Genomic DNA, 144179 nt, shown 5'->3' with positions numbered 1-144179 from the left:
GATTGTGATAAGTGAGTTTTTTTCTTCCCATTAACCAATCATGGTCAGCTTAAAGCCTTATATCGGGGGCAAATTGTGTGGCACGTTTCAAGTTTACAATCATTTTTGTTAGCCGGATAGAGTTTCCAAATTCGGTGATATGCGGAACATTATTCGTACATATATTCGTAAAAGAGGACTTACGCTTAATTAGGTACCAATTAAAATATGGTTTTAGGCACACGTTTAAGTGGTGTTGTCAACACCTTTAGCGATGATATTGCAATGAGATGCATGTACATAAAGAAAAAATCTATTCATTATCTCTTTTTTTATCATCGTGATATCATCATCCTATGATGTATTATTAAATGATAAGTTTACAAGTAAAATATAATAAATAATTTTTAATCATCTAATACCATATAATCATGGAATGATAAGAGAATTATGAAAATTAGGATGATGAATAGCGCATTACTTTTGCTAAAATAAGATAACAAAAGTATATCAAACATCAACAACTAAAATAAATATGATGCCCAACATCACTCTTGAATGATTCTCTCTTTATATTTTGAACAAAATTACACTTTCTAGAGAGAGGGGAGATGAGGTCCCCTCCTGCTCCTCCCTTTTCTACCCCCTTCCTTAAGCTAGCTTATTTTCTTCCTTATTGAATGGTTCAAGCGATATTAAAGTGAAATTTTTTGTCATTTTCCTAACCTCGTGCCTAAGACTTATGTGCCACCTCAAGCATGTATGAACCTCAAGTGTCACAACATTTCATAACACGGACAACATGTGGCTTCCTTCTCTCATCCAAGTTTCAAGAAACAACACTTTATTCATTTCCTCTAGACTGAAGTTGGCAGGCATGATTTACTGCTAAAGCATGAGAAATTCAACTAAAAAACATTACTTAATAGTTATTTTAATTTGCACTTTTGGTGGAGCATAATTTCAACCCATTAATTGGGGCCAAAAAGGCTGTTAATTTGGTGTAAATATACACGTATAAGTGGCATCAATGAAAAAGTAATTGCAAAATATGTATCATGATTTGTCAAACATCGAAGTGTGCGTCAGTGTCGTTGTACAGAAACCTAACATATGATCTGGGCCAGACTGGCTATTGGCTCTCGTCTATGCTTGTTAGACAAGCACAAAAGAGTACTCTCAATTTTTCCGTGGAAAACATTTTGGAAATCTCTCTACAAGTTTCTCATGAGGTCCCAACAAATTATCCAAGTCTTCAAGTCTTTGTACTCATCATCATTTGAATGACGAAAAAAGAATCATCCTGAAAGTTTCTCGTCTTTGTCGTGGAACAAACCATTTGACAAACATGTTGGGGACAATCTCCAAATTAAAAAAAGCATGTACCGTTCTAGAGGTAATGGAATGGAGTGAACGAGCCGCTAGCCCGCGAAAAACGTGCTTCTTATTTATGCACCGCATCCGAAAACAACTGCGCAAGCAACGTATATAGCATTAACAGGTGGCGAATTTTGGTCATGTTCAGCTTTTCGCTCTACTTTATTCCTCTTTTATTAATTACCTGTTTTCTCCTTGGATTTTAAATTTTTTTTCCATAAAAAGCTCTTAGGTTTCAAGAATAATAAATATTGTAGGAGTCCTCTGTTTTTTTTTTTTTGGTGGATAAGAGCTGGTCTTTCGGTCATCGTCCATAACCCTAATGACATGTCATACTATTATAATGCAACATTTAATGCCACGTCAAATAATAATAAAATTGTGAGGTGGTTGACTGACTCTTTGCATAAGTCATGTTATTAAATAATATAAAAAGTAATATACTATTATTATGTACAGTTTTTATTTTAAAATTACAATACAAGTTTAGATAATTTTATTATTAAAATTATTTAAATTTATCAAAATATACTTTTTAAAATGATATTTTTTCTCATTTAATAAAAAGTTTGTACATGCAATCCCTAATTTGAAACTGCAAATAAAATTTCTCTAATGTAAATTAGAGTAATACCTTGTATAATTTTAAGATGGATGAGTTTTGTGTATTATTTAAAAAAAAATGATCTATCATTAAAAAATAAACTTTTCATATAAGTTTCAAATTTGCTCACTCTATCATTTTCCTATAAATTAATATAAATTTTTTAAAAATATATGTCGATCAAATTAACATACAAGGTTGGGAAACCAAACTTGAAGGGGGGCAAAAAAAAAAAAAAAAAAAAAGGAACAGAAAAAGCAAATAAATACCATGGTCCATGATGAATAATGTAGATACTAGTTAGCCCCCAAGAAAATGAGTAGTAGTATCTTTAGCACCTAGCACTAAGGTGCTGTTTGGATAGTGAATTAAGATAAAATGAGTTGGGATGAAAATTAAATAAAATATTTGTAGAATATTATTTTTTAAAATTATTATTATTTTTGAGATTTGAAAAAATTGAATTATTTATTATATTTTGTATGGAAATTAGGAAAATTGTAATTAATAATAAGATGAGAAGAAATGAAATATTTTTTATATCCAAATCGGCCTAAGAAGTAGAGATGGGCGGTGGAGAGCTGCACACCACTCACCTCGACTCGGTCATAGGGGACGAGGCCTATACTAAGCCCAGACCCACTCGAGATTTACCCTGTACGCCCAATCCAATTAAAAACACACACACATATATATATAGTTAAAATATAAATTTTTAAATAAAACGACATTATTTTGGGAAGAACTTTACAAAATATTGTTATTTTCTGTTAAGTATCATTTAAAATTTAAGTCCCCTCTCTGCATTCTCTCTCTCTCCCCCTCTCCTTCTTATTGTTGTCCTATGCATCCCCCAAGTATCTCTCTCTCTAATTGAATTGGATTTTGAATTTTCTTTTATGCTTTTAGATTGGTGGCCGGCATTTGGGGGATTTGGGCAGGGTGGGCAGACAGCCATGGGGGCCAATCCACCTCTTGACATGCCCCAAGTGCCCAACTATCACCCCGCGCATTCGAGGCGGGAGGTGGAGCTGACGGTCCCTAGCCGTTTGAGAGTGTGGATAGCAACCCTACTAAAAAGGATTGATGGTGCTTCAACCTTGTAGTGAAGTGGAATTAGTAAAACAATCAATAATTAAGAAAGGAGATAAAATAAATAAATATAACACTAGAAAAAAGAAAGAACAAATGTCAAGTGTCAAGATCAAGCAGTTGGCATGCAAAGCTGCAATTGATCGAGATGCTAATACATCCAGTACTACTGAATAAATAAAAGCCATAATTAACAAATTAAACGTTAGCAGGAAAAGATATTGCCGACTGAATAGGCACGTGCGTGAAAACGAAAGCAGTTCAAGCCAAAAACATGACCAATTAAATATATAATAATAAAAAAAGATAAAGGTGGCGGACTTTTGGTATGCGAGGAAACTAATAAGAAGTTTAGGAGCTGTGGGGCTGGGGAAGAGAGAATTTAAAAAAAAAAAAAAAAAATGTTGAAAACGTGCATGAAATGGGAATAAAACCAAACCTACTCGATCCGCCAATACCTCGTGCCTGGTTTCTGTTCGTTACGTGTTTGAACTTTGAAGTGCTGCTTTTTAGACGACTATGTCCTACGTGGGGCACACTACACCACATTACAAGTTTCAACAACATGTGCGACAAGTAGTAGTACTGCCTACTCGCTGGAGCCTTATTAATTTCCTTCTCACATGTATATTTATATATAACCTATCTTCTTCGCCTACAATATTTGTCTTCCACCTCTGTCATATGATCAATTCCTACACTACTCCGAAAGGCAGGAACCCTTTTTTATTTTCTTGGCCGCCACCAGATCTCTCAGTATGAGGAGGAATTGTAACTTGGAACTTCGCCTTTTTCCCTACTCTTCCTCTCTTTCTTCCATTGACTCCGATCACGGCCATCCCATGTAAGCTCTCTCTCTCTCTCTCTAGGTGTTGATATTTGTATGTATGTTTATAGAAGGAATGGTAGAGAGAAGTATTTTCTGAATATTGTGATGTGTATTTGATTGAAGGATATTGGAAGAGAATAATGGAAGCCCTCAACAGAAACACCTAGAGCAGCAGCAGCAGCAGCAGCAACAACCGCTGACCATCTTTTACAATGGAAAGATTTGCGTTTCTGATGTTACAGAGTTTCAGGTACATATATATATATATATATATATAGGTTACATTAATATTTGTAAACTGTTTCCTAATTTCTAGCTAGCTAGTTAGTCTTAATTTGCATTGTTTTCCTTGAGATATATTTGCCTATTGTATGCTCTCAGAACCGCTGATCTTTTGGTTTGCCTAAAAACGAAGTAATTTGGCTGAGTTACTGTTGCAATTCTGAATTACTGTTTTTCTTCCCCCAAAAAAAATGAAAATCTGTTTTCCTGTTGTAATTTTATGAGAAAATTGCCACATTCAAAGAGTACATGCTATATGAGCATCCAAATAGAAAAAATTTAAAGGTTTTAGGTGAAAATTCCAAAATTGAATATATGCACCTACATGAGTACAGCCTCAAAACGCATAGATTTTAATTAATTCCATGCATATAAGCCTTGATTTGTCATATATATATATATATACACACATATATAGTTTGAAACTTTGGCTGCATAGATTTTAAATTTAAACGGCCTAGCAATAGTTGGTATATAATATTTATTGTATGATATTAATGAATGATATCCTGCATGCATGCAGGCTAGAGCTATTCTATTGTTTGCCAATAAAGAAATAGAGGAAAGAATGAGAACAACTACTCCAACTGGGTCTAGCCCCACTTCACCAAGCTGCCTGCAATCTCCGCTATATAGCCCCACTCCTGGTCTTTCTATGAAGAAGTCACTGCAGCGGTTTCTCCAGAAGCGAAAGCATCGCAACCAGGCAACATCACCTTACCATCAATATCATCATTAGCCAATCAATACATGATCATCTCTCTCTCTCTCTCTCTCTCTCTCTCTCTCTCTCTCTCTCTCTCTCTCTATATATATATATATATATATTATATAATTGACATTGAGTTGTTTAATTACGTGCGTATTGAAGACTGGAGAGATGATGATCTTTTAGAATTTCTACAAATCCTAGCTAGTTATGTTGTGTATATATAATTGTTATTATTATTGTTTTGTTGAGTTTTGAACATGGATAAAGTTTTGATGATCTTGGACGTTTCTGAATCATTAGTATTAAGCGATATTCTAAGGTTTTGTATTGCATTGATTGCGACGGTACTGATCATCACGAAGGGGTACGATGAAAAGCATGATCGGTAGATCGAGTCGATTGATAATTTTTGAACCACTCATGAATTTTCGAACCGAATTTGTATATTCTTTACTGAAGAATTAAGTCGTGGATTGAAAAACTTAAACTTTGGACTTATTTGGTGTTGTGTTAAGGGTGTTAAAAAGTAATTAAATAGGCTTAAAAATTATGTAATAAAAAATTAGGTTGTTTAGGTGTTACATATATAATATATTAAAATAATTTTTAATCTCAAACATACTTTTCGGATAATCTAGAATATAGTTTAAATTGTAAAAAGACTGTCAATAATAAAAATATTCATTCAACTTTTAGATAATTATAACTTTTAAATTTTTAAAAATATTGTCATGATCTTTAAAAAGTTAAATGATCGTTATTTCTATTTTAAAAAATATTTTTTTAATTTATTTATAACGATGGATTTAAATATATAGTTACTGAATAGTATATAACTTTTAATTAATAGTAGGATGACCCGATACAATTAATAATCCAAACGAATTAATGACCTGATACAATTAACCCAACCCAACACGAGCGGTTTGACAACTTTGAGGAGGATACGATGATCAGCTGATGATCTGTATGCATGTTTACCTTTATTGACATTTTGTTTAACGCTATTATTGGGGTTACATCGATCGATCGAGAGTGCTAATAAAAACGTGACTGATTCCTTTGGTATCTATATTTAAGGTCACAATTTTCACTTATTGCCTGTCTTATCATGAGGGCATACATGCATTAGTGCTATTGTAAAAAGATAAATATTGAAAAAGACAAGTTATAAGATCAAGATTTAGATAATTATGATTTTTTTCCCTCACATTCTATATATATATAGTATTTTAATTATCGTAATTAGCTTCATATTCAAGTAATATATATATTTTTTTCTTCTGAAAATAATGGATGGTTGGGTTCCATCAATTGGAGGACAGCTTGTTGCAAATGAGCTAATCAGCACTTAGGGATCTTTTAGGTGACAGTACTACAAAAGAAACAATTATTTGTTACGAGTTTTTACGACAGAAATGACTATTTACGATGATAATGACTTTATTTTAATAAGAAATAGTTTTTTTTTTTTTTTAGCAATGAAAATAACTATTTGCAATGAGAATGACCTTATTTTAATAAGAAATAGTCATTTCCATCACATTTAACTAATAACATATAAGCATTTTTCTTATAGTGTGAGCCGATATGATACATACACTGATGGATCACCACTTCAATTTCAGAGCTTAGAGATTTATCCAATCAATACAAACCAAAATCTCATACCAAATTGGTATCTCTTAGTCCACATTGGAACATGATCAATTCATATTTGAGACCGATCTATTCACTTGTAAAATTAATGGAACACGTTCTGTACTATGAGTTACCATATATATATATATATATATATATTAGACAACTGGTCGTGGATTCAAATTTCTATAGACATGAACAAGTCTAATTAAGGAGATGAGACTAATATCTATTAATATTGTACATGGATTTTCTGCCGTTTTATCCTTGATAGGTTTAATTTAAGGCGGATTAATCTCGATTAATTAATTAATCCCGTCTTGATCTTCCTTTCAAACCAATTAAACCAAAGTACTGATTATAACAACATCATCAATCGCCAAGTTCCATCGACTCTCCCACCTAGCTAATTGATCTTTTAGTGGAGGATGTGATCAACATGATACCTAATTGCAAAACTATGAAAGTAATGAAGAACAAAGTCTTGATTCAATAAAATTACACTAAACGTGACATATGTGTATGATATATATAGTTGTGGCAAGAAGTGGGCAAATGCATGCTAGGCTAGCTAGAGATCACATATGATAACTACTTGTGCATGTCATGAATATTCTATAAATTAATCAAGAAAAAAAGGTAACAAGAATTGGCAAATTATGCAATAGAAGTTCTACTATATATATATTTATTTATATATATAACTAAATGGATGTTTTTCTTAAATGTTGAGACATGAAAGCAATTATTAAAACTATAAGAACTCCTCTATATATATAACTTTCAGGAGATCATGATATTTGATATATATGGAATGTAGGGTAGGATGTCGAAATCATCATTGGTACTGGGAATAATTTAACCATTGGATAAGGGATGTGCATACAAATTATTCCGGTTGGTAGAACTTACCTGGCAGTACTTCCAACAACTGTCATCGATTCCACTTGGCTAAGGATAAGGTCGTTATCTTGAAGGAACCCCACCTGTATATATAATATATAGATATATATTCACACATGTTTATATCGTGATAGTAAAAAAAAGGTAAGTTCTATACGTCAAAATTATCAATATATTTATATTTTGTTATCGAAACAATTAAAATTGATATATATATATATATATTAAAATTAAATATGGAATAATGTTAATCATCAAATCTTACTTATAAAGGATATAAAGTGTCAGTTTTTAACAATTTTATAGGGAAACCATGTATTTATTTTCCTAAAGAAAATTTACAACCTACATGGCTGATGCTATATACATTGTATAAGAAAATTGTTCAGTTGAGACCAATTATTTTTTATAAAAATGACTAATTTCTTATAAAAATAATTATTTTCTATCAAAATAAGTTTGTTTTGATCACAAATAATCATTCTTGTCACAAATAATCTATCATAAATGGTATTTTTTTTAATATATATAGTGATATATATTGTATGATCTCTGTAAAAATTTGGCAATCCGTTCGATACGTAATATTAAAGGGTGGTACTATAACCATTGCTCTCAGCTCCGGTTGGAAGTTATTGTTAGTCATTTTAGTGTATTTTAATTTTTTACTTTTTTCTTTTTAATTTATTTTTTTAAACATTTTTAAATGTTTTTTTTAAATTATAATATAAAAAATACTTTCTTAATTATAAAATAAATAAACGTTACCAGGGATAGCTCCCAATGTAATAGCGGCAGGTTTGGGATAAAGAAATCTCATCTCAAATTCGAAATTCTCATCTTATTATTATAATTTTCTTAAATTTTCACATAAAATATAATAAATAATTCAACTTTTTAAAATCTCAATACAATTTTTTTAAATTCTAAAACAATAATAATACTAAAAATAATATTTTAAATCCTCATCTCAAATTTAAAATTTTTATCCATACTCCTAAATCTTTCCGCATTATTCCTTATTAAATAAAGAGGAGTCGATCCGTACGTACAAGGACCAAAATTTCAAATCTTGATGGCTTCGTCGAAATAACTCGGAAACTAACTACTACTGCATGCAATGACAGCCGCTAGTATCAGTAAATCTGTTGATGAGCCTTTTTAAAAAAATAAGAATTCGTTTATTATTAAAAATATTAATTTTTTTAATATAAATTTTAAATTTTTTAAAATGAATGGATGAGATTTACATATCTTAATAATATAAATATTATTTTTTTACAAAATAAACTTTTTTATATATTTTTTAAACTTATCTATTTTTATTAAAAAATACATAAAACATAACCACTCTAATACTATAAATATTATTTTTATTTTCAAGTGAGATTGAGGGGATTAATGCGATCCTTTGTCAAACTTGTGATATAGTACACGTCACCTGTACTTGATCAATTAATAATTTATTTTTATTATTAAAAAATAATTCATATTATATATATATAGTTGACAAAATAATAAAGGAATATTTTTTCTTACAGAATTGGGAAGCCGGCCAGATGAGATCAGCTAGATCCTAAAATATCTTTCCTGAAGTATTATTATTGGGCTTTGCTACACGCAGTCGGGAAACGCAGTCGGCGTGCAGTCGGCTGTACGAAATGAATAAAAAAAAATTATAAAAAAATTATTTTATATTCAGGGGGACCTGCATGAATTATAAAAAGCTATAAAAATAATTTTTTCTTTTCATGTAGGTCCTGTATTAATTTTTTTTTTACAGCCGACTGCACGCCGACTGCATTTCCCGACTGCACAAATCATTTCTGATTATTATTACCTTAATGTATGAGAGAATCTTTGACGCACGAGTTGGAGGACTTTAAACATTAATAAAAACAGAGTGGGGTTAAGTAAAGAAAAAAACGTTTTGAATGCAGAAGGGTGGGACATGATTTGATGTTAGTGGGAGGCAAGCTAAGACAACAGCTAGGCTGATAGCCTAACTTAGAAGCCATCTTTATTTTCTTTTTCTAATGATAAATGACTTACACATCACGTTTCACTGTACTTTACTTAACTAATTAATGATGTAAAATTGACGTATTTTTATAATATAATATTAATTTTTTAAGGTAGTTTACGAAATATTATTCCTTTTACAATATTATTATATAATGTGTTGTGAAATATAGTGTTTATCATTTTTCTTTTTCTAATTTCCATCCTTTCCTGTTCTACCACGTTTGACCACTGTCCTTCTTTTTCGAAGACTTTGGGTCGACGGTACTGCTACGTCTACGGGTCCCAGCACCGCTGGAGCTACCGTTAATATAAATTTATTTTTTATTTTTATAGTTTTTTTATATATATATATTTAATATTTTTATTAAAAAAATAAATTCATAATATCATTAAAAATTATTTTTTAATCAAAAATTTAAAAATTAAAAAACAGTTAACGGTAACTCTGGCCGCTGCTAGCTGGGAGTGATAAGTATATCATTTTCCTTAAGTCTATTAAGTTGGGTGGTAGCCTAGCTCTCTGCGCAGCTGGTACAACTGAGAAGCTATATTTTAAATTATTTTATAAATGTTCGGTCTATTAATAGGCTGAGAACAACTTTCAATATCATTATAAGACATTATCGATCGAGCATTTTTAATGTATTAGTTAAAATTAAAAGATATTTTTAATTAATGTAAGATAAATTTAATTTTTAATTATTTTATTCATACAAATCTCTATATTGAATTATCTATTTATTTTTTATATTATAATAAAATAATATTAATTTAACATATTTTTTAATATATTTATTTATATCATATTTGACCATTATATTAATTATATGTTAATTAGTAATTATATTCTAATTAAATTATTGATTAAAAAATAATATTTTTAATGGTCATTTAATATTAATAATCACAAATATCTAATTAAATTTATCTAAAATTCAATATAAATGCAAAAGAATAAATTCAATATAATGTTAATAACCCTTGTTGACATTAATTGCTGCAGTAAAAGTCAAAGAAATTGATAGTTTTTTGAGAAAATGTTGAGGGAACAGAGAGAGTGTTATCAAAAAAATAATAAACTAAACATTTAATCATTGAATAGTTTATATCAAATTTGACATTACTTTTATAAATATTATAACTAAAAGCTAAACTTTTTAACTTTACATAATCTATTGCAGCCAACTTTTAGTATGTGATAGCTAAAAGGGACTCTGTTTTTACCTATGTATATTCCATGAGAGTGCTCTTAGATGTCAGTTGGGACCGCATTGTACCAAAACTGCCAGATCCGTCCCTCACCTTGTCTCTCTCTCTCACTCCCCTATCCTTCCCTAGCTCCCTCACTCTCGTCTCTCTCTCACCCCCTCAAAAAATGAGAGAGACAGAGAGAGACAGAGAGAAATTGAAACTTAGGGAGAGAGTGAGTTTTTCATGGTGTGGCCATTTGAAACTCGGTTTGGTGTTAGGTGAGAGTGGTTGGGCACGGTTGGGGTTTGGCATCATCTATGGATGAGGGAAGGCTATGTGAGTGCCGCCATTAGAGGCTACTGTCTGTTGTGCTTTGTTACTGCAGTGCTTTGTATTTCTAGGGCTAAAATAGGGACATTCGGCTCTGTGTGTTTGCAAGCATGGTTGAACATGAGGTAGCGGTTGGTATGAAGGGAGTGAAGGTGATGGCTTGAGGAAATGCATAGGCAAATATTTGAGTTTATTTCAAAACTTTAACTACTCTTCATCTCTTCATTTTTTTTGAATCAACATATTCTTAATGGTCTTGTGGTGTGTTACTACAAACCCCGATGGTCGTAAGAGAGCCCTTCGGCCCCTTCTTATGGATCTGGCTTACCTCCAGTTTCACTGTAACAGGACATATCCTGTTGAGACTTGAACGGCTAGCTTTAGCCTTTGCATGTTGGCAAGTAAAATCCAACCATGTTGAAAATATACTTGCAATTTTAATAAGAATAAATTTAAAGAGACCATTGTTATAACAGCCTGCTAGAAATTTAACAGTAAAATTTTTATTGGCTTTAGGAATTTCGTAAAGACCCGATAAGTTTTCATTAATCTATTAATCGTATAGTTGATGTTATTACTTACTATGGTATCAGAAGTAGGTTTCAATTATTGGAGATAGTTAGAAAGTTTTAATAGGACACATGGAAAGATTTTAGCCACCTTACTCTTCTAAGTATACTCTCCATTTTTGGAAAATAGCCTAAGCTATTTTTGTGGATATTATTGGATAAAAATAAAAATAAAAATAAATATCTTGAGGTAATTTTCATGAATATTATTGGGTAAAAATATTTTGAGTTGATTTTTATAGATATTATTAGATAAAAATATCTTAAGTTGATTTTTGTATATATTATTGGATAGAATATTATGAGATAATCTTTTATAGATATTTTGGGTAGGAGAAAACTACACTCAACTCTCAACTCCAGCCTTATCATCTTCCTTATCTCGTCCATAAGTAGCTCCAGCCATCACTTACAAACTTATCTTCATTTACACGTTCCTTTAAAAGAATATCAAATACTTTCTCTCGGACAGCTTTTAGGAGTTCTTTTGCACGCCCATTTCGAAGCTTTTATAAGTGTTTTATCATAAAGTCTTCTTCATATAAGTTATTCCTTTTTTAGTCTAGTTTACATGGATATCTTATTTTTCCCATTTGAAAATCATTTAGTCAGTCAAATATTATATAAATTATAGAAAGGTCATTCTAGGAGATAAACTGGAGAATATGTTATAGTTTGGAGTTTTTGACCAAGCTAATGGATAGATATTGGTCCGAAATTTTTATGGAGTATTGTTAACATGTATATGTGACTATTGGTTGAGGATTTTTGTAGGATTAAAGGTTTTGATGAAAGATTTTCTTAGATTTAGAAACTTAGAAACTGGAAGAAGAAAAACAGTTTCTGTTTTGAGAAAGTTTAACTCCTTGGTGGTCTAAACCTATTCTAATGACTTTGATAATTTTATTGGAGGATCCTAAGCATCTTATATACATGTTATATTATTATTTTAAAAATATTTGATGTTAGTTTCAAAGATATGAAATTTTATGCAAAGAGATATTCAGATAAGCCAAAGTGTGGATATTCTTGGCTAAATTTATATTTTGGTTAATTTCTAACCATAGGATCTTGAATTAGAAGCTTATATATGTTTTAGGACATCTTTTCAAACCATGTAATGGTTTGTTTTGAAAATCATATATTTATAAGTCATAGATCAAGAGATTTATCAAAACTAGTTGAGGAAAAAGTTTCTGTTTTTGGACTAAGTGTAAAACCAAAAACTCCAAATGTTATTTTGTGATTTTGGTAACTTTAGTTCGATGATTTAAAGTATGGTTGATGTTAGGATAATATTATGAATATCTTAGAAGTAAGATTTGATTTTTGAAATTCTTAGAGATGTTTTGATTTAAGGTCAAAACTTGTGATTCAAGTGCCTGGATCTTTTTAAAAAAAAAGTTTGGTGTTGATTATTAGCTTTTTCTAAATGGATGCTTTAAGTATGGTTTTGAACTTAGGATTAGAAGATGTTTGCTGCAAAATTTTGGTTTAAGCATGAGTTTTGTAGTTGAAAAGAATTGCAACAAAAATCAAGGAAAATGGCCTATGGATGTTTTGGCCATAGTGTGTTTTTCATAGTTGTGTTTTGTTTTAAATTTTTCTGAGTTGATATTTAAGTTTAGGATAAAATTTACATGAGGAATGTAAATTTTGAAAACTTTTGGAGTTGGTATGCAAACTCCTTAAGTTATGGGTAAAACGGTTATTTTCCCACATGTAGAAAGTAAAAATGAAAATTTTACTCTTTAAGTTAGTATTTTTCCATATTTCAAATTATTAGTGATTTAGTTCTAACTTTTAGAATCACTAATTACAGTTTCTCGTGATCGCGCTTAAGGTTTTATAAGAAACGCGAAGATCGAGGTAAGTTAGCTTATAACTTACCAGCAGTCTATTGTGTATGTGTGCTAAGTAAAGGAACTACAGTGTATGTATATATGTTATCATATATGTCATGCCATGTCAATTTATCACGTAATTGTCTATTATAGAGAATTTATTCTGTCATCAATTTTTATCTGTTACATAATATATTCTGTCATGTATTACTGTACATTACAAGTATGTCATGTTAAATATGTTGTCTATTATATATTATGCCATGTTATGAAATGTTTCTATCTCAAGTTGGTCATGTATTTCAAGTTATGTTCAAATCACGTTATGTTACGTCAGGGCTCCAATCCTTTCGTATTCCAGTCACGTTTCATCTTGAGTACATTCAGTTTGTGTAGAATACATGGGGCCACAACAACTGTGGAGTATGTATTTAACTGTATTGTGATGTGTAGAATACATGGGACCACAACAACTGTGGAGTATGTATTTACACGTAGAATAAATAGGGCCACAACAACTGTAAAGTATGTATTTTTCATGTTAAGTCAAGTTTGCATAGAATACATGGGGCCACAACAACTGTGGAGTATGTATTTACACGTAGAATACATGGGGCCACAACAACTGTAGAGTATGTATTTTTCATGTTAATTCAAGTTTCAGAATAAGTTCATACTTAGTCAAGTTTCAGATCAAGTTCATGTCAAGTCAAGTTCAGTTCATGTTTCAATTTAAGTTATGTCAATTATGCTATGTTGTACGCTAAGTTATGCTTTAATTACTTATGAATTTGTTTATGCATTTATACTTTTACTGTCATCCATGCATCATTAGCACGTGTGGAAGTTTTTTATTAACTTGCTGAGATTTGTAATCAAATCTCACTGTGGTAGTCCCAACTACCATTCCCCCCGAATGGTAGATCTTGTTACAGGACCTGAAGGAGGATCAGGAGCTGACCAACTAGACACAGTCGACTGAACGACGGTGCGTCGTTAATGTTAATATAGTAGTTAAATTACTACTTGTACGATGGAGTTGCATCTCCAGTACTTTTGGATCATAACTATTTTGGATTAGTGTTGTGATCTTAGTTATTCAATAGGTTTTTATGTATGAAGTATGTTTTAAGCATTTGGGATATTTTCAATTTGGAGCATAGTATTGCTAAAGAAAAAAATTTATCCCCTGCGAATATTGCATATTGTTATATGCATGTTAGGAACATTGCATCTTATATGTCATGAATGGGGGCAGATAACCTTGTGTTGCATGTCTCGACGCTTCAAATATCCGTTCGATCCCAAACGGAATTTGGGGGCGTCACAGGGTGGTATCAGAGCAATACGTCTCTGGGCAGTAAATCCACATGTCCGTTGGAAATGCACCAAATATTAGGTTTGAAATTTAGTCGTCATTAGGCTTGAATTTCTTAAAGGTATGAGAGATATTATGTGGTTGTAATACGTATACTCGTGTGTTACAGGAAGGGACAAATGACTCGTGGTAGAATACCTCAAAACTCTGAAGATGGTATCAATCAGGAGAATCATAATTTCCCGATGGATGGAGGATTAGCTGAAGTTGTGCGTATGCTGACTGATGTTCTTAGACATCAGCAACAACAACAAGTGAACGTACCTAGACCCGAAGTTAGGGGTTGTCCATACGAGAAGTTTATGATTTACTGTTACCCAAATTTTTTTGGTAATGAAGGGCCACTGAGAGCCGAGAAATGGATTATAGATCTCGAAAAAACGTACGAGATTTGTGGATGTCTTGAGGACCAAAAGGTTCTATATGCTGGATACATATTCCAAGGAGAAGCTGGAATATGGTGGGATACACGTAGGCAACTTCTAGTTAGGGAACTAGGTAGTATGGCTACATTGTCTTGGGAGAGGTTCAAGGAAGAGTTTGACAACAGATTTTTCCCAGACTCTGTCAAACAATTGAAAGCCCTGGAGTTTGCATCCTTAACACAAGGTAGCTTAACTGTAGAGCAGTATGTCGCTAAATTCATGGCATTGGGAAGGTTTGCACCACACTTGATTTCAACTCAAAAAATGCAGGCACAAAAGTTTCAAGCAGGACTTCTGCCTAGAATCCGAAGTCAAGTAGCTTGCCTTAGAATAGAGAATTACCAAGAGTTGGTAAATGAAGTGACGATAGCAGAGGCTGAGCAGAAGGAATTGGCGATCCAGAACATGACCGATCGAAAGAGGGCCATGCCATTTATTACAAGCAGTAGTGCTGAGAAAAAGAGGCCTTTTTCTAGTCCGGAGAAAGGCAAGGGAATAATGATAGGAGGACAGAAGCCGCCCTTTTATTCACCATGCCCTAAGTGTGGTAAGTTTCATCCTGGAGAATGTTACAGGGGATATGGAGTCTGTTACCAATGCGGAAAACCAGGACATATGATTAGAAATTGTCCTAACGCCAAACAAGGTAGTGGAGCTGGTGATCGCAAGCCAAGGCCCCACATCCCGGCAGGCGTATATGCAGTAACACCCGGTGATTTTGATGTTGACGCACCTGAAACTGATGAAGCTGGCGTCATGACTGGTATTTTTTATTTTCTTTCTTTTAGTATTTATGATGTTGCAGGTATTATGAATGTGTTAGAATTAGTATTAATATTAGTGTATATATTTTTTTAGGAAGGGTTAATTTGTTTAGGTTCTCGGCTTGTGCACTATTCGATTCAGGTGCGTCGCAGTCCTTTGTGTCTGCAGCGTTTGCACGAATTTGTAGTTTGCAGACTGAACTCTTACCACGACGGGTTGTAGTATTAATTCCTGATGAGAATACAGTATCTTGTACCCGTTTAGTTAAGAATTGTCCGTTAGAGCTAGAAGGAAAGACGCTGAAGGCTAACTTGTTAGTATTCGGTCAGATGGAATTCGACCTGATTTTGGGGATGGACTGGCTTTTCAAGCACTACGCTAAGATAGACTATCGGAAACGAGAGGTTGTATTTGAACCTCCAACTGAAGACAGGATGAGTTATGCAGGAATATCAGTTAAGGCCACCCCACCTTTGATCTCGGCGTTGCAAGTTAGGAAGTGTATCGATGATGAAGTCTCAGCATTTCTATTGATAACTGTAGAGGAGACAACCAAAACTATAGGAATCCAAGGGATACCTGTGGTTGAAGACTTTCCTGAAGTTTTCATTGATGAGTTACCTGGTTTACCACTGGATAGAGAAGTAGAATTCCAAATAGAGTTGGAGCCGGCAACAACTCCGACTCACAAGGCGCCATATCGTATGGCTCCTACCGAATTGAAGGAGCTCAAGCTACAATTGAAGGAACTTTTGGAGAAGGGTTTTATCCGCCCCAATTCTTCGCCATGGGGAGCACCTATATTATTCGTGAAGAAAAAAGATAGATCTATGAGGATGTGTATAGACTATAGAGAGTTGAATAAGGTGACGATTAAGAATAGATACCCATTACCCATAATCGATGATTTGTTGGATCAATTGCAAGGAGCAGCAGTGTTTTCAAAGATTGACATGATATCCGGATATCATCAGCTAAAAGTTAAGGATCAAGATGTGCTAAAAACTACCTTTAGGACAAGGTATGGCCACTTCGAGTTTTTGGTGATGTCTTTTGGGTTAACCAATACTCCAGCCGCATTCATGGACATGATGAACAAAATATTCAGACCTTATTTGGATAATTTTGTTGTCGTATTTATTGATGACATCTTAATCTACTCTAAAAATAAGGAGGAACACAGACATCATCTAAGCATGGCTTTAAATATACTTAAGGATCAGAAACTTTATGCCAAACTTAGTAGGTGTGAGTTCTGGTTGGAAGAAGTAAAATTTCTAGGTCATGTAATCTCTTGTAGAGGAGTAGCAGTAGACCCGAGTAAGATTGAAGCTGTAACGAACTGGCAGAGACCGACCAGTGTGCATGAGATCCGAAGTTTCTTAGGACTGGCTGGTTACTAGAGGAGATTTGTGGAAGGATTCTCCCGTTTGTCTGGACCACTCATCGCCCTGACTAAGAAAAATGTGAAATTTACTTGGAATGATAAGTGCGAAACAAGTTTTCTTGAGTTGAAGAAAAGACTTACCACCGCACCGGTACTTACACTGCCGGAACCTCTTAAATCTTTTGTGGTATATAGCAATGCATCTAAGGCAGGACTCGGATGTGTGCTAATGCAAGAAGGGAAAGTGGTTGCTTATGCTTCACGACAACTGAAGAATCACGAGCAAAATTATCCTACTCATGATTTGGAATTAGCTGTAGTAGTTTTTGCTCTTACGATTTGGAGACATTATTTGTATGGCGAGAAGTGTGAAGTCTTCAGGGATCACAAAAGCTTAAAGTACCTGTTTGAGTAGAAGAATCTTAATATGAGGCAAAAAAGATGGCTGGAATTAATCAGTGACTATCAATGCAACATCAAGTATCATCCTGGAAAGGCCAACGTGGTAGCTGATGCTTTAAGCCGCAAGAACAGACAAGAAGCTTCATCAGTTCCTTCATCAGAAGTAAATTCCCTCTTATGTAGTATGAGAAAACTGTTGATTAGAAACCGTAGTCAGGAAACCATGTTGACTACAATCCAAGAATTCATTCCATTGGACTAGGAAGAACTGAAAGACCGTCAAAAGAAGGACAGTAAACTTGCGGAAGTTGTAAAAAAGATCGAAAAGTCAAAAGGACCAGTGGACTTTAGCCTCAGAGAGGATGGGACTCTATATTACAAGGACCGAAGAGTCATTCCAGCAGACGAAGAGTTAAAGGAAAAAGTACTAAAGGAAGCTCATAACACACCTTACACTGCTCATCCTGGTAGTACAAACATGTATCAGGATTTGAAACAGTCTTTTTGGTGGGAAGGAATGAAGAAGGACGTAGCAGAGTTTGTGAACAAGTGTTCTGTCTGTAAATTAGTAAAAGCAGAGCACCAAAAACCAGCCGGTAAATTACAGTCATTGCCAATCCCAGAATAGAAATGGGAGGATATTTCCATGGATTTTATAGTAGGCTTGCCAAGGACCTCAGTCGGAAATAATACTATCTGGGTAATAGTTGATCGTCTGACAAAAAGTGCTCACTTCATACCCATCAAGAATACAGATTCTCTAGAAAGATTGACGAGAATTTATATAGCAGAGATTGTCAGATTGCATGGAGTGCCTAAGACGATCGTATCAGATAGAGACCCTCGTTTTACGTCATGCTTCTGGAAAATTTTACAAGAATCGATGGGCTCTAGTCTGAGATTTAGTAGTGCATTCCACCCACAAACAGATAGACAGACAGAAAGGACGATTCAAACTTTGGAAGATATGCTAAGGGCCTGTGTTTTGGATTACGAAGGGAGTTGGGAGAAACAATTACCTTTGGTAGAATTTGCTTATAACAATAGTTTCCAGGCCACTATTCAAATGGCACCATATGAAGCCTTGTATGGTAGAAAGTGTAGATCACCTCTGTATTGGAATGAAGTAGGGGAAAACAAAGTAGTTGGACCAGAAGTCTTACAAGAGATAAAGGACCAAGTACACTTGATTAAAGAAAGGATGAAAACAGCATAGAGTCGACAGAAGAGCTACGCTGATAATCGAAGGAGGAGCATAGATTTTAAAGTTGGAGATTGGGTCTATGTGAAAGTATCTCCTATGAGAGGAATAAGTCGTTTTGGAGTGAAAAACAAGTTAAGTCCGAGATATGTGGGACCCTATGAGATAGTAGAGAAAGTGGGAATAGTTGCATATCGTTTGGAATTGCCAACTGAGTTCCATGGAATTCATAATGTTTTCCACGTGTCTTCGTTGAAGAAGAGTTTTGAGAATCAGACACCAATGATAGTGGATCCCCGATAGCATACCTTTACAATCCAACTTGACCCATGAAGAGAAGCCAATGCAAATTCTTGACTGGAAAGATAAAGAGTTGCGGAACCGTAAGATTCCATTGGTCAAAGTACTTTGGCAAAATCATAATATTCAAGAGGCGACTTGGGAGAAGGAAGTTGATATGCGAGTCAAGTACCCCCAGTTATTTGATATCTAAATTCTATCTTGTAGGAGTTATGTTGGGCTTTTACTTAATTGATACTTTGTGGTTCACTTGTACGGGACTGACAATATCAGATATTGTCCTTCTTTATTCGGATATCAATAAAATATATGTATTTTCTTAACTCTTGAATTGTTACTTATGTCGATTTTGAGGACGAATTTTTTTTTTTTTGGGGGAGGTTGTAACAGCCCACTAGAAATTTAACGGTGAAATTTCTATTGGCTTTAGGAATCTCGTAAAGACCCAATAAGTTTTCACTAATCTATTAATCGTATAGTTGATGTTATTACTCACTATGGTATCAGAAGTAGGTTTCGATTATTAGAGATAGTTAGAAAGTTTTAATAGGATACATGGAAAGATTTTAGCCACCTTATTCTTCCAAGTATACTCTCCATTTTTGGAAAATAGCCTAAGCTGTTTTTGTAGATATTATTGGATAAAAATAAAAATAAAAAGAAATATCTTGAGATAATTTTCGTAAATACTATTGGGTAAAAATATTTTGAGTTGATTTTTATAGATATTATTAGATAAAAATATCTTAAGTTGATTTTTGTAGATATTATTAGATAGAATATTATGAGATAATCTTTTATAGATATTTTGGATAGGAGAAAACTACACTCAACTCTTAGCTCCAGTCTAATCATCTTCCTTATCTCGTCCATAAGTAGCTCCAGCCATCACCTACAAACTTATCTTCATTTACACGTTCCTTTAAAAGAATATCAAATATTTTCTCGGACAACTTTTCGGAGTTCTTTTGCACGCCCATTTCGAAGCTTTTATAAGTGTTTTATCATAAAGTATCCTTCATATAAGTTGTTCCTTTTTAGTCTAGTTTACATGGATATCTTATTTTCCTCATTTGAAGATCATTTGGTCAGTCAAATATTATATAAACTATAGAAAGGTCATTCTAGGAGATAAACTGGAGAATATGTTATAGTTTGGAGTTTTTGACCAAGCTAATGGATAGATATTGGTCCGAAATTTTTATGGAGTATTGTTAACATGTATATGTGACTATTGATTGAGGATTTTTGCATAATTAAAGGTTTTGATGAAAGATTTTCTTAGATATAGAAACATAGAAACTGGAAGAATAAAAACAGTTTCTGTTTTGAGAAAGTTTAACTCCTTGGTGGTCTAAACCTATTCTAATGACTTTGATAATTTTATTGGAGGATCCTAAGCATCTTATATACATGTTATATTATTATTTTAAAAATATTTGATGTTAGTTTCAAAGATATGAAATTTTATGCAAAGAGATATTCAGATAAGCCAAAGTGTGGATATTCTTGACTAAATTTATGTTTTGGTTAATTTCTAACCATGTGATCTTGAATTAAAAGCTTATATATGTTTTAGGATATCTTTTTAAACCATGTAATGGTTTGGTTTGAAGATCATATATTTATAAGTCATAGATCAAGAGATTTATCAAAACTAGTTGAGGAAAAAGTTTCTGTTTTTGGACTAAGTGTAAAACCAAAAACTCCAAATGTTATTTTGTGATTTTGGTAACTTTAGTTTGATGATTTAAAGCATGGTTGATGTTAGGATGATATTATGAATATGTTAGAAGTAAGATTTGATTTTTGAAATTCTTGTAGATGTTTTGATTTAAGGTCAAAACTTGTGATTCAAGTGCCTGGATCTTTGTACAAAAAAAGTTTGGTGTTGATTATTAGCTTTTTCTAAATGAATATTTTAAGTATGGTTTTGAACTTAGGATTGGAAGATGTTTGCTGCAAAATTTTGGTTTAAGCATGAGTTTTGAAGTTGGAAGGAATTGTAACAAAAATCAAGGGAAATGGCCTATGGATGTTTTGGCCATAGTGTGTTTTCCATAGTTGTGTTTTGTTTTAGATTTTTCTGAATTGATATTTAAGTTTAGGACAAAATTTACATGAGGAATGTAAATTTTGGAAACTTTTGGAGTTAGTATGCAAAATCCTTAAGTTATGGGTAAAACGGTCATTTTCCCACATATAGAAAGTAAAAATGAAAATTTTACTCTTTAAGTTAGTATTTTTCCATATTTCAAATTATTAGTGATTTAGTTCTAACTTTTAGAATCACTAATTACAGTTTCTTGTGATCGCGCTTAAGGTTTTATAAGAAACGCGGAGATCGAGGTAAGTTAGCTTATAACTAACTTACTAGCAGTCTATTGTGTATGTGTGCTAAATAAAAGAACTACAGTGTATGTATGTATGTTATCATATATGTCAGCCATGCCAAGTTATCACGTAATTGTCTATTATACAGAATTTATTTTGTCATCAATTTTTATCTGTTACATAATATATTCTGTCATGTATTACTGTACATTACAAGTATGTCATGTTAAATATGTTGTCTGTTATATGTTATGCCATGTTACGAAATGTTTCTATCTCAAGTTGGTCATGTATTTCAAGTTATGTTCAAATCACATTATGTTACGTCAGGGCTCCAGTCCTTTCGTATTCCAGTCACGTTTCATCTTGAGTACATTCAGTTTGTGTAGAATACATGGGGCCACAACAACTGTGGAGTATGTATTTAACTGTATTGTGATGTATAGAATACATGGGGCCACAACAACTGTGGAGTATGTATTTACACGTAGAATACATAGGGCCACAACAACTGTGGAGTATGTATTTTTCATATTAATTCAAGTTTCAGAGTAAGTTCATACTAAGTCAAGTTTCAGATCAAGTTCATGTCAAGTCAAGTTCAGTTCATGTTTCAATTTAAGTTATGTCAATTATGCTATGTTGTACGCTAAGTTATGCTTTAATTACTTATGAATTTATTTATACATTTATACTTTTACTGTCATCTATGCATCATTAGCATGTGTGGAAGTTTTTTATTAACTTGCTGAGATTTGTAATCAAATCTCACTGTGGTAGTCCCAACTACCATTCTCCCCGAATGGTAGATCTTGTTACAGGACCTGAAGGAGGATCAGGAACTGATCAACTAGATACAGTCGACTGAACGACGGTGCGTCGTTAATGTTAATATAGTAGTTAAATTACTACTTGTATGATGGAGTTGCATCTCCAGTACTTTTGGATCATAACTATTTTGGATTAGTGTTGTGATCTTAGTTGTTCAATTGGTTTTTATTTATGAAGTATGTTTTAAGCATTTGGGATATTTTCAATTTGGTGCATAGTATTGCTAAAGAAAAAAATTTATCCGCTGTGAATATTGCATATTGTTATATGCATGTTAGGAACATTGCATCTTATATGTCATAAACGGGGGCATATAATCTTGTGTTGCATGTCTCGACGCTTCAAATGTCCGTTCGATCCCAAACGGAATTTGGGGGCGTCACAATTGTTATGTTATTTATATGTTTGTATATAAATATTAAAAAAACGTATAAATATATTTGATACTAGTTACTATGTTTAATTGATAAATAGATGGTTATTATTATTATTATTATTAGTGTATTTAATAATTAAATAAATATTTTTTTTTTATTTTTTGGTTAAAACAATTATAGTTGATGCAATGTATTGGGCATAAAGTTATTGCTAGGCCAGCGTGGGGAACAAAATTTCTTTATTTTTTAATATTTATATTTTTGCAAGTGGTAGCATGAAAGACATTAATATATTTTTATTTTTCTACTATTTATAATAAATAATATATTTATATATCAACACTTAAATAATGTAGTAAAAACAAGAATCTTTAAAATTTATTTGTAGTAAAATTTTGACAAAAATTAACAATTAAAAAATAAATAAAACATGTTCCTCTCCAACACACTATTAGCACCCTCTTTTTTGTTTACAAGATGCAATAATAGCCTTTAGATTTAATAACAGGAGATGTCCTGTTATTTCGCAACCGGAGGCAAGCCAGATCCCCTTCTTATTGGAGGGGGTATTGCTAACTTCACTGATGTTACTGCTACTTTCAATGGCATAATTCAAGCCTTTAAAGAAAGAGAACTGCTACATATTATCCCACACTACACACTTTATATATTAAAATATTATTTTTTATTTTTTTATTTTTTATTTCATTTTATTCTTATTAAACTAATTGAATTATTCTATTTATCATCTATACACTACATATTTATTATAGAAAAAATAAAAAAAAAATTTAAAATAAGTGTAGAGTGTGAAGTGTGAGGATGACAAGAAGCATTTTTCTTAAAGAAAGGTGTCCTAGTTGAATTTATACAAAACTTTTTATGTTGTTTTCTCACCAATTAATTCTCTCTTATGTGTCTCTCAATGATAGGAATCCAACTTAAAAGTAGTAAGAATGAACATCTATGTCGGGAGAGGTGGTCCAAACTATTAGACTGGTTTGGCAAAGATGCGCACTTGGCATACTCATTAGGTATGCAATGAGTCGATGACTATTTTATGGAAACCTTGTGTAAAAAATCAAAAGTTGCGGCGATACTATAGATAATTTTAGACCAATTCTGCCTAGATTTTTACCCCTTCTCCCCCCCCCCCCCCCCCCCCCCCTCTTGCTTTCTCCTAGTTTTGAGGGTTGAAAAAGGAAAACCTCTATGGTTCTTAGTGGATGAACTGTATTGATTGATTGATTTATTTATTTCATGCAGGTTTATGGCCCAGAGGAAACTACGGCTAGAATCTGCAAATAAGAAATTGATTGCATAATGTATGCAGCATAATTTGACATTATGTTTGCTCAGGGCTTTGATGATGGCGGTTTGGGTTGGCGTGGAGGGAGGATGCAGTAAAATACAACATGGTTTACCCATGGGGGTGGCGTTGGACTGTGTGGTGGTTATGGGTGATTGTGTCAAGTTGCCTGCCATCGAACTAGCTAGTGGCGATAGGCTGCCTAGCGTCGGAATGGTTGGATGACGACTGGATGAGTTTTCACAAGGGGCATAGTAGGTAGCAACAAAGAGAATGGAAGGAAAATACACGAGGGAATTTTAGGTAATAATCTGATGCAGTGATCCTCATAGTTTATTTTGTACACTGGTGAGATGTCAGTGTGCTATTGGTTGCTGCTCTAAGGCTTAAAATGGTTATGACGGCTTCAAAGCAGAACTGTATTTTTCTCTTTTTTTGTTTGAAAATGCTAGTCTTTTCGCTGTGGCCTCCCGCTGAATGTTCTTTTTTTTTTTTGGTTTTTTTTGTTATATTTTTTATTTTGTGATTAAGGAAGTATTTTTTTAATAATATTGTAAATTTTTTTAAAATAATATTAAAAAGTGTTAAAAAATACATATTAAAAAAACACGTAAAATATATTAACGGAAGTTCCAGTAATAGCGTCTAGCAGTGACTGTAGAGCCACCCATTTTTTGTTTGGTTGGCTTTATACCTTTGTTTTGCTCATATGCTTCACAGGCTTTTGCTATTGGGGGCTCCAAAAATTTAGGGGTGAGGACTAACTTATTCGGCCAAGTCGGATTATCTTAAATTTGACTCCAAGTATAATTTTGTCAGAGTTTAAATTTGAACTTCAATCTCGACTTGTGCAAGCTCTAACATGATTCCGAATCCAACTTGTCGGAGCAAAATTGGATTTAAGCTTTCAGTTTTGGATTTCTTCCTTTTCAGCTTCATATTTAGTCCATTTAAAAAAATTGGCGCATTCAAATTTCAATTTTTTGAAAAGATTAAAAATTAAAATTGAATCATTCACTACTAATTTACTTCTACACTAATATTTAATTTATTTTTATACTAGAGTTATAATATAGTGTCTAATTACATATTATCATACTATAGTATTACATATTATCTTTAATGTCTAATTACATGTTATTATAATATAGTTTACATACATGTTATTATATTACATTAGTGTCTAACTTATTTCTAACTTAATTATATACTAGATTTTCTAGTGTCTAATTATATGTTATTATACTTTAGTAAATTAGTATATGTCTTATTAACTTATTGTAGTAGACTTATTTAAATACTTATGTTTAACTTATTTCTATACTTGATCAAGTATGATAATACTATGATGTTTACATATACTAAACTATCACTAATCTATTTATATTATATTATATTATATTATAAGTATATTATTTTATAATAATTAGATCATACTAGTATATTATTGAATTTAATTATATAAATTCTAGTTGTATAACTATATAACTATACTAATATATATGATAAATATATAAATAAATACATATTTTTATTACATATGTATAATATTGGAGTTAGAGAACAAAGTTGGAATCGAAGTCGGAGTATAAAATCAGAATTGAATCTGATTGGAGTGGTGGTCGGTCTAGCGACACTTCCGACTCCAATTCTGACTCCGTTTTATCTATATACTTGAGCTCCCACACTTGTTAAAGCCGGAGCAGAGTAAAAGTGAGGTTGGAATAGAGCCAAATTCAGAGTTGGATTCTCATATTTTTGCTCAGCCCTATTTCAAATATTTAAAATTCAAACTCCTTGCCTTTCTTTAAAACAAATATCAGAATTTTTATTGTAAACTTGAAATAAATTCATAATTCTTTCTCTCTAAAATACACAAGAAAAAGTATAAAATAATCCCTCCCAACCTTTAAAAAATTCTACAGAAACTATTTTCCTAAAGTTTAAAAGAGTCATTTTACTAATAACTTACAAACAGTGTGAATGACATGCATGTAATTAGTGGTATACGTCCTCTTACAAGCTTGCAAATAAAATGTTCTATATTAAAAAAAGTAATGTTATACTTTGTACTCCTATTCTATTTTCATCCTATTATATAAGATATTGTATTTTTTTTTATAGATAAGATGTGACATATTTATTGTCATTAAATGATTATATAGTGATAAATGTGTCACATATTACATAGTAAGATGAAAGTATGATGGTAGTGTAGTGTATAGAATTTTCTTATTAAAAATCATTATGATCTAAAATCCAATAATAAAAACTCAAAAAGCCTACTACCCTGCTCTAAAACACAATCTTAGAAAATTCATTACCCTATAAAAGTTTAAAATAATCTCCCAACTCTTAACATGATATCTGAAAAACCCACAGCTCCAACCAAAAAGAAAATCCGATAGTTAGAAAGTGTTTGGGTATTTGTTTTATATACTGGATGTAACAAAACTTTATTTACATCCTATACTACTATTGATTTTTGTATGCAAAAATACCTAAGAGAGGGCAGAATTAGCTAGATGGACACGAGCCGAAGGATGAATTAAGATGGAATTAAGCCAACCACCAACCCCACCAGGGACCATGCAAATACAAGACAATCAGTCCATTTTGGTTCCATTGATTAGCAATATATTAGACTGCAATCAGTCCATTCTGGTCAGATCGGCCAGCAGGGAGTGATAGAACCATAAAAAAAAGTGGATTCCAACATGAAAAAGTGTGAAAAATTCACTTTTTCTTGATGGAGCCCACTTTTTTTACGAATAACTTACATTATGCATTTGAAACTTGTCCCTATCATTACTTTCCGACAAAACACTAACTAACTAGCATCATTTTCCAAATGAAAAATGGTATGTAAGTACTCATGATCTGGTTGGAAATAATATATATACAGAGAATGCAGAAGTAGCTTAATTAATTTGATGTATATATAAATCAAGGAAAATGTCATGATAATTTTATGATCATCATTACAGAAGTTTGAACTGCTGATCAAGCATGTTTTTGGAACCCTAAGTCATGAGATATATAGGTTATTTCTGATTATAGATAGGTTCCTGAAACTCAGCATTCCGAGTTTCCAACCATGCACAGTAATGAATGAGAAGCACTAGCTAGCATGGCAGCAGCATTCATGTACGCATGGCGATCTTACAGCCTGGGTGGAAGACGAGGACGGTCCCATTCAGCCACAATGTGGTCACGGGTAATCTCTTTGAGTGAGCGGCAACCACTTAATGCCATTGTCAGTTCAAACTCCTCACGAAGCATCTGAAGCACTTTTCGGACACCAGCCTCTCCTTCAGCAGCCAATGAGAACACCACCGGCCTTCCAATCTGATATACATATATATAGTGCAAGATCATGACCACATGAATGAAGTCTAGCCAATCAAGCAATTAGGTGGGGCCTACGGCTTGTATACAAACTGAAATGATTGTGAGAAAATTTCGAAAAGGAACTATTTCTTTTCATTGCTATACATAATAGCCATACATATATGCAGCATATATATTTATTATTTACTCACAAATATGCCGGATGCTCCAAGAGCCAATGCCTTAAAGACATCTGTCCCACGCCGAACACCGCCATCCAGAAATACTGGAACTCGGCCTTGTGCAGCTTTGACAACCTAATTCATCCCAATCAGAACATAATTATAAGGTTCATTTTTGCAACTTCAACAGCCATTGTGAAAACATGATCAAGATGATTAGGGAGATCTAAACTGAGCATGGAAACTGATACAGAATTCAGGAAGTAGACCATAGTTCATGATGGCAATTGAACGTATCAAACGGTGAAAAATCATACTCATGCAAAGAATATTAATTACCTCTTCCAAAGCCATAATAGTTGCAGGGACATAATCAAGTTGTCGAGCTCCATGATTGGACACAATGATTCCAGCTGCTCCAGCTTGTATGGCTAGCCTTGCTGCATTGATCACAAGGTTAGCGTTAAACTATGAAGATTGCTTGATTTTGTTTGTTGGGGGGGAAGGGATTCAGAATACATACCATCCTCAGCAGTAATTACACCCTTCACAAAAATTGGTAAATCGGTGATTGTCTGAAGCCACTTCACATCCTGTCCAAATAAATGAGCTGCTTAAAATGTAATTTCTTCTGTCTAGCTCATAGGTCAAGAAATTCTACAAATAAACAGCCATCTTACCTTCCAGCTGAGAGAGCGATCAATTTGTCCAGCAACATATGAAGCTAGGCCAGAATCATTAGCCTGCAGATTAAACCCATATACGATCATGGAAAATTAAAACAAAGATATGTTTTGTTTGACATTAAAAGATCATATACGTCAGCCACCTGATCCATCTTCCCCATATCCAATCCCTCGAAGTTCTTCAATGACAAAAATGGGGGCAACACAAATCTGTTCGAGAAGACATCAAACAATGAAGTTCCTTAAGAATGGAAAGAACCTGTGGTGTCGATTTTATGTAACTCTCCCACTATTTCTACCTACTATGTCAGATATAGTACTGGGAAAAGCTAACTGAAGTCATGAACCTCTGTAATTCTTTTTCCCTTCTTTATTTCCAAATTGTATGTTTGAATGAATGTTCACCTGTTCTTGATGTCAGCCTCCCTGCGACCAAGCCTTGGAGTGTCCACAGTAAGGGCAATTGCCTTAAAACCAGCCCTTTCAGCTCTCCTTACGAGCTGTGCAACCACATGCCTGTCTTTGTAAACCTGAATAATAAGCAGAGAAATCCTTTTTAATTTGAATAACATTAAACAATAAATGAAGACCTTGTAAGCATCACATACTTTGGGACATAATAAACACTAATGATTCTGAAAGTGACAATTAGAAACTCATTTTCATAATTATCTCTTGATCAAAAGTAGCCAGAGGTGCACTAGTCTTGGACAACACAGCTTGTATAATTTTGACACCAATTTGAACCTTTCTACCATTATGCAAGAAAAAGAATAGCAACAAGAGACTAATTTAAGATTAAGCAGGCCCAGATGGGCTGGGAGAATGTGGAGAAATTCATGTACTGTCCTATTTGGTTGCATAGTAATTTACGATGCTGGATTTGGTTGCGTGGTAACTCTTTGTGATGCTCAAACCAAGATCAAATGCAGTTTGCAAAACCAGCGATCCTAGCAAAAGGCAAGAGAAAGAAAACAAATTATCAAAAAAAAGTGGGAGATGATCTCTGGCACTCACATAGAGCTGGAAAAAGCGAATGCCAGGTCCTGTTGAAGCAACCTCTTCGACGCTGGAAGTAGCCCATGAAGATAGCGTCTGAAACAACCAATTATGCATAAATAGAATAGGGGTGACATGTAAAGATGGCTGTCAATATATCGAAGCCAAAACTGTGAAGGAGTTGTAAGAAAGGATTGAATTCAGTTTAGACACAAGAACTCTAAGAAACTTGGTGAAAATCCAAACCATGATTGTGCCGGCGGCTGATGCTGCTCTTGCAGTTGCATACTCTCCTGCACGAGAGTTACTTTATTAAGTGAATTATCTAGACGACTATATGAAGAAGCCAAAAGTCTTTATAAACTGGATTCTCATGAATTGATTAAAAAATAATTTCTACGAAGTGCAGCTACACCATTCCAATGGATGATGTTAAAAGGGCCATGCGGTTAATTAGAAAGAAAAGAAGAATCCACCTTGACAGTTACCGACAAGTAATTTTACCGTCTATTTGAAATAAGAATCAAAAGCGAACTACTTGAGATCATTAAAAGCACCTATATATGAAATGACTCACAGCTGTATTTCAGAGGACCTTTACCTCCATTTCCTTTCTTCTTTTGCTAGGGGATGCATTCTTTTAAATGTTTCACTTGCATTTTTTCATACATGAGGTACAAACATGCACTTTGTACCGAAATTAGAGTAGATTAAAATTAGCAGATATATATCCGGACCATTATGAATTACATTTTTAAATTGATCCTATATCGACCCTATGATCATCTTTAAGGCATGAACAATGCATGTACTATCAACATACTGTGTACAAATTAGGGAAATATATAACTATAAGCGCATGTATATAGTTGATGAAGACAGGTACACATTACTCATACAATATACGAACATGGAACAAGTCCATGATAGAAGAGGTATATACCCTCAGGGTGAGCCATCTTCTGCATGGCAGTAGGAGCAATCATGATGGGCATTGAGATTTTGAAGCCCAAAACAGTTGTTGTCATGTCTATCTTGCTTACATCAATAAGAATCCGAGGTCGAAACCTATTTTCAGTAAATAAAGATAAATTGTGAGAGAAGAGGTCCGACAAAGAATCTGAGGTCAAAGAAAAACAAAATATTTCTTTTAGGAACAGAAAAAAGTAGAGAATCTCAAGTACAGAATAGATGTCAAAGCAAAAGCGTGACTAATCACAAGAAAGCCAAATCAGCCACACCAGACCAAAAGGAAAACTACTTCTGGGGTCACTGTCAAGAGAATAACTTACAAAATCCTTGAGAATGCTTGCCGGTTCTGATTAAGAGTCCATTGGTCCTCTGCTCCTGATGCATAGTAGTCAAAAACCATCTTCGGCAATTTTTCCTTTGCAATTGCTTCATATTCGCTGACATTAGTGATCTCCATCTTTCCAAAGGATTGTTATGCTATCCTCAGAATCTGAAAGTTGTTTCAAAATTTTTAAAAAGGTACACCACCTCATACTCTCTTGTCTTTCAGCGAGTTGAAAGAATAACATACAAAATACGATCAAGACATCTCAGGATAAGGCGAAACTATGGCATGCCTAGCTAGAGAATTATGTTAATATTAATAAAATGATTTGAATTAAAATATTTTATTGGATCTAGAAATAAGAGAGAGAAAAATTGGATAAAAATATTATAAAATTAAAATATTATTTTTGTTTTAAAATTTGAAAAAATTGTATTGTTTTAATGTTTTGTTTAAAAGTTTGAAAAAATTATAATGATTAGATAAAAATTAAATGAAAAAGTTAAAAATTTGAATTTGAAATATGTTTTCTATTTGAGTAATTTTTTTAAAAAAAATTATGAAAAATTTTGAGAAAATATGTATCTCATCTTAGTGTCCAAACATGAACTAAGTGAGAAAAGCATCCATTAGAAGAAAAGTTGTGAAAAAATAAAAACGCGTAGTATGTCAAAGTTTACCATATTATGAAACATTTTAGTATAAAAAGTTAATTCACGGAGAAGTTATGGTTAAAAGTAATGCACGCAATATAATCGAAAAGCTTTGTTTTTTTGTTTCCTGGCAAGTTTTACGAAAGCTACAACTCTGAAGTAATATCATATATATCAACATTTACAAAAATTACAATATATCTACATATCAAACTTTGCCAACGCCAAATAAATGGAACAAAATTTAAGATTGGAATCCCAAATCATAATGGACGCAAATCTTCAACTCTGATGTTATCCTATCTCAGGAAAGAGATCGAACAGAGAACTTGCAATCATTATAGACTAGAAGATATCGACATAAAACGCAAACAGGTTTCAGAATTAGGGACAACCCACTTCAATATAAAACGAAAAGACCTTAGCTACTTCATCTTTCATAAGATTAAATTAAGCATCGCTCAGTGAAGACCCAAGTAATAGAAGACTAACGATAAAGCAGAGGATAAGCAAAGAACAAACCTTGGGCTCTTGAGAGGGAAGAATGGATAAGGGATGCTAAGGAGAAGAGCTAAAGATAATGTTGGGGAGTGAAAGCGAGGGAGAGAGAGAGAAGTGTCCAGGTAATAAGAACATACAGTAGTGTGTAGAACAAAGGGAGATAAAATGAAGAAGAAATAGGGAGGGAAAGACAAAAATGGTAGGGATCAAATGAAAGAGAGAGACAGTCATGTGGATTGGCTTTTCGAGGTTGGCATTTGCAACCAAATCTGTTTCATGGAACCGTAAGACTTGTGTGGTGAGCGTTGTTTTGTTGATTATCATTGTTCTTCACAAAAATAATGTCAGCAAAATTTTATGAACAAAACAGAGCGCGTGTGCGCGCGCTTTGACATAATTCCTGTACACGTGGGGATGTTTACCATCGTTTGTGATGAACACAATGAGAAGAGGAGAAGGCCTGATATGTCATTTTCTTTATTTGCTTTGATTTACGAAGATGCCATATAATCCATGCGTCATCGTCTTGGATAAGATGAGAGCTCTTGCACAAAATGTACGTCCAATATGAAGTCAGGAGTGACTGGATATCCATAAATCTTATATGTACATATATATATTTATGTATGTATGTATAATATATGTATATATATATTTGTTTATTTTTTGAATTCTTTGTTTAGTATATGTATACATATTCATATTTGTCAAAATTGATCATCATATGTGTGGATGTATACCCTCCACACTAATTTGCAAGCCGTAGAATTTTTTAATTCTATCAAAATTAGGCCTGATTTGTTGACAAAGAAAATAGACAATTATACTACCTTCAAAATCATTTATAATTAAACTCATGTCATAGACAAGGTTCAAATTTAGGATTTTTGTTCTAATTTTATATGAAATCACCACTAATCTTAACAACTTAAGCTGATGGAAAGATTTAGTTTTTATTATTTAATTTGTATCTTAATAATAAGTAAAATAACATTTTGTTGAAACAAATAGGCTTAGCATATGAAAGAGGACATATATTATAAGTTAGGAACTAGAAAATGATAAAAGAAAACCATAAAGCCTAGATACATTGACTATAAAGATAGAAACTCGAATAAATAAGATATGAGGGAAGAAACTTCTAAGCTCATCTAAATGTAAATCTAACAGTGTGATCCCACATCAAATAGTGTATTCATTGGATTTATACCCTCTTCACGATGATGGTTCCCATGGGGGTTGTGAGGGGAGTAAAATTCCAAAGCCCAGAGCCTAGGCCCAGCCCATCAAGTTGGGTGCTAGAGGATAAAGGGGGACAAGGAGGGACATGGGGCAGAGATATGACAAGAGGCCTCAGAGCAAGTCAGAGGGAAAGTGGGAAAAGAAAGGAAGCTGGTGTAAAGGGGTAGGCCCGTGGGGTCCCATCATTACAGGTCGGCACATGCAATAAGAGGATATATAAAAAGCCTCCAACCAGAGGGAAAGGGGGGGCCTCGACTTCTTCTTCTTTGGTTTTTCTCTTCAACTCCAAAAGACTTCGGCATAGGCATTCTTCTCTAGTAAATATATCCCTAACTTTCCTTGTACAGTGAGAGATGAGAGGCTGTAAACAATAATATTATAGTAAATTTTCCCTCCCTAAATCCCGTGGATGTAAGCCTAGTATTGAACCATGTAAATTTGTGTGTCTATTTCTTTCTATTTTCTCTGCACTTGTTTTCTATTCACCGTTATGAACGTATGCACTAACATCGTATGGCTCCGCTGAAACATCCCCAGGAGCCCCAAACAACACCGATAGAGGCCCGAATAGCTTCAATGGGCTAGGAATGACTATTTCTCTCCATCTAGCCTGTTGAGCGCTTTTTATAGCATCAACAAGGGTGGTAGTTGTTGAAATGTCAAGAGACATAACTCTTTGATTGAGTCAAACAATTGTATTCCTTACTAATGGTTATGCCATTTGCCATCTAGTGCCTTGTGGTCTATGGCCTAAGGTTACCTTCGGGAATGGGTCGACGAGCTCAGCAACCCCCTAAGGTAGACCCAGGGGGTTAACGGGCTCTCTGACCACTTTACGTGGGCTATTTCACGCAAACTCCAATACTAATAGTGAAACAAAAACAAAGACACAAAACGAGCATACACTTTCCTACAACAATAAACATACAAACGACACACTACCAAACTATGCACATTGATCGGTCGAGCTAGCCTCTTACCGCATCCAAGTTTCACGCTCGGACATTACGCCATCGAGCCAACCTCCCACTACATCCGAGCTCTGTGCTTGCCTCCTTTGCGATCGAGTTAGCCTCCTGCTGCATCCGAGGTTTGTGCTCGCACGTTGCATAGTTGACCCAACCTCCCGCCCCATCCGATTTTCGCGCTCACACATTGGGTGGTCGAGCCAGCCTCCTGCCGCATCCGAGCTCTGTGCTTGCACATTGCATGGTCGAGGTAATCTTTTGCCACATCCAAGCTCCACTCTCGCACCTTGCAGGGTCTAGCCAACCTTCTGCCACATCCGAGCTTCGCACTCACACCTTATGCAGTCGCACAGGCCTTTAGCCTAAATTCGTCCTTAGAGGCATTTATCGCTTAACACAGACATAATATTTTGTTTTCTTACTGATGGTTTCTGTTGTTTATTTTATCTTACAAATGCTCAAGGTCTTTTGTTAGCACATGTTGCCCTTAAGAATCGCGAGGTACTATGAGGGGAGTAAAATCCCATAACCCAGGGCCCAGGTCCAGCCTACCTAGTTGGGTGCTAGAGGACAGAGGAAGACAATGAGAGACATACGGTAAGCAAATGGTAGGAGGCCTCAGAGCAAGTAAGAGGGAAAGTGGGAAAAGTAAGGAAGTTGGTGCATGCCAAGGGGTAGGGTTCCATCACTACAGGTTGGCACACAAAATAAGAGGATATATAAAAAGCCTCCAGCCAGAGGGAAAGGGAAGGCCTCGACTTCTCCTTCTTCCTCAGTCTTTCTCTTCAACTCCAAAGGACTTCGACGCAAGCATTCTTCTCTAGTAAATGTATCTCTAACTTTCCTTGTATAGTGAGACATGAGACACCATGAGAGGCTGTAAACAAGAATATTATTGTAAACTTCTCCTCCCTAAACCCCGTGGACATAGGCCAAGTACTAAACCGCATAAATCCATGTGTCTATTTCTCTCTATTTTCTCTGCACTTGTTTTCTATTCACTGCCATGGACCTACGCACAAACATTGTACGGCTCCCTTGGAATACTGCCGGGAGCCCCAAACAACACTGATAGAGGCCAAGGTTGCGTCAGCGAGTTAGGAATGACTATTTCTCTCCTTCCGGCCTACTGAGCAATTTTTACAGCATCAACAAGGGTGGTAGTTGTGGAAATGTCAAGAGACACAACTATTTGATTGAGTCAAACAATTGTATTCTTACTAATGGTTGTGCCATTTGCTATCTAGTGCCTTGTGGTCTATAAATAGAGATCATTTTTGCACAATTTGAACACTTGCAATTCCTCTATCGATTACCAATTTATGAGACAAATAATCTCATAGGAGTGTAACCATATTGTGTAAACACAACCCATTTTGTTTTCTATAATTCTTTAAATAATATCAAAAGCCTTGTCATGACAGAGAGGTTGTATTCTCACATAAAGAGTACCAACATTAGGCAAATGCTTGGTTTAATAACAATCATGTTTAAAAACTTTCAGACCCATCTACCAAGTTATTTCAAAGCACGAAAGAAAGTATTGAGTATACTGGAAATTTAAAAAAATTGTTAAATAGTTATTACTTGAGGAAAACTGCAGCGAAAGTTTCACTCAAATGGGCAAAAACAGTGAACTCAAACATAAAGAGAAGCCAAAAAAATTCAAAACTTTTTCAACCGGTCCCTAGAGCCCATCACTGCCGCCTGGGTTCGGGAGTGTAAGGGACACTTCAAACTTACCATCGTTGATGTCCAACTCACAGGAGACGAGTGAAGATCCCAGTTTGACAGAGATGGAATCCAGTTTGCACGAGAAAGCAAATATCACCTTTGGTTGAAATGGTGTTGTTTCGACCAACAGTTACAAGAATTCAAATAATTTCGTGTTAAATGATGGTGTCATTCAGGTGAGTGGTAAGGAGATCGTCTAAAATGAAAACGTCGTATTAGCCACATATAAGATTCCAAATCTTGTAATAGACGGCGTCGTTTCACACAAGGCACTGAACTATGTCGTTCAAAGAACTTTGGAAGCCGCTTGGAAGAAACAGCACGACATCGTTTCAAATGCACTGTACAACATTGGTTTCATATGGACCAAAGTGGCACTAGACAACCTGTAAACTTGTTCTAATTCCACCCACTTTTCTTAAGCCCAAAATCTTGTAATGGACTCGGCTAAAAAAACCCCAAGCCGAAGACACTAGTCGACAACCAAACCCATATATCCTGAAGCCACACGCTAAGCTACAAGTCATGCCGTGATTGGAGAAGAAGTTCAAGCCGCTGATTGCATCTTTGACCATGCTGTGAAAATCGGTTTGAACCTCCTGACTTGGGTTTTTGAGTTAGTTTGGACCAATTTTGGTGTTTTTGGTCATTGAATCATTTTAAACCCAATTTAGTCCTTTTAAAATTTGTTATGCTCCTAGTTCTATGCCAAATTTCTATATGGCACCTATTGCTCAAGAAAATTGCTTAAAGTTCCTTAAAAGAGGAGAAACTTTAAGGAGAATTTGTGGCAACACTTGGTCAAGGCACCACTTCTATTGTTTTCCTTATTTGAAGAACAACATGAGGGTTTCTAGGATACCACATTGGATTAAATTCAAGGATTATTATTATTTATTTTTTAATTATTTAATTTTCTCAAAATTTGAACTATTGTATTTTTGTATTTGCAGTAGAACACATATATTATTTCTATATTTTTGTTGTTAATTGTAAGGTTTGTTATTTATAGCACTAAAGAAAATTATTGATCCCTCGAGGATTGACAAATTAAATGAAAGGAATTTTTGGGTCTATAAGAGGTATATAACTTTTCTTCTAACCCATGAAAAGATCTTATATATATCAACAACACCAAAGTCATATGAAATATAGAAAATGGCCAAAGTGGAAGTAGAAGGAGCGTAATAATCAGAGTTAAATGGGGAGAATACAATGCTTGGGTAAAAGTCTTGATTTTACATTGTATGAATGATGGCACCATTCCTCTTTTCGAAGATTATGAAACTAATAAGGAAATCATGGATGCAGTTAAAGGTGAGACGCCCCCAAATTCCGTTTGAGATCGGACGGACATTTGAAGTGTCGAGACATGCAACACAAGGTTACCTGCCCCCGTTCATGACATATAAGATGCAATATTCCTAACATGCATCTAACAATATGCAATATTTGCAGCGGATAAATTTTTTCTTTAGCAATACTATGCACCAAATTGAAAATATCCCAAATGCTTAAAACATACTTCATACATAAAAATCCATTGAACAACTAAGATCACAACACTAGTCCAAAATGGTTATGATCCAAAAAGTAGTAGAGATGCAACTCAATCGTACAAGTAGTAATTTACGTTATTTACTATATCAACATTTATGTCGCACCGTCACTTAGTCAACTGTGTCTAGTTGATCAGCTCCTGATTCTCCTTCAGGTCCTGTAACAAGATCTACCATTCGGGGGGAATGGTAGTTGGGACTACCAAAGTGAGATTTGATTACAAATCTCAGTAAGTTAACAAAAAACTTCCACACAAGCTAATGATGCATGGATGACAGTAAAACCATAAATGCATAATCAAATTCATAAGTAATTAAAGCATAACTTGGAGTACAACATAGCATAATTGACATAACTTAAATTGAAACATGAACTGAACTTGACTTGACATGAACTTGATCTGAAACTTGACTTAGCATGAACTTGCTTTGAAACTTGAATTAACATGAAAAATACATACTCCACAGTTGTTGTGGCCCCATGTATTCTACGTGTAAATACATACTCCACAGTTGTTGTGGCCCCATGTATTCTACGCAAACTTGACTTAACATGAAAAATACATACTCCACAGTTGTTGTGGCCCCATGTATTCTACATGTAAATACATACTTCACAGTTGTTGTGGCCCCATGTATTCTACGCAAACTTGACTTAACATGAAAAATACATACTCCACATGAAAAATGTATACTCCACAGTTGTTGTGGCCCCATGTATTCTACGTGTAAATACATACTCCACAGTTGTTGTGGCCTTATGTATTTTACGCATCACAATTGTAGTTAAATACATACTCCACAGTTGTTGTGGCCCCATGTATTCTACACAAACATAATGTACTCAAGATGAAACGTGACTGGAATACAAAAGGACTGAAGCCCTGACGTAACATAACGTGACTTGAACATAACTTGAAATACATGACCAACTAGAGATAGAAACATTTTGTAACATGACATAACATATAATAGACAACATATTTAACATGACATATTTGCAACAGTGAATATTACATGACTTGACATACATGTAATAGATGACATACTTAGCATGACGTACTTGTAATGTACAGTAATACATAACAGAATATATTATGTAACAGATAAAAATTGATGACAGAATAAATTCTGTATAATAGACAATTACGTGATAACTTGGCATTGCATGACATATATGATAACACACATACATACACTGTAGTTCTTTTACTTAGCACACATACACAGTAGACTGCTAGTAAGTTAAAAGCTAACTTACCTCGATCTCCGCGTTTCTTATAAAACTTCAAGTGCGATCACGAGGAACTGTAATTAGTGATTCTAAAAGTTAGAACTAAATCACTAAAAATTTGAAATATGAAAAATACTAACTTAAAGAGTAAAATTTTCATTTTACTCTCTACATGTGGGAAAATGACCGTTTTACCCATAACTTAAGAATTTTGCATACTAATTCTAAAAGTTTCCAAAATTTACATTTCTCATGTAAATTTTGTCCTAAACTTAAATATCAACTCAGAAAAATTTAAAACAAAACACAACTATGAAGAACACACTATGACCGAAACATCCATAGGCCATTTCCCTTGATTTTTGTTGCAATTCCTTCCAACTTCAAAACTCATGCTTAAACCAAAATTTTGCAACAAACATCTTCCAATCCTAAGTTCAAAACCATATTTAAAACATCCATTTAGAAAAAACTAATCATTAACACCAAACTTTTTTGTAAAAAGATCCAAGCACTTGAATCACAAGTTTTGACCTTAAATCAAAACATCTCCAAGAATTTCAAAAATCAAATCCTACTTCTAACATATTCATAATATCATCCTAACATCAACCATGCTTTAAATCATCAAACTAAAGTCACCAAAATCACAAAATAACATTTGGAGTTTTTGGTTTTACACTTAGTCCAAAAACAGAAACTTTTTCCTCAACTAGTTTTGATAAATCTCTTGATCTATGACTTATAAATATATGATCTTCAAACTAAACCATCACATGGTTTAAAAAGATATCCTAAAACATATATAAGCTTCTAATTCAAGATCACATGGTTAGAAATTAACCAAAACATAAATTTAGCCAAGAATATCCACACTTTGGCTTATTTGAATATCTCTTTGCATAAAATTTCATATATTTGACACTAACATCAAATATTTTCAAAATAATAATATGACATGTATATAAGATACCTAAGATCCTCCAATAAAATTATTAAAGTCATTAGAATAGGTTTAGACCACCAAAGAGTTAAACTTTCTCAAAACAGAAACTGTTTTTCTTCTTCCAGTTTCTAAGTTTCTAAATCTAAGAAAATCTTTCATCAAAACCTTTACTCATGCAAAAATCCTCAACCAATAGTCACATATACATGTTAATAATACTCCATAAAAATTTTGGATCAATATCTATCCATTAGTTTGGTCAAAAACTTCAAACTATAACATATTCTCCAGTTTATCTCCCAGAATGACCTTTCTATAGTTTACACAATATTGGACTGACCAAATGATCTTCAAATGGGGCAAATAAGATATCCATGTAAACTAGACTAAAAAAAGAACAACTTATATAAAGGAGATTTTATGATAAAACACTTACAAAAGCTTCGAAATGGGTGTGCAAAAGACCTCCTAAAAGCTATCCGAGAGAGAGTGTTTGATATTCTTTCAATGGAAAGTGTAAATGAAGATAATTTCGTGGGGAGAGGTGGCTGGAGATACTTATGGATGAGATATGGAAGAGATGAGGCTGGAGTTGAGAGTTGAGTGTAGTGTTCTCCTACCGAAAAAAAATCTATAAATGATTAACTTATAATATTCTATCCAATAATATCTAAAAAAAAATCAACTTAAGATATTTTTATCTAATAATATCTATCAACTCAAAATATTTGTACCCAATAATATTCACGAAAATTACCTCAAGATATTTCTTTTTATCCAATAATATCTACAGTTTTGAACAGACGTTTTGTCCGAAAATATGAAAAAAAAGTTATTGCGCCATAAGACTTTAAATAACCCTCCGAGTCTAATGGCACAAACCATAATACATTTTGACACTTCTAACTATCTCCAATAATCAAAAATACACTTATGATATCATAGTAAATAATAACACTAACTATATAGTTAGACAAAAACCTATACGATTAATGGATTCGTGAAAACTTATGAGGTTTTCACGAGGTTCCTAAAATTAATAGAAATTTCACAATTGAATTTCTAGCGGGCTGTTACAATCTCCCCTCCTAAAAAAAAGATTTCGTCCTCGAAATCGAAATAAGTAAGAAATAACAAGTTAAGGAATATGTGTTGCTTACTAACCTGGTGTCTATCCCGTCTATATTTGCCTTTGAGATTATGTCATTCCTTAACTCTTTTATTTTAATCAACAATTATATTATACTTCTTTCCACAAGGTTGGCCAAGTTGTATCGACACACTCTCCAAACCTAAAATTTCAAGTAAATAATCTTCCGAAACTCTTCTTTAGAAAAACATAGGCGATATACTTTAAGTGTTCCTGTAAATACCAAAGTTAGTAGAGAATTCATCAAAATTAAGCCGTTATCCTCTCTCTCTCTCTCTGTTTTTTTTTTAAATCGGTGGCCCTCTGTTTTAGACCAGACAACTCTGATGCGCATGATTTTTATAGGTCTTCTGTAGTTGTCAGGCGCCGCATAGCTACGACACTACTCTGTTCTTCTGTAATTGTCAGGCACCGCAGCTATGATACTACATTGCTCTTGTCTCTTGTAGAGAAATGATTCACGAGAGATGATTCGTCATAATTTTCTCTATAAAAGAATTATTCAGTTCATCTTCTTTCTCATCTCATCTTCTTCACTTTTCTGAAATTAGTCTGCATTCTTACTTTGCAATCTCTTTCTGCTTACTCACTTTGCAATGGCTCAGCAATCTTCTCATTGCCAAAACATGAGGTATTCTGCACCTCGTTCACCAGTTGTTTATGCTTCTTCCGTAGGTGCTATAATGCAATCCAATAATGATCTGACTAATAAGTCAGATAATGAACTTATCTACGAGCTTGTGAGTCTCGGTACTCGATACTCATCAGCCATTGTCGCATATTCTCAGCAACTGCAATCCAGGACTGGTGGAGTTGACAAACTCCACGAGAAAATTTCTATCTTTCAGAGGCTTCTTATGGAATCCAACATGAAGATAGAAGCAGTAAAGCGAGAGAACAGAGATTTAAAATCTTTGCTTAACTCTTCTTTTCGAGTGGCTACTCCTTTAGATAGGAGACGCATGCAGATTTTTGAAGAGCAAGAACGTTTAAAGATTGAGGCAAAGAGCCTCAAATTTCTGTAATTTTGCTTTATGATAATAAAATAATACTTCACAAATATTCATATTTGTGTTTCTATCTTCTGGTAGATGTTTTATGTACTCCATTTTATTTCTTTCAGGGATTTTCATATATATGACATGATCCAATGACTCATATAAATATGCATTTAATCATGCATATCCAAACTCTCAGTAATCTTCAAGTTAATAAAAACCTCAAGGAGTTCTACTGGTCTAGGACTAACTTACTTCTTTATAATCGCAACAATCAGTCATATTCCTAGGTGGTACTTCGATAACTGACCAGTTAATAACTTAAACTTGGGACTTTCTCTCTTATGATTGTCATAACTCTTCTATCCATCATAAGTTATCAATTATTCTAACTCTAAATGATTTGTTCCTAATGTTCACATAAATCCTCAAGACCAAGATTTTACTCTCCATATAATAGTCTTCAAAAGAAGATCGATCTATGTATCCATAAAGATAGTGCTTTGCCAGAAATCATTTACTGGCGGCATGGTAATACTATTATCATAAATGAATCCTACTAAGGCTAAAACTTCTCCTAATCAAATTACTCTTCCAAACACAATTTCTATCGTATTTTTAGAATCAAAACAATTCTCCAAATATGTGGAATACCATTCATCAATCCTACATATCCTTTCTCATATTACTAAAATGTATTCTATATCTACATTGGTATGAACAATAATACTTCTAATGAAAATTGTTACTCTTACCACTAGGGTAACAATTCAGCTTCCAAGCTGAATTTTCAAGCACTACCACAATTAATAGAAACAATGACTCGTTTGAATCAAACAATGTACAATTTACCAACCCCAATGACTTGACTTACTCCAAAATAATAATAATGCAATACAACATCAATTGCAATCAGATCAACGTTAACTATGTTTACCTCAACTAATTCTTTATCTATCGGAAAATTCTGATCCTTTTATCTCCCTTAGGATTCTGAGGTATTCTATCACGAGTCATGTGTCCCTTCTTGAAACACACGAGTATATATATTAAAACCACATACTAACCTTCATACCTTAAGAAATTCAAGCCTACTGACGACTAAAATTTCAAGCCTAATGTTTGGTGCATTTCCTAAGGACATGTGGATTTACTGCCCAGAGACGTATTGCTCTGATACCACCCTGAGACGCCCCCAAATTCTGTTTGGGATCGGACGGACATTTGAAGCGTCGAGACATGCAACACAAGGTTACCTGCCCCCGTTCATGACATATAAGATGCAATATTCCTAACATGCATCTAACAAAATGCAATATTCGCAGCGGATAAATTTTTTCTTTAGCAATACTATGCACCAAATTGAAAATATCCCAAATGCTTAAAACATACTTCATACATAAAAATCCATTGAACAACTAAGATCACAACATTAGTCCAAAATGGTTATGATCCAAAAAGTAGTAGAGATGCAACTCAATCGTACAAGTAATAATTTACGTTAATTACTATATCAACATTTATGTCGCACCGTCACTTACTCAACTGTGTCTAGTTGATCAGCTCCTGATTCTCCTTCAGGTCCTGTAACAAGATCTACCATTCGGAGGGAATGGTAGTTGGGACTACCAAAGTGAGATTTGATTACAAATCTCAGTAAGTTAACAAAAAACTTCCACACAAGCTAATGATACGTGGATGACAGTAAAAGCATAAATGCATAATCAAATTCATAAGTAATTAAAGCATAACTTAGAGTACAACATAGCATAATTGACATAACTTAAATTGAAACATGAACTGAACTTGACTTGACATGAACTTGATCTGAAACTTGACTTAGCATGAACTTGCTTTGAAACTTGAATTAACATGAAAAATACATACTCCACAGTTGTTGTGGCCCCATGTATTCTACGTGTAAATACATACTCTACAGTTGTTGTGGCCCCATGTATTCTACGCAAACTTGACTTAACATGAAAAATACATACTCCACAGTTATTGTGGCCCCATGTATTCTACGTATAAATACATACTTCACAGTTGTTTTGGCCCCATGTATTCTACACAAACTTAACTTAACATGAAAAATACATACTCCACAGTTGTTGTGGCCCCATGTATTCTACGTGTAAATACATACTCTACAGTTGTTGTGGCCCTATGTATTCTACGCATCACAATTGTAGTTAAATACATACTCCACAGTTGTTGTGGTCCCATGTATTCTACACAAACATAATGTACTCAAGATGAAACGTGACTGGAATACAAAAGGACTGAAGTCCTGACATAACATAACGTGACTTGAACATAACTTGAAATACATGACCAACTTGAGATAGAAACATTTCGTAACATGACATAACATATAATAGACAACATATTTAACGTGACATATTTGCAACATTGAATATTACATGACTTGACATACATGTAATAGATGGCATACTTAGCATGACGTACTTGTAATGTACAGTAATACATAACAGAATATATTATGTAACAGATAAAAATTGATGACAGAATAAATTCTGTATAACAGACAATTACGTGATAACTTGGCATGGCATCACATATATGATAACACACATACATACACTGTAGTTCTTTTACTTAGCACACATACACAGTAGACTGCTAATAAGTTAAAAGCTAACTTACCTCGATCTCCGCATTTCTTATAAAACTTCAAGTGCGATCACGAGGAACTGTAATTAGTGATTCTAAAAGTTAGAACTAAATCACTAAAAATTTGAAATATGAAAAATACTAACTTAAAGAATAAAATTTTCATTTTACTCTCTACATGTGGGGAAATGACCGTTTTATCCATAACTTAAGGATTTTGCATACTAACTCCAAAAGTTTCCAAAATTTACATTTCTCATGTAAATTTTGTCCTAAACTTAAGTATCAACTCAGAAAAATTTAAAACAAAACACAACTATGAAGAACACACTATGACCGAAACATCCATAGGCCATTTCCCTTATTTTTGTTGCAATTCCTTCCAACTTCAAAACTCATGCTTAAACCAAAATTTTGCAACAAATATCTTCCAATCCTAAGTTCAAAACCATATTTAAAACATCCATTTAGAAAAAGCTAATAATTAACACCAAACTTTTTTGTAAAAAGATCCAAGCACTTGAATCACAAGTTTTGACCTTAAATCAAAACATCTCCAAGAATTTCAAAAATCAAATCCTACTTCTCACATATTCATAATATCATCCTAACATCAACCATGCTTTAAATCATCAAACTAAAGTCACCAAAATCACAAAATAACATTTAGAGTTTTTGGTTTTACACTTAGTCCAAAAACAGAAACTTTTTCCTCAACTAGTTTTGATAAATCTCTTGATCTATGACTTATAAATATATGATCTTCAAACTAAACCATCACATGGTTTAAAAAGATATCCTAAAACATATATAAGCTTCTAATTCAAGATCACATGGTTAGAAATTAACCAAAACATAAATTTAGCCAAGAATATCCACACTTTGGCTTATTTGAATATCTCTTTGCATAAAATTTCATATATTTGACACTAACATCAAATATTTTCAAAATAATAATATGACATGTATATAAGATAGTTAAGATCCTCCAATAAAATTATTAAAGTCATTAGAATAGGTTTAGATCACCAAAGAGTTAAACTTTCTCAAAACAGAAACTGTTTTTCTTCTTCCAGTTTCTAAGTTTCTAAATCTAAGAAAATCTATCATCAAAACCTTTAATCATGCAAAAATCCTCAACCAATAGTCACATATACATGTTAACAATACTCCATAAAAATTTTAGATCAATATCTATCCATTAGCTTGGTCAAAAACGTCAAACTATAACATATTCTCCAGTTTATCTCCCAGAATGACCTTTCTATAGTTTACATAATATTTGACTGACCAAATGATTTTCAAATGGGTCAAATAAGATATCCATGTAAACTAGACTAAAAAAGGAACAATTTATATGAAGGGGACTTTATGATAAAACACTTACAAAAACTTCGCAATGGGTGTGCAAAAGACCTCCTAAAAGCTGTCCGAGAGAGAGTGTTTGATATTCTTTCAATGGAAAGTGTAAATGAAGATAATTTCGTGGGGAGAGGTGGGTGGAGATACTTATGGATGAGATATGGAAGAGATGAGGCTGGAGTTGAGAGTTGAGTGTAGTTTTCTCCTACCAAAAAAAAATCTATAAATGATTAACTTATAATATTCTATCCAATAATATCTAAAAAAAAATCAACTTAAGATATTTTTATCTAATAATATCTATCAACTCAAAATATTTTTACCCAATAATATTCACGAAAATTACCTCAAGATATTTCTTTTTATCCAATAATATCTACAGTTTTGAACAGACGTTTTGTCCGAAAATATGAAAAAAAGTTATTGCCCATAAGACTTTAAATAACCCTCCGAGTCTAATGGCACAAACCATAATACATTTTGACACTTCTAACTATCTCCAATAATCAAAAATACACTTATGATATCATAGTAAATAATAACACTAACTATATAGTTAGACAAAAACCTATACGATTAATGGATTCGTGAAAACTTATGAGGTTTTCACGAAGGTCCTAAAGTTAATAGAAATTTCACAATTGAATTTCTAGCGGGCTGTTACAAAAGGTCAGTATGGATTAAGGTCTAATACTTATATATAATTATTGTTAGATGAGTATAATAGGAATTGCATGAAGGAGGAAGAAAGTGTGGGTGATCATGTATTACAAATGAACTTGATTGCAAAAGAATTATATAATGCTGGTCATCCTCTTAGTGATGAAATGCAAGTTACAACCTTATTTTAAAAGTCTTTTTTCATCTTGTGATTACATCATTACTTGTTTAACATATTATGGAAATGAAATAACAATGACTTCACTTTCGTACTTTTAGCACTTGAAAAAGAAAGAATGAAGAAAATGAATAGAGATAATGGATAATCTAGTTTAACGATGGCTCAACACACGTTCTCCATAGAACAAGATTAAGCGAGAACAATTCAAGAAAAAGAAGCAAAGTAAACCATTTACTGGAAATCATTTTAAATGTGGAAAGAAAAAACATTACAAATCACAATATCCTAATAAAGGAAAAACAAAAGAATGATGACAGTTTTAGAAGTAATGCTCATAGAACCAGCATCAGATTCATTGTGGGTTGACTTTGCAGCAACAAGATATATTTGCAGGAATAAATAATTGTTTGTTAAACTTAAAGAAAAACAAACAGGTGAGCACAAAGTATGTATGGGCAACAACATATATTGCAATATCTTGGGGCAAGGTATATGTAAAATTTATGTAAATGATTTCATTATATTGGTTACTAATGTATTTTATATACCTAATATTCATATGAATTTAATATTTGTGCATGTACTATATCATAAGGGTTACAAAGTTGACTTTTAAGTCTGGAACCATTATTATTAGTAAAATGAAATTTGTGAAACATCACAATATGCATGTACTCAATATTGATATTACAAATAAAATATATATTTATGATTATTTGAATGTGTTTGAAAATTGTACAAATTTATAGTATTTAAGATTAGATATAAATAAAAATAAAATTATCGAAACATATAAAAGTGGATTAATACCATAAATAAATTAGGAAGTGTTGCCCAGATGACTAACACAAGAGCGGGGTGAAATTGAGTTATATTAAAAAAAATTATAGATCAAATATATAATATAAAATATAAACAAAATACGAAATAGTAATAAATATAAAGAGTAAGGGTAAAAGAGAAGCAAACTCAGTATGTTAACGAGGTTTGGCCCCACTACCTACGTCCTCACCTCAAGTTACCCCTTGAGAATTTCCAAATTCACTATTCAACCTCATTCAGGTGGAGATAGAAACCTATTACACCTTTGAACAACATTACTACAAAGGATCCGTGTAGAACACCCACTACACTTGCAATCACCTTACACGTGGTGATTCAACTATTCCCTGTGTAGAACACTTTCTACATGCACAAGGGTTATACACACCCTTTTACTAATACTAGAGCTGATAGTGGATAGGTTATCAGAAAAAACTCCTTAATGAGTGAATTAAGAACAATACAACGCAAACTATATCTTTCAAAATGAACAAGAATTAAGGTTCAATACTTAGAGAAGAGAGAATGAAAGTTTTGAATGAATGTCGTATGCTCTTGGTGTTGTAAATGTGAAACTCTTAAATAATCTATTTATAGGCATATAAGATTTCATATTCAAATTTAAAAAGATTCACATGTCAAAGATAATATCATTCACTTTTTCAAAAAATTCAAATAAAAGGTTCTTCTTTTTCAATTGTCAAAGACAACATCATTCATTTTTTAAAATACTTCAAACCTAATCTTTTACTTTTGACATATGACAAAATAAGCACACTTTACTTTTCAAAAAATTCAAACCTAATCTTTTACTTTTTGCATATGACAAAAGGAGCACACTTTACTTTTCAAATATTTCAAACAAAATCATCTACCTTTTGCATAAGTCAAAAAAATGATCAATCACTTTTGAAAATATTCAAATAAAACATGCACATGTGAAAGATGACAATTAATCATCTTTAATATTTTCAAAATTCAACCCTTTAATCAAGGTATGTAATGTGAAAGATGACAATCAATTATTTTTCAAAATTTTCAAATTTAATTTTCAAAATATTCATGCACATGTGGAAAATGTATTTTAATGTTTTATGATAAAATATTAATTTTGAGCCTTAATCCTAATTTCGAATTTTTAAGAGATTTACAATATTACTTCATGATTTTAATGTGAATTTATTCCCTTCTTGTTCATGCTTGTTTCCTTGATGTGCTTGACTCCATTGTGTAGACAACTTAAGCTTAAGACTTCTTTATTTTTTGAATTCATTTGTTATCATCAAAATCCATGTGTAGATATATAATTACACAAAACTTGAAACCTTTGGTTCAACAATCTCCCCCTTTTTTATGATGACAAATACTTGATAGAACCTGAAGCCTATATTAATACTTAAACTCCATCTAAGAATGTGCGTTAGTTTTTCAAGTAAAAGTATAAATATAATTCCAAGCATATATAACAAGTTTAGCAATTTAAACAATGTTAATGTTCTAATCTAACACTTCTCCTCCTTTTGGCATCATTAAAAAGGATCCACAGCAAGTAAATAGACTAAAAAATTGTGCGTTAGTAGAAATTGTAGATAGTTGAAAAAATGGATCCGTCCGTGATCCGACAAGTGTGGCTGGAGATTTGAAAAAATTGCCTGATGTTGTTGACAAACGAGATTGAAGGCTCCGAGTTTCTAAAAAAATGTCATTTTCACCGATCGGTAAAAAAAATCACATTACTCTTTGACTTGGATGATAGCTTGTCTTGTTCTTTATGCTATATCTATAAAATCAGTTTTAAAGTTCATCCAATCTGCATCAAGTTTTCTTCTCATCTCTATAACTCATCTGCATTCCTTCAACATTCTCGTTTTAAACCTTCTATTCTTTTCTCAATGGCTCATTCTTCTAACATTTTTCTAGATCCATCCATGAGGCATTCTACACCTCAACCTCCTGTCCTTTCTGCAGCTGTCATCGGTACCATATTACAACAAGAAAATAATAATTTAGCTAATAAGTCAGATTCTGATACTATCTATGATCTGGTGAGTCTTGAGACTTGTTACTCTTCCTCTATTGTTGCTTTTTCCTAGCGGCTACAAGCCAAAAATCATGAAGTTGAAAAGCTCAAAGAACAAATTGTTGTACTTCAACGAATTGTTCAAGAATCTCACACAAGGGAATGAATCATTCAGCAGAAGAATAAACAGTTGAAATCTTTATTAGATTCTTCATTCCGCTTGCCGATTCCCATGGATAAGAATGATATGATATTGTATGAAGAGAATGAGCGTCTCAAACATGAGGCTAAGAATCTCAAGTTTATGTAAAAGTACTTAAAAAATCTATATATATTTTTATTGACTCTGGTCTATCTTTTAAGAGATATTCATAGCATACATCATACCTATTTCTCTTCTGATCATACATAATCTATCTTCTGGTAAAGGTTTTGTGAAAATATCTGCTAACTGATCGTGTGTGTTTGTGAACTCTAATACTATATCGTCTTTCTGTACATGATTTCGAATAAAATGATATCTTATTTCAATATGTTTAGTTCTAAAATGTTGTATTGGGGTCTTTGAAAGATTTATAACACTTGTAGGGCTGTAATCGAGCCGAGCCGAGCCGAGTTTTGGCTTGCCGAGCTCGGCTCGACTCAAAATACTCAAGGTCGAGCTCGAGCCCGAGCTCGAAATTTTTTTTAATTTTTTTATCGAGCTCGACTCGATAAGCTAAAATCTCAACTGGAGCTCGAGCTCATCCCACAAACGAGTTCGAGCTCGAGCTCGAATCGAGCCGAGTTCGAGTTTGAATTGTTTTTTTTAATAAAATTTAATAATTAATAAATTAAATAAATAAGAACTAATATTAAATTTATACAACTAACAAGTAGAACCTCTAATAAATTATAAAATTTTAAAAAATTTATAAATAATTAATATCTAACTAGTTGATATTTATCCAAAATAACAATATATTATATACATATATATATATTATTAATACATACACTTAATATAATAGAATATATCTATTTCATATATGGTTCCCACATACTAGTATATGAAATTATTAAATTTTATCAACTAATTATTATACAAATTATAAAATATACCTATGAAGTATATTTACTATATAGACATAAGTAATTAGAATACATATTATATATTTAATTATAAAAGTGGTATGCTTATATTATTAGCTAATACATATATACATGCATAGGTGTATGTATATATTTATCAATATATGAATGAGTTTTAATCGAATCGAGTAATGAGTCGACTCGAGTATAAACGAGCGAGTCTAAACGAGCCTTAGTCGAGTCGAGTCGAGTTTTGTTGAGTATGTGTCATTTACAAATCGAGCGAGTATCTGCTTTAACGAACGAGCTTTTTTTTTTCACGAGTCGAGTTCGATTCGAGTTTAACCCAGCGAGTACCGAGCGAGCTATCGAACAGGCTGGTTTATTTACAGCCCTAAGCACTTGTATTATCATATTTGATTGGAATGTGATTATACATGAGTTTAAAATCTTCAAGTTGTTGCTTCATGTAGAGAACTTGAGTACAACAACTACCCGTAGCAATATGTTCTGCCTCAGCAGTAGATAGTGCAACAGAATTTTATTTTTTACTAAACTAGAAAACTAGTGCATGACTTAAGAAATGTCATGCACCACTAGTGCTTTTTCGATCTATTTTACAGCCAGCATAATCTACATCTTTGTAGCTGATTTGATCGAAAGATGTGTGCTTAGAGTACCATAACTCTAGGTTAATTGTACCACTAAGATATCTAAGAATGCACTTAACTGTAATTAAATGTGATCCTTTTGGAGATGATTGAAGGAGTGCACATAAACACACACTAAACATAATATCTAGTCTACTAGCTGATAAATATAATAAACTACCAATTATACCTTGATATATTTTCGAGTCAACTGGCTTACTGGATTCATCTTTATCAAGTTTAGTTGATGGGTTCATTGGTGTTCCAATTTCCTTAGCACCTTCCATCCCAAACTTTTTTAGTAATTCCTTAATATATTTTGATTGATTGATGAATGTCCCACTTTTTGGTTGCTTAATTTGCCATCTGAGAAAGAATATAAGTTTTTCCATCATGCTCATCTCAAATTCTTCCTGTATAGTTTTAGCAAAAACTTGACACATATTTCCATTAGTAGCACCGAATATTATATCATCAACATAAATCTGAATCAAAAGAATATCATCATTTTTATATTTAATAAAAAGAGTTGTGTCAATTTTTCCTCTTGAAAAACCTTTTTCCATCAAGAAACTACTGAGTCTCTCGTACCAAGCTCTAGGAGCTTGTTTAAATCTATATAGTGCTTTGTGAATTTGAAAACATGATTTGAAAAAATATGATTTTCAAAACTACCTCTTCATTTATAAAACCATTTAAGAAAGCACTTTTAACATCCATTTGAAAAAGTTTGAAATCTTTATAACAAGCATATACAAGTAGCATTCGAATAGCTTATAATCTTGCGATTGGTGCATATGTCTTATCATAATTGATTCCTTCTTCTTGATTAAAACCTTGAACTACAAGTCGAGCCTTATTTCTAGTAATGACTTCGGACTCATCTTTCTTGTTTTTAAAAACCCATTTTGTTCCAATAATAGTATGATTTTCGGGTCTAGGAACAAGTGTTCAAACATCATTTCTTTCAAATTGATTCAACTCTTCTTGCATAGCTAGAATCCAATATTCATCAAGAAGTGCGTCATCAATATTTTTGGGTTCAATCTGAAATAGAAAAGCAGTATGATTGCAAATATTTCTAAGAGATGATCGAGTACTTACACCTCGTGAAGGTTCTCCCAAAATTTGTTCTACTGGATGATCTTTTACAAATTTTCACTGTTTGATTGCATCTTGTATTAAATTTTGATGATCTTTTCTGATGGTTCCATGTTGAACTTCTTCTATTGTATTCTCTTTGTTGAGATTGAGACTTTCCGTGTTATTTATACCTCATGTTTCTTCATCAATAGATTTCTTGGAAAGTGAAACATTAGATTCATCAAATACTACATGCATAGATTCTTATACAGTCAAAGTCTTTTTATTGAATACTCTATAAACTTTACTATTAGTAGAATACCTGAGAAAAATACTTTCATTAGATTTTGCATCAAACTTGCCTAAATTATCCCTGTCATTAAAAATAAAACATTTGCATCCAAATATATGAAAGTAACCAATATTGGGCTTTTTCTCATTCCAAAGCTTATAGGGGGTTTTATCTAATTTAGACCTTAGCATAACTCTATTTATAACATAACATGCAGTACTTACCGTTTCGACTAAAAGATAACTAGACAAGTTGTTCTCATTGAGTATTGTTCTTGTCATCTCTTGAAGAGATCTATTTTTTCTCTCTACTACCCCATTTTGTTGAGGAGTTCGAGGAACAGAAAAAATATGCACAAAACCATTTTTATCACAAAATGTTTCAATATTTTTATTAACAAACTCTTTTCCCTATCATTTCGGATATTTGAAATAGTATAGCCATTTTCATTTTGAATTCTCTTGCATAACTTGGTAAAGGCATTATGTGCCTTATCTTTATGAACAAGAAAGATAACCCAAATATATCTAGAGAAATCATCAACAATAACAAATGCATAATATTTTCCTCCTAGACTCACAACTCAATTTGGTCCAAAAAGATCCATATGTATCAGTTGCAATGGTCTAGTAGTGGAAATATATTTTTTGGTTTCAAAAGAAGTTTTTGTTTGTTTATCAAATTGGCATGCATCACAAATTTTATCTTTAAGAAAATTTGTTTTTGGTAAACCTCTTACAAGATCATTTTTTGAAAATTTAGAAATAAGTTCCATGTTAGCATAACCTAATCTTCTATGCTATAGCCAACTAGTTTCATTTTGAGCTGAAAAGCAAATAGCATCTTGTGAGGTAATTTCTTCAAAATCGATTGTATAAACATTGTTGCTTCTAAAAGTAATAAAACAAATATTACAATCATGATCATTCAAAATAATGCACTTATCCATTATGAAAGTAACTGTAAATCCTTTATCACATAATTGACTTATGTTTAAAAGATTATGTTTTAGATCTTCAACAAGTAGAACATTTTCAATTATGAGAGAAGATTCATTATTAATTTTACCTATTCCCACGATTTTCCATTTCGAGTTGTTTCCAAATGTCACGTGTCCTTTTTCTTTAGATCTAAAATCAAAAAACTTAGTCTTATCTCCCGTCATGTGTTTTGAACATCCACTATCTAAAAACCATTTGTTTTTGCTTGTGGATGACTTCATGCATACTTATAAAAATAATTAAAATGATTTTTCTTAATATCCAAATTCTTTGGATCCTTTATTTATTAGTATTAGAAAAAACAAGATTTTTAGGTACTCATATGACTCTAATAGTCATTGTATGATTTCTTCTAATAGGACAAGCATGATAATTATGATCATTTCTATTATAGAAATTGCAAATAATATGTGACATATATGAAGAACTTGAATGATTATAATAATATCTTTTTTTGACAAAATTATTTTTATGAAAAGAATTTTGAATATTAGTCTTTGATGTAAAAAGATTATCAAAGAAATTTTTATAAGGTTTGTATTTTTGTTTTGACATATATTCCAAACCTGCCTTGTCAAAAACACATCTTTGACTACCAAGAAATTTTTCAAAATTTCTTTTTCCATTCGTAAAGTTTTCAACAATATTTTCTAAATCAGTTTTCTTTTTCTTTAACTCAAGATTTTCATCTTTCAAAAAGATACTTTCTTTTCTTAAAATATCAATTTCATTTGTTAAATTTTTTTTTTTCAAAACAATATACTTGATACCTAATTTTTCAAATTTCTCATATACCTCTTCTAAAATATTTTGCAATTCTTCATATGAAAGATCTTCAATATTATCAAGATTTGTTACCTCAATGTCATCTTTAGCCATAAGACAAAAATTTGATGATTCTTCATTGCTTGCTTCACTATCTGAGCTATTTGAATCATCATCCCATGTAGTTTTCATTGCTTTCTTGCCCTTGTTTCGATCTTTTTTTAGCAGATATCAGTCTGGCTTGATATGACCATATTTATTACATTTATAACAAATTAAAGTGTCATTTTTATCTGAATCTTTCTTGAAAAAATTTTTGAAGGATTTCCTCGGAGGAGTTTTAGTTTTCTTTAAAAACCTCTGAATTCTTCTTATTATCATCGCAACTTCTTCATTTTTGTCTTCATTTTCCTCATCTTCACCACTTTTATTTTCATGAGGAACAGCTTTAAATGCCAAGCTCTTCTTTGGCTTTCCTTCTTCTTCTCCTCTTTTCAATGTGTACTCATAAGTGATAAGTAACCTGATGAGTTCATTCACTTCGAGCTTCTTGAGGTCTCTAATTTCAAGAATACCTGTTACTTTTGATTCCCAGCGTTTTGGTAGAGAGTTGAGAATTTTTCTTACTATCTCCACCTTGGAATAAACTTTGTCAAGAGTTGTCAAGCTGTTTATGATGTTAGTAAAACGAGTGTGCATACTAGAAATAGATTCATTATCATTCATCTTAAACATTTCATATTCATGAGTAAGAATATAAATTTTTGATTTCTTGACTTGCGAAATTTTTTCATAAGTAACTTCCAAGTTATCTCAAATTTCTTTTGCCGTAGCGCAAGTCATTATTCTATTAAACTTATTTCCATTGAAAGAATTAAATAATAAATTTATAGCAGTTAAATTCAAAGTATAAAGTCTATCGTCTTCACGATCAAACTCTTCTTCTTCATTTTTGACCTTTACTCCATTAACCACTTTTGTTGGAATATAAGGTCCATTTACAATGCATTTTCAGATTTCTCGACCTTGAGCCTGAAAGAATATTCTCATTCTAACTTTCCAGAATGAGTAATTATCTCCACAAAAGAGTGGAGGCCGACTACTAGATTGACCTTCACTAAATGAAGCTGCAATGTTAGCCATAAGATCTTAACTCAAAAGATAGTTAATCTTATAATAGAGCTTTTAACTCTGATACCAATTGTTGTCCAGATGACTAATACAAAAGGGAGTGTGAATTGAGTTGTATTAAAAAAAATAACAATTATAAATCAAATATACAATATAAAATATAAAAAAAATATGAAATAATAATAAATATAAAGAGTAAGGGTAAGAGAGAAGCAAATTCAGTATGTTAACGAGGTTCGGCCCCACTGTCTACGTCCTTGCCTCAAGCTACCCCTTGATGATTTCCAAATTTACTATTCAACCTCCTTCAGGTGGAGATAGAAACCTATTATACTTTTGAACAACATCGCTACAAAAGATCCGTGTAGAACACCCTCTACACTTGCAATCACCTTACACGTGGTGATTCAACTATTCCCTGTGTAGAACACTTTCTAAATGCACAAAGGTTATACGCACCCTTTTACTGATACAAGAGCTGATAGTGGGTAGATTATCAGAAAACACTCATCAATGAGTGGAATAAGAACATTACAGCGCAAACTATATCTCTCAAAATGAACAAGAATTAAGGCTCAATGCTTAGAGAAGAGAGAATAAAAGCTTTGAATGAATGTTGTATGCTCTTGGTGTTGTAAATATGAAGCTCTCAAATGATCTATTTATAGGCATATAAGATTTCATATTCAAATTTAAAAAGATTTACATGTCAAAGATAATATCATTCACTTTTTCAAAAAATTCAAATAAAAAGTTCTTCTTTTTCAATTGTCAAAGACAACATCATTTATTTTTCAAATATTTCAAACCTAATTTTTTACTTTTGACATATGACAAAATGAGCACACTTTACTTTTCAAAAAATTCAAATCTAATCTTTTACTTTTTGCATATGACAAAATGAGCACATTTTACTTTTCAAATATTTCAAATAAAATCATCTACTTTTTGCATAAGTCAAAAAAAAGCATCAATCACTTTTGAAAATATTCAAATAAAACATGCACATGTAAAAGATGACAATCAATCATCTTTAATATTTTCAAAATTCAATCATTTAATCAAGGTATGCACATGTGCCTGGTTTAAAACCCGGTACCTGGTTTTTTTTTTTAATCGCTATTTCGGTAAGACATGAATTTTGAAATAAAAGCCTCTCGCTTTCATCTCTACGCCGAAAACCCTCATCTCCGAACCCTAGTCGTCGTCCCTCTCTGTCTCTGCGAAACCCTAGCCATCGTTTCATCCTCGTGTCGATTTATGTAAGTAGATGCTTATGTAATGCCACCATCTTCATCCTAGATGCTTTTGTTAGTTGATTTTATCTTATTTTGGTCATTTGGTGCCGATAGTTTTTGCGTCTATTTACCCATTCTGAAAAGTTAAATGGGTTTGTTTAGCTTAGACTGCCGCTAGCTTTTGGGTTAGATCTATCGTCTTCAGCCGTTTCCTTTGTTCTCTATTTTTTTTTATTTTTGGGAAAATATTTGTTCCCTGTTTGTTGATTTTGGGAGATCTCAGAACAATATATATTGAGAACCTTGCTAGCTTCTGAGGGCCGGAAAGATTCTGATGATCTACCATTGCCATTGGTTCGTTAAGACCTTTGATGTGGATGTTTTAATTTTCTAGTACTTCAGAAGATTCACATGTATAACATATTCTACACACACTCAGACACAATATATATATATATATATTTATGTAATGGAGTGATTTCTACTTTTCTTCTATAATTTTTCTATATATGTATGTATGGACTAATTTCAAAGCTTAATAATTAGCATGTATATATATATATATTTGGGTAATTAATTATATAAAATATATAAAAATGATCCATGGAAGCAGCTCATGTGTGTTTATGATTTGCCATAATGATATATCCTTTATAATCTGCCCATACCAAGACCAACATACTTCATCATTATTACATGCCTGTATAACAAATTTTGCAACCCCTTCCAAATTAACACATTAAAAGCCCAAATTTGCACAGAGTTGTAATATCTAAAGGGCCAAACATTTTGCTAATACAGGTTTAAAGTTAAAGCTTTTTGAAGACATAAAGAAGCAAGAATATTACCTATCTCTGATAACAGAATCAATCCCCATCTTCAAAGATTTAGAATCAATTAATGCTTCCCAATTAGCTTTAACTGAATTCCCATAAGGCCAATTTTCTCCATGTATATAGCTTTCTGTCTTCCGTTCTTATATTCTGATGTTGGGAGTTATTGGCTTGATGATATTCTACTAATTATGCTTGTGCTTATCATTAGACAATGTTGTACATTTTCTCGTTTGAAACTTGAAATATTTTTTTAATATCTATCTAATTTAGTTTATTATATATCTAATCCTGTTTTTTACTTATAAAAAAATATATATCTAACTTTGTTTTTTTAATATTTTTTTATATGATTATCTAGCTTTATCTAGCTTGATTCCTATTGCCTGTATTAAATTTCTTTAGGAGTGTAGTTTTAAAGTAAGTTCTTTGGCTTGGAAACTAGTACAACCCTTCGAAGATCAAATGGGAATACTTTTTTCCCACTGTAAAGCTTGTGCATCTTACTAGAAAAACAACTTAAGATGGACCGGGTTTTGGCTGTTGATTTGGTGTGGCTGGAAAGGATATATCACTATCAATTGGTTAATGTTTATTACTAGGACCCAAGACCCCTCGCCAAATAATGCAAGTCATAAGAATGTAATTCTTGCACGCACCTATTTCGTGGAGAAATTATCAGGCACCTATTTTGTGGAAATTTGAATTATAGGTTATCTAGACTTTGGTAATTATGGTTATGTGATAGAGACCAAATTTTGCACTGACAATTGACAAACAAGTATTATTAATGTGATACAAAAGGTTTGTGTTTGAAAATCATTATTCTTCAGTTTTCTTTTGTCATCCATCCACCAGATTGCTTGAAATGATTGCATTACACTTGGGGTTGCAACTTGGAGTTGCTGTCAGGTTGCTTGGCCTTCTGGCCTGCTGTGTTGGTGCCATTTTCTCATTCAGAAACACTTTTCAAGTTTCAAACTTACCTTCAAGCTCCATCAACTCTATGTATTCTTCAAACTAATTATGCTTGTGTTTATGAAAATTTAATCTGCATAATTTTTTAATTTGTTCATGAGAAGTTAAACTACTGCAGCTTTGCCTGGTGGGAGATTTGAGAATGGAGATGCAAATGGAGGTTCTCATTACACATGTATCAGCTGTGGAGGAATACATTGATTGCATGAAGCAAGCATTATGTATTAGTGGCTCTATGTAATCCACTTTTGATATGTAATTTCATTTCATATATTTTAATTTTCTATTTTGTAATGTAATGTATAAATATAAAATAATGTAATAAGTAGTGATTGCATTATGTTTTGCACGACGTGATAAATATTGAATTTATTTATTTTAGATGCATTTAGTTAAAAATGTAAAGGCAATTAATTTTCTAATATAAAAGAATAAGCTTTGTAACATTTTATATTGAAAAGTTTGTAATGGAATATAGGCTTCTTGATGAAAAATATGCTGCTTGAAAGAAATTTAATAATATAAGTTTCTGTAAAAAAAAAAAAAAAGGGTACAACCTGAAACCCGGATTTTGGGTTTCAAAAAATCCAGATTCAACCGGGTTCCGGACCAGGTCATAACTGGATGTATCCAGGCTGAAATCTGGCCTGGATTTAAAACCCAGGTTCCGGGCTGGGTAACCCGGGTTTCGTGTCCGGAACCCGGATGAACAGTCTTAGATAAAATATTAATTTTGAGCCTTAATCCTAATTTTGAATTTTTAAGAGATTTACAATATTACTCTATGACTTTAATGTGAACTTATTCTCTTCTTGCTTATGCTTGTTTCCTTGATATGCTTGACTCCATTGTGTAGACAACTTGAGATTGAGACTTCTTTATTCTTTGAATTCATTTGTTATCATCAAAATCCATATGTAAATATATAATTACACAAAACTTGAAATCTTGGATTCAACAAGAAGATTTTGATATTTGTGAACTATGTATCAAAGGCACACTAAGTAGTAAATCTTTTTCAAAAATTTGAAAACCTACAGATTTGGTTGAAATAATACATTATGATATTTGTGGACCTTTTAGAACTAAAACATACAAGGGAATGAAGTACTTTAATACTTTTACTGATAACTATTCAAGATATGAGCATATTTACTTACTCAGACACAAACTAGAAGCAATTGAAAATTTTAAATAATATAAAGTAGAAGTAGAAACTCGGTCAGATAGGTCCATTAAAAGTTTTAATAGTGATAGAGGAGAAGAAATTTAAAGCTTTGGACAGTTTTTGCAAACTAAATTGTATAAGACATATTTATACTAAGTCTCAACAAAATGGCATTACAGAAAGATGAAATAGAACTCTACTAGATATGATAAGATTAATGATGACGTATACTAATCTAACAACACATTTTTGGGTAGAAGTATTGTTGACTGCAAGATATATATTGAATAGAGTTGAAACTAAAACAAAACATCTTATACCATACGAAATATGGACAAGATATGGACCAAACTTAAGCAAACTCAAAGTGTGGGGTTGTAAGGTACAACTTCTCATCCCAAGGCCACTAAGGGATAAATTGAAAAGTAAAACTTGAGAATGTAGGTTTACTAGGCATGTAGAAAATGGAAATGGCTATAGATTTTATCACTCTAATAGAGGATTTATTGAAAGTAGAGATGTCAATTTCTTAGAAAAATACAGATCCAATTACTCCAATTGATTATATAGATTTATTGAATGATCTTGAAAATCAACAAATCACTATAGATCTTACAATGAGAATCTTGACGTAACTCAGATATAGAGTAATGGAGATAAATGAAAATCAGATAAAATCAATTTTTAGGTATTGACGTTGGAGACAATGGGAAGTAAAAAAACCAAACGAATATCAATATATTGCAATATCATTATGCTTTAAATACTAGTTTGAAAATTTAAGACAATGATCCTAAAAAAATTTCTGAGGCAATTAATAGCGTTGATTAAGATAAATGACTTGAGGCCATTGAAGATAAATTATAATCAATTAATAAAATAATATTTGAGAGATAACTGAATTCCTAAATGGTAGAATAGTTATTGGTTGCAAGTGTGCTCTGAGAAAAAAATTTAAAATTAATGGAAGTTTAGAAAGATACAAAGCAAAATTAGTGGTCAAATGATACAACCAACAATTAGGTCTAGATTTTGTGTTTACATATTCACTTATGGATTCACATACATAAAAATAATCATGTTTATTGTTCTAAGATGAATTTAGAATTACATCAGTTAGATGTAAAAAACAGATTTTTTTAATAGTGAGTTAAAATATGACATCTTTATGATTCGGCCAGAAGGATTCCAAATTGAATGGCATGAAGAAAAAGTCTACAAGCTAAAGAAATCACTATATGGACTTAAACAATATTGAATACAATAGAACTTGAAGTTTCACTAGATTACTGTATATACATATGAAAAAATAATAATAAAGTAACATTGTTATCATTATATACTGATGATATATTACTAGCAAATAATTGTCTAAAGAAAAAAAAGTTACGCAACCTCATACTATTCACACAACCTTCACACACCATATTTTTTTATTTTTAATTTTTTTCTTTTATAAAATATTTAATATATGGATAATGAATAGAAGAATTCAATTAATTTAAGACAAATAAATTCAAAAAATTAAAATTAAAATTAAAATTAAAATTAAAAAATTAAAAAAATATGATGTGTGGAGGTTGGAGAGGTTGAGTAGCATGGCTCTTATCTAAATATGATGGATAAGTCAAAAGAATTTTTTAAATCTAAATTTGAAATGAAAGATATGGGTGAAGCTGCTTATGTTCTTGGTATAAGAATTTCAAAAGATAAGAATTCAAGTATGCTATATTTAGATCAAAAAAAATATCTAGAAAAAATACTTAAAGATTTGGTATGGAAAATTGGAAACCTTGATTAAGTAAGGGTATTTGCCCAAAAGATAAGGAGGAAACAAAGCGAAATGCTTAAAATTCCCTATCCTCAAGTTGTGGAAAGCCTCATGGATGAATCTAATTGAGAAGCATATATCAATCTAATCTAGGAAATGCACATTGGCAAGCAGTAAAGTGTAAATAAGATATTTATAAGGTACCAAGAATATGAAATTATGCTTTGGATTAGTGATCTGGAATTAATCAGATCTAGTAATTCTAATTTTAGAAGTGATGTAGATGACAGAAAATCTACAAGTAGATATATATATATATATATATATATAAATATATATATATATATATTTATATCTATATATTTGTATTTGATGGAACAACAATTTCTTGGTTGAGGAAGAAACATGTTTGTGTTTGCTAAGTTCACAATGGAAGTAGAGAATATTACTAGCAGTATTGTAATGAATAATACGATATGGATGAAATGCTTTATTGAAAGTTTGAGTTTGGGTACATCTACAAAACCAGTCGATGTGCTTTATGATAATCAGTCTATTATCTTGTTAATAAAAGTTAGAGCACCAAGTTTCAAAGGAAAATACATTTATGAGCATTATTCATATATTTTAGATATAGTAGAGTGATGTGAAATCAAGGTTAATTTGATTTTCTCGATTAAGATGGTAGCAACTCTAATGAATAAGGAATTGTCTCTAGAGAAATTTAGAAAACATGTGACCAGAATGGAAATAAAAGATACCTATGTAAAATAACCTCATGATTAACATGCATAACTCAAAAAGTTCTAAAGATGGCTAGATAAATAGAGTTATGAAGATTTATCCAAAGTAAAAGGTTGATTATTTCTAAAGTCACTGCTAAGGTAATTAAGGAAAGGGTATTACTACATCCCCTGAAGGATGTAACCCGAATAACCACCAAAGAAGGTTTTTTTTTTTTTTTATATATATATATATATATATTCTTAAATATATATATATATATATTTATTTAAATCACAACATCATATACTACAAAACACTTCCTTAATTACTAAGTAAAAAAAAAAAATTTTAAAATTCAGGACACACTTAAAGCATTTCGCTTTAAGGAAATCCTCAGGTATAAAGTCAGAGCAACTACTTAATAAAATTTCAGTGCAGGTTGATTACCTAAATAAATGGTTGATCATTTGTAAAGTTGCTAATAAAGCGATTAACGAAAGCCTTGGGACTAGTTGTTAGAGGAAGTACTTAATAAAATTTCAGCACATTTCGATACTTGTTTGATGTATTTGGCTGAAATTGTCAATTGTGATAAAAAATATTTATCCAGTCACGAAGAACTGATGTCGTTCACTGAAGATTTAGTGAAATGAAGTCACCCAAATATGTGATCAGTAGAATCATATATGGTAAAAGGTGTGATCACATAAGGTAATGACAACAGTGCATTCACTTAGAGGCCTTTCATGCTGTAACGTCAATCTGCTAGAGTTGCATATGAGAGTTAACTTATGGTAAGCTTAAATTGGTACTAAGGTAAAATAATCAACTGGGTTCATTATCATTGTTATGTGTTCAAGTGAGAATATAAATCTACAGAACTGCTACAGGTACCCGCCGCTGGGTACCCGTTGCGGAATCGCTGACACGTCAGCTGATATATTATTAAAAAAAAAAAAAAGACATTGATTACGCCTTGACCCAGCTCCTAGAATCGTCATTAATGAAATATTGTGTTTCATTTTTACATTGAAGTAGATAGAAAGAAGAAAATCTAACACTGGTGGAATTTATCTTCTTCACCACGAAGCCATATACGACCACTCCCCCGCTTTGTCTTCACCATGAACCCACGAACAGCCACTCCCTAAGAGGCACTTTCATTGGTCGACTAAAGTTGGCAACGAAGATGATGATGAAGTTCCAAGTATCAAATCTTCCTCAATCGCAAATTTTTTTTCCTCTCTGTGCTGTGCCATCGACGACGACTCCTCCAACGGGACGACCTCCTCCACCATCGACGGAAAGCAGTAAACATTCCAAGTATCAAATCTTCCTCAATCGCAAATTTTTTTTCCTCTCTATGTTGTGCCCATCGACGACTCCTCCTCCAACGGGACGACCTCCTCCACCATCAACGGAAAGCAGCAAACTGGGTCTCTTTCCAAATAGATTCAAGTTTTTGCTACGGTCTCTTTCCACCATCGACGTCGCAGTGCTCTTCTCCTCCACTTCCCATCGTCGACATCCTCTCCACCATTTACAGAGCAGGTAAGGAAAATAAAAAACTGAACAAAATCAAAATGGGTCTCTTTCCAACCAGAATTGAAATAAAAATTCATCAAACTTGACTAAAAAAACCCAGAAAGCTTCGGGAAGGAGATGATAAAGCTTGATCTCAGAGAGAGAGAGAAGCTTAAGTGAGAGAAGCAGTTATTATGTGAAAAATCAGTATTGGGTTTTGTAACAAGGAGAGAATGGAGCTTCGTTATTATCCTGTTTGCTCTCTCTGTGACAAAGGGAAGGAGGGGAGAATTGGTGTATACGAAACACACCGTTTCATTTGCACACGTGGAGGGACGTGTACACAGGGGGTACGCATTGCCTAGTGCAAATAGACTTTTTCATAAATCTAAGGGGTGTGATCACACACCAAACGGTGTATCCCTTGGATTCATACCCTCTTCATCAGTGGCGGAGCCATCAATTTTCTTTAGAAGGGGCCGACTTTCGTATGACACATTTATGTAAAATAAAAAGAGATTAAAAATCATAAAACCATAACTATATATAAAATTATCTCAATATTTGCTACATATACATAAAAATCAAATAATAAAAACACAACTTAATATATATTTTAGATTTTTGACGATAATGTTTTATGGAACAATATTCATCCATTATTATTTTTGTAATGAAATATTTAGAATTTGTAAAAATTATCAAGTGATTTTTTAGAATGATATCTTTCATTCTAGTAGATAAGGTAGTTTATCAAGTGTCATATAAAATTTAGATATTTTTATGTCACATTAAGTATATGATGTTATAATTGAGACCTTAAATAAATTACTTCTTATTTAATAAAGTCTAGAGGATAAAAATTTTCAACTATTTTTCATATAGATCATTAATTTTAAATGATTTTTCTTGTATTTTCATATTAAGAAATTTAATATTGTTTAACAAAAAATTTTGGGATTCATATTAATAAGTTTATTATTTCTCCTAAACTTAATTTTAATTTAATTTTGGTGAGGACACATCCCTATAAATAGATAGTATATAGAAATTATATAAAAATTTAAGCCTATAGGAAAAAATTAAAGAGAGGCATTTCTAAATATATTAAAATTCTGAGGGTTATAATTTTTTTTTGGAGGGTATTTTTTATATTTATAAGAGTATAAATAAAAACTAAGGGATATTTTAAATTTTGAAAAAACTTTGGGGGGCGATGGCCCCTTCCAATGTATACTAGGTCCGCCACTACTCTTCATGGTGATGATTTCCCTGGGGTTGTTGGTTGAGGAAGGGTTAAAAGACACAATCTTTTGATTAAGTCAAAAAGTTATCGTGTCATTTGCCAATCAGTGTGTTGTGATCTATAAATAGAGATTATTTGTGCACAATTTAAGCACTTATAATTCCTTTATCCATCATCAACTTGTAAAACAAATATTTTCATAAGAATGTCACCATATTATGTAAACACAACCTATTTTTGTTCTGTAATTTCTTTCACTAAAGAGTGCTCCTTATCATCAAAGCTTCGACCATTTCTTTCAAGCCAAATATACTACATCAGACATAAAGGAATCACTCTATATGTAACAACAAAATGCAGATTGCCTTAAAGGAGTCAATGTCTGTGCAAGTTCGGTCCTGCTAAAAATCTATTATTGAGAGTTTAGTAAGTCCTAGTAGGCAATTCCCAATTGTATCACTTGAGAGAGAGAGAGAGAGAGAGAGAGAGAGAGAGAGAGAGAGAGAACCAATCAGCATGTGCCACTAGATCTCCTTGTTCTACCCCGAGTTCTTGTCCCCCAAGCTTGTGTAAAAAATGACAGCAAATCACAAAGACCAATGGAGACTAGTTTAAGATTATTCGATAATATATATGTATACACACACACCTACAAACACTATTATATATATCACATGAATCGTTATCTTCCATAATCTTATGATAAATTCTAATACTTTCACCATCTTTCATCCGTCTTTACACCTGTAAAATTAATCAAAATCAAGCTGCTTATCCAGACCCAACACTTGTTGCCCAGCAACTTGGAAGACAATATTGGCTAGCTACCTTTTAAGTAAATTAATTTCAAAGGGATCATGAATAAGGAGCTGCATGCTAACCTAGTCTACAACACCATCATTATTTGCTTAAGATCATGATGGTCTTGAAGGTTTATTTGCAGACTTTCATGAGGGAGATAATCAAACACTTGTAAAGATAAAACATACACCTGGAAAGCTGTCTTGCTTGCTTGCTTTGTATCTACAAATTTATGTTCATCAAAAGCATAAATTATATACAACGAACACTTTGTGTTTCTTCAGTGTCTCGACACATGGCGAACCCACATCTTGCTGCCAGATTTTGGATGATTTGGCAGTCAAATCTTTTTTTATTTTTATCATAATTATTACTTTTTAATGGTGGGACCGCGATATGTAGTCTGACACGCGGAACATCTACTGATCATGCTTTAGAAGTTAAAACGACAGTACACCTTTCGTATTTATATATAATTCTTGTGGTTGTTAGGAGGCCAGTTGGATATGTTTATAAGGGGATAATTACAGGCTGCAAAAATCAATTAACCCTGATTTATTTTTTTTAAAAAAAAAAGGAATTTAAATTTTTTAAAATTAATTGTGGATGATATATTTTCAATATATATCTATGATTAGAAGTTAGAAAAATATAAAATAAAAACACATTAAATGACGTACGTGGTTGACAGCATGACAAAATGTTGGTTGAATACGGACCAGACACATGGCATATATTGTGCCGATCATCACGTCGTATTTTGATGAGTTGGCATTTCCTATTTGACTTAGTATAGCAAATTTGGCTTATGCAGCTGTCAAAACACAACCACTCTTTACTCGGGATCAGATTGAACATCTACCACAATGTTCTGACTTCTTCCGATCTCTCTCAAGTTTCAACTACCTCTACTTCGTAAAAATTATTAAATTTTATTTTATTTTAATCGTTAAACATTATATAAGATTTGAAGAAAATATTAAATAATGCTCAAAAAGATATAATATTACTATTTTAAAATTTTTATATCATATATTATTTAAGAGATATAATTTAATTTAAAAATTTAAATTTTAAAACTTAAATCTTATAAATTTAATATTATCATTTAAAAGATGTAAACTGTACGTTCCGCCGACTTGACACTATAATATATAACTATTTGGATTTGTTCAATTATTAGCCCACCCTGATTAATCCTATATAAACCGAACATGATCTACGTCCTAACTTCAAGTTTAATGAACCCAAACATCGCAAAAACCTCTTAAGCCCCGGAACTGTTCTCGCGTTAATCAGCCTAGCCTCTCAATCTCTAATTCCTTAAACATGTCCAAATATCCACCAACTCCCATGATCTGCAAATTATCTTCCAAAGAGTATCCTCAAAAAGCCAAGGGAATTTCCTTCTTTGCCTTTCTTCTCTCCATTTTTGTTTATATTTCTGTCTTTTATACCTTCAATATATCTCCTTCTACTGTCTTCAACACCACCAAGTTCTGGTTTTTCATTTCCAACACTCTCATCCTCATCATTGCTGCTGACTATGGTACTTTCTCTAATTCGTCCAGAGAGAAACATGATCTTTATGAAGATTACAACATGATGGTGATGCATAGCCAAGTGAAAAATAACGTTTCATCCTTCGTTTCACGATACCCAGATCATGTTGTTAAAGGAAGTACTACCGATCCCAAGCAAGAGGACGTTGATGATTTGCAAGAAAAGAAAGAAATATTAGCTGAAGATCAAAGGGATCAACATTTATACCCAGAGAGTAAATCTATCATGGCCAATATTAGTACTCATGATTCGAAAAAGCCTAGAAATCATGAAAACTTGCAAGAAAAGAAGGAGGTTCTTACCCGACAAGCTGATCATGAGATTTATGCAACAAAGCCAGCAAAAGACAAACTTATCGTACTGATTCATGACGAGAGCAAGAACATGTCAGAGAATGATGATCAAAAGCATGATGAACCAAGTGATGAAGATAGTGAGTTTTCAACCATGTCTGATGAGGAACTGAACAGAAGAGTTGAAGAGTTTATTAAAAGCTTTAATAGACAGATTCGGCTTCAATCATACATACAAGAAAAATGAGTATTTATGTCCTATTTATGACAAGAATATGCTCATTTTGACAAAAAAAAATATAAGTACTAGTCGCATGTAACTAAACAGTTTTCTTATAATCTATCAGGAAATTGCAGTAAAATATAAAATAGCAATAGGAAAAAAGTCTTCCCTAGCTAGTTTTTCATGGAACATGTGGAGACTTGTAAAAAAACATGAGTAGTTTGCTTCCTTTTTTTTTTTTTTTTTTTTTTTTTAGTTTTTCTTATTTATGTTCTAGTTTGATGATCTGTCCTGTAGTACGTCCTTTTTTCTTTTCCCCATGTATTTTACTTTGTTTTTGTTATCTTTCCATGTTGGTTAGTGTAAATGCCTTGGACTTTTGCATGTTGCAAGCTAGCTAGAGCTGTCTTTCTGCAATAAAATACCACCTTGGTTTCCTTTTTTATTACTTCCGAAATATATATATATATATATGGAGGTCCAAGGAAAACTATATATATATACACACGTACTTGCACGTTATTGTTGATTTAGTTATTTACCATTATAAGCTATATTTATTTTACTTTCAGTTTCATTTCACTTTTCCTAGCCATCATGTTATACTCAGCTTTAGGTTTAATGTGTTTGACAAAAGGGTACAAAATTTTGATAACCATATGTACTTTTAACTTTGAAATATATCAAACGAAAAGGAAGAGACAGAGCGCGACCGCCACTAAGGAACAAATCACAAGTGATTGACGAGTTAAGTACCAGAAGCACTTATTAGAAATGGACTACGTATTTACGTTCTGAGTTCAAGAGTACTTCCCATTTATAATTTTGACATCAGCGGATTTGACAAATTTTCTCTTGGATTCTCTAAAGTGTATTTACAAAAAATTAGATTTTAAAATCGTGATATTATTAATTAAAATTATTTTTACATATTTTTTATATATTAATATGATTAGTCAAAATAATTATTTTATATTAAAAAATAATACAGTTAATTATATTAATAGATTGTATAAAAAATATGTTAAAATAACTGATATAAAATTTTTGCTAGAATAAATATTGATAGAATTTTTTTTTTTAATTTTTAAAAAACAGAGTTTTAACTTAAAGATATATATATATATATATATATTTTAATTAGTTGCAACTTATCCACCACATAGGATGCAAATCGTATTAATTAGTTAAGCTATATATATATATATATATATATGAGCATTCACATTTGTTTATGTATATGCATATGTAAAATCATATTTTTGAAAAATTCAATTTACCATACAAGCAAAACTTCTACATTGACTTATATAAATTTGAGACAAAATAATAATAAAATATTATCATTTTATTATTTTTTTACTTTTTTTAATAGAGTTTGATTTTCAAATATATAAAATATTTGAGTAAAATGTTTTTTGGGAAGTGAATAAGTAAAATATATAAATGTAAAATATATAGAAAGAGAGTAGGAGGAGAGAAAAATAATGAATAAAATATGTTTAAAAGAGTGAATAGTAGATCTTTAAACATATAAATGTACTGTTTATAGCTATGCAAATATTTAAAGATGTATAATTCAATGTAGATGATGTTGAGAATTTGGACCTCCAAATTCACCCCCCCTAGGATCTACCCTTTGCAAGAATAACAAGAAAAATAGAGAAATAATAACAACACAAGAAATTTACGTGGAAATTTCAAAACAGGAGAAAAACCACCAGACCCAGAGAAGAAAATTCACTATGTGAAAATTGTTACAATCACACAATTTTTCTCCTCACCACACCCACAAATCTACCCCACTAATAAATCTTTAACTCTACACCTCTTCCCTTTTTACAAAAGGTTAATAGAAGAATTTAACTAAAGTCAAAAGTTACTAGATAAGCTTTCAACTGGTGCACTTAAACTAAGAAGCTAAGCCTCTTATTTATAACTTAAGAATTTGCCTTTTATTTACTCACCCACCCATGTGGGACTAAAAAAGTGTAAAACTCAACAGATGAATTTAAGCTCATTTATACAAATATAACTTTGTATACATATATATATATATATATATATAGATCAATGTGGATGTTCTAAAGAAGTTTACTGACAAAAATTGCTCCGATATTCCTGTCAAAACTGTTCATGTGGACTGTACATGGTACATAGTTTAGTTTTGTAACTATCCTATGTTCTGAAAAATCATGGTAAGATAGGTGTTTTCTTGGGGGGGAGTTGGGGGACAGAGCCTCCGTTGGCGGCTATTTTCTAAAAGAAAAACCTTCTATGTCCCTTGTATTTGAACGTACTTGTTGACTGTTGGTTAAATTATTTATTTTTTATTATTTAGTGATTAAAAAAATAATTTTAAATATATTAGTGTATTTTTTTTATTTTTTAAAAATATTTAAATATATTAAAAAACAGATTAAAAAAAAAATTTGCGTGCCGCCTAGCGATAAACCCTGGCCGGTATGGTGGCTTGCCTTTTTCTAAATGATCTACTGCTTACCCCGACTCAAGTCTTTGTCATATCAATTAAATAAAAGGTGATGTGCTTTGCACAACAGTAATAGCTGCTGCAAAATCAAGTTACGTCTAAATGAGGGGAAACGTGGTTCCTCTAATTTGTCTACAACATTGAAACTTTTAAACCAACCCCACCGCCCCTTATGCATAATTGCAGGCATATCAAGTCGCTTTTCACAATTACAGCAAAATGAAAGAGACTTGTTCGACTAAATTTCCATGAAAACTGTCACACATACCCATTTTCGGGTCTTGCTTCTCATCAATGGAAGAAACTAAATTTTCACACCGGCCCCTACTAATTTCTAGCTAGGTAGAGGAGGAAGTAGGAACTTTTCTTGCTGTCACATCTATACAAGATTATCTGTACAGACTATGAAAGTACTCAATGTGTTATGCAAAATACATATAAAGGCTATGAAAGTTAATGTGTTATGTATAGTGCTAAATATCTAATAAAATCTTTTTACCTGTTCAATTGATCTTGTTCTTACATTATATGTAATGATAAGATAATGATAAAGATAAGAATATATTTTCTTTTTACATATATTTTGCATTATACATAATACATTAATAAGACAGATATCTATTGAAATCCTTTCACCTGCTCATTTGACTTTATTTAAAAATTACATTATATATAATAATGATAATAATAATGATTTTTTCTTTTACATGCATTATGCCCTATGCATAGAGCATCAGTAAGGTAGATCTCAATTAAGATTTTTTAATCACCCATTTATTTGGTCTCGTTCGAAAATTACATTATATATATGGTAATAATGATAACTTTTTTAGCATGCATTAGGCTTGAATTTATAAATTTATAACCTGATGTTGTACCTCTAATCACCTTAAGTTATAGATTTAAATTTTATAAAATTCATTTATGACTAAATTAGCATTCAAATCAACTAGATTTTGTTGTTAATGGAATCGAATTAAGACGACCAAAAGCTTTATGTTCGGAACCATGTGGCCGGGCAGCCTACATTAGCCTAGAAAATATAGAGGAAAAAAGAAACAGGTGTTAGTTGGGCCGTTGGAGACTCGTGCGAGAACAGAAGTAACATGGTGATGGTGTTGGGTTCTCTGCGGCCAGTGAACTCTTCTCCAATTCACACAACTACTAATGCCTCTTCCTCAAATTCTTCAGAGAAGAAGAGCCAGTACCTGACAAGGCGGAGGACTATGGTTTTTGGTCAAGCGTTTTAGTGGCTTCCTTGCTCAATTTTAACCCTCTTAGTTCCTCATCACCACCTTCGTTTCACCTTGCGCTTGCCCAACAGCAACAGCTGGATGAGCTTCAGCAAGCAGAAGACCGAGCAGTGCAACTTTTCCAGGTCTCTTACTCTCCGGGTCACATTTTTTCTTCTCTCTGCAGTTGTTTTTTCGGTGCTCTCAAGCTGATTATTTGTTTTGTGTTTCTGTGAAATTTTTTTTTCCCCATTTGGTTTCTAAAGCCAGTGATCGGAGCAATTTTATGTGTAAATTCTTTTTCTCTTCGCGGTTGTGATCAACATTCATGAATAATTCGCATCTGGGTTAGGGAGTTTTTTCATTACTTTTGTTGCCCATATGCTGCATTGCTTATGTAATCTGCTGCTTAATTGCCTTCTTAAATAATGGCACAAGCATCTCGAGAAAAGAGGCCTTAATTTTTGTTAGAATTAGCAGTCAATAACGTATAACAGCACCTGGAGAAGAATCTACATTGATAATAATGGTTGTCCTAGAGAAATTACTGTCTTAAAAATTGCTTCAAGAAAAACCGAATGTTGATTAATTTTCTTATATTATCTTTATGATTTTTGGGGTATTTTTTTTTTTTTTTTCTCCCGGGAGGGTGGGGGTGCACTCATGTATTGACTAAGTAGTTTGACAGAAAAAGAAAGATCAGGTCGTGCGATTGTCAAGTAGAGAAGTCTCCCAATGAGTCTTCTGAATTGTGGAGGATCATGTAGGAGTTGGCCATCATCCTTAGTAAGCTTGAGTTTCGGGTCCATTGGAATGAGGCTAGGTTTGCAAGCAGCTAAGCCAGCATCATCAAGTATATCTAGGCAGTATTTCCTTTGGCATAGTTGAATTCCAGCTGGGTTGTGAGCCACTCCAAACTGAGAAAGTATTTCAGTGTTCCAAGATCTTTGATCTTGAACTGTGACTCTAGAAAAGTCTTGAGAGCTGAAATGCCATGAGAATCATTGGAAGCTACAACAATATCGTCAACATACACAAGCAATGCTAGGAAAGATGAACCACTGCCTTTGGTAAATAGGCTGTAGTCAGCTCTTGATTGAGTGAACCCAAACTGCAATAAAGAGGAAGAAAATTTGGCATACCATTGCCGGGAGGCCTGCTTGAGGCCGTATAAACTTTTGTTTAATTTGCAAACTTTGTTCTTTCCTTGAAATGAGTATCCAGGAGGTATTTTCATGTAGACTTCTTCTTCCAATTCTCCATGTAAAAATGCATTATGAACATCAAATTGATGTAGTTTCCACCCTTTGATGGCAGCCACGGCTAAGACGGTTTTTTATTGTGACAAGTTTGGCTACGGGTGAAAATGTCTCATGGTAATCAAGACCCTCCGCTTGAGTGTAACCCTTGGCAATTAAACGTGCTTTGTGCCTTTCAATCTTACCATCTGAGTTGTATTTAATTTTGTAGACCCATTTTGAACCAATGGTCTTTTTGCCAATAGGTAGATCAATGACATCCCAAGTCTTGCTCAATTCTAAGACAGCAATTTCATTATCCATTGCAATACGCCATTCTAGGCTTTTCACAGCTTGTGCATAAGTAGAGGGTTCGGTTTGTTGAAGTATAGAAATGGCAAAAGAAACATGTTTGGGAGACAATTTAGCATGAGACAGAACTGAATGTAATGGATATAAAGGAGTGTTTAGTGAATTACCTTTAGTCTTTGATCTTGAAAGGGAAGTAGTGGATGCAAGGACCTGTTGACAGGAATAATCCTGGAGGTAGGAAGGTAATTTTTTTGTCCTTGTTGATCTACAAGGAGGAAGATTTGGTTGAGATAGATTTGTTTCTGTGATGGCGTCAGATTGATCTGGTGCAGTGTTGGAAGGAAGAGAAGGGGAAGCTGGTTGTGGTGTGAAATTTTCTGTGGGAGATGAGAGGAAGTGTGATGGAGGTGGTTCTGTTGTAGAGTCAATAGATGAGGAAGGTTGTGGTAGAACTGGTTCTGCTGTAGGGTTGAGATGATGCTGTGATGAAAGGTATTGTAAAGACTGGTTGATGGCATTGGTAGTGAGTGTTGGAATCTGAGATGTGGAGGGGAATGCTGAGCTGGAGGGATGTGAAAGTGCAGTTTTATAGGGAAAAATGGTTTCATAAAAAATGACATCTCTAGAATAAAAAATGGACTGGTTGGATAAATCAAATAACTTGAAACCTTTGATGCCAAATGGATATCCAAGCATAATGCATTTTCTTGCCCGAGAGTCAAATTTATGTCTGTTTTGTTTTAAAGTGGATGCATAACAAAGACATCCGAAGATTCTCAAATGATGGTGGGATGGTTTTTCTTTGAAAAAGCAATTGGTATGGGCTATTATTTTGCAAATTGGGGGAGGGGGTTCTATTAATGAGATAAGTAGCCGTTAAAATACAATCATTCCAAAAAGATAAAGGAACACCAGATTGAAATTTTAAGGCTCGAGCAACATTTAAAATATATTGATGCTTTCGTTCTACAACCCCATTTTTTTGGGGGCTTTCGACACAAGTCTTTTGGTGAATAATTCCTTTTTTCATGAAAAAATCAGTCATTGAAAACTCATTTCCATTATCAGAAGAGCTTTAAGATTTGTATTGAATTGAGTTTCAATTAAGTTACAAAAGGATTGAAGTAGGGGTCGAGTTTGGGATTTGTTCTTCATTAAAAAAACTCAAGTGGATCTGGTAAAGTCATCAACGACGGTTAAAAAATATTTTGATCCATCATATGCCATTTGGGAACAAGGTCCCCAAATGTCACAATGGATGAGGTCAAATGGTTTGAGGCACGGTTGTTGCTAAGAGAAAAAGGCAGCCTATGATGTTTAGATTAATGACATGTAGAGCATAGTACATTGGAATTTAGAGAAGTTAAATAGGGTAAATCCTTTTGTAATAAAGAGCGGCATGAGTCTGACAAATGCCCCATTCTACAATGCCATAGACTGTGAATATCCTGCTGAGAAGTAACAGAGGCAGAAACAGATTGTGTATTGAAAGGTAAATTGGATAAAAAAGAAGATAAGGCAGTGGGAGAAACTCCTGTCAACCGAAGGTGGTAAAGTCCATTGACAACCTCACCCTTCCCAATCGTGCTCCAAGAAGAAAGGTCCTGCACATAACATTCATTAGCAAAGAAAACAAAGCAAGAATGGATGTCTTGAGTTAATTTTTTTGCTGAAAGAAGATTGAATTTAAAGGATGGAATACACAGAACATTTGCGAGAGTAATGACAGAATTAAGTTTAACAGTGCCCTTGTGAGTAACATTTGTATGATTTCCATTTGGAAAAGTGACTTGAAAATCAACTATTTTGGGAGGAAAAGTATAGAATGAGGTGCAGCAGATCATGTGATCTGTTGCACCGGTATCTATTATCCAATGAATATAATGTGAAGAAGTGGTATGTGAAACCGAGAAGCAAGAGGCTATACCAAACATGGTTGAAGAAGAAGGGCAGACTGTGGATGGATCGATGGATTGAACCTGATTTGCTGCTGGCTGTGTAGCTTGTGACTTGAGTAAAGCAATTATATGCTGATATTGCTCCTTAGTAAGACCTGCTTGAGAATTCTCATTGATCTGTTCTTGGTGAGAAAGACTAATTTGGTTGATAGAAGGATCAGAACTCTTGGATCGAGTGGCAAGCTTATGGCCAGAAGGGTAGCCATGCAATTTGTAGCATCTCTCTGCAGTGTGACCAAAGAGATTACAATGTGTACATATGGGTTTCTCAAGGTTTGGGTTGGCCTTAAAGCACCTTTCTAGAGAACGACCTTAGACTTTACAGAAAGTACAAAACAGCTTGTCTTGATGTGGGGAAGAGAAAGGCTTGGGGTTGTATCGGTTGGTAGAATGTTGAGCTTTGGTAGCTAAGGCCAATGTGTCATGAAGAGGGGGAGGGTTGGAGATCTGCTTGCGCTTCTCTTCTTGTTGAACAAGAGCATAAACTTCACTTAAAGATGGGATGGGTTTGAGAAGAATGAGCTGAGCTTTGATGTTGCAGAATGAGTCATTGAGGCCCATGAGAAATTTCATCATCCAATCTCGTTGTTGATTCTCAAGAACAGGTGTCATGGCACCACATGAGCATGAAGGGATGAACTCAAAATTAAGAAGTTCATCAAACAAACCTTTCAGTTTGGAAAAATAAAGGCTAACAGAATCATCACCTTGAGTAAGGTTGTGAATCGATTGTTTTAATTTATAGATGTGTGGCCCATTGTTTTGGGCAAAACGTTACTCAAGTTCAGTCCACAAATCATGGGCAGTGTTAACATAAACAACACTGTTTTTTATTTCAAGGGACATCGCATTTTGTAGCCAAGTTATAACCATATCATTGCATTCAAGCCATGGTTCAAACAAGGCATCTGTGGGAGGGAGTTCAAGAAGAGTACCATCAATGAAACCCAATTTCTTTTTAATTCTCAATGAGCGACGTATAGTGCGTGCCCATGAGTGGTAGTTTTCACCAGTAAGGGGATGGTTGGTGAATAGTGTTGCTGGACCATCATTGTGGTGAAGAAAATAAGGACTAGAAGGATCCTTTGGATTGCGGTTGATGGGAGGTGTTTTAGGGGGTTCTTCAGCAGCCATTGAAGGTCAGAAAACAGAAGAAAGGAAAAAAATAATAATAATAAGCAAGAGGAAAAAAGACGATGGTATATTAGTTGGCTCTTGATACCATGTTGGTTTTGATAAACTTGGCCATTTGCAGGAAAGCAGAGGAAGCAGAAAATGCAGAAAATAAAACGCAGAGAAGTTTGTTGCAGCCAGGTACAATGCTTGCATTCATTTTCCTTTTTATTCTGTACAGTGTACTATACTATCTATATATAGTAAGCATAAAGGAATAAAAGAATAATAATCCCCAACTAACTTGTAAAATCTGCAGAAAACAGAATTACAATACGAAACAATCTAGAACCATCTTTGTTGAGCTGGAGCACATCTGAGGTGGCTGTTATTGAGCTGGAGCATTGAGCTAAGCTGGCTTGCTGTGATATCTCTATAGGTTGAGTTGAACATTTAACTTCCCTAAAAGAGATGAAATTTTGATATACTTTTTTATTCCTGAAGGAAAATTTAATATAGTTATAGAAAATAATAACTTTCTGAAATCTTACTCTCATAGTTTCTGCTGTTAGTTACATGTATACCTGAATTTATGCTTGTTGTGAGAAAATTACAAGATGGGGTATGCTGTAAGTTTGAATTGTAGATATAAGTTAGGAATATGCAAACTCATCAGCACAATTAATTATTTTCCTTACAACTATGGGGTTTCCCTCCGGTGTTATCCAGAAGATTCAGTTTTCCTTTTTGTGTATGATAGGTGTTAAAAAGCACAGTGGAAAAGTACCTCAAGCTCAGCTTATAAAATTGCTCCATAAGTTTCTCCTGATTGACAAATCCCAAGCGTTTCCTCCTAGTGGTGAAGTGTACCGCGTGGTATAAAACTAGAGTATCACTTAACAAAACCACAGCCTAAATATCCTATCAAGAGAGAACAAAAAGAGAGAGAGCTTTTGTGTATTTCAGATAAATCCAAAAAACAATTGAGGAGGGCTATGTATAGCCCACCCCACATGGCTGACCTTAAAGGCCAGCCCTAAACTGCCAAATAAATGGCAGTAACGGGCCATGCGTTATAAGCAAGTAACACATGGCTTAAAGCCATGCATTATACTCAAGAGAGGAGGGGGTCTGCCCCACGTGGGCACCCCTCCATTTAACAACAGGTTACAAACTACCATGTTGTAGCTAAATTGGCTACAGATGGGAGTGGTTCACATCATTGTAAGGTTTTAGTTCCTTTTCTTCTAGTTCTTATTAATTTTCCTTTTTGGTTCTTTTCTTTTCCCAAAAATGGTTGCAGGTATACCAAAAAAAGTTGTTATTCTTGATCTAGTGTAATACCCCCTTTCTCTGAGTGGTAATGTTTTCTTGGTGCGTTTTTGACAGGTTTATCTAGCAGATGCAAAGGGCAATGGTTTTTACAGGGAGGGCAAGATTGTTGGTGTTGATCCAGCATATGATCTGGCTATCCTTAAGGTATTCAGTCAAACTATAGGGTGTTTTCTTTGCTATTATTTTGAGCTCCTCATCATTAATGTGGAAAAATACTTTCTCACTGTGAAAAAGCTGAAATCAATTTATGGAATATTACATAACGTACCTCATTCAGAATAAGGCTTGAGCCATACACTGTTATGAAAGACTTAGATAGTGACATTATAAATAAATAATTAATGCATTGCTTTTGTTTTTTTATTTTGTTATAAATAGAACTGCCTATGTTTTTTAGGGGCGTCAATATGCTTCTGATAAGTTTACCCATATGGATGATCACATTTTTCTTCGGAGATAAGAGTGGAGTGGTAAATTCTTGTCCTACATTTTAATCACAAAAACAATCATTGTTATAAAAATTATCTATGTGAACCTTGATAGGCTTCCCAAGGATTGTATGGTTATACATCGCAAGCTTTAAATGCCAAGGATGTGAGATGTGTGGCCGGTTTCTTCCAAACAAATTCCAGATGGGCTGTGGGTACTTATCATAAAAATGGGTGTCGGATGTGGGTACTGAGAAATATGATAAGTGAGGTAATGGCTAGGAGCATGGTGCAAGCAGTGAACTTTTAGGTTAGAATAAAGGGACCTGATAACAAAACGGTTGCTCACTTGACTGTCTAAGGAAAATGTTTCATAATCCTTCTCAGTTTGCACATACTATCCTGAAAAAGAATATAGAGTGGGTTCACCATCCAATGGAAGCTTTCATAATGGTTGTATTCGTTACCGTCTGCCTCTGTGGAATGTAACGTAAAGAGGTAGTCTTAATAGCTCAAAAGTGGATTATAAGAACTAAAGCTTAAATTTATCTATTTTTTGATTAAAGTAATTGAATGTATCATGCTGCAATAAAGATTCGAAAGGCTTATAAACAAGTGTCATGATCATTTAGCTGGAAAGATGAAGTTACTGCTATATTTGGGCATGGCATTTTGAAATGCATATACCATCTATCCTAATTAGTGTTCACTGCATAACCAGATTATGTTTTATTTTGAACATTTGAATGCATGAACAGATTTTTTACTTGATACAAAAATTAATTAAAGTTAGATGACATAAACTTATCCTAATCCCGCTGTTTTTTGTGACAACCATGCTGGCCCCATGTAATTGGTGAAGAAGATTTAAATTGCTTTATGTGATTTTACGATGTGATCCCCCCCTTCCCCCCAAGAAAAATTCCCCACATGCCAAAGGATTTGATTGTGGGAGGTTCAGCATGATTATGATGAAATTGACTACAGCAGAGGTAAATGACCTGTCAAACAAATAGCACAAGTAAGTCTAGTGTTTTGCTAATTAATCTGTGTGACATAACATGGGGAGTATGGTTGTGAAATGAACCAAGCTTCTTAAGCTTGGGTTAAAATTGGGCTGTTAGGAGTCTCATTGGGGATTATCATGAGATGCAAGAGCCAAGCGGAACTTTATTTTGAAGACAAGCTATGAAGATTGACTTGTTAACTGATAATGAATACATGGTCACCTTTAAAACCAAGCTCCAGCTACATGGTGCATGTTCTAGAAGTCTTATCAGTGTTTTAAAGATCCCCAAGCTACTTGGATTCGACTCATGGCTGGCCCAATTAGAGGCTTCTTTTTTATCATTCTTGAGAAAAACAAGAAGAGACCTAACCAGCATTGGAGCTTGTTAAATTTAAATCCAAGCTTGGCTAGCATACTAAACTGTATGGAAGCTTATGTAGTTTCAATCATCAACTTAAAGACCTTTTGGGTTGAATATTACAAAAGTGTCTAAATAAAGACCACCTAGCTGCAGCCAGACAGTCAACTCTTGACCTGTAAAACATCACATTGCATAGAATCATTATTATTTAGTTCAGTTTATTGAACTGGCACCCCAACACAAGTATTAGATTAATATCACAGCAATCAGCAATTGATGCCATTGTCTGCCCTCGTTTCTTGGAGTCAACAAGATTGCTCCTAAAGGATGAGTAACCTAGCTTTGCTGGGATTAATGTTATTCTTTTAAATTATTGGTGGAAGATAAGACAGATTGCCATTCAACTTTGACCTTCACCATGGATTAGTCACTTTCACAGTGACTAAATAATATATATGCGTTGGTATCTTAAGTAATGTCATCTCCATATATAATTAATAAAACATGCTGCTCTTTGCAATAAAGCAATTGTTTTGTGATGCCTAAACTAAAATCATATGCAGGTTGATGCTGAAGGTTATGAATTAAAGCCTGTTGTTCTTGGCACCTCACAAACTTTACTTGTGGGTCGGAGCTGCTTTGCCATTGGAAATCCTTATGGATATGAGAACACGCTGACAACTGGGGCAAATTTCTGTGATATGACTTTTATGCATTTGATATCAGTCAAAATTATTTTGTGAACAAGTAGGTAGTAGCGAACCATGTAACATTACAACTTGGGTCATCATCTATTACTTATTCATCCATGCAATAGTATTTTCGAGTACTCTGAATGGTCAATGGAGTATGTTTTATTTTATTCATCTCATCGAATTTCAAGAAATAGTTAAGTTTTGAACTTGTTTTCTCTCACATAATTACTTTGTAGTTTATGGATGAATACAATTTACACTTTATACCTCAAACTATCAAAATTGACAAATTGCATCCTCTAACTACAACTTTTTGTCAAATAGCTCCCTCTGTCTAGGTCTGGCCATTAAGATGGTGAAAAAATGTGACATGGCACAATCCTAATTGTTAACGAAGGTTCTATATGATAATTGGCTGTAGTTTGATGGTGTAATGTGTCAATTTTAGCTGTTTAGGGTGCAAAGTGCAAAACACTTATTAGTTGGGGTCGAAAGTGTGTTTTCCCCTTTTAATGTAGGTTCTCTAGTGTATTTAGCTTACATATTTCAACCCAGTAGGTTATTGGTAGTAAAAAATCCAGCATCCATGTACCGGTTACTTTAAGTCGTGCAGGTAGTCAGTGGTTTAGGAAGGGAGATTCCTTCACCAAATGGAAGTGCCATTCGAGGAGCTATTCAAACAGATGCTGATATCAACGCAGGTAAATTACACTTTCCTTCAAATATGTTAAAAGTCTTTTTATAAACGTCTTGATAGACGTCTCCTTTTCTTTTTATTAAGTAGATCATATCAGCTTATGCAATGACTTTTAAGCCCATCATATAGAAAACAAAAAGCATACTCGTTTTTTTAAATGCAGCAGTTGCTTTTTGTTATTAATGAGGGATTGTAAAATCAGTTTCATTTCACTTTGCCTAGCCATCATGTTATACTCATCAGCTTTAGGTTTAATATGTTTGACAAGATGGTACAAAATTTTGATAACCATATGTGGTTGTAACATTTAATATATATATATATATATATCAAACGAAAAGGAAGGGAGACAGAAAGAGTGACCATTAAGGAACAAATCAGAAGTGATTGACGAGTTAAAGTACCAGGCCTTCTTAGAAATGGCGTAGTGGTGCTATACAATTCGTATTTACGAAAAATTACTTGCTGAGAGCTTATGCACTCGCTCCAGGGGCTTTATTCCCAAATACCTACTGTCAATCAAAAAAATTAGACCTCAACACGTACAATATATGAGATATTTGTGTACAGATATGTATAAAAAAAGGATTTATACTCTCTTTGTAATTGAATTCCTCAGCATATTGTGAATGAGATTGCATGATAATGCAAATATACAAGATAGAGACTTTTTACCTTATCTTGAACTTATGTTGATTTCAAAAACTTGATGCAAATAAATGAATTTTTATTATACGCCTTCGAGCTATATATCTTCGTTTAATTCTGGTCATTGAATAAATAAAACTTCATGAATAACTAATAGATTTTCCTTCTTTCAATTATTCCTTTTCCCTTATCAATACACAAATATATAACTCTCTAGGAATTTCAATTGCGCTTATATTCATCATTGTTGGAATTGGGTTCAAGCTTTCCCTAGCCCCTTCTCATCAATGGACTCCTGACGTATACGAAGGAGTGCGGTTCGTTCAATAAATTCCTACCTCTCTATCTATCTCTGAGAGGTAGAGAGTAGAGAAATTCTATACCCATTTGGACCAAGACATAATTTTTACTTGTTCAAATAACAATTAAGGTGAAGCAGGGTTAGGAACAATGAATCTTTTTATGATAAACAGATTCATTTTGCAAGTTCGTTATGATACAATTTTTGTTATCTAGAGTCATTTTTTCGTATTTCTTGTACACTCCACTGATATGATTGGTCAAAATAGTTATTTTATATTAAAAAAAAGTAATACAGCCAATCATATTAGTGGAGTGTGCAAAGAGTATGCAAAACTGACTACACATAAAATTTTTGTCGGAATAAACATTGATAGAATTTTTTTAAAATTTTTAAAAAACAGATTTTTAACTTAAGATGTATATATGTATGTATGTTAATTAGTTGCAACTTATCCACTACATAAGACTTCAACAGCTAATTCTTACAATTCGATCATGTGTAGATGCACAGTTTACTATAGACCCATTACAGTTATTTAAAAAAAAAAAAGGTTAAAACATAAATAGTTTTTATTTATTAACTACAGTTTTCCTCCGCCATAAGTGAGAACTATCAATAAAATTGAGGCATCATTCTATTCTTAAAAAAATAAAAAATAAAAAATAAAAAATAAAAATAAATAAATATTTTTTATTCTATCATGCATGCTCGTAATTTTATTTATTTTTTTTAACAATAAACGAACTTACATGCTCATATCTTTCATTGTTAGGTTGCAAATCCTATTAATTAGTTAAGCTATATATATAATGGAAGTTTAGTGACAAAAATTGCTTCGATATTCCTATTAAAACTGTTCATGTGGTAACTATCCCATGTTCTGAAAAATCATAGTAAGGTAGGTGTTTTCTTGGGGGGAGTTGGGGGACAGAGCCTCCGTTGGCGGCTATTTTCTGAATGATCGACTACTTACGACGACTCAAGTCTTGTCATATCAATTAATTAAAAGATGATGTGCACACCAATTTTTAAGTAGAAGAACTAGTATTTATACAGTAGTAGCTGCTGCAAAATCAAGTTACGTCTAATGAGGGAAACGTGGTTGCTCTAATTTGTCTAAAGTTTTAAACCAACCCCACTGCCCCTTATGCAAAATTGCAGGCATATAAAGTCGCTTTTCACAATTACAGCAAAATCAAAGAGACTCGTTCGAGTAAATGTCCATGAAAACTCTCACACATACCCATTTTCGGGACTTGCTTCTCATCAATGGAAGAAACTAAATTTTCCCCCCACCGGCCCCTGCTAATTTCTAGCTATTTAAAGGAGGAAGTAGGAACTTTTCTTGCCGTCACATTTATACAAGATTATCTGTAAAGACTATGAAAGTTAATGTGTTATGTATAGTGCTAAACATGTAAAGGCTATGAAAGTTAATGTCTTATGTATAGTGCTAAACATCTAATGAGATCCTTTCATCAGGTCAATTGGTCTTGTTCTTACATTATATATAATGATGATAATGATGAGGATAAGAATGGATTTTCTTTTTATATACATTTTGCGTTATACATAATGTATTAGTGAGGCAGACATCCATTGAAATCCTTTCACCTACTCACTTGACTTTGTTTAGAAATTACATTATATATAATGATAATAATGATTTTTCTTTTTGCATGCATTATGCCTTATGCATAGCGCATCGATGAGGTAGATCTCAACTATAATTCTTTAATCACCCGCTCATTTGGTCTCTTTCGAAAATTACATTATATATAGTAATAATAACAACTTTTTTAGTGTGCATTAGGCTTGAATTTATAAATTTATAATCTGATGTTGTACATCTAATTACCTTAATTTATAAATTTAAGTTTTATAAAATTCACTTATGACTAAATTAGCATTCAAATCAACTAGATTTTGTTGTTAATGGAATCGAATTAAGACGACCAAAAGCTTTATGTTCGGAACCATGTGGCCGGACAGGCTACCCTATCATAGAAAACAAAGAGGAAAAAAGAAACAGTTATTAGTTGGGCCGTTGGAGACTCGTGTAAGAACGGAAGTAACATGGTGATGGTGTTGGGTTCTCTGCGGCCAGTGAACTCTTCTCCAATTCACACAACTACTAATGCCTCTTCCTCAAATTCTTCAGATAAGAAGAGACAGTACCTGACAAGGCGGAGGACTGTAGTTTTTGGTACAAGTGTTTTAGTGGCTTCCTTGCTCAATTCTAACCCTCTTAGTTCCTCATCACCACCTTCGTTTCACCTTGCGCTTGCCCAACAGCAACAGCTGGATGAGCTTCAGCAAGAAGAAGACCGAGCAGTGCAACTTTTCCAGGTCTCTTACTCTCCGGGTCACACTTTTTCTTCTCTCTGCAGTTGTTTTTGTGGTGCTCTCAAGCTGAATATTTATTTTGTATTTCTGTGAAATTTATTTTTCCCCATTTGGTTTCTAAAGCCAGTGATCGGAACAGTTTTGTGTAAATTCTTTTTCTCTTCGCAGTTGTTATCAACATTCATGACTAATTCGCATCTGGGTTAGGGAGTTTTTTCATTATTTTTGTTGCCCATATGCTGCATCGCTTATGTAATCTGCTGCTTAATTGCCTTCTTAAATAATGGCACAAGCATTTCCAGAAAAGGGGCCTTAATTTTTATTAGAATTAGCAGCCAATAACGTATAGCAGCACCTGGAGAAGCATCTCCATTGATAATAATGGTTGTCCTAGAGAAATTACTGTCTTAAAAATTGCTTCAAGAAAAACCGAATGTTGATTAATTTTCTTATGCTATCTTGATGATTTTTGGGGTATTTTTTTCCCAGGGAGGGTGGGGTGGTTGTCTTGTTATTCTACATATGCAAATTCCATCTTTGCCGTGCATATGTTACTTTAACTGGCATAGGTATTTTTGAATTATTGCAGGAAGCTTCCCCTTCCGTTGTCTTCATTAAAGACCTTGAAATTGATAAAATCCCCAAGACCTCTACTGCTGACGTCAATCTTATTGAGGATGAAAATGCAAAAGTTGAAGGGACAGGTTCAGGCTTCATCTGGGATAAGTTCGGTCACATTGTAAGCATTCCCTTGTAGTGTTATCTGAATCCGTCTTGTAGTGTTATATGCAATTTCTTCTTTGTTTTCTTTATCTGCCAAGTTCAGTAGTCATGCATTCATTCTTTTCTGAGCTGATATCTGGATTCCCTAGAGAAATCTTACATACTGGATTATTTGTGCAAAAGAAAACATCATCCAGCACCTAGGTTGAGTTGAATATATAACTTCCCTGAAAGACTTGAAATTTTGATATACTTTTTTATTCCTGAAGTAAAATTTAATATAATTATAGGAAATAATAAATTTATGAAATCTTAATCTCATAGTTTCTGCTGTTAGTAACCCATGCACCTGAATTTATTCTTGTTGTAAAAAAATTACAAGATGGGGTAAGCTGTCAGTTTGAATTGTAGATATAAGTTAGGAATATGCATACTCATCAGCACAATTAATTATTTTCCTTACAACTAATGGGGTTTCCCTCCAGTGTTATCATGAAGATTCAGTTTTCCTTTTTGTGTATGACAGGTTACAAACTACCATGTTGTAGCTAAATTGGCTACAGATGGGAGTGGTTCACATCGTTGTAAGGTTTTAGTTCCTTTTCTTCTAGTTCTTATTAATTTCCCTTTTTGGTTCTTTCTTTTCCCAAAATGTTGCAGGTGTGCCAAATAAAGTTGTTATTCTTGCTCTAGGGTAATACCCCCTTTCTCTGACTGGTAATGTTTTCTTGGTGCATTTTTGACAGGTTTATCTAGTAGATACAAAAGGCAATGGTTTTTACAAGGAAGGCAAGATTGTTGGTGTTGATCCAGCATATGATCTGGCTATCCTTAAGGTATTCAGTCAAACTATAGGGTATTTTCTTTGCTATTATTTTGAGCGCCTCATCATCAAAGTGGAAAATTACTTTCTCAATGCGAAAAAGCTGGAATCAATTTATCGTATATTACATAACGTACCTCATTCAGAATAAGGCTTGAGCCATATAGTGTTATGAAAGACTTAGATAGTGTCATTATAAATAAATAATTAATTCATTGCTTTTGTTTTTTTATTTTGTTATAAATAGAACTGCCTATGTTTTTTAGGAGCGTCAATAAGCTTCTGATAAGTTTACCCATATGGATGATCACATTTTTCTTCTGAGATAAGAGTGGAGTGGTAACCAGATTATGTATCCTCATCCTCATTAGTGTTCACTGCATAACCAGATTATGTTTTATTGTGAACATTTGAATGCATGAACATATTTTTTACTTGATACAAAAATTAATTAAAGCTAGATGACATCAACTTAACCTAATCCCTGTTTTTTGTGACAACCATGCTGGGCCCATGTAATTGGTAAAAGAAGATATAAATTGCTTTATGCGATTTTGCGATGTGATCCCCCCCCCCCCCCCCCCCCCCCCCCCCCCTCTTTCCCCTAGGAAAAATTCCCCACGTGCCATAGGATTTGATTGTGGGAGGTTCAGCATGATTATGATGAAATTGACTACAGCAGAGGTAAATGACCCGTCAAACAAATAGCACAAATAAGTCTAGTGTTTTGCTAATTCATCTGTGTGAGATAACATGAGGAGTATGGTTGTGAAATGAACCAAGCTTCTTAAGCTTGGGTTGAAATTGGGCGGTTAAGAGTCTCATTGGGGATTATCATGAGATGCAAGAGCCAAGCGGAACTTTATTTTGAAGACAAGCTATGAAGATTGACTTGTTAACTGATAATGAATACATGGTCACCTTTAAAGCCAAACTCCAGCTACATGGTGCATGTTCTATAAGTCTTATCAGTGTTTTGAAGATCCCCAAGCTACTTGGATTCGACTCCTGGCTGGCCCAATTACAGGCTTCTTTTTTATCATTCTTGAGAAAAACAAGAAGAGACCTAACCCGCATTGGAGCTTGTTAAATTTAAATCCAAGCTTGGCTAGCATACTAAACTGTATGGAAGCTTATGTAGTTTCAATCATCAACTTGAAGACCTTTTGGGTAGAATATTACAAAAGTGTCTAAATAAAGACCACCTAGCTGCAGCCAGACAGACAACTCTTGAACTGTAAAACATCACATTACGTAGAATCATTATTATTTAGTTCAGTTTGTTGAACTGGCACCCCAACAAAAGTATTAGATTAATATCACAGCAATCAGCAATTGATGCCATCGTCTGCCCTAGTTTCTTGGAGTCAACAAGATTGCTCCTATAGGATGAGTAACCTAACTTTGCTGGGATTAATGTTATTCTTTTTAAGTATTGGTGGAAGATAAGACAGATTGCCATTCAACTTTGACCTTCACCATGGATTAGTCACTTTCTCAGTGACTAAATAATATATATGCATTGGTATCTTAAGTAAAGTCGTCTCCATATATAATTAATAAAACATTCTGCTCTTTGCAATAAAGCAGTTGTTTTGTGATGCCTAAACTAATATCATATGCAGGTTGATGCTGAAGGTTATGAATTAAAGCCTGTTGTTCTTGGCACCTCACAAAATTTACTTGTGGGTCAGAGCTGCTTTGCCATTGGAAATCCTTATGGATATGAGAACACGCTGACAACTGGGGTAAATTTCTGTGATATGACTTGTATGCATTTAATATCAGTCAAAAATTATTTTGAGAACAAGTAGGTAGTAGCGAACCATGTAATATTACAACTTGGGTCATTATCTATTTCAATTACTTATTCATCCATGCAATAATATTTTCGAGTACTTTGAATGGTCAATGGAGAATGTTTTATTTTATTCATCTCATCTAATTTCAAGAAATAGTTTAGCTTTGAACTTGCTTTCTCTCACATAATTATCAAGACATAATTTGTAGTTTATGGATGAATACAATTTACACTTTATACCTCAAGCTATCAAAATTGACAAATTGCATCCTCTAACTATAACTTTTTGTCAAATAGCTCCCTCTGTCTAGGTCTTGCCATTAACATGGTGAAAAAAGGTGACATGGCACAATCCTAATTGTTAAAGAAGGTTCTATTTGATAATTGGCTTAGTTTGATGGTGTAATGTGTCCATTTTAGTTGTTTAGGGTGAAAGTGCAAAACACTTTTTAGTTGGGATTGAAAGTGTATTTTCCCATTTTAATGTAGGTCATCTAGTGTATTTAGCTTACATATTTCTACCGAGTAAGTTATTGGTAGTTAAAAAAACCCAGCATCTCTACCGGTTACTTGCAGGTAGTCAGTGGGTTAGGAAGGGAGATACCTTCACCAAATGGAAGTGCTATTCGAGGAGCTATTCAAACAGATGCTGATATCAACGCAGGTAAATTACACTTTCCTTTCAAATATGTTAAAAGTCTTTTTATAAACGTCTTGATAGACATCTCCTTTTCTTTTTATTAAGTAGATCATATCAACTTGTGCAACGACTTTTAAGTAGAGGTGTCAAATCGTATTAACGGGTCGTGTTTGTATCGTTTCAAAGCATGTATATTATACTATATAGGTCAACCCTAGACCCATTAAGCTTATCGTGTTAAAATCTCAAACCCTAATACAACTCATTAACATAAGAGGTCGTGTCGTGTCAACTCGTTTTGACCCATTAGTAAATATTACGAAATAGGTTAACATGACATAATACGATCCATTTCAAACTATTTATGTAAATAGATTAATAGGCCCGAAATTAATCCGTTTAACCTGATTAAATTTATCATAATTTTATATAAATGTTAAAATTACAATATCTATAAAAATTATAAAATTAACTACAAGTCCAAAATTACAATCCAAACAATAAAAATTTTGAAATTAAAATTTTAACAATTTTATTTTAGGTTTAAGGGTATAATTGTAATTTTAACTTTCTTAATGTGTCATAACGGGTTGACCCGTTAAGCAATCGTGTCTTAACGGGTCAACTCGTTTTGACCTGAATCCGTTAAGACTAAACTCTAACCCGCTATCATCATGTCGTGTTCGATTAATGGGTCGTGTAACATATTGACACCCCTACTTTTAAGCTCATCATGTAGAATTTGTTGACTTTCAAAAAGCATACTCCTTTTTTTAAATGCAGCAGTTGCTTTTTGTCATTAATGAGGGATTGTAAAATCAGACCACTAGAATTAGCTACCATGAAAATGGTGAGCCATTACCTAGTGGCACTTGGCACTTGATCTCCCTTTCCCCTGCTCCATTGCTGTAACAGAGCCTTGTCTTCTTACAACCTTCTTTCAATCTTTGAAAGAGACTACCTTTTTCCAATATCACAATCATTCATCTTGAGATTGAAAGAAGAACAAAAAGATGTCTGTGCAGATCGATATTGTTTGCACTCCACATCAGCACATGAACATTTATATTTGATTGTTTTCATCTAGGAAAAATATAGTTGCGAGCACAATTGTGCACTAATCTGTGCACCAATGTGATGTGATTGGTCAAAAAATAGATTTTATTGAAAACAGTGTTAATTTAAATTTTAAGTATGAATGAATCAGTATTGGTACACAGATTAGTACGCGACTGTGCTTGTATATAGCAAAACTCTTTCATCTATACCCAGCATGTAATGGACACAACACACAATGGAATGATCATTCTAGTCTTTTTACTCCTTGGAGCATATCCTAATTGTAAGATTTATTCTTTGAGTCTTTAACTTTGATAAAATAGCAATAGTTTCTTTCCTTCTTATACTAAATCAAATGGGATTCAAATATTTCTCTTTTCATATTTTAATGGAAAGATATCTCAGACTAAACTAATGATACTCCTGTTCAGTCGATAACAATTTAATAGGAGCAAACTCATGATAGTCCTATTCAATATATTCTAAATATATCAGCATATTTATTAAATGTCACCCTTATATGATCAACGCCTATCATCATAATGAATATGTTTTAGTCTTTGCCTATAAATCGTATGATTTTATCACTGACCACAAACTTAAAATACACGAGTTACTAACATCGCGATTCTGTATTAGGCAGATAAAATGTCCAATTTTTCTCACTAACTATGAACTTAAAACTGATAAATTACTAGCAATCATAATTAGGATTCTGTATTAGGCAGATAAAATGTCCAATTTTTCTCACTAACTATGAACTTAAAACTCATAACTTACTAGCAATCATAATTAGGATGTTATACATTGTAGTCTTACTAAATCATCTAAATCATTTTCAGAATAACTTGTAGACCTAATCATCACATGAATAATTAAATAATAAATGCCCAATTTAACCATGAGCCCTATAAACAATTTTAAACCAACGCACGAAAACATCATTTTGATCCGGATGGAATCTTTTCAGGTAATTCAGGTGGGCCATTAATTGATTCACATGGCCATGTCATTGGAGTTAATACAGCAACTTTTACTCGCAAAGGTGAGCGAATGCTTCTTTCTTCTTCTTCTCCTTTTTTTTTGGGGGGGGGGGGAGTACTACTAACTATGGAAAGATTTATATTTCCCTTTTTTCAATGATGAAATCAAATGTAAGGAAGATGCTAGAAGCTAAACTACTTATGTTAAAAAGTTATGAATGCTTTTTGGTTTTTATTGAATTGCAGGGACAGGAGCATCATCTGGTGTTAACTTTGCAATACCAATCGACACTGTTGTTCGAACTGTACCTTACCTTATTGTCTATGGAACATCTTATAAAGACAGGTTTTGATCTTGCTTGTCAAATAGCATAATTTTAGTGGGCTTCTTTGAATAGATGCACCATGTTATAACTAGATGGCGTGTGACAAATTTGTCTTACATTCCTGGAATTTTTGTATAATTTTCATCGTAAGAGAATTTTGTTTTTCTATCATACTATAACATAATATCTCTCTTCCCATGCATCTTTCCACCATGCTGATCATTCTGAGCTTCGATTTTAAGCTAAAGATTGTCACACGCATATCCCTGAAAGATGATTGAGAAGTCCGTGAAAGAAACTCATGGCCACCATAAGTGAGTACATTTTGCCTCTCAAAAAATTCCTTCTCGTTAACTGTGGTCAGGGAGCAAATTCTTCTTACCTTCTTCTTGGGCTGCTTTGCTTAAAACATAAAAAACATAACCTCAATTGCAGAAGCAACTTTGCTTAAAAATATAATGTTCATAGTCAAAACGTAGTTGAAGAAACACATATTCTAAAAAACTCATGCTCATGACCACCTATGGAAAAACAAGGGATAAAAGAAACAAGCATTCTTCTGTATGCTTGTGGTCAAACCATCTCCTCCATCACATTATTTCAAGAGAAAATCTTAAAGCAAATGCTTTCACTTAAAGCGAATCTGTTACAGTTATTGGATGCAGGATATGACAACATGATAATCACAAACAAGGGAAATGTCACGTTTCTTATACATCGACTCGAGCATAAAGCTTATGAAATTCAGAACTGCTCTCAATCCCTAAACCTTTAGCAGTGACAATTGCTCTTCAATGGAACTATCCACATGACATGAAGAACGACAAGAGAAAGGGATGAGAATGAGACCCAGGCATCGCTGTTCCATGGGAGAAGGAGAGGACCGTTGGGTGCTACGATACTCCACAGCATCTTGGAGAATGATGTTTCCTTGCTTGTCTATGCAGTGGAAGGTGCCCAAGAAAAAACGTCCGTCTTTAATTCCCACAAGCATTTGGCGAAACAGCAGATTCCCTACACGAGTTATGTGGTCCGAACGGTTTGAGTTAGACACGTCTAAACTCTCTGTCGGAGGTGAGGATTTCTCCACTTCTTGATCCATGCACTTGAATCAATCACTAAATCTGAAAAATGTAAGAAAAAAAGATTGTAAACTCTTTTGCCTTCTGATAAGCCAAGTTCATTAACTAAATAGAAACAGTGTCTAGCTTGTGTCACCAAATCAACAATGGTAATGTACCGACCATAGAAACTAGAGATATAGGAAACCAAGTAGTTGTATGATTTACTGGGACACTACCTCTTGTATAATTTTTATGGAAGAAAGAAAGATTCCCCAATTCTAAGATGCAGGCAACACATTTTCATATTTTGCACCTCAAATAATATTATTCCAAGCATCATAAAACCTATAATTAACCGTCAATTAAACAGGGATATGGATGAACTTGATCAAACCAAGCATGCAACATTCTGGGTGTTAGAAACTGAATAAAATGTTGGCCTATGGATATAATGCAGAAAAGGTGCACAGAGGGAAAACCTACCGGAAGTAATAGGAATTGTATCACAGAAAAGAAAAATCAAGTTTTCAACTTGAAAATCTATATAATTTTCTTTGAAAGAAGGGGACTGGCAGCATGAATGAAGAGTAGCTATTTAGCATAAACTAAATCAAATTAGAATGACTATCTTAGGTTGCAGACTTATGATGGAAAGTTGTTTGTATGCATCAGAGGGGCGAGATCTAGCATGTTATTCCTTTGTGTCTTATGTGGTGCATTTGGCAAGAAACAAAACGCTCTATTTTAGGTGGCGGGGATCTTTAATATATCAAGTTAACATCTCTGTTTATTAGACCACTTTATGAGCGGCTGATGATATCAAGTTGCAAACTCTTTTCCTTAACCTTGGATTATTTGTATTTTTTAAACTTTAGATTTCAGTCCCATTTTTATTCTCTCTCTCTCTCTCTCTCTCTCTCTCTCTCTCACACACACACACACACACACACACACATCAAATTTCTCTCATGTGCTATCCATATACTTGGGTAACAACTGTGTTACACTTTTTGAAGAGTTTTATATCCTCCAATCCCCGAAAAAAACAGGATAGAGAGTGGGAGAGAGAGAGAAAGCTAAGTCCTTTCTCAGAGAGATATTTTGTTTTCATAGCTATGCTAAAAAGGAACAAGAAAATTTTCTAGAAAAGCGGCTATTTTATAAAATAAAACAACTTCCAATGGATACCAATTTGACATATATTTTTATTTCCCCATAGAAAAGAACATGCATGATTTGATTAGGATTAAGTAGATATAAACAATAGAGGAAACACGCATAACAGACTATCTTTTTATTGTCTTAGGAGTGTAGAAGTAGTGTAGAAACAAAGTATTGACTAATCCTGAGGATGCACAAGCCATCAGAAAGAAGTTTCCTACAAGTGCACCTCAAGTAATTCAAGGGAAATTCCGCCAGTTAAATGGCCCCTAGAAATTGTTTGCACCTAAGGGTTTGAAACTTAAACCTGGAAGAAGCATACCACCCAGCCCAAGGCCCTTACCACTTGAGCCAACCTCTAGGGATAGGTATTTTAGTATTACAGCAATCACTTTTTTACTTCATATAATCTGTACTATGGGAAAGAAACCAATGATGCCCATACCACAGCCCAGAGGAGAATGGTCATACTCTGGTAACTTGGGGTAGAGTTCTTGACATAAAAAGTGCATACTGGACCATGCTTAAATTTTATAAAGTGTAAACTAGACCTACAATGTAATCAAGAAGCATTAAGCTGAATAATTTTTTGGCAAATTTGAAACAGATCATAGCTTATCAGATCAGATGCTTATTCATCAAGTATAATACAGTGATTTTCAAAATAAAAGATGGGATCTTTGGCCAGCACATGCAAGGTACACAAACTCACATTAGTAAAGGAAGAAATACCAGCATAAAAAATCCAAAAAGGCTAAGAAAGTAGCCTATGAACAAAAACATTTTAGCACTACTGATTAAACAGTACAGAAAGTTTCATATAGGGGTGAACGATCAAACATCCTCAAAGACTTTTATTTTTCTTTCCATCCACAAACAAGGCAATGTGGTGGGAAGATTAAGAATGAGAGAGCTATAATTGTTCTAAACATACAGGGCTGTTCATCTTGGCCTTTTTGCCTTGCTGTTGCAAGAACCGTGCAAATGCGTGAGAGCATTATTTGCAAAAGCTAATCCTCTGCTCTCTTGCCACTCACTCCCAGCTGCCTCAACTCAAGAATTCTCATTTTTACAGCAGGCTTATAAGCCACAATCTCCTTCACCATAACTGGTGAATGATAGATACAGCGATACAAGAGTGTTGTCCATATATTAAAAAAAAAGTTCTGAAGAGAGATGTCTCCCACATTTGTAAAATCTATTTTTGATCAGTAATGCAAATTTTATGGAAGGTGCAAAGGCGCACAACCGAAGTACACATGAAGTATACAAAAGGACCCCCAACTGACGAGAAGGAGAAAAAGAACAAAAATCCTTAAAATAATATAGGCTAGATTCTAGAAACTTGAGGGCTGTTGTGAGCTTTCGTACAAGCATAGAGATTGTTGAACAATATGGCTTTTAGCATCGTCGCCATCCTCTCTAAGTCTTCAAAAGTTTGGACATTGAATTTTTTTTTTCTGATAAGTAAACAAATTATATTAATCAAAGAATAGGCAAAGCCTGATACAATGTATAGTTTGCCCTAGCTAAGTAGGAGCAATAGAGATAAGAAAATCTTGAAATTCTAAGCCATGAAAGTCAACAGCAATGGCCCAAGTACAAAGAGTTCTAGTAAAGAAAGCTTTCAATTCCTCCATCGATCTCTTGTTGTCCTCGAACGTCCATTAATTGTGTTCCTGCCACAAACACCACATGATGCATATAGGGATTATCTTCACACAGCGTTAATTTGTTGAATACCTCCCAAGTTTGTCCAACTGGCCAAAACCGCCATAACTGTCTCAGGCATAACCCAAGCCAAGTCTACTCTACCAAGAACCTCATTCCATAAACTTCTAGTTGTCTCACATTCTAGTAGGAGATGGTCCATAGATTCACCCCTTCCTACACATACAACACCAATCTGCAATGATCACACTACTTTTCCTCAAGTTATCAATTGTGAGGATCTTACCCAAGGAAGCAATCCACACAAAAAATGCTGCTTTGGGTGGCGCCATGTGTCTCCAAAGATTTCTCCATGGAAACTGAGCATGAGACTCTTGAGTGATGGACTTATAAAAAGAGCGAACCGAGAAATAACCTTTGCCTGCAGGTATCCACCACAACCTATCATGTGAGTTGCTTGGCTTTATGGAATACAAAAGGCTGTAAAAGGCTACAAAACTGCTCACTTCCCAATCTTGTGCAGCCCTACTGAAATTGATGTTCTAATGAATTTGCTCCCCCGATCTTACCATGACTTCCGCCATTGAAGCATCTCTATCTCTTGCAACCCAGAATAGTGAAGGAAATGAATCCTTTAGAGAACTGTTACCACACCAAGTATCATGCCAAATTTTAATTTTGGCTCCCTCTCCTATCCGAAATCTAGTGTGCCAAGTAAATACTTCCCACCCTCTTCTTGTATGTTTCCACAACCCCACTCCATACGGCCCTCTCACTTCTTTTATGCACCAACACCCCCATAAACCCCCATATTTGCTCTCAATCCCCATCTTCCAAATGGCTTCTGATTCCTCATGGTACCTCCACAACCACTTTCCAAGTAGCGCCCAATTAAAATATCTCATATTTCTAATGTCCAAACCACCATTCGAGAGAGGGCTACATACCTTCTCCCACTTGACGAGGTGAAATTTGAATTGACGTGGGCCACATACCTTCTCCCACTGGACATTGCATTCTTGTCAGATGCACCACATCAAGCATAGAGGGTCATCTTCTAAACTTCTGAATTTACATGGCCCCCACAAGGATTCTACCAACATGTCAATAAGTCCACCACCCCCCTTGGTCATAATCCACTCAAAACCAAATGTGTTAAAAATTGCAACCAATTATCTCCTCGTTGGCTCAAACATAGTAAAAGATAGATCAATATTTTCCCTCTTTTCCTCACACATACAATACCAGCATATATTTTTTTTCCTCAAAATATCCATTATTAAAATCATTCCCAAGGCAGCAATCCAAACAAAGAATGCTACCCTCATCGGCATCTTGTTTCTCCAAATACACTTCTAGGGAAAAGGAGGCCCAACTGAAGGGAGAGCCAGTTTGAAAAAGGAACTACCCTCAAAATTCTGTCTCTCGGATGGAGTCCAATATATTTCAATAAAACTGCCGCTTCTCCACCTCAGAGATTACAACTCTTTGAAGAATGAAGAGAACATATCCAACTCCCCCAATCATGGACTGATCTTATGAAATTCCATTGGAGCACAATATCTGAGGTCTGCAAGTGTACTGCATCTCAAACCTCATTGTGATGAGAACACCTCTGCGTATATTGTCTTGAAAGGTTGGTCCCCATACCACACATCCCACTATAATATGATTATAAATCCATCACCCACCATAAGGTCAATAAAGCGAGAGCACTAGCGTCCCCCTACCCTCTCCTAATTTTTTTCCACTCCCCAACCCCAAAAGGTTTCTGACCTCATTTGTACACCACACTCCCCGCATCCCACCAAGTCTGAAGCCAGATTAAAAGGAAATTCACAAAGCCCCCAAAAGAACTTCCTATACTACCCCAACCCAGCTCTACTCCATCTGCAACGTCCTCTACAATCTCTCCCTCCTCGGTATCACAAGCTAAGATAAAACTAACTGAAATGTGTAACTCTTTATGTATCGGGCAAAGCAAATCCCCATCCTGCAATACAAAGATTACATACCCAGAAACAAAGCACAAAACGACCTTTTATTTTAATTTTTTTTTGGGGGGGGGGGGGGGGGGGGGGGGGGGGGAAATCCCCGTTGAAAACTACGCTAAATCTCTACACAGCACAGCAGGATGCTGTTAAAAATAAGTGATTAATACACCTCAGAAGACATTACAAGCAGCGGCGGTTCTCAAAAGGAGCCTCGGATCAACTACAAGGCATGATCACAATTTCCAATTACAGTATAAGAAACAAACTATACCAAACGAGTTAATGTCCTGACCCCGAAAAGAGAAAAAAACAAAAGAATTTGTGGGTTTTATCTTGTTAATGGTACGAATAAGTAAGAATATTGAGTTGGTTGGAGCTTTATACCTGTAGAATTAACTTACACAGATATGCCCTTGGGTATGCTTTCCTAAACGTGTGTCTCAATCATCCAACAGAGAGGGAGAAATGAAGAAGAAGAAGAAGAAAAAGAAAAGAGAAAAGCTTCAATTCGGAACGGGTGCAGAGTTTAGAATTACACCATCCAATAAACAATAGACACGTAGGAGACTTAAAAAATATAATAGATGTGAGCTTGAGAGTATTTTTTTGAGACTTCAATTCAGAGCTTTCAGTCGTCTCTCTCCCTCTGTTGCACTCGCTTGCTCTCGTCTCTCACTCCCTCTATTTCTCTCCCTCTTACGCACCCCAAATTAATTTCAGCCGTCAGCGGGCTTTTTCTATTTTTCTGTACGAAGCCGAGGACCAAAGAAGGAAGAATGGCGAGAAAGCTGGGCCGTTTCTCATCCATATCCACTCTCTCTGCTCCCAAACTGAGCTTCTCCCACAATAAATCCTACCCGTTGGCTTGGTCCGTGTCCGATTCGACGAATCGACTCATTTGCTCAGCTACTCAGTAGCTACAACCACTCAATGAAAACACCAATAAGCAACGAGCAGATGAGACCACCAAAAATGATATCCAGAACGAAACCGAAGACGATCATCAAGAAGGGGAAGAAGACGATGACGATCTTTGTGCTCTGATTTCTAACTAAATGGCCAGTGATTGGGAGCGAAATGGCTTGTGCTCTGATTTCCAACTAAATTTTCAAATATATGAGATGAGTTTGTGCATTTTTTATGGCGAAATAAAATTAAACTTCCTTGTACTTCGCTTTCTGCTTTTGCTTAGTTATTTGGTTGTATTTTTGTTTTGAATGTAAACAAATATTCTGAATAAATAGATAAAAGTAAACCGCATGAACAAGATATTGGCTTGGTATCTATAGTGACAGAATGCGAGGGATACTGCAAGAGAGTGGAAGTCTGAGAATGGGTCCAGTTATTCGAAGGAGACAGAGACGGGGGAAATGGGAGTAAAAAGGTGAGAGAGAAAAGTGTGTAAAAAGTAGAGAGAGAAAAGCATCCTTGAGGTATGAAAAGTGGAGAAAAGCTTAAAATTCACTATATTCATGTTTATTTCACTCTTAAAGAAATTCTTACGTCGCATCTTTTATTGGTTGGTGTAAAATTTGTATAAAAACCATGACCGGCTGCCAGGCTCTCCCAAAAGAAAATGAAAAGAATTTTACTATATATAAGTATAATTGCATATTAATTTGTATATTAATACTAATTTATTCATATTTAAAATTTAAATTAATACTATTTTTAATAAAATTTACTTTTTAATCAATCACATCACATTAATGTACAGATTAGTGCTCAGGATACCCAATCGCGGATCAATACTGACGTGAAAAAATGAAACAGCGTGTTTAAGTTGATTTCATTTCATCTAGAGCGGGAAGAGAGTGGTTTTGGTTTTTCCTTCTTCTTTTTTTCTAACTGGATTGCTCGAAGACTCCCCCCATCTGAAACTCCTCCCCCGTTGAAATCTCCTCCCACACTCACTCTTACTGAAGACTGAGACGCACGAAGACTCCTCCCCCTATCAGATATACAGGATTTGCATGCTCTATAAAATAATCTTCGAGAAGGGACCAAAAAGTTTGAGGGAAGGGATGCAATAGTCAAACAGGGAAAAGCTACGATCCAAACTCGAAAATTCTATAATTTGCACAGCAACTCATAAAGGAAACAGGAAGGTGTCAACAGCCCACCCATTTGAAGATGAAGGCACAGAGAAAGAGGAACACTGTGCGATTGAGTTGGGCTGGTTGGAGTACAACGACGACTAAATAAAGGGTGGCTCGGCTATAGCATATTAGTGTGGTAGAAGATAGAAAGATAGAGAGCAAGATTTTAGAGTGAGAGACGGAGAAAGTTAACGAGAGTGCAGAACAAGAGAAGAGAAAAAAACTGTCAAAGTGCTAACCTCGAGAGGATGATGCGCGACGGCGAAAGGTGCTTCGAGGTTGGCTACGCTCAACGTGAGGGAGAAGTTGCAGAAAAAAAAAGTGGGTGGTGGATGCTCTATTTCAGGAAGCTAAAACATAGGCTTAGGTTGCTATACAGTGAGTAGGTAGTGATGGAACAAACCATTTTGCTTGAGGGTAGAAGAGCTGTGAGATGAAAGCTGAGCAATGGTTAAGGTTGATTCCTTCAAGCTCTACTATATATAATATAGATACTACCTTCTGCTATTAGCAGTTTCGTATGGTTGTCCTTTCCATTTTGTTCTTTCCATTCATGCAATCCTGCTTTTTCGAGCGGGTCTAGGTCTAGTTGAGACTGAAGTCAATGCCCCTATTGTAGGAAAATGGCGAGAATCATATTATAGAAGTAGTGTTCTTGATTGCCACTACTGCGGGTAAGATTATATTTTTCTGCCTAGTCTTCCTAGTTGATTCTTTATTCAGACCCATGGAATGGTTGGCTTGGCTTCAGAAAGTTAGAGTAGGTTCATGTTTGGTGATGAAGGTTTTACGACTAACTACTATAGCGTCATCGCTTGGTTGTGGAGTTGAGAGTGAGGGATGCTATGGTGAGACCACTGAGACGTGTGCTAAACATTTTCGAAAGATAAAAAATAGATGAAGGAATAACTTCTAATAAAATATTAAAATAACAATTAGTACGCGGGTTGGGTGTGCAACCCGCTTGTACATAGCAGAACTGAAAAGAAAAACATTCGAGTTTGGTCGTTTCTCGGATTATTGTCCCCCGTAAGGCACCCAATAAGCTCCACAATAGTACCGAGACGTTTTATAAGCAACTAATTTTAGATAATAATGCCCTTCTGATATAGATGTTTTCATCTCCCAGTTTGGCTAACAGATAAAATCATCTTATTGAGCAATTCTACGCACAATTATAAAGTTTATACTCAGGGTTGTTCACCCAGGTATAGGTATATCCGGCCCGACCCAAGTTTTAAATAATAATGCCCGTCTGATATAGATGTTTTTGTCTCCCAGTTTGGTTAATAGATAAAATCATCTTATTTAGTAATTCTACGCACAATTATAAAGTGTATACTTAGGGCTGTTCACCCAAGTATTGGACTGGGTATCCGGGTATATCTAGTCCAGAATCCTGATTTAAAACTCGGGTCAGGTTTCGGCTCAGATATACCCAGGTTACGACCCGGGATGATACTCAGGTGAATTAGGAATTCGGAAATCCTGGTACCGGGTTGTACCCCACCTATTTTTTTCTCAAATTGGGTAAAACTCGACTTTCATAGACATATTTTTTATTTTTAAATAATAAAAGTCTATATTTATATGAAAATGTTGAGAAGCATGATTCTTCTATATTTTAAAATATTAAAAAAAGTGTTGAAAATCATAATTTTCATAAAAGCCATATATTATATAAAAAAAAATTCTAACTAAAAAGCATAATACTAACTAAAACTAACTAAAATTTTTTAGAATAATAAAAATATATAAAAATGAAAAAATAAAATGCATGCAATCCACTACATATTACATTATTTTATTATTTACACATTACATTACAATACAAAATTACAAGATATGAATTACAAAATAAATCCGGCAAGTAGCAACTTTGAGTGATATGATTGAGAGAGATCCTGCACAATTTGTATGCAGAGCAGTAGTCTTTAAAGGCTTTAATTGCATAGTATTAATTAGCTAATTTACTATTAATAAGATTACCTCTCCTTGAAGCTGATGAGGTTGTTGTAATATGGGCATGATCTTCAATCCATCATGCCCATATTACAAATAGGTAATGAAGTGATAATAGATTATATTGGTAAAAAAAACAAGACTAAACATGTTAAAAAAGGATTAGATTCAGAAATTGGTTCAATCTAACTTAGAGGAAGATAATTCTCTGCCTAAAACCAACTCAAGAATTGTGAATCCATAATTTATTGTTTACTCATAAAAATAACAAGCAGGTCATGTCAAGGCAAGAAAAAGTAATTTCACCAACACGTTACTGCAAAAGCAAGCACTTGAAAAAATATATATATATATTAGACCTTTAACATGATCTTTCTAGGAAATGGGCTAAGTTCATCTCATGAGCCATCTGCAAAATAGCATCCCTAGAGAAGTAATGCCACAGACAACAAGCTTTTCAATCTACATGGCTTATCATCAATCTTCGTTACAATCATAGTTGTTTATGCTTGCAAGACTTTCATATAAATGCTAAAGTAAAGACTCAAGTTTTTTTTTTTTTGATAAGTAATAAGTTAGTAAAGAACCTAATTTTTGTTTATTATAATGTCTTTCGTAGGCCACACTTGCAGGTTGATATATGGAGTAGCTTCATCACAATGCTTTGTAAAAGCTAATTCAAGAAGAAACTATTTTGATTTTTTGAAATGTAATCATAACCTAAACCTTATATTTATTTGAAAAATGGAAGAACCATAAAAATAAGAAGTTAATAGATAATCTCATAATATGGACACGTGTTACTTCTATCCCACCATATAAGTAAATTTAGTTGCATGATCTTTTGTGGCAAAACGAGAATACTACATCATTTATACCCTAGAATATTTAATAACTTTTTTCAAAGCAGCAGCCTACACACAATAGTGATCATATATCCTTTGTAATCTTTAACCATGTATAGGCAATTAAAAGAACTAGAACTCCATATCAGGAGAAGTCATACTTCTAAAACATACTCCTAAAAAAGAATGCACAAATCTTTTACCTCCATTGAAGATTAACATATTCTCTCTCATGATAGGATCTAAACTTTTCAGCATGAATGTGAATGGAGACTCACATCAGCCTTGATTAAAGATGAAGCTAGATAACCATCTAAAACAAATTAAAAATTGAGTTAAATAGATAATAAACCAAGTTAGATAGATATTAAAAAATATATTTCACATTTCAAACTTACCTTCAAGGTCTATCGACTGTATGTATTCTTCCAGATCCTGAATATTGATTGGTTTGGTTTGTAACCAATTTTTAGTGTAAATGAGAGTTTCAAAAGTTTCTGGAGACGAGGAACTCCTAAAAGGATCCAATATGCATCCTCCAATACTGAATGCGGACTCCGAGTCAACAATAAAAATGAGGATGGCTAACACATCACATGCTATCTTAGAAGGGACAAGATAATTAGTAGCATTAATTCTCCACTAATCTAAGATATCAAAGCTGAATGAGTCGTCTATACACATCTCAAAAAAATACCTATCTAGCTCCGATCTAAACTCTGTAACACCCCATTTCTTAAGGAAGTTGGTAAACATGATCTTAAATTTAGTCGAAATCGATGTTCGCTCATTACCAATATTTTATATTATTAGTGCTTGGCCTTACTTGAGCCACATTAGAACTCCTCCCACTAGCCACACGAAATGTGTTATATTGCTCAATCAAGCAGCCTAAAAGAAGTTTAACCATGTCCTTTATTTTATCTGCCAACTCATATCCTCTACATTTTTGCAACCAGAAATTCATTGCTATCATTTTATATCATGGATCAAGCACAAATGCAATATATATTATCAAGTTAAATCTATTTGTACTATCACAATACTTTTTATACTTGTTTATCATATTTATGACCATAGTACTAGTGATAATATCATCACTTAAGTACATCTCATTTAATGCATCTTCAATTGTGTAAAGTTAATTAAAACATACATTAGCTGTCAAATACAAAGAACAAAAAATGTTCAATATAACATCATAAAAAACTTTCAGCAATTCCACAAAAATATGTGCATTCTTCCAATCATTATTAGTGGGGTTCACAAATGGTTCATCCACAAACACATTCTTCAAAGGCTTATTTATGTTTTCCAGTGGTACACAACATCAAATATGCAGAGTTCCATCTAGTAGAAACATCTAAGTAAAATTATCATCCTATTAATTTAATCATTACTACTTTTTTAAATTTCAACATAAAATATAATAAACAATTTAACTTTTTTAAATTTTAAAATAATAATAATATTAAAAAATAATATTTTAATAATATTTTATTCAACTTTTTAATTTTTATTTTAAAGTTAAGTTCAGTTCAACGTCTAAAAAAATAAAAAACATAGTTTAGCAATATGAAAATGTTTTTTTAAGAGAAAGAAAGATGTACCGTTGGGTTACGGGTACGTTTCCAAAGAGAAAGAGGTTCTCCTTCTACGAGAAGAAGAAGAGGTAGTACACAACCTTTTCTTTATCAATCTACAATTGCAAGGGTGTGCTTTTGCGCTTCTTTAATCCCAAGTAACATTACTTTTCCTTCATCTTCTTCCTCGAAAACTCTCTCTTGTTATTGCCTTTTCACCAATATTTTCTTTCTTCTTTCCCCTCTTCCTATAAGCAAATATTCCACCCTTCGTACACCCTAATACCTTTATCTTTTTTGGAGTCGGTCACAAGTTTGCACCTTTGCAAGCTCTGGGTACAGAAATTCTTTATTTGATATTAATTTTCTTTCTTTATCCGTAGATAACTAAGTTACTTTGTCCAAGGGTTTTGAAGCGTAAGGGTTACCTATATTTTCTTTTTATTTATTTTCCCGGCATTATTTTCGAGGAAAAATTATCTTTAGATTTTTTTTTTTAAATACTAATATGTACTTAATTTACACCATTTATTTTATTCTTTGACGTGATAATTGGAACGTGAATTATTAAAAAATTTAGAAATTTATTTATAGAGAGAGATGCAATCTTATCTTTGAGGGCATTATTTTAATGTCCCACAATTTCATGCCTTCAATTGATGTTCTCTTCCTCCCTCCCCTCCCCAATTTTTTGTGTTACTTGTATGTGATTTTTGTCGATATTCAATTTGGTATTTATAGAAGGCATATGCTTATCAAATACTTTTTATAGCAGGTATATAGGGATTTCTGTGTTTGTGGGTTTCACGCAATTTTGTGCCATTTATAACTCATGATAGAGTTCTTTTATACTGTAATTTTTGTGGTTTTTCAACTTGTTCGTGTTTGCATGGGAGAAACATGAAATAATAAAAAAGTAATTAATTTCTTAACATAGAAGTCATATGAATCTGTTACTCATAAAAATTTATGTAGCATGAGTCTTCTTTTTCTTTTTTTTGAAATTTTATTTTTTTTATTTTAGAATTTAGTGAAAATTGTACAGCTTATGAATTCGGGTTGAGAAGCTAAGAGAAGGTTATAAGACGCATACTGGACCTAGTGGTTGTTGTGGATGTATTAAACTTGAACTCTTTTTGCACTTTTAGGAGCCAATTAACATATAGATGGGTGAGACTGGGAAGAGATCTCGATCCCAGAGGGACCATGGTGGGGACAATAAGAATCAGAAGCGACAGGTGAATAACAAAGATGACAGAGGTACTGACAAGCTGGTTGTTTATAGAATACTATGTCCAGATGGGGTTATTGGAAGTGTCATTGGTAAGAGTGGGAAAGTAATAAATTCAATCAAGCAAGAGACACGGGCAAAAGTCAAGGTTGTTGATCCATATCCTGATGCTAAAGACCGTGTTATCACAATCTACAGTTATGTTAAGGAGAAGGAAGAGGTCATGATTGATGATGAGTTTAGTGACAGGGAACCTTTATGTGCTGCACATGATGCTCTTCTCAAAGTTCATGCTGCCATTGCAAATGTCGTGGCTACTGTGAGAGATTTTGACAATAAGCAAAAGGATGAGGAGGGATGTCAAATTCTTGTTCCATCTAGCCAGTCTGCAAATATCATTGGTAAGGCTGGAGCCACAATAAAGAAATTGAAAGGCAAGACAAGGACAAACATTAAGGTCATGGCCAAGGATGCCACTGATCCAACTAACTCATGTGCAATGGACTTTGACAATTTTGTTTTGGTTAGTCTTTGATATAGCTTAGTCAATTGTGCACTTGGGCTATGCTTATTTTTTGCATTAATAAAAATGTGATTTACCTATAAAAAAAGTTTCTTTTTAATGAATGTGGAACAATGGAGTACTTCTTTTGTTATGCAACATCATCTAGTTCTACTAATTGGATCTTATGCATATTTTTTTTTTTTTGTAATTAAAATAAATTTTATTAGAACAAGTAAATAGGCATGACCCAATTACACAAGAAGTAACAAATTATGCATAAAATAACATATATGTTTATTCCTCTTATCATGACTTTTCTCCATGGGTTCATTTTCACCTTTACGAAAGTTCTTGTCTGATAAGTTATTTGCTTCTAATTATTCTCTTTTCATATGAATGGATTAGTGGTGAGTCAGAGGCCGTGAAGAAAGCTCTATTTGCAGTTTCTGCAATTATGTACAAGTTCATTCCTAGATAAGAGATTCCTCTTGAGACTTCAGTACCAGAAGCTTCTCCAAGCATTATCATCCCATCTGATGTCCCTATTTATCCACCAGGTGGACTATATCCAAGTGTGGATCCTATTGTCACTCCTAGATCTGATCCTTAAATTGTAGGTGCTACAAATGTGCAGGATCTCCAGAGTTATGCAGATACAGGGAATACATGGCCTCTTTATTCATCTTCCCTTCCTGTGGTGTATGGGTTCACCAATGCCTCACAATCGGAGGAGTTAATTATAAGAGTATTGTGTCCTTTTGACAAGATTGGGCCTGTGATTGGCAAAGGAAGGGGTACCATTAAAAGCATAAGACAGGCTAGTGGTGCTCGCATTGAGGTCAACGATACCAAGTATGATTGTGATGAGTGTGTCATCACGATTACTGCAACAGAGGTACAGTTCTGCTATATGGCCTTTCTGTTTTGTTTTATTATTTTTTGAAAGTCTATAGTTCTTGTGAATTTTATGTTTTTTTTTTATTGTCAAATTACATCCAATTCAATTGGCAGTCTAATGTTATTCATCTGCTAATACTTGTTAACTTCTTACTTTTTCCATTGTTTGGCAATCACCTGATGATCTGAAATCCATGGCGGTTGACGCTGTTTTATTGCTGCAAGGGAAGATCAATGATGAAGATGATAACACTGTTACTGTTAGACTACTTCTTCCATCTAGGGTCATTGGATGCATCATTGGAAAAAGTGGCTCAATTATAAATGAGATCCGTAAGAGAACTAAAACTGATGTCCGTAACTCGAAAACTGACAAGTCTAATTGTGCTGATGTAAATGATGAACCTGTTGAGGTTTGTTTTATAGATCTTTTATGGGCTATGTCTTACTATTTCTTTTGGATATGCGATATATGATCTAGAAATTGTTCCTCAAGGTGCTTGGAGAAGTTGGCATTGTTAGAGATGCACTTATCTAGATTATTTTAAGGCTTCGCGATCATGTCCTGAAAGATGGGGATGGTGGTCATAACCTTGCTTTCGGTGCAGATTCTCTATTCTTTGCTGGCTCTGGTCTTTCGGTTTCATCTGTCTTGCCTTTTGTTGCCCCAATTGCCCCTTTTGGACATGATTGGAGGGTTGAGAGTGGAAATGGCTTGGGCATGCTTTCTTCAAGCAGCCTCTATGGATAAGGTTCTTTGTCGGTGTGTTGATCATGTTTGTTTTATTTTTCTCATTTCACCCTTGACTGTAGCTTTCATCAATTTTTTTATAAGTCATCATCAGCATCAACATGACTTATGTTCATCATAGTTATTGCTCATATGGATGAAGCTTGCAATTTTCTTGGTGCTAATCTAGGAGTTTAAGATGAATCACTTTCTTAAAGTGATTCGTATAAGATATTTCGAGAATGACGTATCATTTTGACTTATGACTCACTTTAATCACTTTTTTGCTCTCCTCAACAATTAGCAATACATCTCCTGTGATATGGCACCTGTCTGTGCAAGGGAGTAGATGGGCTCTTTCTTCTTTGTAAAAAAAGTAGCCAAGTCTTTTTTTCTTGTCCAAATATTAAATGTGTATTTGTCTATATTTTTGTCTGATTGTAATGAGCCACTGGTGATTTATTTGTTCCTAAATCCTTACCTCCTCTTGTCCTTTTGTTACAAAGGTTGGAAAGCTCTACCTTGTTCTGTATTTTATAGGAGTTTTTGTTGCCAAACTCTTGTTATATTCATCACTATAGCCATTTTAGATATTTTAGGTGGCTGTAAAATTGCTATGGTAGTACAAGACCAATAGCATAATAAAATGTGTTCCTAGTGACAACTCTATCCAAATAAATGCCTTTGGCTTATACTCTTTTTTGCCATTATTATTTTAAACTGTTTTTTCTTTTTTTTAGCATAATGTTTTTTTTTTTTTTAATTTTTTTCAATTTAGTTGTTTGGAAATTGATTTTTGGTCTAAAAATAAAAAGTTTCTATGTTCTGTTAAATAGTCTCAATTTATTTTATATGAAAATTTGTCAAGTGGTTGGACACCTCCCTTCCCCAAGGGAGGTCAATGGTTCGAAACACACCCATTCGACTTTTTAGTTGAATTAATTTCACCTATATATATATATAAACTCTGTAGCTTTGATTGATGTTTATTTCTGATTCAATTAAGTCATCAAATTTCTTCTTACTATTTTTGTTAGCATTTATTTTTACTTTTCTTTCTTTTTGGTAGGTGGGCGATAATGGCTATGGATCCATGCCCACATATTCATCCAAGCTGTATGGAGGGTCGGTATATTATTTTTATGAGATCTGGTCTTGAAGATTTTTCCTTCAGCTTTAATACATTCTATGTGGCTTTGCTTTTGAACTCTGTGACCCTATGCAGGTTGCCTCCCACTTCAACACTTGAGATTTTGGTCCCTGCTAATGTAGTGGGCAAGGTAATGGTATAAAAGAGGGGCCAATATTGGGTTTGACCCAAGCCAATCCAATCTGATTGAAGAAGTTCCTCCATAGAGCACTTGTATTCTCATAATGACGAAGATGATAAACGGACTCTCCACTCTTACATATGTAGCATCAATCAATCACAACGGTGTGTCTTTTCCTTAGATTATCTGTAGTGAGAATCTTCCCTAGAGACATTGTACTAGCAAAGAATGCTTTTCAAGGGGTCGTTGTCCGCCAAATACTCTTTCAATGAAATGGGTCGTTAACATGAGGGATAAGAATATAATAGAAACAACAAACATTGAACATCCCTCTTTTGATAGGGCCTAAAAAATCTTGTCCTCATTTCCTCTTCTCAATCTAGTGGAACAAACATACTAAAAAATTCCTGTACACTTGAGCTTTTGCCTATTTTTATGATCAATAAAATGTTGTATACCAATCCAAAATAAAATGAAAATTGCTAAAAGCATCTGTCTCCTAGTCTTGAGCCACTATGATGAATCTTATATTCCACTGGGGAGAATCATATAAAATCTTCAAATTATCCGCTAGAATAGCATCCTTGGCACAAGCAACATTGTACACATCTAGTAGAACTTCATTGAGGGCCAAATCATCACACTACAATTCATGTCGGATTATGAACGTATTGTATCCATGTCTCATGGCAAATCTTAAATGGTTAGAAAACTTTCGTCGACGTTTTGTTATAGTCTTCCATAATCCCATCCCATGAGACCCTTGGATCTTATTAGAACACAACCCACCCCACAAGCTTGCATATTTAGAATCTACTAGTCGGGCAATGGTTCTTTTTTCCAAACTAAATCATGGAAGACATTTCAAAGTAAATAAATATTTTAGCTAGGGTTGCACACCGATCTGCCCAAATCAAATTTTGGATCCGACCCGACCCGTCAGGCAGGAAATCGCGCGCCAATTCGACCCGACCCGACCCGCAACTTGCGGATCGAGTCGAACCCGTTCTCGTTACTCTGCTTTCGATTCTCCCCTCCCCCTTCATCTCCCCTCCCTCCTCTTCCACTTCCTCTTCTCCTACTCTGCCATTTGCTTTCGATTCTCCCCTCCCCCTTCCTCTTCCACTTCCTCTTCTCCTGCTCCGCCATTTCCAAGATCAACCCTGTGGTCTGAAATCTATTGATTGCCTCCGCTACGAACCAGGGCTTTGAAGCGTGCAATGCGATTCGTTCAAAGAACTCGGTTTCGGTGTCCTCGACTCTGGTTTTTCCCGTCTATACTCCTCCTATCGTCATCAGGTACTGGATTTCGAGTTCGACCTCAACCCTGCCAAGCGTCTGGGACCTCAAGCCAAGAAACCTCTCGATGATACGACGCCGCTCAACCCTGATACAGTTCGACGACTCCTTCAACAACAACAACTCTGTGGCCGCCGCAACTGCCATGATGCTCCAGTAGGAGCTCTTGATCATGTCCAGGGGTCGAGAGATGTTAGCCTTGTTAGGGATTGAAGACGGGACAGAAATGGAGGCAATTCTTTTTCTTCGTGATCTCGGGCCACGGTTTGATTGGTTTCGACATGCATTAACCCGGTAAAGGGTTTGAGCCGCTGAACTCGACTAAAGTCGGGTGGGCCTAAGTCGGGCCTTTCGGATTGATCGGGCTAGGCCCTTTTATGCACAACCCTAATTTTAGCCACAAAGGGACTGTGCAAAAGTAAACTTACAAACTGGCATAGTTTAATGTGGTATAAAGTTACTTTTATTTTAAAATTTAACATATCACATGAAGGCACATCAGTTTGTTAATTTACTTTTGTGAAATTTTTTTGTGGTTGTAGCACTTCTTTTCAAAGTATTATATAATCTTGGGCTTCCCTTGGATACCTTTTTACATACACTGCAATGCATTTTTTTTTTATAGATAAAAGTAACTTTATTAATGAGAATGAAATAGGCGTTACCCAAGTAATCAGAGCAAAAGAAAACAACTAATGACATTCTAGGAACCAGAAAAAGAAACAAGAAGATCATGAGCACTACTTCCATCAAGTACAATAACAGATAACCAAAGCAATAAAGTGGACACAAAAAGATTTCAAAGTTCCTCCAAAGTGCACTTTCTATCTTCAAAACATATGTCATTCCTTTCAAGCCAAATACGTCACATAAGATACAAAGAAATCATTCTCCAAACTGCAGTTACTTGGGTACAATCTTGAAGATCCACCACCTCCAAGGCATCTTTCATGCAATTCCCGATCTACTAAAAATCTCATCACAAAGTGCCCTAGTCACCTCTTAAGGCAATAATAAATGATCCACAGATTCACGATTCTTCTTACACACGTAGCATCAATCCATAACGATAAGACCACACTTTCTCAAGTTGTCCATAGTCGATCTTTTTTTTTTTTTTGATAAATAAACAAATTATATGGATCAAAGAATGGCAAAGCCAATAACACAATTTTGATGCCCTAACTAGGTAGGCACATTAGAGGTAAGAAAATCATGAAGGGCCATACCATTAAAATCCACAGCAATAGCCCAACTACAAAGAGTTCTAAAAAATAAAACTTTAAGCTCCTCCATGAACTTTCCTGGTCTTGGAAAGTCTGCTTATTGTGCTCTTGCCGCAAGTACCACATAATGCATAGAAGGATCATCTTCCAAATAGTTTTAATTAGTTGCATGCCTCTTACGTTTGACCAACTAGCCAAAATTGCCTCCACTGTTTTTGGCATGACCCAGGTCATATCCAATCGAGCAATTTCCTCATTCTAGAGAATCCTTGTTGTATCACAATGCAAGAGGAGATGATCTACTAACTCTCCCCTACCTCTGCACACGCAATACCAGTTTGCAATAATAATCCTCATTTTTCTCAAGTTATCAGTGATAAGTATCTTATCCAAGGAGGCAGTCCATACAAAGAAAGAAACCTTGAGAGGTGCCTTGTATCTCCAGATCTTTCTCCAAGGAAACTGATTATTGGGCTCTTGAGTAAGGGCCTTATAGAAAGAACGAACGGAAAAGTACCTTTGCCTATTGGAGTTCACCACAGAACATCCTCTTGCTGTATGTTTGATGTTATGGAATATATAAGGCTGTAGAAATCTGCAAAGCTGCTTATTTCCCAGTCCTGTGCCGCCCTACTAAAATTAATATTCTAGAGAATCTGTCCCCCTAACATCTCCATAACTTCCACCACTGAGACATCCTTGGTGCTTGTCATATGGAAAAAAGAAGGATACAAATCTGTTAAAACCCTGTTGCCAAACCAAACATCTCTCCAGAATTTGATCCTCGATCCTGCACCCAACTGAAGCTTAACATAACGGTTAAACAACCCCCACCCTTTTCTTATGTGTTTCCATAACCCAACTCCATAAGCCTCTCTTACTTCTCTAGTATACCAATCCGCCCATAAACCATCATATTTCTTCTCAATCATCGATTTCCATAGAGTGTTTAGTTCCCTAGCACATCTCCACAACCATTTGCCTAATAATGCTCAATTGAATACCCTTAGATTTCTAACCCCCAAACCTCCCCCATAGATAGGACGACAAACTTGTTCCCACTTAATTAGGTGAAACTTGAACTCCTCCCCTAAAACCCCCACAAGAAATCACGCTAAAGCTTCTCAATACAAGCCGCCACAATTGCTTGTATTGTGAAGAGAGAGAAAAAATAAGTTGGTAGGTTATAAAGTGTACTCTTTCTACGAGAGGTAATTCAAATGAAGAAAGCGACTATAGAGGTTTTGACTATTATGGGATGTCAAGACCTTAAGAAAAGATCAAACAATGAGCTTTTTGCTTCCATTAGGCCTTCAACGCATCCTATCTACCTCAAAATTGTCAATACTCGCAGCATGTAAGGAACTGAAAAACTTGGAAAAAAGCACCAATCTTCCAATCATGGGCAGCTCTAGTAAAATGAACATTCCACTGATAAGAACCATTGTTGTTGACCAAAAGGTCCAACATCTAGGCCTCCTTATTAGAAGCAAGGCAAAAAAGGAAGGGAACCCCATCTTTAAATCAAGATCACTATACCAAATGTTGTGCCAAAATCTAACAAAACAGATATGACTAGCAACACTCTCCCAACCCTTGCTAATGTTCTTCTATAAACCCACTCCATATGCACCCCTCACCTCCTTAGAGCACCAACCCCCCTATTTCTTCCATATTTGAAGTCAATAACCTCCCTTTAAAGAGAATCCCATTCTAGTTGGTGACTCCACAAATTACAAACCCCCAAACCTCCTGGTTAAAAATTGGAGAGCAAACATTGTTCCAACTAACCAGATGGAACTTGGCCTCCTCTCCAACCCTTCCTCATGTCACTTTTTTGGCAATTCAACACATGCCCTGGATATGACTAGCCCATAGGTTGTATTTTGGCAATTTTTTTCCTCAATATATTATTTCTCACTTCTTTTCTACTATCGATACAAGTGACAATACCACAATTTGTGATTGCACTCTTTATTCCTGTAGAGAAAATTCTTTAATTATCCTTGGACCTGACTAAAGAGAGATGTTTAATTTAAGTAGCTACAGGATTTCATCCAAACCAATTCGTTATACGTGATTGTGTCACTGCTCCAGTTGACGAAGAAATTTTTAGTATCTCAAGTATGCCAAGATTTAGTATTAGGTATAACTTAGGGTATGTTAGGTTAATGAGATGAGATGAGAAAGTCTCAAAACTTCTCACAATTTTCTTCTCAAACATCACTTAAACACAACACTTTTAAATTTTAAATTTTAAATTTTCATCTATTCGTTACCTAATTATTACAAAATTTACAAACTTTAAAACAAAACACAAAAATCAATACAACTTTTTTCAAATGAGTAGTGCTACATGTTCTTACAATTTTACGTATGAGACCCAGTTTATCAGTTTTCTTTTTAAATTCAATTTTTGAATTTCAAATTTTATAATTTTCAGCATATCACTAGCTGACACGTCAGCACATATTGTATTGTAAGTAAAATTGCAAGTACAAATAGCATTTTTCTTTTCAAATTTCAAAACGAAAATAATATCAAATTGTTGCTCTCTCATTTTCCAAAAATAATATTAAACATTTTCTCTCTCATTTCCTAACTTTTTCTCACTTATTTTCCAAAATCCAATAAAACATCTTAACTCAAACCATTTAACTACTATTTACAGAATTCTGAGATACTACAAGTGGCCAAACGAGTCCTTAGTCCTTGAATTGGGCCACAACAGTATCTTTACATTGACAAGACAACTTGGCATTACCTCAATAGGGTTTCTCTTGAATTCTTTATAATGGCAATCAACTTACATTTTGTTGAGATATTGATTTCTTGTGGTATATCTGGCTCTTTTATTGATCTTATCGTGCTATGCAAATTTATGTAATTAATCCTGTATAGTAGCATTCATTGTTGTTGATGTTGCCTTCCAACCATAGTTCCTCTTCAAATTTGTGTGGCTGTTCTGTTGAAACTATTGTGTCCAACATTTAATTCTCTGTGCCAAAGAGTGAATTGCAACAATGTGAATGCCATGCTAGGACTTTCTGCTTTATGATGTAGATCTATTTAGATGACCTTGTTTCCAAAATGGGACTCTCTTGGCAGCGATAGAGACGTTCTTTTCTTTGAGAAAATTTGAGAACTTCCATCTAGCAATTAGGCGATGAAAAGCTTATAGATAGAAACACTTTCTTAAATAATGTAGGACACAGTTGACAAATCCATCCTTTTTACTTCCATCTGTATGATGAATAGTTACTCTCGGGTCTCTTGCTAATCCTGATTATCAGAAAATATATCCTCTATATATTTACTCCCTTATCCCGTTATTTCTTGTGCAAATCTCTACATTCTCATCTCTATGCATTCCAAAGATATAATCAGTGTTGATGTTCAGAGGACGAACCAAGCTGGTATTGTGTTTTGTTAATAGTTGAGGATGTAGTTCTATTATTGGTATTCAGCAGCGGTGGCAGCACAATGTCCCATTTGTTTTATGGTAAGTGTATCTAAACAATATATTCCTACCCATTTCATGAATGCTGGTCAAAACATGGCAATGTGCGTCACAATTGTAGGTGCGAAATACTGGTAGTGGGGTTGGAATATACATGTACTTTGCTTGTAAATATAGTTGTCAAACATAGAGTCCAAGAAACAAAGTTCAACATGCATCGAATATGCTTTCTGCTTTGACATTTGAGCTTCTTTCTTTCCATGTTTGTCTCTATTTAAGTTCATAAGGTACTAAACATTTACTGTTCGAGGGGAGAGGAGAAGATGAAAGAGTATGTCGTGGTTTATAATTGATAAGAATGAGTAATTGAGGTAAACATGAAAGGGAATTATTTTCGTTTAGGAGGACTCATTGATGTGAGGATATGAGATGCTGCGACCTCCTTGGAATGTCTCTAGTACTTTTATTACAGAAAGGCTCGGATATCAGAGGAAATTAGAGATATTAGAGTCCTCCACTTGACAACTATCAATATTTTTTTAATAATTCTTAGGAAAAAAAAATAGAAAGATAAAAATCATGTAGTTTGTTGACTAATTTTCTATAATTCATTTTGTGATCAAGCATTTTTCATAGTTTTATATTGATTCAATCAGATATAACATTCTATAACATGCTAGTTGGTACATACAACACGATAAATTATGCAATTCCAACATAAGCAGCACTTTTTTTTTTTTTTTAATTCCTAGTAATCCGTCTTATGTAAGCAACATCTAAGCTTGTTACCAGAAGAGTGTTCCTCGTTTTGTACTTTTTAAATATTTTTAGGGTGTTACTATGTATGGTGAAAAGTAGCATATCTTTATGAGTAATACTACAAATAAGTTTAAATGTACAAATTTTGCGCAAGTTCTTTGTAAAAAAATTAAGTCCCGTCATAAGAAAGTGAATTTTTCAAATTTTGTTTGGACTTATATATTTTAGACTTGTATATATCATTATTCTTTCATGTTTTTATTAAAATTAAGGGGAAGTTCAAACATATATGAAATTAATTAGGTGTTGTCAGATGAAGTAGCATGGAACTTCAAGAAAGATAATGGACAAAGAGAGATGATATTTACAGTTGTAAACGTATAATTGCTGTGTAATTATTTAAAAAAATGAATAAATATTAAATTTTTATAAAAAATAATAATATTTTAATAATAATTTTTTTTAAAAAGTAATTGTAGATTTTTACATTCTATAATTGTTAGTAATATTATTTATGCACAAAAGGCAGGAGAGAGGAGCTCGACGAAGCATATCCACACACATCGGTCAAAAACATATTCAAATTTGAGTGGACGGCAGAGCGTCGCGGTGGTGGTAGTTTTCTTGTGGGGGTGATGCCTGAACGACTTTGCGGTGCTATTGGGCGTAGATCTAGGCTCTAGAATCCTTGCAAAAGCAAGGAAAAAAAAAATATTAAAAACAAACCAATAAAATACAATAAATTGAAGTGAAAATAGTGGATGGGGGAGAGAGAGCTCAACATGGCTCTGAGAAGGTTGGGCTGTGGAGCCCACAGGCTCCGCACAAATCCATCAAATTTTGGTATATAGGAAGAGGATGAGGAGTTTGATGGTGTTGGTTTGTACATGGTTTAGAGGAGTGGATGCAACTGATCTACCCAAACTTGACCTAAAACAATGGGAGCCATGGCCGGTGGTGTTGAGAGGAAATTGGAAATGAAGAAATTGTGGAGAAAATAATAATAATTACAAATCTTAAATAGACAAATTTTACATATAATTTTTGTAAAAAAGTACGTCAAATTAAAAAAAAAAAAATATTTTTATCATTTTTTTTATGGTGGGATCCACTTTTTTATTATTGTATAAATCATTACTCTCTTTTCCTTTTCTTCCTAATAATAACCTTTTTGGCTAGAAATCTTATAAAAAAAACTATCTTGTTGTTTTATTTATAAAATTATATTTAGAAATTTATTTATTTCTTTAACTATTATAGAATAAAGTAGAAATAAATCCCAAATTAGGATTTATTTTTAATGATATGATATAAGTATATTAATTGATTGTAAAATATTTTGGAAAATAATTGGAGGTGAATTAATTAATTTAGTTTTGCATTTCGTACGTTTACGTGGGATGGATGGGAGGAAATGCATTCGGAGGCGTATCACGGCGTAGGATAACCTTAACGACAGCGTAAGATAATCGTAACGACAGCCAATGATTTTAAAATAGAGCACAAGATTCTGTATTAGTGGAAATTTAAATACACCCGCAACACCTTTCCCTTTACATTCCCTGAAAGATATAGCGTGTGGGGGCAGCCGAGAGAATCGAACAACAGAAAGGGTGATTGAAAACAATCTCTTCAATGGCAAGCAGGAAAGCTCTGCAGTCATTGTCGCTTAGATTTTGCAGGGGAAGGAGTTTCGGTGCTGTCCCTGAAGCCAGCAAGGGTAATTCCTGCTCTCAAAAAATCATCAACTTGGAATATGAATACAGTGCGCACAAGTGAGCATCCTTTTCTCTCCTTCAATATGATTATGATTGAAGAACCTTAACTGATGTTTTGGCTTCTGGATTTTCTTATTTTCGTCTAATGCTCTCTCTCTCTCTCTCTCTGGGTTCTCGGCATGTATGTGCAGGGTCAATTGTCTAACATGGTCAAGAGTAGTGTTTTGCGTATTTACTTTTATAAGAGGGGTCGTGTTTTCTGTTCTTTTGATTCGTTTCGTTTTCCATTGTTGGTTTCCGTGCTAGTTACTACTAATTGAATTCTTGGATCTAATTGGATTTTGAGTTGAGTTGAGATGAGTCGAGTTATTTATGAATAGTAGTGAGTTGAGATGATGGAGTGAGTTTTATAGGGCCTTTAGATGTGTTTGGATGTTAAGATGAGTTTAGATGTATTTATAGAAAGTTGAAAAAGGTTGTATGTTTTGGGTATAAAAATGTATTGAGTTGAAAAAGATTGTGGATCTGTAAAGAGATGTTGAGTTGAGATGAGTTTAGTAGTTTGAGAGTTGAATATTTGGATATTAAATTCAACTTAAAATTAAACTAAACTGAGTTGATATCAGTTGAGTCTAACTTCGAAACTATAGCGTCTACTCTCTAAATCTTTTTGGATTGATTTAGACGTTGTGAACTGAGTATACATGCTATGTTGAAGTCATTAGACCAATAAGTGATTGTCTAGATATTCGATCGATCTCATGCTATGTTCCTAGAGGCATGCTCGCAAGACTTCATTAGATTCTTAAACTACAACGTGGATACAGACTGGAAACTTACTAGATTGTGTCAGCTTCTCTTGTTTCTTCACCAAACTTCCTTCTTCTGAAAAAACCCACCAAATCTTATCTTCACCACCACCTCTCTCCCTAGTTGGAGTACAATAGGTTGAAGAATGAGAAAAGGACTCCAATTACCAATCTTGTGCTGACTGAACAAAAGTGATATTAAGTTGTGGAAATTTATGTACTTTGTTTTTGGTGTGTGTTGGTTACTTCAGTAGTCTGCAGTGGAGTTATATTCTTGCTGTCTTTTTTATATAATATCCTTCTCTTGGAGTCATTTATCAAGTGTTTCTTGCTAAGTATTCTAACATTTGAAGATAAGGAGAGGACAACTGAGGAGCTTTGTATCTATTTGTTCAGCACTTTATTCCTATGGTCTCTAGCTATAGACTTTAATGGCCTAAATGTACACGAGTTTCTAGTGACTTCTATAGCCACCTAGATAGGTTTTACCGCTTGTATACCTTCTTGTGTAGTTGGGCTATGCCTATTATTATTAATACTATCGTTTACTTATAAAAAAAAAGTATTCTAAACCAAGCCGCTTTCCTGGTTCAAATGCAGTTATCACCCAGTCCCCATTGTATTTTCACAAGCAAAGGGATCATCTGTGTGGGATCCAGAGGGCAACAGATATCTGGATTTCCTTGCAGCTTACTCAGCAGTTAATCAGGTTTTTAGAATGAACTAGCTATGATATGACATATGCCAATTGAAGTTATGATTGAAATAAAATCCATCTCCAAATTTGCCTATTAAAAAAAGCCATCTCCAAAGTTGAAATCTGGAAATCTTTATAAAAATATGTAACTTATCAGATGGCATGGATCTGTCTTGCCAAAACCCGTTTAAAAAGTTGAAATACAGAATGATTCTGTTTGTCGAATCCATGAAAGTGTCATTATCCTACTTTGTATTCCAAAATCCTACTTTTATCAAATTGTTTCAAGATACTGTAGCAACTTTTCCTCCATCCCTGAATAAAATCCGAAGCTAGAGAAGGAGCTTATGAAATGTAGAAGTCCTTGAGATGAAATTTGCCTTCATGACTATTGCCTCACTTTTTATTTTTATTTTAAATTTAAAATGAGATTTTCGCTATTCAACTTCATGGCTTCAATGCCGTAGGGACATTGTCATCCGAAGATCATGGAAGCATTACAAAAGCAGACAGAAAGGCTCACCCTCAGCTCTCGAGCCTTTTACAATGATAGATTTCCAATATTTGCCGAGTGTCTGCATGACATGTTTGGCTATGACATGGTACTTCCTATGAACACAGGTGCAGAAGGTGTGGAAACAGCTCTAAAGTTGGCAAGGAAATGGGGTTACGAGAAGAAAAAAATTCCTAAAGACAAGGTAGAGTCTCGGGACAGTTATGCTTTTTGAGAAGTATCCTACTATTCTGCTTTTTGTGTTTCAAATTATTCTATGTGGAGTGAACTCTCCTTTCATCTGAAATAGGGCCACTGAGGCCTCACTCGATTGCTCATATATGCTTATTGTGATATGAACTGGTTGGTGAGTTATGTTGATGCAAATAATACATAAGAAGAACAAGTAGATGAAGCTGAGATAAAAGAGAATTTTACCACTGATGGTGATCATAGTTTCAGAAGGCAAACAGTGATGACAAAGCACAGTACTATATTAATGAATTTTAATTATGTTTGATACTTTTATTATGTTATGAAATAAGTTTGTATTACTATTAGTGAAGGAATATATTGAGTTGGAAACCTACTGTGTTTAGTGCATTCAATATCACCAAATAAAAGATTAGAAAAAAAAATATCATCAAAGAAAGAAAGAGTATGCATGGAACACCATAGGGATTCGTAAAGTCTAGTTGCAGTAATTGAATAATTGTGTGCTGCTAAGGTAGACAAATGAAAACCTCATTTATGCTTCTTAAAGTCTTTAATGGTTGGTTAAGTTTTCCCATACATGTATATCAAGCATAAGGTAAGCTCAAGTAGTGAGGCACATGTATCTTCATGGTTTTCACAATCTGAGACATGGACCCCAGTCCCCTGGGGTTTTTGGGCTGAAAGATTATGGTTCCGTGCATATTGCTTCAATCTATCCCTGAGTTGGACTATGAGGGCCTCACATATGTTTGCCAACTATGACTATGAATTTTAGTGAAAAGGATTTTTAATATGTGAGAACCACATTCTGGTCTTGGAAAAATCATTTTTTACAAAGATTTAACCCGATAACAGATACATAACACAATGTAATTGTTGAGGAAGATTATAATCGTGCTACTTAAATCTGGACATGTACATCCTTGCTCTTTTGCTTTTAATAGCTTCAGTTTTATCCTCCTCATTGCTGCCGCTGTCTTTGGTTTTTGTTTTGGAGGATGAAAACATCTTAGCGGGCTTTCTTTGTCTAATTCTAGATCCTTCACTTCTTTTACAAGTTGGATGATAAAATTCATGTTTTTATTCAATTCTGAATTTGGTAATGCTAGAGAAAGAATGTTAGAAATCTGATGTTCTATTTTATCACCTCCCTATTTCTGTTACGAATACGAACTTTATAGATCCTACTTGTGCAAGTTAAGCTTTTCTGTTTTATTTGTTATACTTGCTGCATCTATAGGCCTTGTTTGGTTTCACGGACCATCTCATTCCATCTCATCTCAACATCCAAACACCATTCAAACATAAACACTTTTCAATTTCAAAATTTTCAACTTTTAAATTTTTCATCTAATCATTACCAAATTATTACAACTTCCCCAAAATTTTAAACAAAACACAAAAAACAATTCAACTTTTTTAAATCTCAAAGCAAAAATAATATTAAAAAAAATTATATTCTAACAATATTTTAACTTTATAATATTTTTATTTAACCTTTTCTCTCTCCTTTCCCAAAACCTCATAAAACATATTAACTCAAACCATTTCACTACTATTCACAAACTATCTCACTACTATTCACATTTTTCTCATCTCATCTATGTAACCAAACGAGGCCATATGTTTATGTTAATCTCTTTTCACATCAAAATTGTTACAATCTGTGATATGATATTAAAGCCTGCTGCTATCCTTTCTCTATTTGTCAAGTTATACTTGTTAACGTATTTGCTTGCCGATGGCTACTTAAGCGTTTTCCTAAGCTTCTACTTTCTGTTATTTGTTAAGTGATCAATTATATGGATCAGTTAAGTTTATGATTTCAGATGCTTTACTCAAAGTGAGCCATGTGCAGGCTATTATTGTCTCGTGTTGTGGCTGCTTCCATGGTCGTACGTTGGCCGTTATCTCCATGAGCTGTGACAATGAAGCTACCCGTGGTTTTGGGCCATTGTTGCCTGGCCATCTTAAAGTTGATTTTGGTGATGCAGCTGCTCTTGAGAAACTATTTAAAGGTTTAAAATTCACTGAAATTTATCCTAAATTATTTATTCTTGTACTTGCTGTACTGTAGCCTTATTTGAGTTCATTTTAATATATCATCACATAGTTCACCATTTTTTAATCATTCATCCAAACAGTTTCAAAACTGGTAGATGAGAGTACACTATTTACTGCATGTTTCTGTAATTTGGTGCAGAAAATGGCGATCGAATAGCTGGATTTCTGTTTGAACCCATTCAAGGAGAGGCTGGGGTAAGTGTGCTTCGGAATTGAATATTTGATCACTATAACTATGTGGGATAAGTTAACAATGAACAGTTTATAACATTACTAGAGTGGTCTGTAATACACTATGCTGCAAGCGAATTAGAGCATCTCTACTGAAACGGGAATGCACTCTTCTCTTCATTTGAATGATACACTTAAAGAATATCTGCATAATTACTAGAATCCAATTTGTATCACATGCTCTTAGGGCCTGTTTGGGAATACCATTGTTCTTAGATATTCTTAAACTATTTCATTACCATTCACAGATATTCTTAGCACCCAAACAAGCCTTTATTGTGTGAGTTGTGTCCCCAGTTGCTATTCTCAATAAGTGACACTGGCAATGAGAGAGAGCCACTTTGTCTGAAATCTGACATGTATCCTGTACCACCTTTGTGTCAAGTTTTGTACCAAACCACACGTAATAACCATTTAATGCAGGCAAGGGCAAATAACCAACTTTACTTGGGAAGGTTTTGAGATTCTTTGTGAGTGATAGGACTTTCTTAACCAGTTTTCATGTCAAATTGATATTGGATTAGTAATTAGTTAACCTTCGTAAGTGGCTCCTTTTTTATATTCGTTTCTTGGAATGTATTGAACTATGAAAATAAAAAGCTCCCTCGTTAATACTTGGGCTATGCCTATTCTCATTAATACAATTATTTACTTATATTAAAAAAAGAGTAATGCTAGGTATGAGCCCCAAATAGACAAGCTCCGCGTAGGCCCTTTGTAAAAAAGTGGGTCCCATGAAAAAAGAATTTTTATTTTTATTTTTTTACACTTTTACGAGGTAGGGTCCACTATCTTACAAAGGCTTGCGCAGGGCTTGTCTATTTGGGTCTTGTACAAAATCATTCCCCCCCCCCCCCCAAAAAAAAAAGGCTCCCTCGTTGCATCTATAAGAAAAAGCTCTCTTTGCTTTAGCACTGCCTCTTTTTATTTTTTTTTTCTCTCTTTTAGAGGGAGGGGATGCGATGGTTGCTTTTAGCACATCTGAAATCCGCTTTTTTTCCCCATCTCTTAGTTTCCCTGAGAAAAAATATTTATATGTTGGCAGGTCATTATTCCCCCAGATGGTTATTTAAAAGCTGTCCGAGATCTATGCTCCAAATATAACATTTTAATGATTGCTGATGAGGTACAATCTGGCTTAGCACGAACAGGAAAAATGCTGGCTTGCGACTGGGAAGACGTGCGTCCAGATGTAGTGGTAAGCACGGCCCCCCTCTACTCTGCCCCCTTGCCAGATTCTTAATAGTTCAATGACTTTTTATTGGATGCGAATTGAACTTACAAAAAAAGTTTTGGATGTGAATGTAGAAATATTTCAATTAATGGTGTTTATATCCATTGTACTGTGTGCTAGTTATATCAGATGATACTTAGTTTGTATGTTGCCCTCATAGCACATTCGCTTGGTCATGGCACTCATTTTTGCCTTTTTGGGTACATTGTTATATCCTGATAACAAAGCGTATGAAGACTGGTTGTGAAACAAGTTTAATATATCACCCACAATGTTTACTCCAAATAAAATATTCTTGAGGTTTTGATGTATCACCCACAATTTGGCCTCCAAATCAAAAATTTGAAATATAAGTATGCACAAATATTTGTAGGGTTGAGATGCCGAGGCCTCCACATTTTGATATCAAAGCTCTCTACATCACTCTTTATATCTTTCTGTATGGGATTAAGAAAGTTTTTCTCTCTATTTAGAACTTGAAACCAAGATCATGTAAGAGGACTTGGAAAACAAACCCTTAAAACCTCTTTAGAACTTGGTTGTTTCCTGAAGGCCACAGTTGCCTCTGTTGGATTTGTACTCGAGGAAAATTTGACTATACATTGTCTACATGCAGAAGCTTTACATCATGATTTTTTTATTTGTTATAGATATGAATTTATAATGAATTTATTTCAATTGCACACCTAGCGATTATCTTATTATTGGATTCCATAAATAGTCACACAAGACCACTAAGGCTGTGATTGCCAACCATGCAGTACTAGAAACAAGTGAAGAGTAACTATATAGGAATTCACATTATACTTAAAATTTATCTAATATTTTCATTGTTTATTTTCCTTGCCTGATAAAACTTGTCTCCTTGCATTCTTATCATGACATGTCTTGCATGATGAATAGATGTCATTATTTGAGTAAATTATTTGTTGTATAAGTTAATTTTGAGATATATAGAACAAAACTTGCAGCCGAAATTCACAAATTCTTTTTTCTTATGCTTGGGATCCACTTTTTTTAGCCAACTTTATGATCATTTATACTGCTCCAATATACCATACATAAAATGATTTAGTTTTCCTGCTCGTGGCTGTCTTATTAAGATACTTGGAAAGGCACTGGGTGGTGGGGTGATACCTGTAAGTGCAGTGCTTGCAGACAAAGATGTGATGCTTTGTATCCAACCCGGAGAGCATGGAAGGTTTGCATTTACAACTTGTATTTTATTCCTGTGCCCCCTATTTTATGTAATCAACCTTTAATTACTAACATAATCTATCTTGATCTGGGGGATCTTGCCTCCAAAACCCGTTTTAATATTTTCATTCAGAAATTATCTTTTTGTTATCAGTAAACATTTTCATTCAGAAATTATTACCAAGACATGACCCCATTGTCATATGGATAATCTTTTGATAGAAGGTATATGAATAGATAATGTTATATTGCATATAATAGGCTAAGATGAAGATATTGCACCCAAACACAAACTCTTTTTTTGATAATTAATCAAGTTTATTGATCTTCAAAATTAGCCATAGCCTGAGTACATAGGTGGTGTACAAGTGAGAAATGCCTAATTAGTAATTACAGCCTACGAACAAAAAAAAAAAAAAGATGCATACAAGTCACTAAAATTACCCCCATCTAATACAATAGTCTTAGCCCAAGTAACACAGTTTGAAAAAATGAGTCTCTAATCACCTCCAATGATTTTTCACTATTTTTGAAACATCTTCCATTCCTCTCATTCCATATACACCACATAAGACATAAGGGCACCATCTTCCAAACATCTGCTACTTGACAATTTCCCCGTGTTTTTCTCCAACAAGCCAATACGTCCACCACCTTTTTGGGCATCACCCAAGCAATGTCCAGCCTTAAGAAGACTTCATCCCAAAGAGCCTTCGCCACATCGCAATGGAGAAGAAGATGGTCCATCGATTCACTATTCCTTTTGCACATGAAGCACCAATCCATTATGAAGAAACCACGCTTCCTCAGCTTGTCTATGGTCAAAATTTTACCATAAGAGGTCAGCCAACCGAAGAAAGCAACTTTTAGGGGCACTTTGCTCTTCCAAGGGAAATTCTGAGAAAAGTGGGTAGACATAGCCATATATAAAGAATTAACTGAAAATTTCTTGTTCCCGGGGTGTGTCCTCAACAGTTTGTCCTCCACGCCATGTTCCAAATTCACATAAACTACTACCAACAGTACGATGGTGTGTCCAGGTCTAGGCAGATGTTAATCTCGTTTGGATTGGACAAGCAGTATAGATCCTTTTTCTATTTTGATTTTTTTTCCAATTAATTCAGGTTGTGGTTCAGCTTGTAAAATTGTATACATAGACTAATAGAGTTTCGTAGAACAGATTACCTAGCAGAAGAGACATCATCTCGGATTTTAGGTGTGACGCCCCAAATCCCACGTACGGATACATGGAAATCGAGACATCGGGATGATGACAACACAGGTCACCACCCTGTCGCCAAGTGCCAAGTGTGTGTACATGGAACAAGTGTGCAAATAAAAACACGCAGCGGATAACAAAAGTCTTATAACTAAGTACCAGAATTTTTTTTTGTTTAATACAAACCCGATTAAAACATACAAAATAAAATATTACAAGCCTCACATATCGTTTCAAACCAAACTACAAGGCATAAAACTCTGAATCAATACTCCGGTGGAGCCGCCTCCTCGGGCTCAGCCTCTTCCTCCTCCTCGACCTCTGCATCAAAATCTACGGTACCAAAATGGTGCCGCAGGTAAGTAAAGATCCAAACGCCACAAGATAAAAACATATTAAACTCAAACAATATGCATGAAAGAATGCCAAATGCACATATTTTATAAATCCACATTTTTCCATGCATGCCAAAAATCCCATTTGGCGCCAAAAACATATTACTTTCCAACTCAGGCCAAAAATCTCATTTGGCCCAAATCCAACTCAATTCAATATCCAATTAATCCGAATGCACCATGATCTCCCCTAGGAGTCATCCGCACACCATGGCTCCCATCGTCACACCACGAGTAACGACCATGCGTGTGACTTCGTAACGAGTGATGCCCAGTTCCGCCCCCCGCGCGTACGTACGTAGCCAAGCATCCTCTAGCCCTCGCCAGCAAAGGGCCACGGAGTCGGTGCGAGAGCGTTACCATCCCGCCTGCTCCCATTGTCGCCCAGCGACAACTCAGAGGACGTCACTCAGTATATTACGCTCCCAAGTGACCAGAGGAGCTCCACCGAGATAATACCCCATCTCGGCTTGGGGTCGTGATACACACGTACCCGAAAATCCATTTACACAAATAAAATCAGTTTTTCTTAATTTAATAAATGCACATGAATGCATTATACAATGCACACCTCAAAATACAAATCATCCAACCAATCACAATATCAACAATAACAAACAACTCCGTCCTCAATCCATCCGACCCCCGACTCCTCGGACTCAGTCTGGAATTAACCAACCAATTAATGAATTTATTGTAAAAGTAATAATATATTTAAATCTAAAATAGAGTTTGGAAAATACTTACAGCGCTATATGATAATTTTCGAAGGATCACGGCGTTGCAAACGGCGGAGAAAAAGCAACGTAACAGTGTAAAATACATTGTGGCCATGGGTTGTAAAATACCCACTTTTGAACGGGGACAAACTAAGACTTGAAATTGATAGGGAATGGCCTAGAGATGTTTATGAAGCTAATGGAAGTGAGTTTTGGCCGTGGGTGGCGGTGGAAGCGGAAAAAGGGCAAATCGGAGTTGAACTCGTGGGAGTTGCTCCGGCAACAGATTAGGGCCGGAAATGGGTGGTTTAGGATGGCAAGATGTAGGTGGTGAAAAGATGGTGGCCGGAGGTGGAGCGACGGCGGCGGAAATGCACAAAAACCGTGCGGCTTAGATGGGCTCTCGGCGGCAAACGGCGGCTCGGATGGAGGTGCGATTTGGTGGGGTGGTTCACCGGCCGGAGGGGGAAGTTTCTGGGTGGGTGGTGTCGGCCATGTCGCCGGCGAGCGGAGGTTCTGGGCTGAGAAGTTGGACGGCGACAGTGATGAGAGAGAGAGAGCACGTCGCGCGGAGAAGGAATGGGAAAGAAAGAAAGAAAAAGAAGAAAAAGAAAAGAAGGAAAGGAAAAAGAAAAGGAAAAGAGAGAAAGAAAAAGAGAAAAGAAAAAGAAAAGATGAGGAAAAGAAATGAGGTCCAATCCTCACCTCCGGAGTCCAAAAACTGATCTGACGAAAACAAATTTAAAAACTATAAAACGACTAAAATAATTTAAACACCACATCAAACTAAAATAAATCCAATTAAAATACAATAATTTAAAATAAAAAAACTAATATATTAATTAAATTAAAATACTCCTAGTGAAAATACACGTAAAAACGGGGTATCACATTAGATCAAGTGTACCAACCTTCGATCTGCTACCAACCTTTGATCTGTGGCACTCACATTCAAACAGTCATTGTCTAGAGTCCAAGGTGACATGATTTACCTATTTCCTTTGTTCTTGGAAGGACGGGTGAAGTTGGAATACTAATTTCATTCAGCCTAGCCTGTATTTGGAACCATTTATTTTTCTTCAAACATGGCTGCAACTTGACATTCTTATCAAGTCGAGCTCATGTTACCATTTATTGGAGTCTATTGAAGAAGTTGAATATGGCAATGTACCTTAGTCTATTCACTTGGTTCTTGCAGGCATCTTCTGCTTTAAGTATATGGAAATCCAATTGAGATGGCTGATAAAGTAGTATAGTGAGGAGCCATGACCATAAACTAGTTCTTTGGAAAACGTTTCACATAGTGGGCATCTTTTACTTCTCAATTTTCTTTTTGTCTCTTTTATATTACAATATTTGCCATTCTGTTCTATTAAACAGTTTTTATTTCTGTTTCACAAAAAGAAAAAGAAGAAAAAAAACATTGACTTGGAAAGAGTTGTCCGTTTAGGTGACTGTTCAAAGTTTATTTTTCCTAAAATTACTATAAGCTATCATTACAATTCCTCTTCTTTTCAATATTTTGTTGTCTTTCATTTAAGTCTGCTACTGTCATTACAATTGCTTCTTCTTTTTGCAATATGTTCACTTTCATTTAATTCTGCTACTCTATTGACATTGCTGTTGGGATTTATCGCATGAGAGTTCACATCTCTTTTGTCTGTTACATTCTCAGTACCTTTGGTGGTAATCCATTGGCCAGTGCAGTTGCTATTGCCTCACTAAACGTGATCAAAGATGAGCAACTTGCTGAGAGGTATCAAATCCACTGTCTATTGTTGTATCATTGAGATCATATAAAGCTAATTGGATAAGAAAAGCTAAGTCAATGGCTTCATGGCAGAAAGTTTTTGCTTTTCTGATTACAATGGTTTGGGCATTCAGAAGGTATCAAGGTTTGGAGGGGGAAAAAGACTATTAGTCAAGACCTGATTTTGTGGTTATCAGTACTTAGGAAAAAACTGCCAAATTTATGTTTGTGCTAATGATGCATTGCAATGATTAATGGGGTTTACTACACTTGTCACTTCTGTAAATTATATTCATCCCGAGATTCGTTGTTTTAAAGTCTCTAACATGCATTTAGAAGGGCAGCCAATCCCAGTGAAGTACAAATCCTCCCAAACTTGTCTGTAGCCCAAGGCGAGCATACAGAACAGGTGGCCCTGTTACTCTACTATATATAATTGAAAGCTGAATCATTTTTTGACATTATAGTTGCCAACTTTTTGTTTATTCCTATAAATTATAGGCTCATCATCATCAAATGAAGTAAAGTATGTGAATGCATGGAGGAGAAAGTTAACATAATTTACGACTAAGTGTCTGGTGCAAAAGTAATGGTTATAAACTGGTACCAGGGTACCAGACCATGTTGGCCTCAAAACCTGAACTTAAACTGCCCCAGAACACCAACCTGCCTCTAAACAAGTAAAAGGCAGCCTGACCCTATCCCATTAGGGGCATGGCCTTGGAACCGTTACCATCCCTAGTTCATAGCAATGGTGGATTTTCAGCATGAAGTGTTTGTTTACTGGATTTCACCAATATTATATTTTGGAATAACTCTTGGTTTTACTCTGTTCATCAACCTATTTGATTTTTTCCCTTTTAACTAGAGTCCAAAGGTTTTGGTAGAGCCCTGTCCTGCCAACTCGATTGGATTAGAAAGTGGGGTTTTTTGTCTCTAGAATAAATTTTGTTTTTCCCCATTTGATGTGTATATATTGTCTTTATATTATTTGATTCTATAGATCTGCCAAGCTGGGAGAGGAGCTAAGGCAACAGCTACTTAAGATTCAGCAGCAATATCCAAACTACATAAAAGAAGTTAGAGGAAGGGGTTTGTTCAATGCTCTGGAGCTCAACAGCAAGAGTCTCTTCCCAATTTCTGCATATGATATCTGCCTAAAGTTGAAGGAGAGAGGAGTTCTTGCTAAGCCTACCCATGATACTATCATCCGATTAACTCCTCCACTCTCAATAAGGTAAGGAAGCTTGCTTGGTGCATATTCAACATCTTTATGTGGTTGAAACTAATCATTTTTACTAGTTTTCCAATGGTTTCGTAATTTTTTTCTCACATTTTTTACATAATTATGACTGGGAAAACAAGGTTGGTAAGTGAGGGGACTTTTGGATGCCTGAGTCCCAGACGCCAAAAAGAAATTACGATAGACTGAATAACTGTATTTTTGTAATTATATGACTTGCATTATATGATTATATGTGCATTCTCAGTTTGGATGAGCTCCAAGAAGGCTCAAAGGCACTTTGTGATGTTCTGGAACTTGATCTACCAAAGATGCAGAAAGCAAAGCCAGCGCATGTCTCCTCAATTAGTTCTAACATATGTGACCGTTGCGGGCGAGACTTGTATGGTTCTCCAGACAAAGATATCTGAGAAATATGTAATATCAGAAATGTTTGTCGTGCATATCTATCACATGGATTTTCTGAACTCCATTTCCAGTTTTTTAAATATTTTTCAAGTAGTATTTAGACATCATGATATCTCATCTCAATCTGGAGGATGTTTTTGGTCAATTCATCAAATATAACTATATGATGAAGGAATATTATAAACATATCAGCACAGTCTAATTATTTTCACTTCTTTATTTTTTGAGATTTTTCCAATTTATACTGTATTTGTAGTTGAGTTTTTGATTGAAGCATAAGCTATCCATAAATGTTGGTGCAGATACTTGACAACAAACTAACCTGAGCGTGTAGGTCCAGAGACTAGATACCGAACAGAAGTGAAACATATATGAGTTTGAACGTTTTAGATGTTTCCCATTTAGTATATAGAATTTGGGGAAGTGTCTTAGCAGAACTATGGAAAATGAAGTTCATAACTAGAGCTGCCATACATAGAGACCTAGCTTATTGAGTATATGTTGTGCTTTTTTCAAAGCATGGGCTGGAATGGAGCAAGGCATGTGTACTGGTCCTGGTCGGTCTGATTGGAACATTTATCATGATACCATAAATGTGCACATAATTTAGTGTAATCAAGGAAGATAAATTCAGGATAAAGAATAGCATCACTTTTCTCGTGTGGATATTGATCCACACGTTTATTTTTCTTTATATATATATATGTGTGTGTGTGTGTGTGTGTATTCCCTTTTTACAAGAATAAAAGGGGTAAACTAACATTTAGATTCGGAATATCTGATTTACTATGGCATCATTGTTTTTTTTGTTCTATTTGATCTCGTATATACTGCTTTTCTGACTAATATTGTTCTTTGTTAAAGGAGACATGGAATAGATTCAATAATGCTAGAATTTTGGTGGATATTGAATGCTGCCTCTTTTTAGGATATTGAACTTTAGGAAAGATAGGTTATGTTAAACCCTGAGAGATTCGGGAGCCTTTTAAAATGAGACATGGTCTAGACATTTTGCACTAACCTTAGCTGGATATATTATATAATGCAACTAATTGCTGCAAAAGTGTGAACTTTTTTCTGATTATTTTATTGAATTGAATTTTTCACTTTGCATTCAGTAAACATCAGATGGACCTAGTAAGCGTATCTGCTCATATTATACTCAAAATACTATTTTATGCATAGATAGTCAACTATTATAAAAATAATTCTACTTTTTCTTGTATAAAATATAGAAAATATGTAGGCTTAATAGCATTCGAAGAAAATGTTAACGAAGGTGGGCCCTCAATTCTGGAAATGGGAATTTGTTGAGACCAGGAGTTTAGGACATGTATAAAGAACATAGCAGGGTAAGGAATGGAGACTCTACAAACTCAAAAGCTCATATTTTGTCCAGGTATCATCAATTAGGGCACAAAGTGTTGGACTCTACAGACTAGATGAAACAGATAAGAAAATTTCCATATGTTGGCATGATTGTGTGTACCTATGGTAGACAAAATCTTCTGTATGTTTTACTTAAAGGTGGAACGGTAGTTGTTTTCAAAGAGTTTATCTATTGATTTGTGGACTAATCATTACCAGAATGGGTGCTATTATTTTTATAGGCATTTTCTGCATGCACATGTGCATGTGGGTGGCAGGTAAGGTCGGCCTGTTTGTGTATGATCTTCCTCTAATGATGTCGCCAGTTTCTGTGCTAAATAAAACGAAAATAAAAAGTAGAATGATTTCTCTGCAGCAGTGAGGTGTCTGCATGTGGACGATCTGAGGGTGTTTTGATTACTTGGTTCTATAGAAGAGTGTTTTAAAATGAGCTTATGGACACAGCATGTAAATCTCGTTACATTAAATGTTATTCATTGGTAATGTGAATTACCCAAATATACAATGCATAGATCAACATGTTTTGTCTATCGCCTTCCGAATTATAAAAAGTATCTGATTCAGAAGATTATAGAAAATCTTGATCGGAATTTCTTTATAATTGGTTTGTTGACAAGGAGAAGTATCCCACTTTTTATGCCCTGACTAGAATATCCAGTACTTGCAGCAGCAGTATAAGATCTTGGTTTTGGAAAGTTATGGGCAGCTATCAAAAGTGTACTTATGCAGGCAGGTGCATCAGACAAAAGGTATGTGTTCTTTTAAGTTATAGGGATTGATTGCTTAGCATTCCAAGAAGTGTTTGATTCATTTTTTAGTCATAGCTCCTCCACATCACTTATACGCCAAAATTTCACAAAGTTAGATGAAGCAGCTTGTCCAAGAAACACAGAAAGCTCACCAACATGTGGTTGGAGGGTCAAAACTAGAATTAAGTTTGGTAGTTCCAATTGATTGATTACCCAATAAACTTGTGTTTTCAAGGAGATGCTTCCATAAAGAGATATTAGTTTAATACCATTTTTGATGAACTTAACACTTTGTTTTATCCCCAGCATTAGCTAAACTAATTAACAACATTGGAAAAGGTGGATTTTGGGGACAATCCGACAAGTACTTTGACCAACTTTATAATTTTCTATCTTTTCTCTTTTATTTTTTTAATGAAAGGAGGACGACATCTCCACATTTATTAAAAAAACCCTCAGGTGGAGGAATCGCCATAATTATGATTTTCTATCTGCTCACACTAATTACTAACAACATTTGGCCTTTAATCTCTCTTTGATTTTGTTTTTTGTATTTTTTTTTTTGTCCTTTTTCTAGAGAGAAGATTTCTTAATCTTTATATATATATGTATGTATGTATGTATGTATATTTAGGTGTATGTATATATTTATCAATATACGCATGAGCTTTAATTGAGTCAAGCTAACGAGTTGACTCGGACATAAACGAGTCTTAGTCTAATCCAGTCGAGTTTAGTCAGGTATGTGTCATTTATTAATCGAGCGGATGTATATTTTCACAGTCGAGCTTCTTCTTTTTTCACGAGTCGATTTTGATTTGAGTTTAGCCGAACGAGTACCGAGTGGGCTATTGAACAAATTGGTTCATTTACAGCCCTAATCTTTATATATCATGCACAAAGAAAGGTACCACTGATCTCGACCAAAATGATAATATTTTTATCATTCTAAAGTATTGTCTATCATTGTAATTATCTTATTAATTACAATGATCTACCCTCAATGATAATATCTGATTAATTACTATGCTAGATAACAAGAAGAAGAACCATCAATTAAATCGTATCATACAAATATCAAAGACTAGAAAGGTTAGGTGCAGCCTATGTATCATTGAGGGTAGATCTTTCTTCATAGAACCTATGGAGGAAATTGCACTTATAGTTTTAGATGCCTTATACAAGTCTGTCACTATCAATTTTGGGTACCACAAGTAATTACTCAATCATGTTAATATGAACCCTATTCTTAAGAAAAATTCCTGTCCCCTCCACCCCCACCCCATCTTACTCCATCCGAAAAATATCTCCTCTCAAATTTGGACAAGTAGAGGATGTGAAATGAATCTTACAGTAGTTATTATTTTTGTGTAAACTTTTCGTTCAACAAATTCTGTGAAACTCATTTTATGCGTTTATTTATTTCTCATTTTAAGTAAAATGTTAAGGGAGTCTTAATCCCCACCGAAAAAAACAGAAGATAAATAAATAAAAGATAGAAATGTAAATGTTTGCATGGTTAAAAGGAAACAAAGGAAATCCCAAGAAGTTCATCAAATTATGTTGGAGATATGTTTGAGTTGCTTGAGGGTTTTCCCAATGAAATCCCAAGAAGTTCGTCAATTTTGAAAGGTGTGCTTTGAACTTCAAAAAAGAGAAGGAATCTCACAAAAACTTAAATGTTAATTAATTTCCTACTTACCAAAGAAAACAAAATTGTCCATTTTCTTTATAGCAAAAACATCTCTCTACTAGGCTTTTCTTTTTTTATAGTAATGCTACAAACTATACTTCTATTTCACTTTTATTTCATTATATAAAATGTGACACATTTCATCACCATCAGATCACCATTATATAAAACGTGACACTTATTATTATTATTTTTTTTTATCTAAACTCTTGATCTCTAAGTGTGAAATCATTTTAGAATACTCTAACAATCTCTTAAGCGATGTAGAAGTACAATCTCGAGAAATGGACATGAAATCCAACTGATGAGAAGTTCACTTTATTTGAATTTAGCATATCTAATAAGCCTCAACTAATATAGAAAAATACATTATTATTATTGTTGTTGAACAAAACCACATTACATGAGCTGAGAGACAACTTTTGCCTTGCCTGTTTTAGAAATAGCTTCAACCAGTAAAACTTTGACCTTGAATTAACAAACAGATGCCTTATCCTCCAATTTCTTCTCCATTCTTGCTTGACATGATCTCCTAAACGGACCAGCTAATGAAACACGTTAACAAAGCATGCAAAATGACTGTTATCTTGAGCCATATACATTCTAAAATGCAACAACAAAGAATTTCCACAGAAATGCAGCCAACTCTCCAAAGAATAACGCATCATGATCTACATTAGGGTGTCACACAACAACAATATTTAGAATTAGCCAAAGAAACATGAAGCTCATGTGGAATTCTGAATAAAAAAAGGCACACCTTTGCTCAAGATAACTCATCACCCCCAAGAAAAGTCAGCAACCACTTTAGAAACCTTTTTACACTTTTTCCTAGTATTCAACGCAAAGAAAATTTGTGGGCAGCTAGACAACATGGGTTTGATGATCATGAGCACAAACTTTCCCCGGCCTTGAGTTAACATGATGAACGCCCTAGACTTTCATCAACCCAATTTCCTGTTGACTTTCAGCACCTAAGAGTGTCTAGCATTGCGACATTTGATTTATTCATAGGAACTGGAAAACCTAGATATATAGATTCATTGGAAAATCTGCCTCCCTAAGACCAGTAGTAATCAGCACAAGAGATGATCTAGCTTCTAGAGGTCTTCAAAAAGCCTGTACCCAACTCAGAATGGTCATTGGACAAGGGTGGGAGCCGCACAGCTGCTTTAGTTGTCTCTCTAACAAGTTAAATTAATGCCAATACATAGCGTGGACCATACATATGGTCGTAATCTGATCTTCAACAATGCAATGGACATCTCATTTTCCTACTTTTGGATCTCAAGTTTTCATTTTACATCATGCCCAGAAGATAACAAGGGAGGGGACCACTCCTTGGGAGCCCCAACCTAAGGAGTAGGCTAGTAGCACAGACCTTTTGATTTTGGGTCTTTACAATTTGATCATTTCTCTTCTCCAAAATTACGCTTGATTCTAATTTATTAATTAGAGAATTGGTTGTGTTTTTCTTATTTTCAAAAAAATTGTATATCTCAAGTGCTTCACGGATATAGATAGCAATAAATGTTGTATGATCCACTTTATATATCTATCTCTCTCTTATTTTAGGCCCTCATGTTCGAATAAAAACTTATGCAGGACGTGATCTTCATTCTCTATCAAAAAGTCATGCCATCTGTTAGGAAAAAATATATGAAAATAACCCATGTTCTTTGGTCGGAGTATGAAATGAAATAAAGTTGAATATAACTTGCTTGAAAGAGCTCATGCATAGGTAAGGTACAAAAGAAAGGCCAGCTCTTGCTCGATCGGATGTGTTATATACGGGCAATCCCAAATTGCGTTCAGGAGCCGCAATTTTAATTGCATCTTCACGATGCTTTTATTATCGCATGCATGCTAAAAATTTATTTTCTAACTTAAATATAAGCAAAATTAACCCCAAAAAAAGCATGGAAAGAAGAAAAGAATTCTAGATGCATTATGAATGCATCGTAATTAAGTTATTTTATTCTCAAACTGATGTGTAGAAATTACCATTCACTCAAATTATGTCATGTAAACACTTTAATAAGTATGCGCGCTCTACATAATTATAGAATTTTTAATTAATTACAAAAGATTTGACATACAAAGGAAAGAAGAAAAAGTTATAAAGTAAAAAATCCAAATGATCTAATATTTATGGATACAATCTATTATAATTCTTCTTTTATGGACATAAATATGGTGGATGTAACATCATTCACCTCCTAATTCATTATGGACATGAATAATACTAAGTGGGTATCGCATGAGGAATTTAAGATATAATTATGCTGTCTAAAAAGTTTTTTTTTATTAGACAACATATCTATCTTTCCCATTTCCACTAACAGGTAGGCCCAGGTCACCATACAACATTTCCCAAAAGGAGGGACCATGGAGTTACATTGCCCATTATCATATTGGACAAAGGACATGGGTTACTTTACAATCATATGCACAATTGGGTGACAATTAGCAAGCAAGCACAAACATCATGTTGGTTGATCATTGTTCCTTATTCTCATGAAACTTCAAAGTTTAATTTGTCATTTCTTTCCTAGCAATGCAATCATAGTTTCTGGCTTAACCTACAGCATCATGGCTTTGATTCCTTCCTCCTTGCCCATTGTGCGTGTGTAATGCATACGACACTGTCTCTAAAGGCCTCACGTTGTGGTAGGGTCTATATATAGTTTCTCTTCCATTTGGTATGGGGATATCCTTTCACTTTCTCATTACAAAGTTCAAAAGCACCTTTCTAACTTTTAATTTAAGTTCCTTATGCCTGACAAGTTGATAATATGATAAGAACAGATCTTTTGCATGATCAAGAAAATTGACTACTCTCTAGACATGCTTGAGACGTCTTGATCAAGCAAACTTGCCCGGGTTTGATTCGGCAATGTCTTGTAATCAAATTGTGCTAGTAATTGAAGTAGGAGCTTACTTCTCTTGTAATTGTTAACACCTTCTCAAGCAAATTAGGGGAAGAAATATTCAATCTGAATACTTGTCACACAATGCAGTAGAATGAGCATTAGATAAACCTCTAGTGAAGAGGTTAGCAGGTTGATTGACAATAATTATAAATGGCCTGAGGGGTATCATTTACTAGCTTTCATAGTCAATCCAAGGTAGACAAGGTCTCCAGCCACATGAAGGAAGGGTCTATTGTAGAGTAGGCCAAGTCCTTTGTTGCCATTAGCTATATAGATCATGGCCGGGGAGACTTCCTTCACATAAGCACATTGGCTATGTCACAAAGTATCCTCCACCACCCTCCCCCTCTCCCTAAACTTGGGTGGGAAAGTGTGCATGAGGAGGAATGTGCCTCTTTTCCTCTTTTTTGGTAATCTCTTATCTAGTAAGTACTACATTATGTTCGAAAGTAAACCACAAGAACTAAATAATAATTCTCATATTTTTATTTACTATCAAATTCTATCTAAAAGCTAGAGACTAGTGAATTTGCCTTAGAAAGAAAGGGGGAAAAAATTTAAACTTGAAGGTTTTAGTACTGTAGCATTGTTTACCGAACTCCAAACCACCCTAACAAAGAAGTGAAAGAAGAGAATTGAACATCTATTTGCAATTGAGTGATTGTTGAGCTGTTATCTCTACTACATCAAGTGGGCCAAGATTGGTTGAATGTGACAAGTCTTAGGCTATGTTTGGACACTTACGATGAGAAGAGATAAGATAAGATGATTTTAAAAGTCTTCATAATTTCATTTTCAAATATCATTCAAATACAAAATGCTTTTCAATTTCATTATTTTCAAATTTCTAATCATTATCATCGTCTAATAATTATCTAATTATTATAACTTTTTCAAATTTTCAAACAAAACACAAAAAATAACACAACATTAATTTTAAATTTCAAAACAAAAATAATATTAAAAAATTATACTCAAATAATATTTTAACTTTATAATATTTTATTCAACTTTTTCTCTATTGTTTCTCAAAATTCAATAAAATACTTTAATACCATTCACAGAATCTTCTCTCATCTCAAAAGTGATTAGATAATTTTGAGCATTATTCAGCCTACTCCCTCCTCGGTGTGCAATCTGTGTAAAAAAATCTAGCATTATAGGAGAAAATAGCCAAGATTAAAAGGAATATTTTTACAATGATGAAAATCTTAAAGGGCTTTTATATTTTCTTATCTGTAGTTTTTTTAAATCATTTTCCTCTCCCATTCCCTTTCTACTTTTGATGGAAGACTTTATTTGATCTTTTGACTTTTTAACTTGAGAAATTCTTCTCATCAGTTGGTTTAGTGATTTCACACTTCATACTCTACGTAGCAAATTGGGTTCACCAACAGAAAAAATCAATTCAATCTTCTCTCTTGCCTGATGCCCTCTCCTCCTTTTTGTGAACTTTCTTCTCCTCCTCTACTCAGAGTGCTTCAGCTGCCCATGTACAAAGCCAGCAACCTTCATCTCCTCGTGCAACTGCTATCTCGTAATTACCAATCTTCTGTGTTCCTCTCTTGTAAGTCTTTACTCATCTCTCTCATTTCTCTATGATTCTAGGGCAAAACCCTACACGCTCATTTCTCACTTCCTCCTACTCTCCTCTCTCCCTCTTTACTCTATCTCTTTGTTTCTCTGTGATTCTAGGGCAAATACAAAATATTGTTTGAGTTCAAGGGGTACCGGGTTCAAATCTTCGGAAGAGAACCCGTCTCGAAGTCCATATCTACGCCACATCACAATACTTTTCCATCCAAAGAACCTCTATTCAAATTGTTTCTACAATGATTTTTGGTTTGTCATGACAAGTGATTGTGTATTTTTTTTTTTTTGTGTCAGTGATTGTGTTTTTTGTTCCATTGTTAGGGTTACAAAAAATGATATTGTGTAGATGTAACAACTTCAAAGTCAAAGAAGTTGTTAATGCTCCTCAAACATAGATGTTGCTAGTTGGAGATCATCTCAAAATATTGTACCCGTCATATAGATTTTTGATAAAAATTTAATGCCATGTGTTATTACTTTCTATGTTGTAGCAACAAATTCAGTGAAAAATTAAATAAATAAACCAGACCCTAGAAAGGGATTGACTGGCATTTCATGTAGCTCTTGCCATGAGTGTAGCAACCATGGTAGCATAGCAATTTTCTCTCAAGTGTTTAATTATCACTTGCAGTCTGGCTCTTTCACTGATATATAATCTCTTTTAGTTTTCCACACTTAAGGCAATACCATATATATAATAATAATATATTCTAAAATAACAAGACACATAATGACATAATGTAACATGAAGGAGGACAAGGGAGTCTTGGCCATCTTTTTCCTAGCCCTCTTCACCTGGACATTTTTACAGTTGACATATATTCATCAAATTTTTTTTTTACAGTTGACATATTTAAATCCTGGTGTTTGGAGTCTTTGGATCATCTTGTAGTCACATATACCAAGGCGTGCAACTACAATATCTCCCTTCTCTTAAAAATGGTTCTCGCAGCATGGTTTTTCATTGAAAAATATGGGTTCAACTCTATTAATTGTTAGGGTAATTTCTCCAATTGTTTTCATTTCATTTTTCTGAATTCATGAGCTGCTTGATGGGCTCATTCTTCCCCACCATACCTTTGTAATTAATCACACTTTATTTTATTATAATGTGTACAGACTAAGTTACATTCAATACAAGGCATATAACAAAAAGCAAAAAGGGCAATAGAACAAAAAAAGGGGGGGAGGGGGGTTAATCAAGCCCATGTTCAGTTGATAAACCAAGGAAAAGGATGCCCAGATATTATTTTTTATGCAAGATAACAAAAGAGTTTACAGTAGTATGATTGAGAATACACAGTACATGATGGTACTTTGTGATTGATTACCACACATGACATATTATAATTAAAGCATCTTTTTATTCATCTTTTAATTTTGTCTCTTTGATTTCAAGTCCAAATTAAAGCAACTTAATATTTCATAGAAAAAGCCGGAATCATTCATTCCTCTCAAGTGTGTATTTTTTGTTTAGGTGGATGTACTTCATTTGCTAGAGTAGATCATTCGTAAAAGAGAAAATATAGTTTAGAAGATGTGGAATGACGTATTGTTGTGCGAGTATGAAGTTCAGAAAAGGAAAGATAAAGTGAAAGAGAGATCTTTAAAAGGAAAATCGAAAATTATTGTGTCTGTACTAAGTTATATCAATTATAATAGTTTTTGCTTAGTTCGGATAAATTGTAACATGCTGGATAAGGTCTAGATGGTTTTTGTATGGATCAAATGTAATGGTAAAACTTATATGTTTTCTATTTGGACAACAATTAACTTATGATGTTTTAGTTATGATGTATAACCATATACAATTAACTTATTTGAATTGTTGTTTGACTATTAAATACAACCACTTGTGAATGGGAGCGGTTGTTTTGAGTATGAGGTATAAAGCAGTCAAATGACAGATGAGCATTGACTTGCATGTGGCTGTTTTTAGATTTATAAATAGCATTTTTAAATTAAATTATGTTATACAAACATTTTATTATGTGTATTACCCACACCGATTTATAAATATAATTTTTCTTAGAACAATCATATAATCACTAAGAAAAATATATTATTAGTAAAAGTTTAAATATTAAGATTTTATAAAGTAAAATTACTAATCTTCACACTGAGAACTAATTTAGATTAAAAATAAGATAATTTAGTTTTAAATGAAAGATGAAAGTTAAATAAAATATTATCATAATATTATTTTTTAATATCATTATTATTTTGACATTTAAAAATATTAAATTATTTATTAACTTTTATATAAAAATTTATAATATTCAGATAAAATGAAACGATTTTGAATTAAAATCCTAAATAAAGTAAAATTCATAATACAATTAAATATGGTTTCATTACGAAAAATAATATATTTGTTTATAAAGAAATTAGCGAAAACTTTTACATGGAAAAATAATAGACAGAAACACAGCGCGAGCACAGAGCCACAGACACCACAACCTCCGTACGTTTTGTTTTCACTTTTTCCTGAGCTTTAAGCCTTTAACGCCCATTAAAGATCCTCTCTCTAATCTGTTGATCTCGATTCCCTGAGCGCCTCGTTCTTCTTTCAACGATCCTCCCCTCTTCCCCGAGACACCCAGACTCCCCGGGGTGTCTCCTCCACCATTTCCACAATTCTATCTCCCTTACGATTACCCTTTTTTTTTAATTTTTTGGGGTTGCTTTCTTATCTCTCTTTCTCTCTCCCAAATCTCCATCTCAATCTCAAAATCAAACCCATGCCTTTTCGTCTTCCAGATCTACGCCTAACTGACTTTCCTCGCACACTTCTCATCTTTTAACCGACCCTGATTCTCTCCCTCTGCCTATCTCTTTTCAGGTTTAGGCGGAACCCGAGAAGCCCACTGTTGATACAATGTCTCCGTCGGCCTTTGTTCGACCCGATGACTTACTCATCGACTACTTCGACCGATTACCCGACTCCCTCCTCCTCCTTGTCTTCAACAAGATCGGAGACGTCAAGGCTCTCGGCCGCTGCTGCGTCGTCTCCCGTCGGTTCCACTCCCTCGTCACCCAGGTTGAAAACGTTGTCGTCCGTGTCGACTGCGTCATCTCCGACGACGATTCCACCACTTCCTCCTCTTCTTCCTCTCCTTCCTACTCCGACAAATCCCGGAACCCCTTCTCCAGTCTCTTCCGTTCTGTTTTCTTTGGCACCATCGTCAAACCCTTCCAGTTCTTGAACCAATTCCTGGGCGGCCCCAAGAGACCGTCTTCTTCTGGGTCGTCCTCTTCCTCGTCGTTGTTCCTCGCCGAGGATGGTGAGGTCGACCAGTGCGGCGTCACCCACCACTCCCCGACCCAGGTCCTCAAAAACTTTAACGAGGTTCGGTTCCTTCGCATCGAGCTCCCCAGCGGCGAATTGGGCATTGACGACGGCGTTTTGTTGAAGTGGAGGGCCGATTTCGGTTCTACTCTCGACAATTGTGTCATTCTCGGTGCGTCTTCGGTGGTCTACTCTTCGAAGAGCGCGTACGACAATGGTGGAGATGGGTTTTGTACCAATAACAATGGAGGTGGAGGTGACGATAACGGAAGCATTCCGGAGTCATTTTATACGAATGGGGGCCTCAAGCTACGAGTCGTTTGGACTATCAGCTCCTTGATCGCTGCCTCGGCAAGGCATTTCTTGCTTCAGCCGATCATTTCGGAGCACAAGACTCTGGATAATCTGGTGCTGACCGATGCGGATGGGCAGGGCGTATTGTGTATGAACAGGGATCAGCTTGAGGAGCTGAGAGTGAAGCCCTTGTCGGCCTCGTCGGCATCAAAGAGGACGCAAGTGCCTGCGCTTAATATGCGCCTTTGGTACGCGCCGCACTTGGAACTGCCAGGTGGGATGGTTTTGAACGGGGCGACGCTGGTGGCGATTCGTCCCAGCGAGCAGTCGGCGGTGGCAATGTCGAGGAAGGAAGTTTCGGATGTGTCATGGGTTTCCACGGCTTTTGAGGAGCCGTACGGCACTGCGGCAAAGATATTGGTGAAGCGCCGGACTTACTGTCTTGAGATGAACTCCTTCTGATTGTGAGCAATGGATCTGAGGTAAATGTTACATATCGTTATTGTTAGTGAAGAGAATTGGATTTCTTTTGTTTGTTTTGGGGGGGGGGGGGGGGGGGGGGGGGGGGGGGGGGGGGGGGGGGGGGGTGGTGGTGGGGTGTTTACGCATTACCCACTAGATGGCATTCTCTAGGAAACAATAATTCTTTTGGCTTTGAGATTGATCCTGTTGTCAAAGTGATGCATCTTTTAACGTTTTCGGCACCTCAATATTGTTGTGCACAAAACATAGAAAAAAATGTTTAGGGCAGTTTCAATTTTGTTGAACTTCTAATTTGTTGTGGTTATAGGGAGAACTAAATTATTCGTGTTAACTGTACTCTTGATCGGCCGAGGAAAAAACTGATTCTTGGAATCCCCCCCACCAAAAAAAAAAAAAAAACTGGCTCCCTGCATATTACATCGACTGAAGCTCACTGTATTCTCGATCAGTTTCCTGCATTGTTTTCTGTTTTGAATTTATGGTCGTTCGCTCCTGTTAATTATTCTAGTTGAAAGTAAATCAGAATTTACAGACGAAGCATTCTTAATTGCCTTGTACACCTCTCTCTTTGAACTTGGACTTTTCCAGGGAAAGCGCAATCACTCAAGAAGAGAAAATGGATTTGACATGTTTTTGGCAAAACAGGGAATTAGAAGAAAATTTTCCTTGTATCTGGATTTGGATGCCAGTCCAAATCTTGCTTTGGACTGCCAAGGAAACAACAATCCCCGGTCAAAAATGCAAGCAGTACTAGTCTCTCTCCTGTCATGCTGCAACAGATTGTGGAAATGCATCTTCTAGTTGTTTTAAACTAAAGGCATATGCTTTGTAAAAGAGTGCACACGTGCAACTAGAATGATGTTGTAAGATCTTTCAGTTTGTAGTCATTTGCTTTCCTTTTATCGCATCTGTATGTGAATATTGTAGGTGCGAATATGTCATGCTTGTCATATACTTTATACAGAAATGTACTAACCTTCTGCTTCGTTCTAAGTTACTTGTTGCATGAACATCAGGCAGAGCTGGGGGAATAATCAGGTTGTGTAGTGGGGGTAAAGGGGGATTTACCATGGCGTTTATTGTCATTAGAGGTCTCATGGTCCTGCATTTCAATTCCCTATTAACAAATATTGACAATATCACGGCCTGAGTCCTGTCTTTTTTCTTGTAGGACTGGTTATTGGTGTTTCTGGTTGTCTTCTCTGAAATTGTTTTGGATTATTGATTACGCCTTTGTGAAATATTGAAGCAGCTTTTTTTGATTACATGCCCAGACTAACTCCCCTAAGTTGGCACAAGTGGTGAAGGCGGGCTTGGGGGATATGCTTCCTAAGTCTAAGGTTTAAATTTCCTTGCGTGTAAACAAATCTGAAGACTATTAGATTGTAAGATTTTTTCTTTAAATTATTCAAGGTGTAATTATAGAAGATTCTTTGTTGAGTGCTTGTGTACTCAAAGATTAGTTTGGATATTATTTCTGGATAGTCGATGCCCAAAAAAAGAAAAAAGAAAAAAGAAAAAAAAAAGCATGCCCAGATCAAAGGGCGAGCTTGGAAATGTTGTGGACTTGGACAATTAGGGATTGAATATGTATTAGGAGTCCTTGATGTACAATTCCGATTCTGACAGTGATGGCATGACAATTGCTGCTGCACAGAATTTAGGTCAATATTCTTTTTCTCTGATTGAGGTGATTCGAACGTCTTAAGAAAACATGCCAAACAGTGAGATTCAACGGCAAAGATTTGAATTGCTAGATGTGTAATGGAGTTTTGACAGTGTAACACCGTAACACCGACACTGCCTTTGATGCGGATAATTGCTGGTGAGAGAGAGGCAATAGGCGTATGGAGTAGAAAACGCATTAAGTGCGTGAAACGCTGAAACTGATGGTTTTGATTTAATAAGCACAGCTGTATAAAGTGCTGGGAGGGCTGGGCTGGGCTGCTTTTGTCCCATCTTTTTGTTATGGCGTTCTTAGCTGCCACGTTACGCCTGACACTACATTCAACAGCAGCATTGATTATGAGAGATTGGTTTTAATAGAAGAGAATTTATTCTCACCTAACTTCTTTCACAACATTTCATTTTCAATAATAATTATTATTATTATGAATTGGCTTCTCATTTTTATTTATTTATTGAAAGCATAACGAATCCTGCATTCAATTTATTGGTTTTTTTTTTTTTTTTTTTTTTTTTGTTTCAAAGCATATCAAATTTTAAAAATAAATTTAATAACTCTGATGCTAATGGCTGTTAGCTCAATTTGGGTTCGCAATGGTCAAAAGCCAGCTAGCTAGACAGCTAGCTTCTCAAAATTGTCCGTCCTCGCTTGTTTTACGTACAAAAAATCATTCCACACCAGAGATTTTGAAAGTCAAGCATGGATGTCTCAGGAAATGCACGATGAGAGGGTCTGCAAATATCCGTCTGACGTGATTTGAAATAACGATTTTGTTTTTGTTTTTCACCCCATTCTAATTGGAGCCGGCAACGCACACACAGTATCCTCTATCGAGCACTGTAAAATTTTGTTTTTCACATTTTTTTAAACTATTTAAACATTTTTTTTTTAAAATCACATATTTATTTAAAAATACTTAATTAATCACTCAGTAAAATAAATTAAAAAATGTTTTGATAAACAACTTCGATAAAATATTTTTGTGAAAATAGTATTTCCCATTCTAATAAGCACAATACGGGCAGTGACATCAATATGCACATGACTTTTTTGTGTGTTACGCAGTTTATTGTTTGGTTTGTTTTTATAAATTAGATTAGATGAGATGAGATAAAAGTTAAAAATTAAATAAAATATTATTAGAATAAATTTTTTAATATTAATTTTATTTTAAATTTTAAAAAGGTTAAATTATTTATTTTTATTAAATTCAAGGTTTCAAATTTCATGTAATTATATATCTATATATTGATTTTGATGATAACAAATAAATTCAAAGAATAAAGGAGTTTCAAGTTCAAGTTGTTTACACAATAAAATCAAGCATATCAAGGAACCAAGCATTAGCATGAAAGGAATAAATTCACATTAAAACTTATAAAGTAATTTTGTACATCTCTTGAAAAATTTAAAATTATGATTAAGATTCAAAATTAATATTTTGTCATAAATCATTAAAATATATTTTTCACATGTGCATAATATTTTAAAAATTTTAAAAAATGATTGATTGTCATCTTTCACATGTGCATGACATGATTAAATATTTGAATTTTGAAAATATTAAAAATGATTGATTGTCATCTTTCACATGTGCATGCTTTATTTGAATATTTTCAAAAGTGATTGATGCTCTTTTTAACTTATATAAAAAGTGGATGATTTTGTTTGAAAATTTTGAAAAGTAAATAGTACTCTTTTTGGCATATGCAAAAAGTAAAAAGATTAGGTTTGAAATCTTTGAAAAGTGAATGATGTTGTCTTTGATAAATGAAAAAGAATAAACTTTTATTTG

The 144179-nt window shown here is 34.2% G+C and overlaps 8 protein-coding genes, 1 long non-coding RNA gene and 1 pseudogene across 12 annotated transcripts; 7 read left to right on the top strand and 3 right to left on the bottom strand.

Annotated features, from left to right (window-relative positions):
* The first annotated feature begins 3688 nt into the window (after positions 1-3688).
* LOC122279694 (protein TIFY 5A) lies at positions 3689-5168 on the top strand. The gene is made up of 3 exons (XM_043090474.1): positions 3689-3896; positions 4005-4131; positions 4687-5168. Exons 1-3 carry the CDS (start codon positions 3811-3813, stop codon positions 4900-4902), a joined length of 429 nt encoding a protein of 142 aa, XP_042946408.1. The 5' UTR covers positions 3689-3810; the 3' UTR covers positions 4903-5168.
* A 21836-nt stretch (positions 5169-27004) lies between these two features.
* LOC122279967 (peroxisomal (S)-2-hydroxy-acid oxidase-like) lies at positions 27005-31930 on the bottom strand. Of its 3 annotated transcripts, none has more exons than XM_043090888.1 (12): positions 31757-31930; positions 30577-30746; positions 30228-30352; positions 29531-29577; positions 29303-29380; positions 28691-28815; positions 28429-28495; positions 28280-28342; positions 28123-28192; positions 27939-28039; positions 27630-27734; positions 27005-27435 (listed from the first exon to the last, which is right to left on the bottom strand). In XM_043090888.1, exons 2-12 carry the CDS (start codon positions 30711-30713, stop codon positions 27250-27252), a joined length of 1104 nt encoding a protein of 367 aa, XP_042946822.1. In that variant the 5' UTR covers positions 30714-30746; positions 31757-31930; the 3' UTR covers positions 27005-27249. The 3 variants fall into 3 exon arrangements, with proteins under 3 accessions (XP_042946822.1, XP_042946823.1, XP_042946824.1); XM_043090889.1 differs by lacking the exon at positions 31757-31930 and adding an exon at positions 31634-31742; XM_043090890.1 differs by lacking the exon at positions 31757-31930 and having other exon boundaries at positions 30573-30688.
* Positions 31931-66741: 34811 nt separating this feature from the next.
* LOC122279800 lies at positions 66742-68047 on the top strand. Its single transcript, XM_043090635.1, has one exon. The coding sequence runs from the start codon at positions 66853-66855 to the stop codon at positions 67624-67626; it is 774 nt and encodes a 257-aa protein (XP_042946569.1). The 5' UTR covers positions 66742-66852; the 3' UTR covers positions 67627-68047.
* Positions 68048-71261: 3214 nt separating this feature from the next.
* LOC122278423 lies at positions 71262-81845 on the top strand (the record flags this gene model as incomplete). The annotated part of the gene is made up of 8 exons (XM_043088612.1): positions 71262-71549; positions 73065-73117; positions 76089-76147; positions 76707-76822; positions 77113-77175; positions 77336-77425; positions 79643-79765; positions 80388-81845. Coding segments are annotated over 8 exons (924 nt in total), but the record flags the coding sequence as incomplete, so codon positions are not given.
* A 1568-nt stretch (positions 81846-83413) lies between these two features.
* Positions 83414-90308, top strand: LOC122278056 (protease Do-like 5, chloroplastic). Its single transcript, XM_043088128.1, has 8 exons — positions 83414-83772; positions 84359-84508; positions 85019-85081; positions 85239-85328; positions 86941-87063; positions 87693-87780; positions 89786-89860; positions 90045-90308. The coding sequence occupies exons 1-8, from the start codon at positions 83500-83502 to the stop codon at positions 90149-90151; spliced, it is 969 nt and encodes a 322-aa protein (XP_042944062.1). The 5' UTR covers positions 83414-83499; the 3' UTR covers positions 90152-90308.
* Positions 90309-90663: 355 nt separating this feature from the next.
* Positions 90664-97177, bottom strand: LOC122278057. Of its 2 annotated transcripts, none has more exons than XM_043088130.1 (2): positions 96416-97177; positions 90664-91248 (listed from the first exon to the last, which is right to left on the bottom strand). In XM_043088130.1, the coding sequence occupies exon 2, from the start codon at positions 91224-91226 to the stop codon at positions 90888-90890; it is 339 nt and encodes a 112-aa protein (XP_042944064.1). In that variant the 5' UTR covers positions 91227-91248; positions 96416-97177; the 3' UTR covers positions 90664-90887. The 2 variants fall into 2 exon arrangements, with proteins under 2 accessions (XP_042944064.1, XP_042944063.1); XM_043088129.1 differs by having other exon boundaries at positions 96399-97161.
* A 5378-nt stretch (positions 97178-102555) lies between these two features.
* On the top strand, positions 102556-113363 carry LOC122278422 (annotated as a pseudogene).
* A 1975-nt stretch (positions 113364-115338) lies between these two features.
* LOC122278826 (ornithine aminotransferase, mitochondrial-like) lies at positions 115339-128493 on the top strand. The gene is made up of 10 exons (XM_043089032.1): positions 115339-115656; positions 117009-117117; positions 117573-117803; positions 119673-119832; positions 120018-120073; positions 121155-121307; positions 122447-122544; positions 126549-126629; positions 127627-127860; positions 128114-128493. The coding sequence occupies exons 1-10, from the start codon at positions 115517-115519 to the stop codon at positions 128274-128276; spliced, it is 1425 nt and encodes a 474-aa protein (XP_042944966.1). The 5' UTR covers positions 115339-115516; the 3' UTR covers positions 128277-128493.
* Positions 128494-132460: 3967 nt separating this feature from the next.
* Positions 132461-133221, bottom strand: LOC122278829. The gene is made up of 2 exons (XR_006229351.1): positions 132866-133221; positions 132461-132776 (listed from the first exon to the last, which is right to left on the bottom strand). It is a non-coding gene; the product is annotated as an uncharacterized LOC122278829 (long non-coding RNA).
* Positions 133222-139072: 5851 nt separating this feature from the next.
* Positions 139073-141690, top strand: LOC122278828 (F-box protein At5g46170-like). The gene is made up of 2 exons (XM_043089033.1): positions 139073-140696; positions 141286-141690. The coding sequence occupies exon 1, from the start codon at positions 139510-139512 to the stop codon at positions 140674-140676; it is 1167 nt and encodes a 388-aa protein (XP_042944967.1). The 5' UTR covers positions 139073-139509; the 3' UTR covers positions 140677-140696; positions 141286-141690.
* Positions 141691-144179: the final 2489 nt, after the last annotated feature.

This window comes from Carya illinoinensis, chromosome 10, assembly GCF_018687715.1.
Source record: "Carya illinoinensis cultivar Pawnee chromosome 10, C.illinoinensisPawnee_v1, whole genome shotgun sequence".
Classification (NCBI taxonomy): Eukaryota; Viridiplantae; Streptophyta; class Magnoliopsida; order Fagales; family Juglandaceae; genus Carya; species Carya illinoinensis.
This window is presented reverse-complemented; position numbering and strand designations above follow the sequence as displayed.

Bases quoted from the DNA above. Each gene is read 5' to 3' on its own strand.
- LOC122279694 (XM_043090474.1), top strand. From the start codon at position 3,811: ATGAGGAGGAATTGTAACTTGGAACTTCGCCTTTTTCCCTACTCTTCC. The intron at 3,897-4,004 runs GTAAGCTCTCTC...ATTTGATTGAAG, and splicing joins TCCGATCACGGCCATCCCAT to GATATTGGAAGAGAATAATG. The intron at 4,132-4,686 runs GTACATATATAT...GCATGCATGCAG, and splicing joins CTGATGTTACAGAGTTTCAG to GCTAGAGCTATTCTATTGTT.
- LOC122279967 (XM_043090888.1), bottom strand. From the start codon at position 30,713: ATGGAGATCACTAATGTCAGCGAATATGAAGCAATTGCAAAGGAAAAA. The intron at 29,381-29,530 runs GTTTGGATTTTC...TGGTTGTTTCAG, and splicing joins CAGCCGCCGGCACAATCATG to ACGCTATCTTCATGGGCTAC. The intron at 28,343-28,428 runs GTGGCTGACGTA...TTTAATCTGCAG, and splicing joins ATATGGGGAAGATGGATCAG to GCTAATGATTCTGGCCTAGC.
- LOC122279800 (XM_043090635.1), top strand. From the start codon at position 66,853: ATGTCCAAATATCCACCAACTCCCATGATCTGCAAATTATCTTCCAAA.
- LOC122278056 (XM_043088128.1), top strand. From the start codon at position 83,500: ATGGTGATGGTGTTGGGTTCTCTGCGGCCAGTGAACTCTTCTCCAATT. The intron at 84,509-85,018 runs GTAAGCATTCCC...TGTGTATGACAG, and splicing joins GGGATAAGTTCGGTCACATT to GTTACAAACTACCATGTTGT. The intron at 89,861-90,044 runs GTGAGCGAATGC...ATTGAATTGCAG, and splicing joins AGCAACTTTTACTCGCAAAG to GGACAGGAGCATCATCTGGT.
- LOC122278057 (XM_043088130.1), bottom strand. From the start codon at position 91,226: ATGGATCAAGAAGTGGAGAAATCCTCACCTCCGACAGAGAGTTTAGAC.
- LOC122278826 (XM_043089032.1), top strand. From the start codon at position 115,517: ATGGCAAGCAGGAAAGCTCTGCAGTCATTGTCGCTTAGATTTTGCAGG. The intron at 120,074-121,154 runs GTAAGTGTGCTT...ATATGTTGGCAG, and splicing joins CCATTCAAGGAGAGGCTGGG to GTCATTATTCCCCCAGATGG. The intron at 122,545-126,548 runs GTTTGCATTTAC...TTACATTCTCAG, and splicing joins CAACCCGGAGAGCATGGAAG to TACCTTTGGTGGTAATCCAT.
- LOC122278828 (XM_043089033.1), top strand. From the start codon at position 139,510: ATGTCTCCGTCGGCCTTTGTTCGACCCGATGACTTACTCATCGACTAC.